Source organism: Thalia democratica, chromosome 5 (genome assembly GCF_965202585.1).
Source record: "Thalia democratica chromosome 5, ktThaDemo2.hap1.1, whole genome shotgun sequence".
Taxonomy (NCBI): Eukaryota; Metazoa; Chordata; class Thaliacea; order Salpida; family Salpidae; genus Thalia; species Thalia democratica.
In genome coordinates this window covers 74,241,441-74,349,713 of record NC_139169.1, presented here as the reverse complement: position 1 = coordinate 74,349,713, position 108,273 = coordinate 74,241,441, and the positions used below count along the sequence as shown (strand labels likewise).

The 108,273-nt window shown below is 27.1% G+C and overlaps 4 protein-coding genes and 1 long non-coding RNA gene across 6 annotated transcripts in view; 4 read left to right on the top strand and 1 right to left on the bottom strand.

The window, feature by feature from the left end:
• Window positions 1–9,219: 9,219 nt before the first annotated feature.
• Window positions 9,220–20,882, top strand: LOC145836886 (helicase ssl-1-like). Its single transcript, XM_082944659.1, has 16 exons — window positions 9,220–9,357; window positions 11,469–11,651; window positions 11,741–11,866; window positions 12,011–12,121; window positions 13,087–13,230; window positions 13,548–13,698; window positions 13,988–14,070; window positions 15,330–15,446; window positions 15,690–15,792; window positions 16,114–16,196; window positions 16,887–16,976; window positions 17,999–18,176; window positions 18,432–18,556; window positions 18,805–18,927; window positions 19,342–19,508; window positions 20,728–20,882. Exons 1-16 carry the CDS (start codon window positions 9,220–9,222, stop codon window positions 20,756–20,758), a joined length of 1,953 nt encoding a protein of 650 aa, XP_082800785.1. The 3' UTR covers window positions 20,759–20,882.
• An 11,161-nt stretch (window positions 20,883–32,043) lies between these two features.
• On the top strand, window positions 32,044–34,007 carry LOC145837246 (uncharacterized). The gene is made up of 3 exons (XR_014369932.1): window positions 32,044–32,174; window positions 32,432–32,518; window positions 33,905–34,007. It is a non-coding gene; the product is annotated as an uncharacterized LOC145837246 (long non-coding RNA).
• Window positions 34,008–36,055: 2,048 nt separating this feature from the next.
• Window positions 36,056–53,803, top strand: LOC145836885 (uncharacterized). The gene is made up of 16 exons (XM_082944657.1): window positions 36,056–36,170; window positions 37,933–38,058; window positions 39,180–39,305; window positions 41,957–42,075; window positions 44,498–44,595; window positions 44,978–45,144; window positions 45,526–45,722; window positions 46,150–46,259; window positions 46,476–46,663; window positions 47,979–48,110; window positions 48,959–49,810; window positions 49,956–50,116; window positions 50,355–50,756; window positions 51,457–51,586; window positions 52,495–52,635; window positions 53,619–53,803. The coding sequence occupies exons 1-16, from the start codon at window positions 36,056–36,058 to the stop codon at window positions 53,672–53,674; spliced, it is 3,120 nt and encodes a 1,039-aa protein (XP_082800783.1). The 3' UTR covers window positions 53,675–53,803.
• A 10,347-nt stretch (window positions 53,804–64,150) lies between these two features.
• Window positions 64,151–88,715, bottom strand: LOC145835469 (myotubularin-related protein 9-like). Its single transcript, XM_082943077.1, has 13 exons — window positions 88,637–88,715; window positions 86,864–87,021; window positions 86,384–86,492; window positions 85,411–85,530; window positions 84,796–84,966; window positions 83,774–83,892; window positions 82,992–83,090; window positions 82,188–82,349; window positions 81,777–81,865; window positions 81,278–81,374; window positions 66,075–66,251; window positions 64,719–64,864; window positions 64,151–64,410 (listed from the first exon to the last, which is right to left on the bottom strand). Exons 1-13 carry the CDS (start codon window positions 88,658–88,660, stop codon window positions 64,253–64,255), a joined length of 1,629 nt encoding a protein of 542 aa, XP_082799203.1. The 5' UTR covers window positions 88,661–88,715; the 3' UTR covers window positions 64,151–64,252.
• Window positions 88,716–98,881: 10,166 nt separating this feature from the next.
• LOC145835595 (spondin-1-like) overlaps window positions 98,882–108,273 on the top strand; it is a 13,882-nt gene continuing 4,490 nt past the window's right edge. Inside the window, exons 1-11 of one of the 2 annotated variants that reach the window (XM_082943262.1) lie at window positions 98,882–98,940; window positions 100,381–100,570; window positions 100,912–101,003; window positions 101,383–101,539; window positions 101,801–101,965; window positions 103,623–103,839; window positions 104,899–105,048; window positions 105,335–105,527; window positions 106,300–106,440; window positions 107,569–107,692; window positions 108,204–108,273. The exon at window positions 108,204–108,273 is cut by the window's right edge and continues 41 nt beyond it. In XM_082943262.1, coding sequence (XP_082799388.1) covers window positions 98,938–98,940; window positions 100,381–100,570; window positions 100,912–101,003; window positions 101,383–101,539; window positions 101,801–101,965; window positions 103,623–103,839; window positions 104,899–105,048; window positions 105,335–105,527; window positions 106,300–106,440; window positions 107,569–107,692; window positions 108,204–108,273 — 1,502 coding nt within the window. In that variant the 5' untranslated portion in view covers window positions 98,882–98,937. Of the gene's footprint in view, window positions 98,941–99,513; window positions 99,545–100,380; window positions 100,571–100,911; window positions 101,004–101,382; window positions 101,540–101,800; window positions 101,966–103,622; window positions 103,840–104,898; window positions 105,049–105,334; window positions 105,528–106,299; window positions 106,441–107,568; window positions 107,693–108,203 lie in introns of those variants that run through there. The other variant, XM_082943263.1, reaches the window with a different exon arrangement.

Sequence of the window (108,273 nt, the reverse complement as noted above, 5' to 3'; positions counted from 1 at the left end):
TTATTGTTTAAATCATGAAATGCTTATATAGTTATTTATTTAGCACGTCAATGTTTTCGCATAAAATATTTTTATTTCTTCTTTAACTACAATTAAGACCATTGATGAGGCAAACTTTTTTACAAAAAATAACATTGGCTCTAATTTCAAAGTTCGAAGTATTTTATACAATATCATTTTTATAAAACAAAACAAAGTATAACTTTGAGATAAAACCAGTCTCGTAAAAAATATCCGACACAGCACTTTAATAAAAAAAAATTCAAAGCCGATTTTCCGAAAGTTTTGAAAGACTCACTCAAAAATTATCTCCTCCTTCACTTTTAAAACAATTTAATTGAAATTTTTCGGAAATAATTCTTTTAATATAACGACAAATCGTAGAAAGCAAACTTTTGATAAAAATAAAAGCAATAAAAAAAAAGTTTTCTTGATGTTTAATAAGAGGTTAGAAAAAGAAATAAAAAATTTCTTTCGTTTTTGTTGTTTAGACTTAAAAAATATTTTTTTTAAATTATTTAAATAATTTATTTAGAATAAAGAAGGAGATAAATATTTAATAGAGTATTTTATTTTCGCCTTTTTAATTTGCTCCTTTCATATAAACAATGTTTTAGTTTCCATTTTCAATCGCTTATATCTAAAAAGGTACTTTGAGTTTTTACAATCTTTAAAAATTGACAGATAGCTTATTTAATTATGTACAAAATAAAAGTACTTTTCGAAAAAAAAAACAGTTATTTACTCCCTTCCTCTTTTGGCCTAAATATATAAAAAATATTGTAAATAATTTTAAAGCTCAGTTATTTTCAATTAAATAATTACTTTAAATAGCATACAATTAAACATTTACTTGTGTTTAAAACGTGTTTTATGATTTAAGTTCGTAATATTTAAACACTTTTAAACAAATACTTTTAAAACTAAAAATTACAGCTAGATTTACAAAAAACTTTCTTTGTAGCTACTGCAAGTCACGCAGCTCTAGATTAAACTGGAAAATAATACACAACTAGACTTAAAAACATTTTTTCCTAGTATTTTTGACTGTATGTAAACTTTTGTTGTTGTATGTTATCTGTTATAGGTTTAAAGCAGATACAAAAGATTTTTTAACCAATGGTTAAGACTTAAGAGGTATGAAAATACATTAAGTTCTGAAAAAAATTTATATATTTCACTAATTTACTAAAAATAAGCTTTTCTGTTCCGATTGAAAAAATGCTTACTTAAATGAGATTTTTATTTATCTAGTCCTTATAAAAACAAATTATTTAATTTTTTGTTTTGTTAAGTATTTCGTATAAAGAAGCTAATTATTAAAAAAATAGTAGAAATGTAGCGGTAATTTTTTTTTGGTCAAGTGTTTTACATTAAAGTACCTTAGTTTTATTGGTTGAACTACAATAAGTAAACTCAAATAAATTTATATAATAAGGATTTATATAAAAAAAGGTAATAATTAATGTTACACTCAATTTCGCAATGATAGTTATAAGAAATGATCAAAATTTTTGAAATAATCTTATTTTATTTAAAAACTATTGCTTTTAAATCAAAATCTAAAGCAAAGTTAACCCAGATCCTAAAACAAAGTCAAATACTTAAATGCTTTTTTCTTTGTTTATTTGTTCAAGAAACTATATAGGGTTTAGAAGTTATAAAAGTTTATAGGGTTGATCATACATTCATAGTATTCATACCATTCCATCATCAGATCACAAGCTTTCGGTCGAGAAAACTTGTGGTCTGAAGTCTGATGATCGAATGGTATGATCAACCTTTTAAACTTGAGCTTGTCTAAAGGTATACAAAAGTCCAGGCTCCAGGCTTTTGCTCTGCAGACTTTCATCGATGCTTTTGTTGATCATATTTTAATACCATTTAAACGTTTGTTATGTAATCAAAGTTTAAAATTGTTTATTTCTGGAAAAGTTTTGCTTAAATTCTAAAATACTTGTGATATAGGGTATTTTCGTTGAAATGCAACATTTAAAAAAACTTAATCAGGTTGTAAATACCACTTGTAACTTAATATCAATATTGTAACTTGTTTTAAATTAAACATCTTATTTATAAATTAAAGTTCTCACTTAAATTACTTATAAGAAGGTATTATCCAATATTTATTTTAACATTTTATTACAACAGTTTATCCTTGAGTAGTGAAACATTGTTTTGTTAGTAATAAACTGTTAAAATAGATGTTGGACTTAATATCAATAGAATATTCATTTTGTTTTATATTTTATTACACTAAGCTTTTCAAAACTATACGAGTTTCATTTTCAAGGGATAAATAAAATAAAATTTATCACTTGTTAAGAAAATTCGTAAATACATTCACCTTCCTATAATAGTAATTAATCAGTATGATTCTACATTAGAACCTCAATGTATTTTGCATAATCCTGGGAAAAGAATGAAAAATGTGAATGCTCACAACTAAGGTAAATGGATTAGTATGGAGATTCGCTTACAATTTATCCTTTAAGCTAAATTTTTTTTTATGGTAGAAAAACCTCATATACTCTTCCCTCTATAACAGGCTTTCCCAAGTTTTTTTTCAAATTGCCTATTACAACAAGACTACTCAAAAACTACCACTACAAACACCTAATCATTATTTTTTCATATTCTTTTCACCTGCATCTCAAGAATATCTAGTGTAAGTTTCAAACTACCAGTAAAAACACTTAAGATTTTTTTTGCTCTTCACAAGTGTATGTTTAAAGTTATTACCTAATGGCCACCTGTGGTTCCTTTACTGCCCGTGATCCCCCTCTGGGCCCTTTTTTTAAGGTAGATAAAAATCAGAAGTACTCACTCTGCAACGATAAGGTTTTCTGAAGGTCAAGGAAGTGAGTTTGAGCTCATTATGTGTTATTCCACCTGCTCTAGCTTTAAATTTACTAAAAAAATACCTTTTAACTAAAAATAAACTAGCAAGAAGTTTTTGTGATATTTGATATAATAATATTTAGATATCCTATAAAACCTAATACAAAACATTCAACTTTAAACAAAAAAAGTCGACACTTATAATTTTCTGACAACATTGAAACTTCATATATAAGTTCTTAAAAATCTTATTTTAATTGTTCATTCCTTAATTTTAGCTATTTGGCCAAATTTTATGAGCAGTGACATTTCCAGGGTTGCCACAAGGTCAGAAAAAGTCAGAAAATCAGGAAAAGCCAGGAAAAACTAAAAAACATGACAAAAGTCAGGAAAATTCAGGAAAAAAATGAGTGTTTTTGAAAAAAAGTCAGGAAAAGTGAGGAAATTTGATTAAACTTTAAAAGAAGTCATATTTTGTCAGTTTAAATTTACAACATTCCTATTTTTCAAAGCCTCCCAAATAGTAAAGACTTTAAATTAAAAATTTTTTAAAGTCAGATGAAAATTGCAAAATTTTCCTAGAAATTTACAAAATTATTTAATTTCCAATGCCTTCATCTGGTATAATTAATAAAATATCCTCTAAAAAACTGCAAAATTTTCTATTAACATATTGAACAATTACCCTATTCAAACAAGCAGTTTTTGTAAGCTTTTAAGTATTGATGATCTGTAGCAAGGACACTTCCATAGTGAAACTCAAACTGTGATATATACACAAAAGTTCATCTGGCATAATTTTGGAATCAAAGTGTTTTTTGTTTAAGTAAATAATTGAGGCAGCAAAATTGGAGGTGAAAATAAATGAGTGCAAAAAGAAAAGGAATGAAGCCCACAAATTGTGACTAGATTTAGAGAAAAGATTCTCTTTGACAAGTGTAGGGACAGCAGATGAAAACAATTTAAATAAAATGAGGCAAATGGTATTAATTGCCAAGAAAATGAAGCGGAATGCAAGCCAGATTAAAAAAACCATATCTTCATTAGATGAAGAGGTTTTAGTGCTAATAAAGAAGCAGAGAAAAAATAAATTTTAGTACATATAATAAAAAAAAAAGGGTTTGATTAAGTTCTTATTTTTTCAAGGTTTTAATTGTAGAAGTTTGTTATTGTTTTAAGGTTGTAGTTGTGAAAGTTTGTTTTTGATTTAAGGTTTTTATCGTATAAGTTCCTTATATATCATTTCGTTTATTTGTATACATTTATGTTAGGAAATGTTAAAAGATTGTGTCTTTTTTCAGACAAGCTGTGTTTATAAGGTAATGATACAAGTATTTTGATGATAGAGCTGTTTATTGCAAATACGTCAATCATACAAAAATGGTTCAAGTGATGTATTGGAAGTTAGATGATTGAATTCAGCAAAAAAAACTGTTGTTTTAACTTGTAACAAAATTAAATTGAAAGCTTTATATAGTTTCAAGTGTTAGATAATGGATTTAAAAAAAGTGTAAGTTAAGAGTTTGGTTTCAGAAAAGTCAGGAAAACTTTAGTAAAAAATTCAAGAAAAAAGTCAGAGAAGTAAAAATATTTTTCTCAGCTTGATCTGTGGCAACCATGTCTGATTAAACTAAGTCTACAACCTAAGCTTGAAAGAAATGTGATTTACTTATATACCACGTATATTACTTTATTTATAACAATAAGTTTAAAAGTCTTAAGCAAAACTGTATGAAATAGTTTAAATGTAATAATCCAACTAAGAAAAAATTTAGCCTGCTGAACCACTGAATATTGACCTATAGTAACTTTAATTGTTGTTAAAAAACTTAGCCCAAAAAGACATTGATGGCTAGATCTAGAAGTTGATCCAAATGATTTTAATTTTTTAGATTAGAATTATGAATGCAAAAATATTTAAAAAGTTAGTTTATAACTTTACCTATAAAAGAAGTGAGCAATTTTTCTAGCCAGCATACCAAAAAAAGTCTTTTCCAGGATGACATATAAAAAATAAATCTTTACAGGCTGCATTATTTTGGATAACTATTTAAAAGACTTTAAAGTTTATTTTAAAGTCAAGTTATTTTAAAGGCAAAGGTTTAAACCTTTCAATTAACTTATGAAATGTTAGTCAGTTTAGTAAAAAGTTTCCCATACAGACAAAGAAAATAGTTTTAATGGTCAATTTTTTTGTAATTTATGAAATAATTACTAAAACTCTATATTTTCATCTGTTTTGTAAGCAACATTAAGCTTTAAATTTTTCAGGAATTATTCCTTGAATTATGAAAAAAAATTGTACAGTAATATCTTAAAGATACTTAAGAATAATAATTTTTTGAGCCAAAATAAAAAAAAAAATTGTAACTTAGACAAATTTTGTTTGCATTGCTGATCATTTTATGTTGAAAAAACTGGATTTCAACCAATTTTTATAAGTATGTCATGAAATTTAGATGACATAAGAAATAATTACTCTCAGGGTTTGTGGCGTCAAGCTAAATCAGTTTTTTGAAAAATGTTGAAAAACGTCAGGCTATATAATTTTTTTAATTTGAAAATTTGAGACTCTTAGTTTTTCTCAGTTCAAATGCTTGAATATTTTTTATAGAAAAAAATTGAGAAATCTTTTTAAGATCAAATTGAAATGTGAATTTATTTCTAAATAAAGATTTAGTTATTAAAGACAAAATTAGTCAATATTTGCAAAAATAAATGCTTAAGACCTTTCGTTGAATCTCTAAAACATTTAAAGAATCTTCTTTATTTTGTTTTGAGTAGATTATAGACGTCATAATTATGAAAAATTATAAAATTAATACATTTTAAACATTACAGTTTAGTTCATCAACTTCGCTATTTGTTAAAATTTGTTTACATCAGCTACATTTTTCAAAGCTTAGTTGGTTGAACTGTATTAATTTACAATTTAATGGCTTTATACCAAATACTTTTTAGATTAAATCTCCTAGCAGTTTATTCATATATTTTACTGATTTTTTAAAGTTAATAGTGATATTCACAACACTAAAAATTAGTTTTAAGATATAAGTATTAAGTTTTGTGGGAGTACAAATTTTAGGTACAATTTATTTTTCTTTACAAGAACAAAACATTAAAGTCTTTTTTTAAACTTAAGTGTAAGTTTTATGAATCTGATACGACGTCAACAATCCCTGTATTTATTTAGAGTTAAGGATTCATTATTATGTATCAATTTCAAGGGTTTGTCAAAATAATATAATAAACATTTTGAATTTTAATAAAACACAACAATCTACGTTGTTTTATTAAAATCTTCTGGTTATAATATTTTTACTTAGTGCTTAATTAAATTGAACAATTGTGTTTAGTAATGTATACTGAATTTTTACACTAGTAATATATTAAATATAACGCTTATTTTAAAACTTATCACTATGTTAGGGGCGTAGAGAGGGGGTCAATCACCTTTTTCACTATTTAGTATTATTTTTTTGAGTTGAGCTATGAGTTGATTTTTGCAGATTTTTTAAGCTAAAATATTTTTGAGATAAAGCTGGTTGAAGTCGGAGACTACAATAGTACTAATCAAGACCCCCCAATACCTAAAATGACTTCCAAAGGGGATTTTCCTTACTTTGAAAAAATTTCAGGCTAAATCGTTTTTAATCAGGGTAAATGAAAAAAAAATCACGCATGAACCCTGTACTATACACAACAAAAAATTATACATTGTATAGATTTTGTTATTAATATCAAAAGTAGTGTTACTGTATTTTTACAGTAAGTTTATGCTATTAAAATGTATAAAAATCTAAATTTTTATCAAATAAAGTCAAAAAAACTTGTACTTTCAGAATAATTAAATAAAAAACAAAATCAAGTGGCCAACCTATTTTACAAAAAATAGAAAATATTCTTGAAATATGATTACTTTTACTATAAAGCTAAGATTTTGCTGAAAAAATTTGAGAAAAAAGACTTTAGATAGAACTGTCCGTTTTTACCTTTTTACCGCATAAATATGTTCCTTTTTTTTAAAATGTGCTGCCTATATCAACTTTGTTTCTTTATTTTAAAGTATTGTTATTAAAAAAGTTAAGTTATAGTCTAGTTATTTTAAGCGTTAAACTGTATTTACAATACTTTAAATAAAAATTATTTAAAAACAGTTCATGAAAACTTAATTTTTAAGGGATTTTTTCAAAGACTAAATATTAGATAATTGAAATTCTGTTAAAAAATAACATAAATTTAATATAGTTTTTGCTTCTCAACAGATTTTTTATAAGGTAACATGGAAACTAAAAAAGAGCATTGGAAACTCTGGAGGTAAACTTATTATTAAGTTGATACATTTAATAGAATAAATAATTTTTTTTAAATGATTTAGTATTTTATTAAAGCTTGATGTTAAACTGATAACTCCACAGATGTTTTTATTTTATATTTTTCCTAATCGTAAATAAAAACATAAAATGACAAGAGCTTGCATCTGTGGAGTTATGAACACCTGGAAAGCTGTTAATTGACAATTAACTATTTGGATTTTTAGTATCAAGGTTTATATTCAACTGATGATCTCATTTGATTTATTTCAAACAATTGAATCATTGTTTTGTTAGTAGTGTTAAAAATGAGTTGATTATTCTTCTTATCATAAAGTTGAGAAATTTTATTGTGATCTACAAAGTAAAGAGCTCACAAAGTTTTATGGGTTTTTAATTTGAAATTAGTAATATCAGTATGCCTTTCAAACTAATGAAAAATTTCATTTTATTTATTTTTACTCATATAATTTACTTAAACAGATTCTTAAGGCAATTTTCTGCTGATAATAAAATTTGACAAAAGTTTTTAATTTTTCTGATGAATTTTCTACATACTAAATACAGGGTTGCCACTTTACTTGGAAACATGGAAAAATCTTGAAAAACCTGGAATTTGACAAATTAGGCAAAAAAACCTGGAATTTGACAAATTTTGAAAAAAACCTGAAATTTTGAACAAAATCTTTAAAAAACCTGGAATTTTAACATATTCAGTAGTAAAATTTCAATTTGACACAAAAAATCCATCATATAAATATAAATTATTTGTCATCATCAAAAATTTTTTTATTAAAAAACTTATTTAAAGTAGCTTTGTAATGAAACTAACATTTCATTTTAGTATTTTAAAGCTTGTGAATAAATATGGAATTTTTTGTAACAATAAAAGCTTTTCCAAAACATTTTTCATTATTTTCAAAACAAGCTTTTCAAAAACAATTTTTATAACTCTTAAAACAATTTTCTAAAACAATAAACAATATTGTTCACTTAAAGGAGTTAATTTTATTTCAATGCGTATAAATTTGCCTTTGTCTTTCAAATAGGCGTTAAAGTTAGTTTCAAAGTTATTACGGGTACGATCAAGTAACGTTTTACTTCAATTATTGAGAATCAAGAAAACGTCTACATTGCGGAGTTGATGTTAGTATTTATGTAACTTTACGATTGTTGATACTTTTTATAGATTTTATTTGTGTCGTAATTTAATAGTTTCTTTCTTCAGAACTAAGAATTTTTATTGAAAATAAAGTAAATTGCGTTTATTCAAAGTGTGTTTTATTCATAACTTAGGAAACAGTTTTGTAACTTATTCTGTTAGCATATTATTTACTACTCGTAAGTATAGCAGTCAGTAAGTTACTGGAGACCATGTAGTTAAGACAAAAACATAAAAACCAATAAAATAACCCATTTGGTTAAAGCTTTACAGTATCTTTTCAATGTTTTTATACTACTTAACACAGTGTCTTACCTTAAACTTAACTTTAAACTAAAATTAGAACCAAAAATGTCTACTTCCAAAAACCCGGAAGAACTTTGGAAAACCTGGAAAAATTATGAAAAAACGAGTGACAACCCTGTAAATAAAAACTTATTTTTTATTATAAATACAATTCAACTGAATTTAAACGTGATGTTTTAGATTTATATTGTAATTTTATCTTATTAAAAGCATTGTTTGATATACATTGCTAAGCAAATTAAATTGATTTTATTGAATGCGCTAGTTTATTATTTCTAAATTGAAAACTTGAGGATCTTTTATTTAAATTTTAATTTGGAAGTTTTCAAACAAAGCATCAAAACACTTTAGTCTATTTTTTCCAATGAAAGTTACAAAACCACGTTCATAACACCACCTTTAACTGCATGATTTATAGGTTTATGTGAAGTAGCATATAAATTACATAAAAACAAACAAAAAGGTTCTAAACTATGACAACTGCCTTCAAAGCCATATTAAATGTAAAGTTTAATATTTGACTGCAGCAATATTATTAAAAAAATAATCTTATCTTAGCAGCCCAGGACGAGTCGCCCACCCACCAAGGCTGTCAAGATGGTGACCAAGGCGCACGGCGGACCGGTGGTCGGTTTCAACGTTGCTGCCCGCTTGGACAGGATGGCGCGCATCTTGGATGCCGCGCTGAACAAGATGTTTCACACGTTGACCGGGCACGACTTGCCCCTCACCTTTGTAAGGTTAAATGTTTATATATATATTTCAAACTTAATTTATATTAGTTCTAGTTTTATATATTTATTTCACTTGTTTGCTCACCGGTCACGATTTGCCACTTACATTTTTCAGGTGTTTAGAAAAAAAAACAGTTTTACTTGATTCAGTCTTAAAACTTAAATAACATCTTGATCACTGTTTATGTTGTAATTAAATTTTTCTCTAAAAAAATACAGAACAAGAATTGTTTATGTTAACTTTATGTGTTCAGTAGCGTGAACTAGATGAAATAAATATTAAAAAATGTTTATATAAATCAGGGTTCGTGCGCGTCAGGCTAAATCAGGCTAAGTCAGGCTAAATCAGTTTTTTTGAAAAAAAGTTGGAAAACGTCAGGCTAAATCAGTTTTTTTATTTTAAAACTTAAGAATCTCAGTTTTTCTCAGTTTAAATGCTTGAAAATTTTTGATTAAAAAAAATTGAGATGTGAATTTATTTCTAAATAAAGAGTTAGTTATTAAATTCAAAATCAGTCAGTATTTGTAAAAATAAATGCTTAAAACCTTTTGTTGAATCTCTGAAAATTTATTAAGAACATTCAATACTTTGTTTTGAGTAGATTATATACGTCATAATTATGAAAATTCATAAAAAAATTACAGTTTAGTTCAACAACTTAGCTGTTTGTTTGAATTTGTTTACATCAGCTATGTTTTTCAGAGCTTAGTTGGTTGAACTGTTTTAATTTCTAATTTAAAGGATTTATACCAAATACTTTCAAGATTAAAACTCTTAGCAGTTTATTCATATATTTTACTATTTGTTTAAAGTTATTGGAGATATTCACAACACTAAAACTTAGCTTTAAGATATAAGTACAAGTTTTGTTGCAGTACAAATTTTAGGTACAATTCATTTTTCTATACAAGAACAAAACATTTAAGGTTTTTTTAAATTAAAGTGTAAGCTTTTTAAATCTGATATGACATCAACAATCACTATATTTATTTAGAGTTTAGGATTTATAATTATGTATCAATTTTAAGTAATAGCCAAAATACTATAACAAATAATTTTTTACTTATTTTAATACTCTTGTAAGCATTTCATTTTAAATTTTAATAAAACACAACAATGCACGTTGTTTTATTATAAGCCTTCTGTTTATAATGTTTTTACTTAGTGCCTAATTAAATTGAAAAATTGTGTTAAGTAATATATATAAATTTTTACACTAGTAATAGATTAGATATAACACGTATGTTAAAACTTATCACTGAATTTGTTATGTTAAGAGCATAAGGGAGGGGGGTCAGTCACCTTTTTCACAATTTAGTCTTATTTTATTGAGTTGTAACTAAGCTATGAATTGCTTTTTGCAGACTTTTAGAGCTCAAAATAGTTTTGAGATAAAGCTGGTTGAAGTCGGAGACTAAAATAGTACTAATCAAGACCCCACAATACCTAAAACGAATTCTAAAAGGGATTTTCCTTACTTTGAAAAAATGTTAGGCTAAGTTGGTCTCAGTCAAGCTAAATGAAAAAAATTTCGCGCACGAACCCTGTATAATATTAAAAAAAATTCTTTTTAATAGAAACGTATGAGTAGAATTGTTTCATGGTTGATTTTCAAAAAAAAAAGCTTAAAGCATATGTTTAAGCCTTTTTTTAATTGGTACCTCAGATTTTTTAGGAAGTGTTCCTGGTATGTGTAAGAAATTTAGAGTTTTCAACTCTATACTTTCTTATAAGTATTTAGAAAACTGACTCTCTATAGATACTTTTATGATGACATAAATTGCTAACAGAGCTGGTAAATTAAAGAAAGTATTTGTTATTTACATTTTTTTAGTGTCATATTTTTGATAGGTCCTTGTAGTTTTTATTTTTGCCCTGTATGTGTTTTGATAAGTTTTGTATAAATTTAACAATGTACTTTATACTTTACTTTGGTTATCAATTTAAATTTATTTTTCAAGCATTAAACTTGCTATCAATAACTTAATTTTAAAAGGGTAAACTTAGAAAAAATCGAATGTAATATGAGTGAAGTTAAAACTAAAGCAAGTGATGATGTCCTAAACATATTAGAAACTGAAATACAAGATGGTGAAACTCAATGAAAAAAGAACACTTATGAACTTCATTTTCTTGAAAAAGATGGAAACTATTCTAAAGTCAAGTCATTTCAAGATCACCCGTCTAATTGTGCTGTGAAAAAAGCTTCAGCTAATCCTGATCAAAATGGTGAGACAATTGAAGGAGATGCAGAAGCTACTACAGATAAAATGGAAACAGATGAAGCTCCAGAGGTTTGTAGTTTAATTTTTGATTTAAAGCAAATCAAAAGATTTGATACGGATATTTTTTTAAAAGAAAGTCTTCTCCAAAAGTACTTTAGCTGACGTCCTTAGAAGCTCAGCTTATGTCTACATCAATGAGTGCTATAGAGAAGACGAACCTTGTGTACCAGCAAGTCAATTCCTTGAAAATGAAAGGCATGTGGTCCGACAAGCGCTTGCCAATGGTTAGTATATTAACTTTCACTTTAATCTTAGTTGTAAATTTACAATAGTATAAAACAAATATTGTTGTGCATAATAGGATTTTTTTCCCAAAAGTCTTTTATTATTTTACAATTTTTTATTAAGCTTAATTCGTTTTTTTTCAGCAAGTTTTTCCCAAGAAAAAAACTCACTGGGATTACATGATGGGTGAAATTAAATGGCTTGCTACGGATTTTCAACAAGAACGAAAATGGAAAATAGCTAATGCTAAAAAGGTTTTTTATTTGTTATTTTGATTATTTATTAGAACTATTAATAGTTTAAAAATTGGTGTTGTGTTTCGTAAAAAGTTGTTTTATGTTTTTTAGAATAATTATTAGATTCTTCGTTTTATTAGCTAGAAAATATACCCTGGATAAACGAGTGAAGTAGTTATAGTTATTTGTTGGTTTTATGTTTTTGAGAATGCTAACAACAGCTTGAAACTGCCAGCATTTGAAAGGTAGTAGTAGAACAAATCAGTATTTTCTTAAGTTCATTCATGATCCTTTTTATGAAAGTTTGAAAATTAGAATAGTAAAATGTGTTATACAAATAAAGATTTATTATAAGTTAATAGTAAGGTTTGATATTGTGTTTGCTTTCGGGGCAATTATTACTATAAATAGTGTTATGATGATTTTTTAAAATAAATTTCAACTTGTATAGCATAATTGAAAAATAAAATTATACATTAAAAAATTGTAATAAGTGTTTTATGAATAACATTAAAGTACTTATAAACAACAAATTATAGAAAGCTTTTAAAAGTTGTTTAACAATATAAAAACATATTTTCAAACTTGATAGAAAAACAATTCAAATTTGTTTCCAATTAGTTTTATCTAAAGTTCTGTGGGGACACAAAATACCAATCATTCAGCTTTTCATAAATCAAAGTAAAATTAATTATAAATGTAGTAAATGAACTAATGACTTTCTCTTTTTTAAGAATTTTTTTTTATTATCAATTAATTCAATTTTATGTTTAAGTAAATGCTTCAAGTTTGGTTATTAATAAAGTATTGTTTTTTTATAATGTTTTTATTTTTAGGAAAAAATAAAGTGATCTCAACTACTAGAGGAGAAATAATGAATTTATTCTTTCAACAATTTATTTTACAAACTAAGTTTCAGTCAAAGACCTCGTCTTTCCTTAATTAAATCTTATTCAAATATAAAAGTAATGATTTTTTTTTAGATTTCAAGAGCAGTTTTAAAATACCATCAAAAGAAGGCCGAAATGAAAAAGAGGGAAGAACGAAACGCTTATGTAGCCAAAAGAAAACTTGCATCTAAAGTTGCTAAAATAGTTAAAGACAATTTTTGGAGTTCAATGAACAATGTAATTTTCAGTTGATTTTTTGTTAAGACATACTGTTTCGTCTTCTATTTTTGTTTGTTTATACTTAAATAGTATAAAATACTTATCACAAACTAATCTGTAAAAGATCTTGTAAACTTATGTGTGACTAAATAAGTAAGTTTATGTACATTGCATATTTGTAAAAGTTGTGTTTAATAAATTAATAAATTTTTCTGAAAGCTTTAGAAATATTTTTAAAGTTGTGAAAAATTTTAACTAGTCCAAGTAAAAACAAATAACATTATTTACCACTTACTTTTATTGTCACCTGATTTAATTAAACATAATTTAAACAGATAGTCCAGTTCAAGCAACAGCAACTTTTGAATGAGAAGAAGCAGAAAATGGTTGATGAGCAATTGAATTTTATATTTGGACACACTGAAATATATTGCAGCAATTTAACAAAGTGGTTTCACGGCCCGAAAGATGACAAAACAAACGATGGTTAGTTTATAAAGGAATTTTTTTTATCTATAAAATTTTTGCACATATTATGTCAAGTGCAAGAAAATCAAAAAATTTATACAGCTCGTTAAAGTGAACCGTTGCATTATCAGTTTAATATCTAGAAATACTTACATTTCTTTTTTAATTCCAACTGGTTCCAAATCTTTGGTGTAGATTACATATAGTCCTTAAAATAAATATTCTTAGTACAATATTCTTATAACTTAAAAATTTAATATCTGAACAAATGATTAAGTCTTGTCATTTATTTTTGTAATTTTATTAGACAAAAAAGAAAATATGGAAGATTTGAATAAAAATGCGGAAGTAAAAAAAGAGGTAGAGGAAGAGAAACCAGTTAAAGAAGAGGTAATTGAATAGAAAATATAACTTACATTTATATACTGATATAATATAGGTTAAAAACAGGATGATTCTAATTACATAAGCTGCTGCACCGTAAGCTTCATTCAGCTGTTCCGCAAAAAACAAAAATGTATATATTTAATTAAGCCCGTAAGATATTTTTTTTTTGACATTAATTTAAAGATAAATTTGACTAGAAGTTTTATAGTTTTTTAATTTACTTTATATGTTTTGTAAGTTTTTATCTAAACTTTGATGTTAAAACTAGCTGGAATTTAGATAAGATATATTTGAAAAAAATGTTAAGACAATTTAGGCTACACGTTTGAAAAAGTGATAAATTCTGAAAAAAAATTAGCAATAAAGTTTTATTTTATAAATAAAATAATAACTTTTAAACTCTAACTCAAACTTATTTCAAAGCTTAAAATCGACCATTAAAATGAAGTTAGTTTTAATTGTAGCATTTATACAATGGTAATCTATGTAAGTTACTAATAAAAATAAAAATTTATAAGTCTAATTTTTAAAGTTTTTTACTTATAAGTTAGATTCAAATAATCCAAAATATATTTTAAATCATAAATAACAAGTACACGTAAAATGATATTTAAGACTAGCAATTTGGTTAAAATAGGAAATTTAATGCTTTTAACATAATTTTCAAGTTTATGTGCTTGCTACTCAAAGTTTCATGAAAACTATGACCACAATTTCTTTTGATGACTTCAAGTTTATAAACAAGTTAGACTTTTATAATCTTAGGAGCAGCCAGCCTCTGCTACTCCCGTTCGCTGATCGTCGCGTAAAAGAAAGGCTTTTGATAACTCTACGCAACCAAACGAAGAACCACCGTTGAAAAAGGTAAGCGGAACAAAGTTGAATTGAGTTTTGCTTTGAACTGCTCTAAAACAATTTAAGACGATTAAGTTTATTTTACGTTTTAAATTAAAAGTGTAAAGTTATCGTGAAGACAAAATAATACAAATCTAGGTATATTTATTGTTTGTTATATTGTTACACACAACTTGCCGTTTAATAAAATTTCAGCTTTGCTTTATATTAGTAATTATTTCAACGTCTTATCTTAATATCAATGTGTTTTTTCGTGAAATTAATTTTGATACCCATAGTGATTTTCTAAGAAAACGTTGTCATCTTCATTGTTTGACATAAAAAAACTTAAAACTTTAAGAGTTGCAGTGTTTGAAGCAGTAACATTTTCCAAAATAGCAACAAACGTTGTGTAATGTGATTTTTAGGAGAAATTGGGCGAAGAATTCATACCTGAAGAAGATGACAACGACGATGAAGAAACACTGAACGAAGAAGAAAAAAATGAAAAAGTCGACCACAAGTCTGACATTGAACAGCTAAATGTAATTAAATAGTTTTATTTTATGAAATATTCAATTCTAGAACTGAATTGTTCACTTTTAGTAATTTATATAATGAAATACTTCTTGTAATAAACATGTTTCAGTTTTGATAATTTTTATTTAAGTTCTTGGTAAAACTGAAATATTATAACTAACTAAATTTTTGTTTATTTATAGTTTTGTTTTACAAAAAAAAACTTTTTGTAATACTTTTCTTCACAAATTAATTAAATTTTATAACAGAAAGAAAATGAAATGTCAATAGAAGAATTAAAAAAGCTTTATGGGTTCGGAAGTTTAGCTAATACTTCAGTAAACGAAGATAAAACAAGCAATGTTGACTCAGGTTAGTCTCTTAAAAAGTTTTGTATATTTTAATAATTAAAATAATAAATTAGAAGAAAGAACATTAGAACATAAAAATTAAAACTAAATTTTAGCTTAAAAAATATCTTAAAATAAAATTTAAAGTCATCAAATATAAAAAGAAGTAGTGTTTATTTGATACAATGTTTTTTAGTTCTTTTTCTGGTTGTAAAAACGCTACACAAAAACGAAGTTGATAAATATTGCGACTAAAGACATTTAGTTTACAATAAGTTAAATATTTTGAATTCTTAAAAATTTTACCCTCACATTTTCAATAAAATTTAGTTTGATTTTATAGATCAGGATGACAACAAAGAAAATGTAGAAGAAGAATTTGGAACAGCTTGTTTGCTACAAGGCTACAATAAAGACAAGAAGAAGGTTTGACGTTATAAAATTAAATGGTTTTGATTAATGATATTTGTTTATTTTGATTTTTTATTGGTATGTCCTCCATTTATTATAGAAAAATCTAAAATTTTACTAAAAAAATGATTGTAAAACTGTAAAGTTTTATAAATATGCTTAAAAAGAGATATTTATTTATTTTAGAGCTTTATGTACAAAATAGAAATTATCGTTTTAAATATACCAAAAAGGTAAATAATTTACAGTATAAATACTTAATTTCGTATATTATGGAGTTATGCTACAATTGGTTAATTTCATGTATTTTGTAGTTTTTAAATTCGAACAGTAAATGTTTTTTTAAAAATTTTAAACAGTTCAACATAGAGTTGTTTTAATAACAATTAATCTATACAGTTTAGCAATTAGCACACTTCATTTTTTACGTTATTGTTTTTTATTTCCTCACATAAAACTAAATTTTAAATGGTAAAGAAGTGAGATAAAATATATTGAAGATTATATATATTGTTTTCTAACTGAAAGTTATAAATTCTAGTTTATTTTTTTGTTTAATGCTTTCAGTAAATCAAATTAAGTTTGTATATTGTATAAAAAAGCAAGAATTTATTAATAACTATTACTTTTATTTTATTTTAGTAACTATTTATCCTATATCTTTATATAAATGTAATAATAAATTTAACGCTATCAATTAAACAGAATGATTCTGGCGACGATAAAATGTTAGACAAAACATCAAAACAAGCCATGGATCTGCATCCAACTGGACAAACCCTTGCTACTACACAGGTTGTTTGTTTCAATATTATAAATTAATTAAAAACTTTTACGTTTATAAATATTTTTGCTTAGTTTTTAAATAACACGATTTTAAGTTTCATTTCAAAAACAACTAATGATTTATGTTTGCTTTAATTTGCTACTTTTTATTTAATCATAGTTATAAAATTTTATAGAATATTTAAGGTTTCTTTTGAAATGCCTCCATTATTAGTTTTTCAAATTTTCTTGTACAAAGTTGGCGTTTTGTTCATAACTTGTATGTATACAATTTATGATTATTATTTTTTAATTTAAACGTTTTGTTATTGTAATTTTTATCAGTATATATTTAAGTTTTTCTTTTGTAAAATGGAATAATTGCTATTACATGTATAGTATATAATACTAAAACACATTTTCTTTACTTTAGTAAGTTTTATAGATAAGTTTATGATTGTTGCAAAGAAAAACTTTTTTCTTAATTATAATACTTTATCACGTCAAAGATAGATAAAGAAAAAAAATGTAATGTTAATTAGTGTGTTTGAAAATTTACAAAATATGAACATATTTAACTAAAAAAGTTAGACCTTATATTTCATCAGAAAATAGCTAAAATATAAATCAATTATATAACCAAATGTTTATTTGCTTTTTTATATTCAATTTAAAACAATTAATATCATTAGAAATATTTTGCAAGTGTTCTTTCGAAAGTTTATCTAAACACAAAGTTATACATTGAAATATGTAATAAGACTTTTTTATTAACAGTATCATTAAAATAGGTATTTTGTTTTCAAATCAGCATCTAAATGTAAATGTTTTTTTTTTGCACTAAATGAAATTTTATATAGTCTCTGTATTTTGTTGTTTTATTTAATGCTGTTAGATAGGTTTGTCCAAAAATATTAAGACGAGTCTAAGCCTAGCTCCACTGAAATTTAACATATTTTGAATTACCATGAATTAGTTTTAGTTTTTTGTTCTTTTTAATTAGAATAAACTAGTTTTGACTTTGAACTAAATTGTATTTAATTAACATTCAGGTCAAAACACCGATTCCTTCTTTGCTGAGAGGAACGTTAAGGGAATATCAGCATGTGGGTCTCAACTGGCTGGTGACTCTGTACAATGAAAAGTTGAACGGAATTCTCGCCGACGAGATGGGCCTCGGCAAAACCATTCAGACCATTTCTCTGCTCGCTCATTTGGCCTGCGAAAAAGGTAGTACCAGTCATATTTTTTTATCATGTTTTCTATCCTCAATCATTGACTGTAAGACAATTTCAACTTAAAAAAAAATTCACACCCTTTGAAACAAAAAAATGTCGTTTCGGTCATTATAAATATAAACTTAATTACAGTTTAAATTTTTTTTGATTTGTTGTGTATTAACTGTTAGCTTATTTTTGTAAAAGTAGTTAAAATAGCTGGTGGTGTTCAATTTGTAGCATATTTTGTAAATAAATAATTTTTCAGGTGTATGGGGTCCTCATTTAGTTGTGGTACCAACTAGTGTTATTCTGAATTGGGAAATGGAGTTTAAAAAATGGTGCCCCGGATTTAAAATTCTCACCTATTATGGTAATCAGAAGGAGCGAAAGGTTTGTTTTTTCTTTTTGAAAAAACATTTATTGAATTGTAAAAGAGTATAAAGGCTTAAGTAATAGTACATTTAGGTCAGTATAAAAATTTATGTTATTGTCTAAACGTCTATTTAATTTATTTATACTTATGGCTCTTTTTTGAATCACGTATGAATCATCCCTTGTTCAAATTTTCCCATAAATGTTTTGGAAAATTATACATAATTTATAATAGTACTAAATTTTTAGTTTTCTCTCAAAAACAGGAGAAAAGAACGGGATGGAGCAAGAGTAACGCGTTTCACGTTTGCATCACGTCATATAAATTGGTAGTGCAGGATCACGCGTGTTTTCGCAGGAGAAAGTGGAAATATCTGATTCTTGATGAAGTTAGAAATTGTTTATTATTTAGATTGGATATATAGTTATGGTTTATTTTTACTACAAACAGTTTTTAATAAAATTGAAGGTATTTTTCAAAATTCCAAAAAACTTTTTTTCAAGTGTCTGAAAAAAGTATTAAATTTAAAGAAGTTGTGTTACCGATTACTCAAAAAAAAAAATCATTTTCGATGAGCTATATTCGCAATATAATTGCTTTATACCAAACTTTTTTGATCAGTTATGTTTTTTTATTAATTTAACAACATCTATTGATTTAAAAATTAATGTATATATGATTTTTGTAATCTTCAAAAATCTAAAAAAACTTGTATTAGAATGCTTTTATGCAATATTTATATGTTATGTTTTTATTAAAATTAATAGAGAACCTTACAAACTTATAATTTTTTCACTCACAGGCACACAACATCAAGAACTTACAATCTCAACGCTGGCAGTCACTGCGCAATTTCAACTCGCAAAGAAGGCTGCTTCTCACCGGAACTCCGCTGCAGAACAACTTGATGGAGCTTTGGGCTCTGCTCAACTTTCTCATGCCCGCCATCTCCCTCGAAGCGATTTTCAGGTATTTTTATCCAACATGCTTGTAAAATAATAATTAAGGGTAGTAAACGACGGTTTGCTGTTAATTGTTTTAGTAGCTTTTAGTTTTTTAATGTTGTTATTTTTGCTTGATGAACAAAAAAAACTTTTACATTTAATAAAACTATACATAAAAAGTATTTGTTTTGAGGTGTAAGTATTAATTATTTTTAAAAGTTTTTGTTTAATAACTGTTCTAATATATAGTTGTTTTTTAGTGATGGTGTTTTAATTATTGTGCTTTTATATATTTCATGTTTAAGAAAATTATTTGACAAACTTTGCTCAATATATGTTTTTTCTGATACTTTTCGTGTTTTTTTTTACAAAAAAAAGCTGTGTTTTAGTATGAAGAAAACAGAGTCATAAATTGAAATACAAATAATAAAAAAAAAGTGTAAAAAATTAACAGTGTGGTTTTGACATTGTTTATACAACCTAACAGTATTTTTTTTCGTTATAGGATAAATTTACAATCTTGTAACTTTTAGGTTTCAATTATTTGTTCTATAGAAAAAAATTCTTAATTATTATTTATAAGAAGTTTAAGCTACCAAGTTATCTTTACATTCAGGGGTACCACAAAACCTGGAATCCTGGAAACCCTGGAATTTGACAGTTTAGGCTAAAAAACCTGGAATTTTAGTCAATGTTAAGTAGTAAAATTTTGATTTGACACAGAAAATATATTGTATAGATAAACTTTTCAGTCGTAATCAAAAGTTTTTTAATGAATAAACACATTTAAAGTACCTTCACTGTATCTTTTAAATGTTGTTTTACTATTTTACACAGCTTTTTATCTTAAACTTAATTTTAACCCAAAAATGTGAACTTTCAAAATCCTGGAAGAAATTCAGAAACCTGGAAGAAATTTCTGTAAAACTAACGGCAACCCTGTATATTAGAATTTAGTCTGTCTAATCATATTCATTCCATTATAGTGATCTTATACTTTGCATTTTATTATTGTGCTTTATATTGTCTTACTTGTGAGATTTTCAAAGTGTTATACTCATTGTTTTGAAAAATCTGGTTTGAGCATAGTTTCAAATAAATTATTTTTTATAAAAAAAACTCTTTTTATGTTTATAAAACTGATCGAGTTTGCAAAGTGTGAGTAAGTATGAGTATGAACTGCAAGTGACTAAAACAATTAAAATTAAAACAACATTGTGGTACGTGAATCTGTTTTATTTCAGGAATGGTTCAGCAAGCCGATGGACAGCATGATCGACGGCGAGTCCTCGTACAACCGGTCCATCATCAGGCGGCTGCACAAGGTTCTCCGGCCCTTCCTGCTGCGGAGGCTGAAGAGGGAGGTGGAGAAGCAGATGCCCAACAAAACGGAGCACATCGTCCCCTGCCACCTTTCCAAGATGCAGCGGTACTTGTACGAGGATTTCATGTCCAGAGCAGCGTAAGTTTTTTGTTGTCAAATCAAAAGTAAATTAACCTGTTAAAAGTTATATTGAAAATTATTAAACTAATATTGATAACTTTAAAAAAAATACCTTTTTTATTTCTATTTTTAGAATATTTTAGTGTTTTATATCAAATACTGGTTATATTATTTAGCGCAGGTAATTTTTCTGAAAATTAAAAAGTAGTCTTTCATTGTTTTGTTTTTAAAGTGCTTACAATTTTTTGAATTAGTTTTAATAGAAACTGCTTTAAAATGTATAGTTAGTAGTATATTAAAAAAAAATGTAAAAAAACATACTTATTTTGTTTATGAGTGTACACGTTTAAAGAAAGTTGTTTTAGTTTAAACACTTTTATTAATTTATTTTTGTACGAATAATATTAAATTGTTGTCTATGATTTCCATTTATTTCTTTTTTTTCTGTTGAAGGTGCATTTTAATTTGCTAATTCAATTTGAATGTTAAGGCATTAATATAAAAAGAAAATGTTATTAGTTGTTTTAAATTACTTTTTTTGTTAACATTTTTTGCTTTTATGTGCTGAATATCATTTTTTTCTATTAGTTTCAGCTTTTGCCCATATTTTTTGTAATAGTTTAAGAGCATAGAGTGGGGTAAAACACTTTTTTTTCAAATTTAGTCTTATTTTTTACATAATTAGATGAGTTATTTGTTTCTTTTACCTTGTTATTAAAATTCAAAGTAGCTTTTGACTATAAGCGCTCAAAGTTAAGAGTGTTCAATAGGTTCTTTTTAGTAGGCGGAAACTAAAAGGGCAAAAATAGACTATTTCACTAAATACCTATCTTTTCTTCCAGTTATTTAGCAATTGTTTTAATTATTTATATTATTCTTTGTTAAATTTAAACAACTTGTGGGAAACAATTTTTTTATTTTTTGTAAGAAAAAAGAATTTGTAAAAAAATGTTTTTCTTTGATTTTGGTCTTTTTTTTTTCAAAAACCCGTTTCCTTAAAATTATTTATAGTACTAAAAACTACATTTCCTGAAAATTTAAATTAAATTTTATTATAAATGAAGAAGATAGATTTTTCGTAAATTTTTTAAAATTTCGAGAAAGTTATCCTTGAAAGTTTTTAGTTTCATACCATTTTTTACAAAACTTGTATATCTCAAAAGTTAATTAAAACTTTTTGTTCTATAAAAATTATCGTATAGTATATACTGTAAGCTTTGAAATAAGAGCCAGTGTAAACTTTTTATATTATAAAAAAATAGTGTTAGACCTCCGTACGCTTTTTAATTGGTTTAAACTAAGTTCATGGTGTCATTTGGCTATTTGTACTTAAAAGTTTGACAGCTTTGTTTATGCCTAAATGAAAATAAAAAACAAAAAGAAAAATTAAAAGAAAAATATGTTAAATGCGGTTATTCAGTATTATGTCAGTGTATCTATCAAAAATATTTTCTACCTTCTATGTTTTACTAAATTGTACTATCTATTTTAAATTAAATGATTACACAGATTAAGGGTTTTGTAACTCTAAACATTTTTAGAACAACCATGTTTGTACTAGTTATCTACACAGGGTTTCCTGGAATCCTATAAAAAACCTGGAATTTGACAATTTATGCTACAAAACATAAAATTTTAAACAATTTTTACATGTTAAGTAGTAAAATTTTGATTTCACACAAACATTTTATCATATAGAAAAAAAATTGCTATCATCAGTTTTTTTTAAATTAAAAAACACATTTGAAGTAGCTTTACAGTATCTTTTCAATGTTGCTATACTACTTAACACAGTTTTTAACCTTGAACTAAAACTAGACCCAAAAACCTGTACTTTCGGGATGCTCTTAACACCTGAATGCTCTTCGGGTGGATCCAATGTATGACATTCTCTCATTTTTCTCAGATGAGACAATTGCTTCGTAGATTACTTTTTCTAATTTACATTTATTCATTACTGGACATTGCACTCTGTTTTTGCAGTTGCATAGCTTCGGTTCTATTGGTGGTTTTTGTAGCAGCTTCTTATTATGTCCACTAATTAATGCTTTTATGTTTGGGGAACAACAGTATGATATCTTGGTGGAACTTCTATTGAAGATTTTGTGTAGTTCTGTTGACTCTGGGAAGTGCTTGTCAAGCAGTTTTAAAAAGAGGTTTCCGAATTTGGTTTTCACTGATTCGCAAAAAGGTGGGTTGTAAAAAATACATTTTCTTTTTCTGTTTTTTGCTTTGTTGTTATCAATTGTTGGATTATATTCGAGCTTATGATGGAAGTTGCTTTTGCTTAAAGCGTTTTGGTAGATTTTTTCGCGTTATCAAATGATACTTTGCTTTTTGTTAGTTTTGAAATTCTATTTCCAATCAATTTTGGGATATTTTTCTTAATTGTTCTAGGATGGTTAGAATCTTTTTCAATATAAATGATCTTTGCGTGTGGCTTTACATATGGGCAATAGTCATCAGTTAGGAGGTTTAAATGTATGTCCAAGAAGTTGGTGGAGGTTTCACCTGCGCTAATTGTAATATCAAATCCTATGTCTGCTAGTTTTCTTGTTATTTTGTATTTTATTTTGCAAATATTACTCTTATTTGTTTGATTGATAACGGCAAGTCCATCATCTCTATGGAGTCCAATTAACTCAGTGTTTATAGTCGTAGACAAGTGGTGTAATAGGTATAAACCTACAAGATCACATACTTCAGCGCCGTGAAATGAGCCCATAGGTACATCGAAGTTGTCATTGGTGTTGGTTTTTTTCCACATATCATTATCGTAAAACATTACTGATTTGCATGTGTGCATAATTGTCTCTATCTCAAATTCTGTGGACCTTGAATAAGAGTTGGAAAAGTTAATTGTATCTATTAGGTGTTTTCTTTTGATGGTTGGGTAAAAGTTCTTTATGTCAAAGTTCACGAAGCATTTGTGGTTTTTGTTGTTGATTTTTCGAACCAATCTATCACTTCGCTAGAGTTTTTCCATTGGCTAAGCATGGATTTTTTTCTTATGGTTGTGATGTGTTTTTGTAGAATGGTTCTTGACAGTTTACCTAAGTGAGTTTTAGATGAATTAATTATTCTACAGCTGATATCGTGTGGAAAGTTCGCTTTATGGTCCTTGATAGAAAGGAATGCTTCATTGATTTCATACTTTGGAACTTTTTTGTTCTTTAAATTCATTTGTTTACTTAGGATCTGTTTACTTAGTTTTTATTGAAAAAAAAGTTTTACCAAATTCAAAAACTTTATCGTAAAACAAACGAAAAGCAGATGAAGTAATTAAAATTTTGTTATGTTACCTTGGTTGTACACATGTTTAAACAAACGAAAAAAAAATCAAACAAAAGAATTTAAGTTAATCATAAAAAAATTTCATAGAAATTAAAACAATAAATACTGAAAAAACATGATGATTTTTTTAAACTAAGCTTAAAACTTCTCACAATTTTCTAATTAAATTGAATAACTACACAAATCGCAGATGAACTTTTGTTTTTTTACAGTATTGAATGTTTTTAAAGAATACCCCAAACAGCATACATGGTACCACTGGCCACAACTTTGTTTATTTGTTTCAAATAAATTTTATTCTAAATTTATTTCTAAATTAATTGAGCTCACTGAATTGAAGTACTTTTTGTTTCTGATTTTGGTTCACTTGTAGCTATATTAAAAAGGAATTTATTTTCTAAAAGAAATAAATACACTGCCAAAATGTTGATCCGTATTTTTAAGGTTTTTAAATCTATGCAGTAAAAAATTCCAAACTTTTTTTAATATATAAAGCGACTTGTCTTGAACAAAACGTTGAAAGGTAATAAACTAGTTATAAAAAAACAACTTTAAATATTTTGTTTAATATTTGTTACTTTTGTGTAATACATGTTTACAACCAAAGTAGCTATAAACTGAACTTTAAATACTTTATCTACTTTTCATTTGTTTTACAATAAAATTTTTGATCTAAGAAAACTATTGTTTTTTATAAAAACTGAACATATGGTGAATAAAAAAGACAAATAGTTCAAATTTCATCAAACAACACGGCTTTTACGACAAGATTAAACAACACGGCTTTAAATTAAAATAAGACCTTTAATAACTTAAATATAAAGTTTCAATCTTATCAGAAAAGTATAAGTATCAACTTTTTAAAATTTAATGTATGGAGCTGTAAATAAACATTTTAATATACAATGAAAAATCACTGTATTAGAAATGTCACTGCTCATAAAAAAACGGCCAAAAAGTAAAAATTAAGGAATGGAAGATTAAAATAAGAACTTTAAAAACTTAAAAGTAAAGTTTAAATGTTGTCAGAAAAGTATAAGTATCGACTTTTTAAATTTAATGTATGAAGTTGTGTATCTTAACAATGCGCTAACACGTTCAAAATATTATGGATAAAGTTACAAATTTTATAAATTGTATATATTTGTATTATAACTTAATGTTTTGGATACTAAAAGGTTAATGAGTGTATTTAATTAATAATTGTTATATAGATAATGATACAGACTTGAGCCAATTAATTACTGGATCTTGTTGTATTTGGAAGATATTATCATATTTGATTTTATTTAAATTTTAACTTTTGTATATATTTTTACAGATTCGGAGACAGCTCTCTGTTGGATCTTGTTGAATTCGGAAAAGCTAACGCTTAGACTATTGCCGAACAAAATAAACCTGGAGAAAGCATTCCTGAACTTAGCAGGGTAAATTAGTTATTTATAATATATGTATATTTATAATAATATATAATAAGCTAAAAGTCTGTAAAACTTTTACGAATTTATACTTGATAACACTTTATAGAAAGCTTCTATTACATTTTAAATCAAAACTTAAATAATTCAACTAATAGCTATACAAATAAAATGAAATGTTTCAAAGTTTAATCTATCTAGTAAATATTAATATATTACTTTATATGTCTTATTTACTTTCTTAAAACCTCTTTAAGGATTTAATTTAAACTTCATTTGTTTTTTAATACATAACTACATATAATGAAAAAACCTAACCGATAAAAATTGAGAGTCTTAGGGAAAAGTACTAATTTAGTTTAAATATGTTTAATTTTCTTTTTTTCTTGTTTCTACCTCACAGACATCACCGTACAAGAGATGAGAATGAATTTACTTGTCCTAACGAAGCAAGTTTGCTGAATTGTTCTATAAAAACAATTCACACAGACTGTACTTTGTCTTTATTAGAGTTGAATGTCTTTTTGATATGAAACTAACACACTTGCATAAGTTTCTCTAAAAATATAAATACTGCATAAAAGTGTGAAAGACCAGAGATATATTGTATATAATATAGATATAAAGACTATATATGGTAGGTGGTCTTTGGTCCCTGGAAACCAGCTTGAATATAATGAATAAGCTTCATCATTTGTTTATCTTTCAAAATTTCTTCTTTAACTCGGTAAAAAGTCACAGCTTGAAAATTGTCACTACTTGATTACTTGCAATGATACACTCATTGTTTGGCAAACGTATCCCAGCTAAAATTTCAGAAGCACTTATCTCAACTTCATCTTTTGTTTTATGAATGGTTTCCACTGGATGACGTGACATTGCATCTGGAGCAAGGTGTAGTTTCCCAGGTTTATGTAGAATCTTAAATCGCTATAAAATACTTTTCTGCTTTAACCGGAAAAGGCGGGGGTTTGCAATCTCATCAAGTGTTCTGTCTCCAAACAATTTAACCAGTGATTTGTGATCAGTCAGAACCAACAAATTATCACATCCTTGTGTAAAATACCGTGGTTGCTTAAGTGCCCATACAATTGCAAGGCTTTCTCCCTCTACCGCAACATAACGTGATTCTGAAGGTCTAAGAAAGCGAGAGCCTGCTAAAACAATACGCCATCCAGTTTGACAACATCCTGGCACAGCAGACTTACAAGAGCAATGTTTCTGCGACAAAAAGTAACCAATACCAGTTGTGGATCAGTCTGGCTGTATACAAGTGTGCTTTCCCAAATCAAAAATTTGTCTTCCCTTTGTTATGGCTGCAACTATGGCTTCTTTTGATTTGTAGAATGTATCATCTAGCTCGTCATTCCAGTAGAATTTAGTTTTTGGAATTGATAACGGCTTAAACACAGTCATCAAAGAAGTCAACTGGTTGTAATGTGAAACTTGGTGCACTAATCCAAACCATGATCGCACATCTGTTATTGACTTGGGTACAGGAAAATATTTTATAGCATTTATGAACTTTTCTTGTGGCTTAATTTCATATTTCTTATAGTAAATCCGGCAAAATCTATTTCTTTTTGTGCAAATTCAAACTTTTCAGGATTAAGTACAACTCCATTTTTTCCCATTAAATCTAAATAGTCAATCATACGCCACCAATGATCAGCCAACTTCTCATCCCATAAAACAGTGTCATCAACACATTTTGTCTTTATAGGTATGTCAATTATAATTTTATCATACCTGCGCGTATATGCATCTCCATTTGCCAAATAACCTTGTGGTGCCACTTTGTAGTAGTACCTTCCCCATGGAGTAAGAAATGTTGCGAGATGATGATCTTCTGGACGAAGTGGTACTACATGAAACCCATTCCATGCATCAGTCACACTTTTCCAAGTGTTTGCAGGAATTTCACACACTTGAATGAATGGAGGCTTTACATGATGTGTTTCTCGTACACAATACTTGTTTAAAGTCAAACAACTTTTCTTCAGCTACCATCAGCTTTAGCAACCACAACCATACGATGTACCCAAGTAGACGGAACACAAACTGGAGTCTTACCAAGTACACCTAATCGAGTATCCCTATCCAAAGTTTCTTTTACCTCATTTTCCCAATGTTTTGGAATTGGGGAAGCAGTTGATATTGCTTTAGGAATGGCATCTGGGTCAATATGAATTTTCAAAGGTGGACCTGTCATTTCTGGAAGCAATTGGTGAGTACCTATCTAAAAGCTACTCTTTCATTTTTTGATTGTTTGCAGGAATGCAAGCAAACGGCAATTGAACGGCTTTGGCCTATCAGGGGAGGAGTTCTAGGTATACAATTACAAGTTTGCAATTCTTCATGGACAGTGCAGGATTCAATGGTCGCACCAATACGAGGAAAATCAAGACTTGTTATGCCAAGTTTTATGCAGGCATTTCTTGAAAGAAAAAACCTGTTAGTACATGGGCTGATATATACCATTTCTTTTGCCATGTGAACTTTACCTTGTACATCTTTAGCCATCAATTCATAGCACCAGTTATTTTGATCTGTTCTCTGTTGGCCGCTAACATTTTCCTTTTGACTGGTATAAGATTTGACTTCTTAAAACCATGTTTGAGGTAACTACTAAAGTCCCATAAGCATGAATGTGCACCCGTATCTGTAACAATGTTAATTTTGCAATAATTTTGCCTAGGGCATTTTATATTCATCTGAGTGTATGCTTGTTTATCAATAGAAGATTTAGTTGAATTGAAGGATGTTTCAGTGACACTGATGCTTTCCATCCACCCAAACAATCAAAAACGTAGTGATCAAGTTTTACTACATTGACACTATCATTAACATCAACTTCCTCATGAAAATTTTGTGTATATGATCCACTAACTATAAGTGCATTCGTCTCATCTGCACATTTGTTGTCACCATGATAATCTTTTTTCCTTGATTTAATCCGTCATTGTTTACAGGTAGAACGCTCAATATACTTGTTTTTTTTTTCTGCTCCGAATAAATTTTGTAGATATTTTACTACATATATTACAAGTTATTTTACCACTTGGTCTTTTTGTAGTTTTCTTTAAGAATTTGTACGAGGAAACTGAGGCCGTAACAGCAGGTTGTGTCATTGCATCGCGTGCCATATCTTTTGCTTCAATAAAACCAATTGTCTCATTGACATCTTTCTCGTCTAAACTTCCCAATCCTACACCTCTTTGCGGATATCTCATCGGCTAAACCGGTTACCATGACATCTTTTAGGATAATGTCTGTAAAATCTATCATTTTATTACAGCCATCCTTTGGGCATTTACATGTATACGAGCATGTACTAGATATATTACTTTATTAATTTTTTTTTAATACTTTTTTAAAATTTGTTTATTTTTTTTTAGTTTTTTATAGTGAATTAAAATTTTTAATTGAAATAAGTTAACCTTTTTTTTTTGTTTATTTTAAAATGCTTTTTTTTTAATCATTAATAATTAAAACATTTGTATTATTTGTATAGCTATAAATTAAATAATTTATATTTGAATGATTTAAAAAACAATATAAGCTTACTAAAAGTTTTAACATTTAATAAACAATTAATAAATGTTTTACAGACTTAAAGCTAACTTAAAAATAATTACAATGAAAAAATCAATTCAATTACAAGTTTCTGAAAGAAAAGTAAGATTTTCTTATAAATATGGTAGTAATTGGTTACTTAAAGTTGTAAAAACTCTTCTTGGTGTAAAAATTAGAGTTCTTTATATATATATATATATAAGGTGCCAAAAACCTGGAATTTGAAAAATTTTAAAAAAACCTGTAATTTGAAAAATTTTGAAAAAACCTGGAGTTTTAAATAAAGTTATTAAAAAACCTGGAACTTTGAATAAAGATAACTTAAAAACCTTAAACTTTGAACAAAGATAACTAAAAAACCTGAAAACCTGGAATTTTCAACAAAAGTTATTAAAAAACCTAGAACTTAAATATTATTCACATGTTAAGTAGTAAAATTTATATTGACACAAAAAATCTATCAAATAGATAAAAACATTTTGTCTTCATCAAAAGTTTATTTTGTTAAAAAACACATCTAAAATATCATTTTAATGTTGTTATACTACTAAGCACAGTTTTTAATCTAAAACTTTTTTCTAACGGAAAATAGAACAAAAAACGTGTATTTTAAAAATTTGTATGAAATACAGAAAACCTTGAAGAATTTTCTCATAAATATACATACATACATAAGTAAAAAACACATATATTATATATTCTTAGTCAAGTTTAAGGCTATAGGGGGTTACCATGTTTTTTACAAGTTGATCTTATTTTATAGAGTTTCTTCTAAGCTTGAATATTCTTTTTATCGTTTTAAAAAATTCAAATTATTTTTGAGATTTGACTAGTCAAAGTCGAGCCGCATAATAGGTTCCCTATGAGAAGGGAAAACTATAACAGCAAAAAAAGACTATTTTATTTAAAGTCTATCCCTACATTTTTCAACCAATCTTCTTCAAAATTTCACAGTTTAATCTTTATACAATAACAAAAAAATGTTACTTTGGAATTGAAAATTTGTAAAAATTAAAAAAAAAAAACACTTTATTTTTTAATTTTTGTGATAAAATTATTACTTTTTTACATTATTAAAATTTAAAAGTAACGTTTTTCCCTAAATATAAGGAACATTTCCTGAAAATTTGAAGAAGATTGCTTGAAAAATGAAGGAGGAGATAGATTTTTAGTGAATTTTAAAATTTCCGAGCAAATTGACCCCGAAAAATTTGCGGTCCATACGTTTGTATCGGAAAGTTTTTACAAAAAAATAAAATACTTCAGAAGTTAAAAGATATTTTTGAATTCTATAAAAATAGGCTTGTAGTTTGTATTTAAAGCTTTCTTATAAAAACCAAAGTTAATTTCTAAAAAAAATGTCGGACTCCCCCCTATGGCCTTAAATTATATTTGCCAAACCCTAAGAATTGTAATACATATGTTAGATAGTTTCATGTAATACTTTTAAATTAAGTAAACTAAAAATAATATAGATCAATATTTTACAGGGTCGTCTTGAAGAAGCAACAACCGAAGTAAAAGAAATGAAGAATAATGTTGCTGCAAATCTTTCAAAAATTCCAGGTTTCATCAAAAAGTGGAAATCAATTGCCAAGTCTTCTGAAAATTTCCGCCATTCACACAAAAGAAAAATGAAGTCCGCGTCTTTCAGTGAATTAATGTCGCTTGAAGACAAACTATTACGCCAAGTGCGTAATGTCCAGAACATTTTTGAAACAATGAAAAAACAAAAAAAAACAACTTAAGAATATTTGATTTATGTAAAATTATAAAATTTTTATAAATAGTTTTGTAATAACCAGATTTAAAAAAAATAAATTTTCCTCTCAAAATAAGAAAAAAAAAAGTTTAATAATTTAAAACTATGTCAAGTTTGCTTTTAAATAGTTTGCAAATTAATAAAGTTTTGGTTTGTATACTATAAAGACTTCAATTTTTTAAATGTAAAAGGTAAAGTTTCAAAATTTTGTAGCACCTTTAAAGCTTTGTACTAAATCTTTAACTAGAGTTAAAATTTGTATTAAAAACAAAAACCTTATTTGTTAAAAGGTTTCTATTGCTAATTTTTTTTATAAAGTTCAATTCGTGCAGTGTTAACTTGTGTACGGTTTATTTTGCAAAACTCAAGTTGAGTTATTTTCTGTTCTATCACGTGTTAAATTATAAAATTAAAATTAACTGTAATAAAACTGTAACTGTATAAAATTAAAATTACCTGTAAAATTATAAAATTTTTATAAATAGTTTTATAATAACCAGATTTAAAAAAAATAAATTTTCCTCTCAAAATAAGAAAAAAAAAGTTTAATAATTTAAAACTATGTCAAGTTTGATTTTAAATAGTTTGTAAATTAATAAAGTTTTGGTTTGTATACTATAAAGACTTCAATTTTTTAAATGTAAAAGGTAAAGTTTCAAAATTTTGTAGCACCTTTAAAGCTTTGTACTAAATCTTTAACTAGAGTTCAAGTTTGTATTAAAAACAAAAACCTTATTTGTTAAAAGGTTTCTATTGCTAATTTTTTTTATAAAGTTCAATTCGTGCAATGTTAACTTGTGTACGGTTTATTTTGCAAAACTCAAGTTGAGTTATTTTCTGTTCTATCACGTGTTGTTTACCTTTCATTTTACTTGTAACTGGATATGTAAAAAAGTTTTAAAAAGTGTATAAAATGTATAAAATTTTCAAGTCTATTTAATTAATTACTTACAACTTAATGCTAAAGTATGCTTTACAAGTCATCAAACTTAAAACTTAAAAAACTTATTATTAACTTAAAGTACTTGTTTGTAGTTTTTGTTTTTATAAGTTATTGTTTTTCTAGATTTAATATAAAAGTAATAAAAATTTGAATATGTTTATAAATATAGTACGGTTATAAAGTTCTTAAAATCATTTTGAAATATTTCTTAAGGATGAAAATTAAAGATATTGTGATGGTAAAGGATGTATACTGTTAGTTGAAAATGTTCTAGATTTACTTAAAAGTATTGTAGTATTTGATAAAATTTGTAAATATATACTTTCATGGTAAGAAGAAGTATGTTATCAGTTATTGAACTTTTTTTATCATAACCATTTTAAGCCAGTTTTTTATCAAGCCAAATCTTTCAACTCAGTATACTTGAGTTTTAATATTTGCACCAAAATGTTTAAAACACTTCAAAAAACCAGTCGCAAATGTCTCCAATTAACATTTATTATTTTTTTAGATATGAGAACGATCTTGATAAAGTTGAATGTAGTAAATGTGGAGAGGGAGGTAGTATGAGAAAAGTAACTTTCAAAAGAAGAAAAGAGTAAGTTTTTAAAATTTTTAAAACTATTCACTAACTGTTAATTACTTTGTTAAGTTTGTGTAGAAATGTGCTTTGAAAAGTTTTTAACTAACTGACATATAAAGTTTTAAAATTTCTTATAATTGTTTTAAAGCTGTTAGATAATTTTAACTTTTATTCAGTAATAAGTTTACTAAAAGCTGTAATTAAAGCATAAAATGTGAGAAACACTAGAAATTACGAATATATTTTTTTTATATATAAAACACAAAGTAGTACACTAGTAATAAATTTAGATTATAGTGTTAATTTTTTTACTAAGGTTTGATACACACAGGTTATTTTTATGTTTTAATTAAGCTTTAAAGTGCTATTTATAGTAGTTTTATAAACAACATTAAGTTTTTTAAACAATAAGTTTTTTTTTGCGAAATTCTCTCTACCAGATTATATATATCTTTCAACCTTTTTCTTGATAATATTACAGAGTGGGCTTTACACAGTAGTTTTTAGGGGTGAAATTATTTTTTTTCAGCTGCAAACTTTTTTTATTTGAATTAAGGAAAGAAAAATTTCAGATTTTTCTTAATGAAGTAAAAACACATCCGAATTATATTGACTTGAATGAATATTACAATTTGACCAAAAAATGTGCTGTACTCCCTACCCCTATTACTAGTGTAATTTTATTTCAACAGATGTTTTAATAAAAAAATTAATATTACAATTAGTGAAAGTAAAATTATTTTAAACAAATATGTACAGTTAATAAAAGAATTAAGTGTTATTTTAATATTTTTATCTAATTCAAATGTTTAATAACTGTTGTTGATAGAAATCTATACAATTTTTATTTAAAGATATTGTTATATACCGTATCTATATATTTAATAGAAAGTATGGGATATTTTTTTGTTACTATTAACTTGTTGTTTGTGGTATTTAATATTTCTATTTTTTAAAAACAATTAATCCCCTTTCTTAAATTAATTTTTATATATTATTTAATATAATATTTTACACAAACTTATAATGTTTGTATGACTGCAATTATGATTTTACTATACAACAGATGCTTTGTTGTGAAACTAAAATTTATTTTACTTTCAAACTATAATATATTTACAGGCTTCTAAAAGAAATTATTATAACAATAGTTGTACAAGTAATAAATTTATAATTTGTATATAAATTTATAATTGTAGTTTAAGTGTATTAGTCCAGTAAAAGATCGTGAAAAGTTAAAGACTACATTTTGGAAAAATTTGTAAGATTGATTGTTATGTAAAAATGGTGTTTTATATATTATAAGTTTTTTTTCAACTCTTTTAGTTTCTTTTCAGTTTGAATACTTCTTTGTACATGTACTTTTTCTCATTTAAACTGAATTCACATAATTTTTTCAAGGACGCATCAAACTCAGTTGCTGAAGACACCAGCATGAAAGGGCAGCAGAGTTCAGTTGAAATTCTCAAAATAAACACAGAGGTCAGCGCAAAGTACAGAGGGGCTTTCTGTGAGGCGAGGATCAAGGAAATAGAAGTTGAAAAGATTCAAGTCCAAGTAAAGGTGAGTTGTTTGTCGCCATATAAATAGTTTGCAACAAACAAAGCATGAATTTACTAGCAAATGTAATTTTGTGATACAGAAAAACTAGACTTTGGTATTACTTAATAAAAAAGTTATAACGGTTAATACTTATAATATCAATTACTTATTTTTAATTTAGTGTCTTCTTAATTTTTTTATGTAATTTATTTTTGTTTCACTAAAATTTACTTGATCTTTTGATTTTCTTAGGTACTATATAAAGTTTGGTATAGTTAACAAAGTATTTCTTTAAAAAGATTGTATATTAAGTATAATATTTTTTTAAACTACTTTAACTTGTAAGACATCAGTAACTTTTGATTATTTATTTTTATTGATTTTTTTAGCTTGCATCCACTAACAAGAGCCATTGGGTTATATATTAAAAAGTAATTGTTTTATAAAAAAGTTATATATTAAACATAAGGTTTTTAAACTAATTAAACTTTAAAAACATCAGTAACTTTTGATCATTTATTTTATTGCTTATAATATTTTTTTAGCTTGCATCCACCAACAAAAGCCATTGGGTTGACAAAGATAACGTCAAAGGAACTTTCAAGGTGATATGAAAACATTTATTGATATATATATTAAAATAACTTGTTTAGTTAAGGCAAATAACTATACAATAATTTTACAACATTTTGTTTAACCCATTGACTATACAGTTTCTTATGGTTAAGTACTTTAAATTTTTTCAAGTAAACTCTTTTATTTTTGTGATCAACCAGTGTGGTGATGTGTTAAAAGTGCAGAGCAACATTAACTAGGTTAAATACAGTTATCTTTCATAATTTCAAGTTTAAGTTCATTTTGTGGTTTGAACATTGCTTCATATTTTGATATGAAATAAAATATCATTCAAGGTGCTTAAATTTGACGTCATTGAAATAGCTTCTATTACCAACTTTTTTTAATGTCTACTTTTTTACAGTTGTTTGTAAAACAGTTTTTAGTTCTTTAAAATTAATTTTAGACATTTTTTTGTTATATTGTATAATACAAAATATTCTTTTCAATCGAGTATTTCTAATTAAAGCTATAGGTGTGAAGTGAATAACTTCTTGTATCATTACAATTATTTTATTATTACTATAATTATATTATTACAACTAATTATAAGCTGTTGTTATTTTTACTCTAATAACTAAGCTATCAGTTGTATTTTAACAACTTTTACCTTTTTGCATTTAAAATTTAGCTTTTATACTTTTTAAACTTTTTTTACTATCAACTATTTAATAACAACTTTTTTAATTACATTTAGTTATTTAAAATCAATAATTTTTTAATTTGTTCTAGATAAACTTTACACACATTTTTCTTTGCATCCTTTTTCAAAAACAGAAAATAAATTTTTTAAACGAGTTTTGTTAGCATATTCTAAAATATTTTGAAAGTTTTTTTTTTGTTTATAAGTTTAGAATGTAGTAGAAACTATTTTTTGTGATAAAAAGTTTAATGTTATATCTAAAAAGAGCTTTTTTAAGCTGTATTGTCAACGTTTTAATATACTGGGCTACTAAAAAACCTGGAATCCTGGAAAAATTTGAAATTAAAGAAATGTAGAAAAACCTTGAATTTCAAACAAAAATCACCAAAAAACCTAGAAAAACCTTGATATTTAACAATTTTTCATGTAAAGTAACTAAACTTTAATTAGATATTAATAATCTATTATTTAGAAAAATATATATCATTAAACTTTTTACCATAAGAAACACATCTGGTGTAGCTTTACAGAATCTTTTAAATGTAATTATACTTTTTAGAACATTTTTTAACTTAAGTTTAATTTATACTAAAATTTTACCTAAAAACATGTTTTTCAAAAACCTGGAAGAAGTTTACAAAAAACCTTTGGCATCCCTTTGATATACTTAGATAATGTTTGTAAACAATGATTTTTACCTTACTAGTATTTATTAGAAAGGTGAGTATGTGGAGGTTCGTCAGAACAAGAACATGCCATACGAGAAGGGACTGATGCTCAACATAAAAGACAAATCTCAGTACACTGTTGTGTTTGATGACGGCGACAAGAGAACGTTGGGCAGAAACTCTATTTGCTTGAAAGGTGGTTTGTTGTTCATTTGTGATTTTTTGTTTAACAGTTATTTTTTCAATCTTTTTAGAGTTATTTTGTTTATATTTTTCCTTAAGTAAATTGCTGTAACCTGTTGGTATTGTATAGAATGGTACATTATAATAAGCAACATAATTACAAACTTTTGTTTCTTAAATCTTAGTCGTATAACTCAGTAGTGGTTATATCAGGGTTGTCACACACTTAGGTTACTTTGATAACTCAGACTAAGTTTTTTTTTTCAAAACTTAGGCTTGTAATATTGGTTACTTCAGGTTGTGTTTTGTCTTAAAGTGTGTAAATGTAAACGCTAGTGTGTAAATGATATGTTACAATATTAATGACAGTAAAATCTTTAGTGATCAGTATAACACAAATTGCCTTTAATGTTTATAAGTTTGTTAGTTTCAATTTATTAGTGTTTAAGCTACAAAAATAGGTTAGTTATTGTAATCCAAAATGTAAATTATTAGAAATTAAGGCGTTTTTGTTCTATACATTCTTTCTCTAGTGAATAAATAAAAAGGTACAATAAAGTAATAGCTACTAAATAGTTGTTATGTGGTCCTAATTTTCAAAATCTTATTACATTAATTGCATAATGTTTAAATATTTAAAAGTCATGAATACATAATATTTTTTTTTTAATTAAAATTTATAACAAACTAGCACTTTTTTCAAAGAAGTCTTTTTGTAAGAACTTCTTTGATTTACAAATAAGTTTTAGTCTAATTAATATTAAAAGTGGATGATCCTTGGTAAAATTGATGTTGTTTACAAATAAATGTATTATTTTAGTAAAAAAAATCATTTAAACTTTGATATTTTTGTTATTAGTGCATTTAAAAATTATAGATGCTAGAATTATAGTATGCAATAAAATCTAGCTAATGAGTTGTTGCTGTATCATTTCGGTAGAAATATTTGAATTTAAGTTAAATTATTTTTTTACTGAATTATATAAAATAATGTTTGTATAAGTTGTTATGTAATTTCGAATAGTTTTACCTTAAAAATAAAAAATAATAAGTGCAGATAAAATTCTTGAACATTCAGATATAATATAAGACTATACATCTGCTCACAAAACTTTTCATTAAAAGAGTTTCAGTAAGTATAACATTATTTAATATTTTAGCTGATGAAAAAACACTCAAAAGACAATATTTCTGTAATCAAAGTTTGTGTAAAATCTAGTTAACTATGTAACAACAATCCAATTTGTTCAATTACTACATTTAGTAGATCTGATCACTTTATACATTTTTTAAAGCTTACTTCCACCATAAATTTAATTCAATTTAATTAAAAAGTTTTCTGAAACTTTTATTACTTTTGTTAAACCTTACAAAAAACTAGAATATAAGTTTTTTCATTTTTTCAATTTAAGTTATTTACACTTATAATAAAGCAATAAAAATAATTTTACTCAATTATTCACACAGGAAGGTTTAAGGTTATTAAGCATTTAAGTAAAATGTAAACTTTCAAAACATATGAAAATTCATCTAAAAAACAATTTTTTACATTCAAAATATAAATTTAGTTATATAATTATCAGTGATGAAATACATAGATCTGGTGTTTTAAAAAAATGTTTTTAAAAGCTAACATGAAATTTACTGCAGTTTAGTATAAAACCTTAATAGGGTAGAAAAAAAAGCCTTTTAAAACTAGAAAAAAATTATATCTTTATATTTTTATTTTAATAAAGTTTGAAGTAATTATATTTTATTCAGCATTACGTTTCATGCAGGTACACGCCACACAGACGAAAGCAGAAGCCTGGACAATTGGCCGCTGACCGACCCGGAAGGATTCGGCTCGCCAGTTGTTGACCTTAAGAACAAAAAATCGAAAAGAAAAAACACTCCGATGTGGGGTGAGTTGTTTGTTTGTTTTAATGTCAAAAAAAAAAAATTATAAGAATAAACAATTTAATGTTTTCCCATAACCTATGAATGTCAAATAAAAAAGTTTTTACGTTGTCTATTATGTAAAGGCGAAGGTTTAAATATTTTCTTATAATTTAAGAATGTCTTTTTATCAAAGTAGTTTAAGTGTTTGATCTGTAGAGGTTTGCCACTATGATTGTTATATAAAGTTTTTCAAAAATTTTTGACTTTAAAAAAAGTACTTGAATTTTTAGTAAATAAAAAAACTTGAACAGAATTTCAGTAATTTTTTTCTCAAAATTTGAAAAAATATCTTATATTAAATTGAAATTCTGCATAATTTGTTTTCTGTTTTTTTATATTCCTATTATTATACAACGGAAACAGTTATTTAAATTAGCTCTTTAGTTGTTGAAAAGCTGTAATTTTTGCATAAAAAATTGCACGCTATTTTAACACTAAATTGCATACAAGTTTAAGGCTTCTCACTATTTTCTCATTTTATGTTTAATATCAATCTATAAATATTTAAATTAATTTCTAAAAGTTCACATACACTCACTTTATTTGATAATATTAAGTTATTTGTTAATAAAATTAGCTGACATACTAAATAGGAAACAAGTACTTGAATAGTTGTTACTGAAGAAAACTAATACTAAATTTTAAATGTTCATGCAACTCTTAAAGACATTTGCATAGAAAGTAAATTAGTTTAAGCTACTTAAACCAAAACAACAGGTAGTGGTACAAGTAATAGCTATTGTTAATAGTGTACAATTTTTTATTCAAAAGTTGTCAATTTAAAATTAGTATAGTTTGTAATTTACTTTTCAATAGACTGTAATATGCAGAGTTGTCAGGAAATCGGGAAAAACCAGGAAAAACCAAAAAAAAAGACATAAGTCAGGAAAAATGGGGGCTTTTGAAAAAAAAGTCAGGAAAAGTCAGGAAATTTGACAAAGTTCAAAAAAAATCAAAACTTGTCAGATTAAATTTACAAAATTCTTTATTTTCCAAAGCCTTAAATGGTAAATTATATCTTTATATTTTTATTTTAAAAAAGTTTGTAATAATTATATTTTATTCAGTATTACATTTCATGCAGGCACACGCCACACAGACGAAAGCAGGAGCCTGGACAATTGGCCGCTGACCGACCCGGAAGGATTCGGCTCGCCAGTGGTTGACCTCAAGAACAAAAAATCGAAAAGAAAAAACACTCCGGTGTGGGGTGAGTTGTTTGTTTGTTTTAATAAAAAAGTTTTTACGTTGCTTATTTTGTAAGGGCGAAGGTTTAAACATTTTCTTATAATTTAAGAATGTCTTTTTATCAAAGTAGTTTAGGTGTTTGATCTGTAGAGATTTATTACTATGTCTGTTAGATTAAGTTTTTCAAAAATTGGTGACTTTAAAAAAAGTACTTGAATTTTTAGTAAATAAAAAACTAAATTTCAGTAATTGTTTTCTCAAACTTTGAAAAATATTTTATATTGATGAAATTCTGCATAAAACATTTAAAGTTTTATTTTGCGATTGTTGAAAAGCTGTAAATTTTGCTGATAATAGCATGCTATTTTAACACTACATTGCATACAAATTTTATGCTTCTCACCATTTTCTCATTTTATGTTTAATATCAGTTTAAATATCTTTTAAACAAGTTTTAAAAGTTCACATACAGTTTATTTGGAATATCACAGATGTTTTTGTTTCCGACTAACGGCGTTTAACTGCTCTCAAATAAATTTAAGAACAGATCTACGGAGTCTATAAAATATTAACACACATTAGAAAAAGGCATGTATAATTATGTATAATGTTTATGTGAGTAGTAACTATAAACGAACTTTGTAGTTTAACAACAAAGTTTGGAATAAAAACATAAAAGTATAAAATTGTCTATAAAAATTACAAATTTAATAAAAGCATATACTAACCTCAAAAAAGCTCTAAGCTGAAGTACTAAAAAGGAAACACTACCTAACAATTTGCTACTGAAGAAAACTAATACTAAATTTTAAATGTTCATGCAACTCTTAAAGACATTTGCATAGAAAGTAAATTAGTTTAAGCTACTTAAACCAAAACAACAGGTAGTGGTACAAGTAATAGCTATTGTTAATAGTGTACAATTTTTTATTCAAAAGTTGTCAATTTAAAATTAGTATAGTTTGTAGTTTACTTTTCAATAGACTGTAATATGCAGAGTTGTCAGGAAATCGGGAAAAACCAGGAAAAACCAAAAAAAAAAGACAAAAGTCAGGAAAAAATGGGGGTTTTTGAAAAAAAAGTCAGGAAATTTGACGAAGTTCAAAAAAAATCAAAACTTGTCAAATTAAATTTACTAAATTCCTTATTTTCCAAAGCCTTAAATGGTAAAAAATTAATTTAAAATCCTTTTTAAGTCAAACTAAAATTGCAAAATTTTACTTGAAATTTACAAAATTATTCAATTTCCAATGTCTTCCTCTGGTATAAATTAATAAAATATCTTTTATAAAACTGCGAAAAATTTCTATTAACATATTAATCAACTACCCTACTTGAACAAGCAGTTTTTCATGCTCTTTAGTATTGATGAATTGTGGCAAGGACACTTCCATAGTGAAACTGAATGAAAAAAGTTTTTTTGCATTTCTTTAGTTATGTGATGTCTCTTATGTAGCCTATTTTGACATTGTACTAGAGTGCCCAGCTTGTTGTTGCCTTAATGCATGAGGACATTTCGTGCTTAATAATTAAATTGCTGTGCATCATTAAGAAAGACGTGATGGTTACAAACTTCAGCCTTAACCAGTTATTCAAGGATGAATTTAAATGATCAAGCTTCCCTAAAACCTACCCTTGATCTTGGTTGTGCTGCAACCAATTTGCTTGCAAGTTTAAGGAAAAAAAAGACCTAGTTGAGGGACGAAAGGTCTTAAATATTAACAAAGAATGTAGAGTATTTGTCATAATAGCGGTTGAAAATCTCCGGAGTAGAATGGCTATTGGAAGTAGATTCGTAAAAAATATGTCATGCCTAAATCAGCATAGCCTTTTTAATTAGGGGTCACAATTGTTGTTAAGCATTTTGCCAACATTGTGCACTCCTTAAAAAAGTAAAAAATGTGCCCGAACTCTGAATGTGATACTAGCATTGAACAATTTAGAACTTTGGTAAATTGTTCAATGAATGCATTAAAGTTCAAGAGCTTTAAGCAAAGGAATATTATTTGGACCAATTTTATTTTGTAACATTAAAATTTCCCGCCAAATCTTCTCTCGGAAAGTTGTTGCAACCATTATTTGTGTTGCACAATCACCAGGCTGAGGTCAGTCTAGGGTTTAACAAAGCCCTGCTTGAAGACAGTATAAAAGGAAGAGTTGAAGTTATATGTATGCATACAAACTAGAACTGTATCAAATTAGAAAATACAAGTATTTTGCTGATAGAACTGTTTATTGCAAGTACATCAGTCATACACAGATCGTATAAGTGATGTAATGGAAGTTAGATGATTGAATTCATCAAAAAAAACTGTTGTTTTAACCTGTACAAAAATAAGATTGAAAGATTTATATAGTTTCAAGTGTTTGTTAATGTATTTTAGAATAAGTTTAACTTAATAGTTTGGATAAGAAAAGTCAGGAATTTTTTCTCAGCTTGATCTGTGGCAACTTTGAATATGTTAAGATAAAAAGTACGGAACTTAGGTTTTTGCTTTCAGTTAAAGTAATTTATAGTTTTAGTAAAAGTAACAGAGTAAGAACGAGTGGAAATTTAAAACTCAGCATTAGCTTGTTGCTAACCAAAATAATGATAGTTAGAGATGTAGTTAAATTAATTCAATCAAAACTTTATAAAATGAAGTGTGATGTATTAATATAGAAAACAAACAGACAGCGACACGAGCAGCAACTATCCGACCCCCTCCCCCTCAAAACCGAGAAAAACAAATATTACTCCGAGTCCTTCGGTCATCACCAGTCTGGAAGCCAGAATCAACAATGCGGCCAAGGTTTATTATTTTTTTTTTTTGATTCAATTCTTCACTTTATAGTTTTTTATTTATAAGTAGTGTGTTTAATATATTTTATTTACTAAACTTTTCAATTCCAAGTTGCAAATTTATCATAAAATGATGTTAAGTTTATTTTTTATTTGTCTTTACTATATTGTATCTTATTATATTTATTTGAAACTTGTTTGAATTTGTTGAAGCTAAAGTTTGGTCTGTCATTAGTTTCTATGTTGATGATTAAAATTTTAGTTATTTTTTTTTTTAAATAAACAATAATGCATTGAAGGTGACATTGTGTCTTTTGTTAATTAATTTCTTAACTAATTTTTTTTGATTTATACCTAGTAGTTTTAACAAATAACCCCTACACAACTTTTCTAAAAATTGTTTGAATTTATTATATGTTTGTACTTTTTATCCTTACTTTATTTTTTTGCTCATTTATGTTTCTAATTTAAAACTGTTTAATCTAAAATATAGTTCTTGCTAAACTTTTTAATTCCCAAAGAATTTAAAACCTCACTTAATATTTTATATTAAGTATATGATTTTATGTCCTTACAATATTATAATTTGCTTTTTTCATTAAAAAGTGGTTTATTTAAATTTAAATGGCAACTTATGAAAAGTTCCAGTTCAAAAAGTGTATCATTATATATAATCAATAATCTCAAAACTTTTTTACTAACTTAAGGTTTATAATGATTGGCAATTTAATAGTTAACAAAATATTCAAATTTTTTTTTACAGGGTTGCCAAAAAACCTGTAATTCTGGAAACTTGGAATTGACAATTTTAGCGAAAAAGCTCTAGAAAAACCTGGAGTTTTGAACAAAAATTATTAAAACATCTGGTGTTTTGAACAATTTTCACATGTCAAGTGATGAAATATCACAAAGAAAAATAATTGTATGATAAGAATTATTTATATCAAAAAATAGTTTTAAAGTAGTTTTCCAGTATCTTTTCAATGTTGGTATACTAGTAAGACAGTTTTTTAACCTAAGATCAGTTTTATACTACAAATGAACAACAAAACTTTTTTTTTTTAACCTGAAAAAAATTACAAAAAATCTTTGGCAACCCTGTGTTTAAAATTTACCAATAAGTTAAAATAAACTGATATTTACAACTTTGAAACAAAACTTGTTGTTGTAACCTTCTATTTCAATGAATACTTAGTAGTAAAGAATTTTAAACTAAACCTCAATAGTTTCTTTGTAGGGTTTTTGTTTGAATATACAACAAGTTTACAATACTTACACCTAGTCTTTTTTTGTCTTTTAAAAAAGGTTTTGTCTTTTACGATGTAAGTGGGTAAAACAGTTTATTTACAACTTGGTTTAATTTGCAGAACTAAAAGAAGCTAGCGGTTGCTAATCACAGCCTTTTTAAAATTTAAAGTTAAATTCATGTAAAATCATTTAATTTTATGGAGTTAAATGAGCTCTGATTTAACTTTAAGTTACTATTTTTAATTTTAACAGTTAATTGACTCCTAAAATATTATGGTTGGAATCAGTTAATTGTAAAAACTAGTAGTATTTAAAATTTAAATTCACCAAAAAAAAATCCTTGTCTGGTACATTTTCTGAAATAGTTATATTGTTTTATTAATGATAGCAACAAGTAATTTTGTTGTTGCAGAAATTTCAAATCTAAAAGTATCTTACTTTTTATCAATTTGTTTTGTATTCAATTTAGAATTGTTTTTTTTTGTATTTTACAATACGGTAATTATTGGAATGAACAAAATGTAAATGTTGTTGAAGTAATAAATAAATTAAAATTAGAATATAATGGTTATGCTAGCTTTTAGCACAGTTTTCATATGACATTAAAAATCCAATGTAACAGATTTCGAATATTTTTATTGTATCTTTTTGCTTATAAACTTACTGAACTGTTGTACAAACTTAATTATTATTTAATAGAATGAAAACTATAATATAGCTTTTATTAATTGAAAAAAACTAATGAAATCTAGATTAAAGTTTTTAAAACTATAAGTTTTACCTACAAATTAAAAAACATCTTATTCTAAAAATAAACTTTTAATAAGTACATCGTTTGCATGGTCAGAAAAAAGTGTAAAATAAAAGCAAATTTTGTATGTTGTACAACTGTCACTGTTGTAAGTGAACTTGTGGAACATGGAATCTATTGAGGAATAAAATCCATGCTAGCTCTTCTTGGTATTCTTAATACTTATTAGGACTGATATAGTATATTAATTCCTTAAGAAATAAACTAATTTTAATAATAAATAATAAAGTACTAATAATAATAAAGTTATATAGTAAAAGTGTATAAAAGCTTGAGTTAACAAAGCTTGTTTAAACTAAGTAATAGTTTTTATCATATATGAGCAATAATTATTTTTTAATAACAATTAGTAATGTAATAATAATTATTACAGCATGAAGAAAACCAGAAAAACAAAGTGGAATTCAGAGAAAAATGGCTGAATAACAAGTTGCTTGGAAAAATGGTGCTTGTTGTTGAGGGAAAGAAAAAGTTGGTTTTTGTTTATTACTTTTTTTTTTTAATGATTGAGTTTGTACAGTAAACCTTTTAAATAAAGTTTGGTTCCAAATAAAAACTTTCCGGAAAAACATTTTAAGTATAATTCAGTAATTAAAATTAAAAAAAAACTTAAAGATTTCCCGGTTCAAAAAAAAAATTTTTGTCAATTACTAAATCAATAAAAAAAAATCCGCAGATATCCTGTTATCAACGAGAGTATTTATAACGAAAATTATCAATCAAGAGTCCATAACTTTAATAAAAACAACATTAAAATTAATCACACTGTAAAAGTTTAAATCAAGATTTAGATTAATATATTTATATTGATAACATAAAAATAATTCAAATCGAGGTTATTTTCTGCAAACAGGTTTCCGGCGGTCGTGGTCAACCCGGTTATCAACGAGAGCTGGCACAAAATCGAGGATGAGGAGATGCTGGTTAGGAGTTTCATCAACGGGGAATTCCACGTGGTGAACAAAAATTCCCCGCTGCTGAGCAAGACTGCATGCAGCAAGGCCGACCCCGCTGTTAAAGGTTTGTGCACTGGTTGTGTTTAAAGAAATGTTTTTTAAATAATAACGTTAAGTATAAAGTTTAAAATAGTTCGTAAACAAACAGTAATTTAGTGATGAATTTTTTTATAGAAGTTTCGCATGTTCCACATCCTAAATAAAATTATAACAACTACTAAAGATGATTTCATAGTTTCAATTAAAAATAAATGTCCACAGTTTCGCTGTTGTTCAAATTATTTTTTTCACAGGTAGAACTATCTATACTTTACCCATGCAAAATATTTATCAAACATAACATTTAATATTAAAAATTTCAAACTCGCAAATCGTCAATTTTTTATCAGACAAGTTTTGTTTCAAATAATTTACAAACTAAATTAAAATTAAATAAATTAAACAGACGCACTGAACTGGCAATCTCAGATGATAATTCCCAACTCGTGGCGTTGTGACGTCAAAGACATAATCCCGCCCAACGGTTACGTCACGTCTGACGAAGAGGAAGACGAGGACGATGACGTCAGTGAGGAGAAGGAGGCTCATGATGACGTCATAGACGAGGAGAAGTTGAAGGAGAAAAACGCGAGGAAGGCACAGGTTAGAATTGAAAATATAAAAAATCATCAAAGTAACATATTACGTCTAAGTTTGTCTTTATTAATTAAGCTGAAGCTTTAATAAAGAGAAATCTTGACTAGAAAATAAGGAAATTGAAATTTTTAGATTAAAATATGTTCAACATTTTTTCTATTTTTCACAAGACAAGGTTGGTTTATAAATCAAGCTGTAACTTAAACTTGAAGATATAAAATTAAAATTGTAACTTGTAACTATAAAGGTGTTGCAAACTATTAACAAGAAAACTGGTACTGTTTCAGTAAAATATATATTTGATTTTTAGAGAAACCAAGTTAAAATAATAATCTAAAGTGTTTGCTTCACCTAATTTTCTCAGCTGTTTAACAAAATTAATAACAAATAACAAAATTAATTTTTTGAAATGATGTTTACATATATTTTACAGGCCAAGTTGTTCAATGAGCAATTGTACAAACTGATGAACGACTGCGGCTCACCAATAGTGAAACCCCCCAGCCTGGCTAATAAAGACCTTGATTTGTTCAAGCTCTACAAGTTAGTTTTAAAAATATATAAAAATATGATATTAATTATTTTACAGTAGTAAAACCCCCAAGTCTCGCTAATATAGACCTTAATTTGTTCAAAATTTAAAGTTGATATAAAAAATGTTATAATAAGTTTTTATAATTAATAACACTAAAACCTAAAGCTTGTAAGTTTCCGCAATACTTTGTATATTAAAACGAAGTGTCACATAACACAACACAGTTTGGTTGAATCGCGCGGGGGATCGTCACGCATCAGCGATTCCGAGTGGCGGGAAATCTACCACAAGCTGAACCCGCTGAAGAAATCGACCAACAGGGTGAAGGTGTCATACTACAAGTACTTGCACAAGTACGAGGAATACCAATTGAGCTTCAAAAACAACAACCCCAACAACCTGCTGCCTTCAGGTTTGGTTTTAATATTTTTTAGTAGCAGCTGTAGTTATAAATGTTATACAAACTAAATTCAAGTATATTCTTGTAGTATGACTTTTTAAGACTTTGTTTTCAAAACAATGTTTCACTCAAAAATAGAGATCATCAGTTAATAATAACATCTTATTTAAATAGAATGTTATTCGAATCTTATTTTAACATTCTAATAGTAATAAATAAGGGAAAAATTAAAATTTAATCTACCCAGAAATCTACTCCTTGTGTTGATAAAGTAGTTATTTTTGATCTTATAGTAATTTAGAAAACATTTCAAATATTTTAATTAATAAAGTTTTTAATTCAATCATTTTATATTATAGTCGTGAGGATGACTTATTGATATTTTGATGGTGTAAATTTTTACTCTTTTTATAGTTATAACATTCCGAAAACTTTTAAAAGAGCTATATTAAAAAATGTCTATAGCCATTAATAGTCAAGAAGTCTCTTTTTTTTTTATTAGAAGATTATTTAAAACAGTACATGTTTAAACAATTTTATTATTCACAAACACCCCTGTGAAATATTTTCGCTCTAGTATGTTTTTATTTTCCATGACTTTCCTTCATGTGGTAAGATGAATAATCCAACGGTTTTAATATGAAAAATAGTCCATAAATTTTATGCACATTAAAAGTTTAAACCTTTTTTTTTTAAGTTTACTCTCATTATCAATATGCTTGTCAAACAAAACTTTTGAAACTAAAACCTGGACAGATTCAGAATTTTACTTTATATTCAAAGCTTGTCTTTCTTTCATACCTGTAATTTCAGCATATTTGAATACCTGTAATTTCAGCATCAGAATTTCCGTTTATCATGGACATCTCGTAGTTTGTTGGAGTGTGAAGTAATTACATATACCACTATTGATTAAAACCTGTTCATATTTATATATTTTTGTTAAATAAAACAAATTGTACAGTAATCTTCCTTTATTGTACCAACATATGTTTCTGTGTGTTAACGAATCAACACACTTCAACTGGGTTCTGTAAAAAAAACTGTAATATAAGAAGAGAAGCATATAATAAAGTAGGTGTATACATGTTTTCGTTAAAATTAAAAGAAAAATATTTCTAAGACTTTTACAGGTTATTAGTCAATAATAAGTAAAATACTTGATATTAAATCCGACTGTTATAGTAATAAATAAATAGTAATAGATAAATATATATTTTTGTTATTTATGAATACTTACCAAGTTTTATATCTTTTTAAAACTTTTTAAATATTTAAAATTATTTTTCCTAAAACTTTTTTCTACCAACATGTAATGAATATTCAGCATCGGAGTTTCCCTTCATCAAGGACGAGACTTCCAGGAGTTCGGTGGAAAGCGAATCCACGGAAACGTCCTCCGCGTCGGGAGGAAGGAGAAACACGAGAAGGAGGAAGCACTCCGACGCCAACCAACCAGGTATGGAGAAATTGTATAAGTATTTAGTAGGTATTAGTATGTATACCAAGCAGGTATGAGGAGAAATTGTATAATTATTTGGTAGTATGGTTTACTCTGAGGAGAAATTGTATAAGTATTTATATCGGTATACTACGTTTGCGAATCGAAAATGTATGAGTATTTGGTTTATTATTTGTTTTATATGTAGTTACTGTCTATATCTATTATTAAAAGCAGTTAAGGAGAAAGCACTCCGACGCCAACCAAGCAGTTATGAGGTGAATTTGCATAAGTATTTAGTAGGTATAGTTTACTCTGAGGAGAATTTGCATAAGTATTTAGTAGGTATAGTTTACTCTGAGGAGAATTTGCATAAGTATTTAGTAGGTATAGTTTACTCTGAGGAGAGTTTTATTAAGTATTTAGTAGGTCTAGTTTACTCCACGTTAGCGAATCATAACCAAACTAGATCATTCTAAGGTGGGAGATTTTTGCCATCAGGGATAATAATTAGACTAATAAGTAAATGAGTAGTTAAGTTTTAGTGGGGCAATATCTCAAATAAGGGGCTTTTGTTTATTTTAAGTTTGGAAAATTTGTACCAAGATAAATTTTGTTACTGAAAACTCGTTGTATATGGTTGAAACCACATCTGTGTAATCCAGATTTAAACTAGATCAGCTTGTGTTTGTAATTGCCACCTTAATTTAATTTTAAAAGTCTTTTTACTACTTAACTACCCAGTTACTTTTCGCCCCCTTACCAGTTATCGCTCTCTATGGAAATCTGTGAACTAGACCATTTCAAATTCTTTTCATTTATAACTAATAGTTAAAAAATCTTCATCATTCAAACATTCATCACAGGCAACGACTTGTCGGACTCCGGAGGTCCGCAAAAAACCAAGAAGGCCAAGAAGCAGTCCGTTGGCGGCACGCCTAGCAAAAGCGGCGGGAAAAAAGCGCGGGAAAGCGAGGAACTCCCCTTGTACAAGGCGGACGACGACGTGTGGGTGTGGTACCTCGACAACCGGTTTCCCGCCAAAATCATCAAGGTGATCGACGAAGCGGAACAGGTGGCCGAGAGGAGGACGTACCTGATCCACTACAAGAACTGGAACAAGAGACACGACAACGTGGTGCCGTTCAGCAAGATCATCGGCTACCAGTCGGACGTGGACCTGAGCGAGAGCATCAGGGGTCCGCCCAAGAAAAGCGTGACCACCGGGTGGCAGCAGGGAGCGAAGAAGCGGGAGTCGTTCGGGGCGCAGGGGAGCTTGAAGCGGCCGCGGAACAGGACGTCGAGCTGCTCGAGCTCGAACGCGGGCGAAGCGACGAGCAAGCAGGCGCCACCCAGCGACAAGAAAAAGGAGAAGGACGACAAGAAGGAGGAGAAGAAGCAGCAGCAGCCGAGGAAGAAGAAAGAGAAGGTGGAGGAAGGGAAGGAAGAGGTGAAAGTGGAGCAGAGGGAGAAGAAGGGCAAGGAGTCGCCGGTGAAGCAGAACCCTAACAACAAGCAGCCGAGGCAGAGGAGGACGAAGAAGCAGATGCAGGAGGCGCAGCAGGAGAAGGAGAAGATGATGAAGGAGCAGCAGGTGAAGGAGGAAGTGAAGGTGGAGGTTCAGGGGGAACAGGAGAAAGTGGGAGGTGCAGAACCGTTGGTGAAGAAGGAAATCGTGAAGGTGAAAGTGGAAAATCACAATTCGACCACTTTTCAAAGTTTGTTTTTGTTATACAGAATATTTGATGGTAATTTATCTCGCCTGATATAACAAAATAATGATTTGTTTTGATAAAAACAATTTATTTTTTAAACCTATTAAATAAAGTTGAACAGTTTATTAATTTGATATTATATTTTCAGAAGTTCAAGTTGAAATCAAGGTGGAAGAAGGTGCAAGCAAAAAACAAGCACCATCTGCAAGTCAGTCGAACAAGGCAACGAGCGAAATTAAAAAACCCTCGAAAGACCAAACAGCTTCGAATGTCGATCAGCCGAAAGAACAGGCCACTTCTTCAGCAAAGGTTGGTTATTTTTTATACAATGCTTGGACATTTTTATAATTTTGTGTTTTTGTTGGTCCAAAGATACAGAAAATTCCTGTTTATTATTTCGCTGTTTGAGAGTATAAGTAAATAATTGTTTTACTTTGTTTTAAAGAAAACATGTATGTTTTTTGTATTGAAGAAAGATTAGTATTTTTTACCATTTTTTGCAATTTTCCAGCTAATAACTTTTTATTAACGAACCTGCAACTTTCAGCCTGAAGAAGCCAGCAAGCCTTCTTCCAACAAAACTTCCGATAAACCGCCGCAGAAGCCGCCTACTCAACTAAAAATCCCCCAAACCAAAACCACAAGCGTGACGCCGCCGCAAACCAAAACATCGGTTGTTACGTCATCAAGTGCAAGTAATGACGTTGAAATGAAAACAACTCCGTCGTCAAGCGAAGGCTCGTTGCTTGGCAACAAGACGTCATCTGAAGCAGTTGCTACCACGTCAGCTGCCACGTCATCGCAGGCCTCCACTCCCACCGACGATGACGCAACAAGTAAAAGTGAGGAGAAACGCCAGGAGACACCTGGTGGTGGTGGTAAAAAGGAGAAATTGCCTCCATCAAGTCCGAAGAAGCACCACAAGAAAGTTGCGAGGAAAAATGAAAAGGTTAAATAGTTATTAGTTTTTTTATTAGTAGGTTCTATAATAAAAGCTACAAAGTTAATTTCTAACTCACTATAATGTATAAACCAAAGAAAAAGTGAGAAAATTACATTTGCACGTTTCTGCACCACTTTTCGTTTTTGTTCAGGTTAAAATTAAATTAGGTTCAAAGTTTTAGGTGTTAAAAATTGAAGGCGGGTTGTTACATATCAGAAATTAATAGTTCATGATAAAAGTTTAATATATGTATATAGTAATGGTTAATGAGTTGTATCTTTAAGTTTATACTTCAGACTTACTAGTTCAAGTTAAAGAGTGAGGCATTTTAATACAGATATTACAAGTTATGGTTTTAAAAGATTAAACTATTAGGTCGAAGATAACTGTCAGAAATTAAGAATAAAGCGATGATGTTCTCGTCGAAACTTCTAATCTAGGCGTATTAAATTGATTTATGTTGCAGTTTGTAAAACCAGAAGACTTTTAAAGGGCAGTTTAGTAACCCGCGCAAAAGCGACTTTCCAAAAAATATCTCTTTTAATAAGTGTTGTGTTTTGTAAAATGTGATTGTTAAGTTTAACGGAATGTGCTCTTTTAAAATAAGTTTCTAAAATAATTTACTATGTAAGAATTTAATATGTAATGATTTAATTTTTTTAAATAACAAAATAGTTTTTTTGTTTGTTTATCGAGTTGTGTTCAGGAAAACTCGAAGGACAGCGACTCTTGCGTGGACGACCAGAAAGATGTGAGGAGGAAGAAGAAGGTTCAGAAGAAGCAGAAGAAAATTTACCCGAAATCCGTGAACGATCTTAAACTGAAGAGCGATGAAGGTTATTTGCTGTAAAAAATAAATAACAACCGCCAAGTGTCACTGTTAATTTTATAAAATAAGAATAGGCAATAATATAAATTTGATTGGTTGGCTCTAAGAAGTAAATAACAACTGTAAAGTATTGCAGCTAAAATAAGTAGATTAGAAAAGGCAATAAGAAAAATAGAGTTTTAATACAATAGTTAGAATAAGCAGTTAAAATTTATATAGCTACTTGTAAAAATTAAAAGAATTAAACTAAATCGTTTGCTAATTGTGATCCCAGCGAATCAAGTTCAGTGGAACATATATTAACAAACTTTCACAGAGCTCTTTCACATGTATCTTTTGAATATCTCAGTCAATTAGTTCTGTTTCATATGTTAGTTTAATAGAAAAAGAGTAATGTGAAAATTTGATGTTGTAGATGCTTCATGATTTATTACATAGTTTTATTTTATTCAAATTTATAAAACTAGTTACGTTGACTAGTATCAGATTTTTGTATTTCACCCTCATAATGTTAAACTATTTTTAATTTGTTTAATTACGTAATAATGAAACAAAACTGGCTAATATGACGCGTAAAGAGTGTATAGATTATTACACAACAATAAGAATCATATGTATATATATAAATGATTAATAAACATATATATACGTATACAATTAAATAATAATATGTTTAATTACGTAATACAGAAGTAGCATTGATGACGAGTGAAGCACGTATTGATTATTACAAAACGATAAAATATATATATATATATATATGAAAAATAGTAATTATATTTATTTACGTAATAATGGTACAGAAGTAGCATTGATGACGAGTGAAGAGCGTATTGATTATTACACAACAATAAACAAGTAATATATATGTAACTAATAATAATAATTATATTTAATTACGTAATAATGGTACAGAAGTAGCATTGATGACGAGTGAAGAGCGTATTGATTATTACACAACGATAAGGAACGAAAGTGCTAAGATTTGGAATGAGTGGAACAAACACAAGTTACATCTGGAAAGAAAAAAGAAAAAACACAAGAAAAACATGGAAGGTTTGTGGGAAATATTACAATAAGGAGTTTTATTAAGAAAAATGTAATAAAATTATAGATAGAATCAAAATGATTTGAGATAAAATAATTAAAGTTTTGTATTATGAAATAATATTTAAAAAAATATTGATAAAATACTTATTAAATTATATAATATGTTATTATAGAATATCTTGTGTAATATAGTGTTTAAACTAAATCATAAGTTTCGTTTAATACAAGAAAATTAATACAAATTGGTTTGTATTTAATAAAGTAACTAAAAGTACATTTATGGTAAAATACGACAGTTTTTTTGACCTTTTTTCTAAATAAATTGCTTTTTAATTTGGCTTTCATAAATAAGCAGGCAAAAGTGTTTTATTGTTATTGACCAGGGGTCGGCAAACTGCGGCCCGCGGGCCAAATGTGGCCCTCAAAGTCAATATCTGCGGCCCGCGAGCTCCTTTTCAGCGAAAAACTTACAGTTTTAAAACAATTAATTTTAAATATTTCGTTATAAAAACTTCCAATTATGCTTTTAATTCAATAAATACTTTTTACTAGTGCTCTACTATTGCTTGATTTATCATATTTTTCATCTTTTCTACTGAACACTAGAACTTTATCTGAATAAGTGCGGCCCTCAAAGATATTTTTCTGAATAGTGTGGCCCGCGAGCAACTATTTCTGAAAATTGGCCCGTGAGCTACAAAAGGCTGCCGACCCCTGTTATAGACTAAACTGATTTACAATAATACGGGATTTACGTTAAAAGACAGATTTTTCTGTTCATTAATATAATTTGTTGCCACTTTGTTACAAAAAAGATCCAAAATGTTTTTTTTGCATTAAGAGCTTTATTGACATAAAAATTATTGTTAGTAATGTAATACGTTTGCTTCATACTTCATAACAAACTTAATACTTCTGTTTGACAATTTTCTGTTTCAAACAACAAAAATGGTTTGTACTTTCAAAACTTTAATTATTTTATTTTGCAGAAAAAGAAAACAAAAAACAAAGCCAACTAAATTCAACTAAGAAGAATTCCAGTTGATGTTTTTAAGTAAATCGTAGTTGCTTTTAGTAATATCGTGATAGATTTATAATCCATGAGTTTGTAGAATTAACATTTTTAATTCGTAATAGAATGTTTTTATTGGTTTTGTTAGAATATAGTGATGATTTAAAGATATTTTTTAGTTCCATAACACTACTACGTTCAAAAAGATAAATTTATAAATTTTCAATACTTCATTTATTATAATAGATTTATAAAATAGTTTATAACATAGTTTGATGATTTGTGCATAACCTTTATTTTTTAACTAAAAAAATTATAAAAATGAAGAAATATTTTGATGTTGATAATTGTTTAATAAATACTTGATTGTAAAATGAAGACATTTTTTTATAAATTTGCAACTAAAAAAGTTATTATAGTTTGAAATTAAAACTAATAATTTTAAGAATAAAGTTCTTAAAGTGATTCAGAAAAAGCTACAATTTCAGGTATATATAAAAGCAGCTGTTATTTGTCGAGAGAATTTGTTAAAGTAACGCGATATTTTGTTAAACACAACATATATTTTATTCTACATGAATGATTAATTGTTATTGTAGAAAAGGGATCGGTAAAATGTGGCCCGCGAAGGAATATTTATAAAGTATATATTCTGAGGTTTGAAATGAAGAGAAAAAAAAGTTTTAGGCAAAATTTACGGGATTTTTCTTCCAAAAATTAGGCCCGCAACTAATGACATGCCAGTAAATAATAATAATACTATACGAATAATTGAAATTATATGTTTCTAAAATAATTTATCATACTAATAGTACACTTAAAAAAATTACGATTTGTGCAAGGGTATATGAGTAAGAAAGATGTCAAAAAAAAAAACGTCATGATTGTTAATTTTTATAAGCTAGTTAAATTTTTTATTAATAGTTCTTTTTTTAAAGTTTTTCATCAAAAATTAACAGTACAACCGAAAAATATACATTGTTATAGCTAATTTACTGTAGGTATTCCTTTTACATAAAATTAAAAAAAACTGTACTAAGCTATGTGCTTTGTAAAGACAAAGATAAGTACAAAAATAATCTTAAGTAAAAACTGAAATAAACCAATTTGTAAACTTACTTTAGAAGACAGTTATTTATAAAAGTTAAGTTTGTAAAATGTTTTAATACGATCAGTTGAACTTTAATTTTTGTTACAGTATCTTTATTGAACGACAAAAAAAGCAGTCAAAATATTTGGTTTAAAGACCTTGAGTACAAAGGAACTTTTCTTTAATCTTTTTTGAAAATCCTACTTAAACAAATTATCCTATTTGAAAACTTAGTTCAAAAAACAGTTAATTTTAAAACTTGCATCTGTTTTCGAGAACACTTGTGAAAATAATTCTAATGCAATCTTTACCGATGAAAATATTTAAAGAACGTTAGTTTTCATTTACTATTTTAATTTAGTTTTTACATGGTTTTTGCTAACCAGTCTTTTTTTTTGTTCAAAAAATGTACTTAATAAAATTTTTACTAATAAGCTAACTATTGGTTGAATATTATTTTTATACTTAATTAATTTTTGTTAAAATACTTGATGTAAGCAACTTGGTTTTCTCAATCTTATTTTTTGTCGTAATTTAAAAAGTTGAGTAGTATTTTATAAAATAAGTCAAATTAATTCTCTTACTTTGTAAATTAAAAAAAAATAATTGAAACTTAGGAAATTTTTTTTATGAAGTCTATTTACGATGATAAAACATTTTTTTACTAATTACAAAAGTTTCTTCATGTTTTGGTGAGTTATCTTAATACATTTTTTGTAATGAGTTTTTTGGATAATACAAAAAAATATGAGACTATTATAATACTTTCGTAAATTATTATAAAATGAAATAATAAGTCTAATATAAAAACTAAATTACCTATTATTTTTGGCTACTTGAATTTATTTCAAGAGTTATTACCACAAAATAAGTTTTACATTTAATGATAAAAAGTAACATTGTTGGAAAACAATCTATTTTGTTTATAGAATGACAAAAAAAAAGCTCAAAAAATTGGTCCTCAGACTTGGTGCACAAAAAACCTTTGGTTATCGAGTTGTGCACCACTTAGACACCCTTTAACGGGACAATACATGCATTGGTATTGGTGCTTCTATCCTAAAGATATGTTTTACACTTGTCTTTTTTCTTTAATTTTAGCCGTTTGTATTCTAAATATAAAATTTCCCTGCTATTACAATTAAGATATCGACAGTTAGCCACTGCCAAAAAATAACTGTCACTCTTGCATCGAAAGTCAATTTAAGACTCAGAGTAACTTTTGCACGGCGTTTCTTTTGATTTACCTTGCAAAAATGTCCTTTCGTGCAGTTTTGACACCTAACTCCTGAATTATAATTCATGATATATAAGTAATGTCTTTTGAAATTTGGAGGAAAAATATACTTGTTTTTACTGAAAACTTGATGAAATATTAAATTGAAAAAATTAAGTGCATGTAGTGCGTATATTTTAAACTGACGTAAACATTAAATAAAATAAAAAACAAAAAAAAAAAGGTTTTCTGCCGGACTATGTATGTTTTACACAGCTGAAAAAATAATTTTGTGATTTAAAAAAAGTTGTGAGTAGTAAGCAACTTATCTTTTAAAGAAAATTGCAAACATGTTTCAAAAAAAAAACTTATAACTCTGTGTTATCTGTATGCAACTGACAAAAACGTACTGTGTAAAACTTATATTAAATATTAAATACTTTTTTTAAAAACGTTGATTTCTTTATCGAATTCAACAAACTTATACGTTTATTTTTTCAAAGTGTAATATTCATAACACTACATAACAAGTTATACGATAAATTATTTATAAAAGCAGTAATTTTATGTTTAAAACAAGTTGTCCGTGATTGAACACAGAAAAACAAAATCAGGTTAAAGAGAATTTTTATGTTTTTTTTTTCAGAATAATACAGCAATAACTTTTTAACTGTTTTTCTTAGATTCTGAAGTAGTACTGTTATAAAAACTAATCAATTTTGAGCATACATACAGATTTAGTGTTTGATATGAACAGTTTGACTACATATATTTTTTCTGTCCACAGAAAAAATATTTTTCCAAATTTTTCGAAAATAGAAATACATTACATTGAATACTTAAAACTAGGAGTCGACAATCTTTTATGAAAAGTAGGCTATACTAACTGAAGAAAAAATCTTTTTATTGTACATACTAGAAAACAAAACTACTATAACAGTAAGTTTATTGAACAAAAACAAAAAATTGCTCAAAATATTTTTTTAAGGATCTGGATATACAAAAAGACCTCTCGGTCATCGAGTTGTATACCCAACTTAATCAAAATTATGATGAGCTAAAGATGAAGAAAAAATTTTAAGTTAACATTGTATAAGCAAATTAAAACAACTTAGTAATAAAATTCTAAGCTTTGGGAAGGATATAAACAAATGAACTTGTATAAAAAAATATGTATTTTCAATTCTAAGTCTGGTAAACCTTAAAACTTGTAAAAATATAGCTGTTAGAAACAATAAATGTAAACTGTAAGTCAGTAAATACATTTTTTTCCAGCTCATTACACCAATTCTACCACAAAACGATCGTACAACGTCGAGTTTTAATTACAGACGTCGAAAACTCTAACTTTATAACAAAATTTATTAAATACTTTATAAAACTTGTATTTATGTTTTTCAATAAAGTAAAAAAAATTAAAATCATGTTTTACACTTAATATTTTGTAAATACAAAGGTTCTAAAAGCTGTAGAAAAAAATAACTAAAATATCTGATAGATCTATTACTTTTTTTTATTTTGAAAATTGTTTTTTATTATTAAACAAGCAAGTAGTAAAAAAACTTTTTAAAATGCTTCTTCGAGCCTGGTGGTGAATAAGTTTTACAATGTTTTTGTGTCTAATTAGAAATATATTATTTTTCCGAATGAATTAAAAAACTAAAACTCTTTCAGTTTTAAATGTTTTAAGTTACTTAAAACAGATCGTTTAATTTGAGTTAACCTTCGTTATCTGCTTTTGTTAAATTTTATTTTACCATAATAATTTTTTATTATTAAACCATAATTAGAAGTTTTTATACGAATTTAAGTTTAATACTAAATAACTTTGTTTTGAACTTATATGTTTTAATTTGGTTCTTAATGGACTAAATTTGAGATTTTTGTATGTCTACAATCAACATCCCTCCAAACACTTCTAAATCTCAAATTGTTGCTTCAAACATGGTCGACCTAATCAGACACCTTAATCAAAAAATAATATTTTTAAAATTTTTAGTGACTAAAATTTGCCAAATACAGACTGGAATATCCCAAGCACATTTTACAATGACTGTCAGAAAGTTTTATTAAGTTTCTTGATATAATATTTTTACACGACTTATTGAGTCAACTGCACATGAATACAGTATCATTCTTGATTCACTGCTTTGTAACTGTATGGGTTTAGGTATGGTTAAATTTAATTTGGTGGATTCACCTTTGACAATAACCACAACGTTATTTCGTTTGGCATTAACGTTGACCAAAGTACAAAACCAACTTCTGAATCTTTATACCAAATTTTCGCAGACCAACCTTCAACAAACCTTAATCAATTTTTATCAAGAATAAGTTGAAAAGTTCTTCACAATAGTTTAAAAAATTTACAAGAGTTTTGTGATGAATTTATAAACCTTTCAATCGAATATTTTGTGCCTTTAATTAAACACCACAAAAAGACAAAAACATATCCTTATAAAATAAAAAGTTTTTAAAAAACTCTAAAAACAATGTAAACTACATAAGCAGGTGACAGAAAATACAATTATACATTAAATGAGTATCAAAAAGCACCGAAATAGTTCAAAATAGAACAGGTGAACATCTAGTAACCAAAACACTTTTTATGATAGTTTTAACTATACTCAAGCTTAAATATAAAATCAAAACCTAAACTTATAATTTTGCTTTTAAAACTATATACAAAAATTAGTTTGGAAAGGTTATAGGAACTAAAAAAATGCAAAATCAATACTGTTTTATAGTCAAAACTTAAAAGTACAACATTGCTCTGAATAATTACTTTTTAATAGTTGTAATGTGTAGAAATAGTTCATTTTGTATGCTCTAATTATATCTATTTTTTTTTCAATAGACCATACTTCAATTACTTTAGTCTTAGTTTTTTTCTAAGTAACACCCTAAATAAACTGTGAAAACTATGTTTCGTTCTAACTTTGTTTAATTTACAAACTAAAAAATTAAATAAAATTTTAGTTGTGAATTTGCTGAAGGCAGAGGCAGTTTTATACAGATTAATATTTTTCCTTGTAGATCAAGTAAAAAATAAAGTTTTTTACACAAGTTGTATAAGTTAAATATTATGATTTCTAATATTGCTAACAAGCAAACTAAACATTGCCAACAAGACTTTATTTTGCACTATATAACCCGCTTAGAAAATATGTTGCATATTTTAGCTTTGAAATTAGTTGGACAAAAGAAATAAGAATAACCTATTTTTGAATAGTTATTTCGAAATGGGAACTTTTAAAAATAAAGTTATATAAAGTTTTAGCTAAAATTTACAAGCGCTCAAATAGTTCGATCAAAGGACCTAGTGTACGAAAAAAACTTTTATCTATCGAGTCATACTTTATTGATACAGTTTAATGTCATGCCCAGGATACTTGTCTGACAACATTTATGAACTTCATTTTTTTACGACTTACAACTGAAAAGTTTTAACTTTACATCCTAAGCTATTACTCTCAGTGTCTTTAGCTGCAGATGGTTGATGCAACAGTATACTTCGTGAATTATCTTTGATTATAAACACTTTTTAGTTCCAAACAGTTAAAAATTTAAAGAATTTATTTACACTTAGTGATTTTACAGTGTTTTACTTAGAAAAGTATAAAATAAGCTCCATACAGTTTGTAAACTAGTTGAGAGCTTAAGAAACACGTTAGCTTCTTGAGTGAGAAGGCGACCTAGATAATATAACAACATCTATATCACTATTAGCCATATAACTACCAAGTTAGTAAATAACATATTATTGTAACTTGTTAAAGATTAACAGCAAGAAGAGAAGGCGGCTGTGTTAAGTAGATGAATATCTATTATTATACATGACAATATTAAACTTTTAACTTGTAGTGTTTGTTTAGATATACTTTTATTTATTTTCTTAAACCCAAACCAGCATATTTTATACTATGTAGAACAACTGTTTAGTTATTTTGGACCTATTAGATTTCTAGCTGTAAGTTTTATTGTGTTTAAATTATAGTACCAAAATTTAAAACAATGCAAATTTTTCCACACAATTTATTGTCTAATAAACGACTACTTATAATAAAACTGTACTAGAGCGTTATTTAATTCTCGTAAAATGTAGGAAAAATTAAATTAAGTTCAAAACTGAACTAATTTTTTTTTCAAATTAGTGTAATGAATGTTGTATGATTAACTTATGAATTTATTGAAATGTTATTGTTTTTTAAATCAAAATTAAGTTAGTTTTATAGTATATATGTTTCACTATTTGTTTTACCTTTAGTCTATAAAGTTTTTTTTGTACATTTCCAAAATATTCTTAAACGGAAATGAAAAATAGTTATAGTATATACGTAAATGTATACACATACACATAAACTACATGTGTATATAAAAAAAAATAAGTGAATGATAAAAACTTTTTATACCATTAGTGTTTAGACCATTTACAAAAGTTAAAGTTATTTCGGATACGAATCATAAATGTTTCATTAATATAAAAATTTGAGCAGCTTTAAAGTTACAATATTTTATATACCGAAAAATAATCAACAAAGTAATTAAACGAAATTAGAAATATGTTTTAAAATGTCGTAATTAATAAAACAACGATATTATAAAAGTACTAAATAGTTTTATTTGCATCTTGATATATGACGTTTATATTAACCGTAAAAAAATTAGTAGCTGGTTTGTAAAAGTTAACATAAAAAGCAATAAAGTATGTAAGGTATGAACAACAACGAAAAAGATCTACGGTATCATCATCTTGAATAAGGAGAACAAAATTAAAAATCTAACTTTTGACGTTGGATTGAATTTGTTACAAAAAAAAACGGAGCTAGTATATTTACATCATGGTTTACCAAACTTTGTTTCATAATAATCCCATTGAAAAAATTTTAAAAAAGTAGTGGCTCCTACAACAAGATTTCTCAAATAAGTAACTTAAGACTTTTTTTTGCTTTTCATAATTAACCTCAGAAGATTAAGTGTTTAGAATTGTGTCTTTATGCCCCTCCCCTTTGCAGCTTATGCTCTTAGCTTTCTGAAGCGGCCCACTTTGGGAAGCCCTGGTCTAGTATAAGTTTCAAGTTTTCCCGTAAAATTAACACTACCTGTAGACACACATGTTTTTGTGCTTTACATCATGAACTTCAGAACATCTAGTGTAAGTTTCATAAGTATCCGTAACTACGCCTAAAGCCTTTTGTTTTACTTTTTATTACTAACTCAAGAAAGTTTAGTGTAAGTTTAAAGTTATAGCCCCATGACCCCTTTATTAGTTACGCCCACACCCCCCCCCTTTGACCCTTTGCAGCTTATGGCCTTCTAAATTTCTGAAATGAATTACTTTCGGTAGCCTTGATTTACATTAAGTTGTGACGGCGGTAGTGCTAGTATGTAGAGATTTGAATGGAAAACGGAAGTTATTCGATGTTTAAAAAGGAGAAAAAAATAAAATAACAACAACTTTCTTGCTTAAATTTCTTTTAGAAATTTAAAATATATGTACAACCTTTTTTTTATCATTAAAATAACTGTTGGTTTTGCAAAAATGTAGTAATTTCATTTTGAACGCTCAATGTTTTGAGTTTCAGATAAAAAGTTAATGATTATATAATAAAATTAATTTTAATTGACAAATAAAACCACCAATTGTTTATGGTATGTTAAATTTTGTGTAGTACTTTTAATTTTTTCAAACTCATTATTTTGCTCAACAACCCTTGGTAACTAAGTTTAAGATAAAATGAAATAGTTATGGTTTAAAATACAAAAAAGTACTAAGAATTGCTCCATAAACTAGGTATCATGAATCTAGATAATTTAATGTAGTTGTGCTTTAACAAGTGTAGATTAAACAAACCAGCTATCATTTTTAATTTATTAACTTAAAACAATTTAGCAAACAGACTAAAAAACTATCGTAACCATTTTGTCAATAGTTGTTGTTTTACATATAGGATACAAAAAAAAATAAAAAAAACTTTACTAAAAATCGAAGTTGTTATGTTACCTTAAAAAAATTGTTATGTTATTTTCTTTTTTATAAAGATTATCGACTACTGCAATTACTATTGAAAAACAACATTAAGTTTACATGGGTAAATATTTAGTAATATATATTAAGACTATACTAATTATTTAAAGCAAAGACTTTTTCAATGGTACTATTTTATTTAGTGCATATTCAAATTAAAAGCTTAAATTGTGGCTTTTCAGCATAAGAAAAAATCACAAAGATAAAGATTTTTTGCATCCTTCGATGGTTGTACAGAAAAAGCAATGGTTGTTCTGAGTATTTCATTTGTGGAGGATCCGTTATAAATTTTTATTGTATTTAAACTGCTGCTCAATGTGTATACTCCATAAAGTTGTGTTATTTGTTTTATAAGTTTCTGTCTAGTGTTTTTAAATTTAAATTTTTCATATATAAGAATTAAAGTTTTTAAGCTTCTTTAAATTTTCTTATATCAAGAATTTATTAATCGAACTTTTTTTTGTATACCTTTAAAGCTAAAAGTCTCCATGTAAATAAGTTAATTTAAATGTTTACCATACTTACTATAAAGAAATGTTTAATTAAGTTTGTGATTTATACGAAAAGTTTTGTTGATGAAAACTTTTATTTAACTTAAAAATTTACTAAATTAAAAGTTATTGACTACCGGATATAGAGCATGAACTGGATAAAAAACTTAGCATCAGGCCGAACTTTTAATCAACTTTAAAAACGGATCGTAGTTTTGGAATTTACAAAATAATTTATACAAATTGCATTGAAAAAAAAAAATGTTTATTGCTTAATGTGAAATTCTACTTACCATTTTAATGAAACTCTCTAAACATTTCCTATTTTATTATCTTCTTCATATAAAAACGTCGTAACAGAGCAATGTACAAAGTATCTAAAATCTAGTTGACTAAGATTGAAATTTATAACGGTTTAAAAAAAATACGGTATTGTTGTGAAATTTAAGAATGAACCGAAATGGATATAAACTAATAAGAATACTTTTATCAAACCAACTATAGAAATACAATTCAATAAAGCGAAACTTTTATATTTATCCTCGTACCTTTCCTTAAACTTGCTTGTAATTTGTACAGTAACATCAACATATTTATATTATTAACTGTTAACGTCAGTTGCTATTTCAAAAGTTTCCAAAACTGTGATGATTTGCTCAAGAGCCTATTTCTCATTACAAAACTTTTTATCAAAAATTTATTGTTATTGCTCTTTAGGTTATAGAAGTGACTAATTAAAAAATAAACTTTGCTTGGAAAACCCTAGTCTAACGCCTGACTAACCCTCGTTTTTCATATGGGTGCTTTAAGAGTTCCTTTTCATATATGGTCATTGTTGTCTCGCTCTACACATTCAGAGTTCAAAATTATTAAAACAACAGGTAAAATGCATTAGATTCATCACAAGTTAACAACATAATCTGCTTTTACTTGTTTATCAAATTTAAACAGCTTTGAAAAATTATAAAGAACTTAATTATTTACTTTAACAAAAAACACTTTGATTCTAGAATTCTGAAAGATAAACTTTTGTGTATATATCACAGTTTTACTATGTAAGTGTCCTTCCACAGATCATCAATACTAAAAAGCTTACAAAAACTGCTTGTTCAAGTAGGGTAGTTGTTCAACATGTTAAAAGAAAAATTTTGCAGTCTTTTAATATTTTATTAATATTTACCAGATGTAGGCACTGGAAATAAAGTAATTTTGTAAATTTCTTGGAAAGCTTTGTAAATTTAGTCCGACTCTAAAGGACTTTTAATCAACTTTTCACCATTTGAAGGTTTTGGAATATAAGGATTTTTGTAAATTTTAAGTAACAAAATCTGACGTTTTTTCAAGTTTTGTCAAACTCTGTGACTATTTTCAAAAACACCCTTTTATAATGACTATACCTGATTTTCCTGACCTTGTGGCAGGCCTATTATACGTACATTTACTTTTTTTCTCTGAGACTAAAAATACTAAAAATATTATCTAATGTATATTTTTCGGTATATTTTATACATTTATCAAATTAAAACAATCAAACAATACTTTAATAGACTAAAGCTAAGTTTTTAAAAGTAATTTTGAAACGAAACAGTTTCAATCACTCTTATTATGAATAAAATAAAACGTAAAACAACTTAATAGTATATCTGTAATTCAAAATTACTTTAAAAAAATATATATTGCACTCTAGTAAAATACTAAAAAAATCTAAATTTATAATTTTTTTAATGCTTCGCAACGTTTAGTGAAAAATTAAAAAATTAAAAGCATGATAGTAAAACAAACTCAATTAAAAATCAATTAAATTTTCAACGCTGTCATCTCGCAGCTTTTGAATTTCTGCTTCGAGACTTTCGATTTCTTCGTTGAGGTTTTTCAAATGATTTTTGCTGGCGCGCAAGCTTTCATGCAATTTTGTCGAACTGTCCGCGAATGGGCTAAACAGGCCTGTTTGGTTTTATTTAAAAAAGTTTTATTTTTATTGGGAAAATGGTTCCAGTTATAGTGAGAAAACGGGTTTTAGTTTTAGAGAGTACTTTTAGGCTCTCTGGCAACGAATGTTAATATATTGCTATATTTATATTAAAATGATGCTTATTAGTTGGTTATCAATAATCTCTATGTTTATTTTCTAAAATTTTTCTTTGAATAAATCACTTAAAATTACGAAAGCATCCAAAATTTTTAGCACCTTGTCAAAAACCACGAAAATTTTAATTTTGCTTTAAACAATTTGCTAAAAATTACTCAAACACCTTTCCAAATTATGAGGCTCTGCGGAGCAACTGATGGCCATATGGGATCGGGATCTTGCTTGTAGACGCAGTTCTTGTACTTCGTATCTTCTGATAACAAGTGAGACCACAGTGATACCGCCTTTGATCTTTCATCGTTTGTTACTCTGCGAATGGAGTTTGTGAAAAAATAGCATTTAAACAAAAACATTTAATAATCTAACAACTGCAAATTTTTATCTGAATATAAATTTTAGTTTGTTTTTTCTAAAGTTAATAAGTTATCGCTCACAACAAAGCTTATCTTTTCACAATAAAAAAAACTAGATGTATACAATAAGCTTTGACATAAGCATGCACTCCACTTTATATTTTATATAAAGTTGAAACCTGGAACTTGATTGTTTATAGCATTACGCATGTAGTAAACTTGGAATTAATTAGAAACTGAAACTAAAATTTTATCTTAAAATTTATAGTTTTATCTAAGCTTTAATTTTTAATAGATTATAGATTTCGAAATAGTATTTTAAAAAGCAAAAAGCAACCAGATTTTACAGGCTAATTGAGACAAGGTACTTTAATTAATTTTAGTGTAAATCTTTATCTACTTCACACAAACTAAACTATAAAGTTGCTAGAAATACACTAAATTAGAACTCATCAGTAACAATGAACTAATTTAGTAAAGTAGAAGAAAGACTACAACAGCAAAAAATACAAAAACTCATTTAGGTTCAGTACTTTACTAATACTTATTTACAAGTATTGTTAGCATCACCACTAACCGTACAAGCTCATTACTACTGATGCATTAAATTAAAACAAACAAACAATTATTCACTTGTTATATTTCTTATATAAACCGAGTATTACCCACACAATGAGACTTTTCGATTAAATGTTATTTTTTACTTTTTATAAACCAGGGTTGCCAAATTTTTTTGGCAAATATTCTCCGGGTTTTAAAAATTTCATCCAGTTTAAAAAATCATTTTAAAATTACACATTTTTGAGTCTATTTTTTGTTTAAAGTTAAGTTTAAGGTAAGAAACTATATTAAATAGTACAAAAACATTGAAAAGATACTCTATAGCTATATGAGTTTTTTAATTAAAAAATTGATGATGAAAAAAAAATTATCTATATGATAGATTTATTGAGTCAAATCGAAATTTTACAACTTAACATGTTAAAATTTCTAGGTTTTCCAGTTTTTCTTTTCAAAAATTCTCAAATTTAAGGTTTTTTTAGCCTAAATTGTCAAATTCCAGGTCTTTTGGCAACCCTTATAAACGTTTATGCACTTCTTATACATGTAATAAATCTAAATTATGGCAAGCAAGCTTAAAACTTTTTTACAACTACAAAACCAACCTTTCAAGTTCATTGTTGCAACTGAATGTTCCGTACTGACTCGCGTAACAATGCCTTGCCAGTTGAACCAACATAGTGTTTTCGAATTCGAACGAGAGTGGGTACTGGTGTATCAGCTGGTGCACGCAATCCAGGAATAACAAGAAAGTTGCCCCAACCTCTCTCTGTTTGTTTGCGCTGTTCGGAGGAATATTTATTTAAAAGAATAATTAATTTTACTACAATCTAATACTATTGTTTTCGAATTTTTTTAAACCATCATAAACTAAGCATAATTATTATTTAAGTAAAAATTAATGAAACTTCAACAAATTTAGCAGTAATTTTTACATAAAATTTTTAACAAAGGTTTAAGTAAACAAATGAGCCTTTTTATTATTTTTAAACAATTCATTATTGATTTTTTTCTTGAAAACTTTTATTTAATCTATTGTCTTTTTATTTTTTTTACTTAAAATATTTGACAAAGTAAGCCTGTACAAATTAAAACTTATTAATCTATGTTTTTTTCTAAAAATAACATAAACTCTTATATAAAGGCTTTAAGTACAATCTTCAAGCCAGTTTTATATAACTAAAAAATCTATTCAACTTCTGAGCTATTGAAATTTTTGTAAAAAGTTTCAATACAAACATATGAACAGCAAATTTTTTGGGGTCAATTTTATAGAAAAGTTTAGAAAATCACTAAAAATATATCTTCTTCTCATTTTTTGAGCCAAAGACCTCAAACTTTTATGAAATGTTCCTTTTATAGTTTAATACTTTCAATTTAAAAATTTTTGCAATTTAAAAACTATTAAAAAATAAAAACATTATATAAAAAAAAATAGAAAAAAGTGTTTTTTTTAATAAAAATTTTGCTTTCAAAATTAAACAAATTCCTGCTTTCAATCTTTTTTAAATTCATTAATAGACTTTCTGTGAAAATTTGAAGAAGATTGGTTAAAAATAAAGAAGAAGATAGCTTTTTAATGAAATAGTCTTTCATTAGAAACCTATCAAGGTCACCGACTTTGACAGCTTATATCTCAAAAATTACTTGGAACTTTTTCTTAAAAAATGTGTCTGATAGCTCAGATAAAACTCTATAAAACGAAATCAACTTATAAAAACTGGATGAAATTTTTAAAACCCGAAGAATATTTGCCAAAAAAATTAGGCAACCCTGGTTTATAAAAAGGAAAAAATAATTAACATTTAATCAAAAATTCTCATTTTGTGGAGAATACCCGGTTTATATAAGAAATATAACAAGTGAATAATTGTTTGTTTGTTTTAATTTAATAGCATGCATCAGTAGTAATGAGCTTGTACGGTTAGTTGTGAAGCTAACAATACTTGTAAATAGGTATTAGTGAAGTACTCAGGGTTGCCACTTGTTTTTTCAAATTTTTTTCCAGGTTTTTAAAATTCCTTCCAGGTTTTTACAAGTACACATTTTTGGGTCTATTTTTAGTTTTAAGTTAATTTCTATTTAAGAAACTGTCTTAAATAGTATAAAAATATTGAAAAGATACTGTAAAGTTACTTTAAATGTGTTTTTTAATAAAAAAAATTTCGGTGATGACAAAAAATCTTAATTATATGATAGATTTTTTGTGTCAAATCAAAATTTTACAACTGAAAATGTTAAAACTATTAAAAATTCCAGGTTTTTCCAGAGTTTTTTCAAAATTTCTCAGATTCAAGGTTTTTCAAGGTTATTTTAGCCTAAATTGTCAAATTCCAGGTTTTTAAAGGTTTTTCCAGGTTTCCAGGTAAAGTGGCAACCCTGAGTACTGAACCTAAATGAGATTTTGCATTTTTTGCTGTTGTAGTTTTCCTTCTACTGTACTAAATTAGTTCAGTGTTACTGATGAGTTCTAATTAGGTGTATTTCTAGCAACTTTATAATTTGGTTTGTGTGAAGTAGATAAAGGTTTACACTAAAACTAATTAAGGTACCTTGTCTCAGATAGCTTGCACAAATCTGGTTACTTTTTGCTTTTTAAAATACTATTTCGAAATCTATAATCTATTCAAAATTGAAGCTTAGATAAAACTATTAATTTTTAGCTTAAATTTTTGTTTCAGTTTAAAACTGATTTTAGATTATACAACATGCGTAATGCTATAAACAATCAAGTTGCAGGTTTTAACTTTATATTAAATATAAAGTAGGGTGCATGCTTATGTCAAAGCTTGTTTTATAAATATAGATTTTTGTTTGTTGTGAAAAGATAAGCTTTGTTTTAAGCGATAACTTACTAACTTTAGAAAAAACAAACTAAAATTTATAGTCAGATAAAAATTTGTAGTTGTTAGACTATTAAATGTTTTTATTTAAATGCTATTTTTTCACAAACTCCATTCGCAGAGTAACAAACGACTAAAGATCAAAGACGGTATCACTGTGGTCTCACTTTTTGTCAGAAGATACGAAGTACAAGAACTGTGTCTACAAGCAGGATCCCGATCCCATATGGCCATCAGTTGCACCAAATAAGGTAAGAAAATAAACATAGAGATAGTTGATTATTAACTAATAATAATCTTTTTAATATAAATCTAGCAATATATTTACATTCGTTGACAGAGAGCCTGAAAGTGTTCTCTAAAACTGAAACCCGTTTTCTCACTATAACTAGAACCATTTTCCCACTAAAAATGAAACTTTTTTGAATAAAACCAAACAGGCCTGTTTAGCCCATTCGCGGACAGTTCGACAAAACTGCATGAAAGTTTGCGCGCCAGCAAAAATCACTTGAAAAACCTCAACGAAGAAATCGGAAATATCAAAGCAGAAATTCAAAAGCTGCGAGATGACAGCGTTGAAAATTTAATTGATTTTTAATTGAGTTTGTTTTACTATCTTGCTTTTAATTTTTTTAATCTTATACTAAACATTGCGATGTATTAAAAAAGTTATAACCTTTAAGTATAAATACTTAAGTCAAGAAACAGAAATCATTAAAACAAAAAATGTAGATTTTACAGTTGGCTGTTATAAATTGGACAATTTTTTTGTAAGTTTCAAAGGTTTATTATTATAACAATAATTAAATTTTGTATCGCAAAAATATATGTATAATGTTTAAATTTGCACAGATCTGGTGAAACCAATGTATGTTATATTAGTTTAAAACATCCATTATATGATTCAGATAAACAGATTGTTATAAATCAATACATTATAATATCAATAAAGCAATAATAAAAAAACATAATCATTTATATAACTGTTAGTAAAAACTTTCAAAATGCCATTTGAATAAAACTATCATTTAATATCTTCTACGGCTCCTGCTGTTATCCCTGCTTTCGTAAGGACCTGGCAAATAGCTCTTTCTTCTGTTGGAACGCACCTCAACGTTTCTTGAGTCCCAACCAGCGTAACTCCTACCAGAACCGTTCCCGTCATAATCTCTGGAACCGCGGTAGTTGTTGCTCTCATTGGAGTTGTACGGGGCGTACCTGCGGTCATTCCTGTGGCTCTTGCGGGCCCGGCTGCTATCTCTTCTGCTGTCGCGGTAGTTTGCAGGGCTGTTTTGATGCGGGTAGTAAGTTATGCTGCTCTGTTGGTGGTAGCTCTGATTATAACTGTTGTTGTACTTATGTCTGGATGCAGCGCACACTAGAGTCTTGCTAGGGTAGGAGCTTCTTGAATCTTGCATGGGATGCGAGCTCGGGGGGCTCATTTTCAGCGTAGGCGGCAGTGGTGGTTGGCTCTTGTCATTGTTGCTCTGGCCGGTGTTAACCTGGCTTGTATTGTTACCTGCCTTATCATCAACGCCAGCATTGCTGGTAGCCTCACTTTCTTTTGGCTTGTTTTTGTGCTTTATGATCAGCTGTTGCCCGTACAGGCTCACACCTGTTAAAACGGCAATCGCGTAGTTTAGAGACGCCTGATGCTTGAACTCAACAAAAGCAAATCCCTTGTGAGCCGTCTCTCCCTTTTCTTTCTTGGGCAGCACGACTTTCAACAGTGGGCCGACTTGTAGGAAAAGCTCAAACAAGATTTCCTCTGTTACTTTTGGGTGGACTCTGCCCACGTATAGTGTGTGTCTTTCATCAACCATTTTTATGTTTTTTATGCAAAACTTATGGATTGTAAGTGTGAAATTTGTTAATACTAAAAATTTTACTTAATGAACTAAAGCTGATGTTAGTTTTTTTCCTGTAATAATACAAAGTTATTCATTATTATTGTTAAAATTTTGTTGAAATAGTTAATTAGGATATACATTAATGTAGATCAGCAGTTCTTAACCTGGGGTAAATTCCCTTTTTTAAGAAGGTAAATTTTCTAAATTACAAGTTGTGGAAATTAATGTTTACTAAAAGCTAATAAATCTATAAGTGAGTATTTAATTTTAATTTTTCTTAAGTTAAATGAACTCTTTAAGTTTTACGATTTTTTATTTAATAAGCTAAAAGTTCAAAAAATTAACCTTTTTTTCTATAAGTTTTACACTTCTTTGTAATTTGAGGGTAAATTTGGTGATTACCTTCGAAAAAGAGGTAAAACATGAAAAAAGGTTAAGAACTGCTTGTGTAAAGATAATCTAATACTGTAATAGACAGTTTTATATTTTTTATAAATGTAGAAGAGAATACATCCCATGTATAATGAGTGTCTTTTGTTTCTCATGTTTATGATTTTGTTTGCAGTTGGAGAACTTATTGATTATATGTTAAAAATTTGTTAATCAAAAATGGTTACTCTATGAACTAAAGCTGATGCTAGTTCTGATTTCTGTTGTTGTTTTAATTCATATTTATAGTTGATTTATGTTTGAAACTAGATTAAAGTAAGATATACAAATACATAATAGAAAATATATTATAATTTATAAGTAAAGTAAAGAATTCTAAAATTCAATTGTTGAATAAACATAAGTTATAAGAGTTAAAAATATGTTTTCTTAATATCTGTGATTTAGGAGAAAACTTATATCCCACATATAAATTGTAAACAAAAACACTTGATACATTTCTAAACTAATTTGGAAAAAAAATGATTGTTTAGAAAGAACAGTTTTAAACTTTTATTTTCAATCAGGTGGGAAAGGGCATAAAAAATATTATGAAAGTAGCAAATCAATGTTGTAGAACTAAATATATAAACAAGATTGTCACTTTTTAAGACAAAAAAGACAGTCTTAGTGACTGAAAAGAATTGGCCTAAACTTATTGGAAAATAGAAATTAATGACAGTTATTCAAAAAAAAAATTGTTAATCAAACTAAAATACTTAAACATATCATTATAATAGCAACAAAATTTAAGATAAAAAAACTTTAAGAAAAAAGTTAGCAAGATTTTCAAAATAAAACTTAACTAGTTTGCTTTTTTGGCCTGTATTTTTCAAAAAAATTAAAACCATTATAGGCTATCCTAAGGAGCCTGAGTGTATGGAATTAACACAACTACCTACTAATAAACTGTCATTAAAATTCACCAAACAACTTGTATACAAACTACAGCCATACTTAATCTAATTCAGCTTCACTGTATAAGCTGTTGCTCCTAGCTCGTATAGCTACAACTGAATTTGAAAATCCCAGATAAACTAAATAAATTGAAAGATTTTTATTATTTATGTGACCATTTTGGCTTTTGCATATTTATGAAGGAGGAAATATTATAAATAGCAAAAACTTATCAGAGACAAAAAAATTGCTTTGTTGGCCTGAATTTTTCCAAAATTTTAAACCATCATAGGTTATCTAAGGAGCCTGAGTGTATGGGATTAACACAACTACCTACTAATATAATGTCATTAAATTTCTTCAAACAACTTGCATACAAACTACAGCCATACTTGAACTAAATCAGCTTCACTGTATAAGCCATTTCTCCTAGCTAGTTTGGCTACAACTGAATTTGTTTTATGCATATCTGCTAAGATACAGTTTCATTTGCAGATATTGTTGTGATTAAACTAAAAATTAGTTCCAGTTATAAAACAATTAAACACACTTAATAATGCTCGGGAGTTTTATAAATTTTTATTGCAACACTGTAAAATTAATGACCAGCCAGAGTTGCTTTTTTTAACTTATATAGTGCCAAAAATGAATAAAATGTTGTTAATCAAGCTCAATTAATTAAAACAATCAAACACAAAAAGATTTGTAGAGGAAAATATAACTTTAAATAATTATAAACTAGCATAAGATTACAAAAATATCCATTACAGCCTGAATTTAGTAAAAAAACTAAAAAACTTGGCTTAAATAAATTTCTAAAGGGCATCAGTTGGCCTGCAATTTCTTTATCCTTTTTCTAAAGTTTGTTTTGCGAGTATTTTCACTTTATTAGAACTAAGCATAATAAATAATTTTATCAGGGACCAAAATGGTTTGAATGGTGGTTCTTTTTTTTGAATTACTCAAAAGATATTTTTGGCATAAACGTAACAGAAGGCATCATAAAACTTTGCACTTCATAAATAACTTTATGAAAGGAAACTTAACTTCAAAATTTAAATTTTCAATACTCAAAAATTTACAAAGGAATACTATAACTTTCCAATATAAAAATATCTTTTATGCACAATCATTAGTATATGGAAACTATCTACATTAACTACTTTATAGCCAAAGCCGAAAAGTATCTAGTCATAATTAAAATACCCATAACAAAGACTTATTTTCATAAAATGAAATAGAGTAAAACATATAAAATCGTTTTTAAAATAAATCCACTATTTTTTAACTCTTGTACTTTTCCTACCAACTATTTATTCTTACAGACGGACTACTCTTGTCTGAATACTCAAAAAAAATCTTTATTTTTATAATTCTTTGTGATTAGTTATTAGAAAATAACACTTTATCTCATTACTGATAATTAATAACTAGCATTATACTGTTTTTAATATTTTGAATTAGTTTTATAAATGCAATTAAGGAGAAAAAGTTTTAGTTAGGCATGCTGGTATTTAATTCTATCATTTTAGTTAGTAAAAACTATGGTCATTTGACATTGATCTCATCAGCACTTTTGATAGCAGAGTTTAAATTTAAAAACAAATTAATTATAAAATTAAAACTACAAGTAAAGCAAAAAAACTCAATATTAAATAAATAATGAAAATTAATTATACCTTGGTATTTTATTCAACAGCTTCTTTCTGATTTATTTTTTGATAAATCCTATGTCATAGTTTAAAATAAACCTCTTACAAATATTGTGTTGAAAAATAAAAGTAATTATACATATCATTAGGTTTTTAAAATAAGTATCTACGCACAAGAAATAGCTGCTGTTTAGATGAATAATTTACTTTCTATTAATCTGTCTACTTGTGGCTAAACTAGTGTTTCACAAGGTGGACAGAGTAATTAAAAATATTACTTTTTACATTTCAATTATATACTCACAATAAATATACTGCCTGCGACAAAGCAAAAATTAAACTTATTTATTTCCTGTTTTTTTATGAACTCTGCAATTATATCCAGCAATCTTTTTTTTATTAATTGAAATAAAAACTTTTTTTAAGTTTGGGGGCTTCTTTTCAAAAATGCACAAAAGAACTAAATGTTTTTACTTTAAAAAAACCTGAGTGATAAAAACTTATCAGAGTTGTATATAACTAGCATAAACTAAAAATATATCTTCTCCCTCATATTTTGGTCAAATAACTTCAAATTTTCAGGAAATGTTCTTTGCATTATTAGAAAAAACTCTAAAGTAAGTAGAATCCTAATAAAGAAATGGTTTAATCAGAATAGAAATATTTATTATTTAGTTAAGACTAAGGCCATAGGGGGGGTAAAACACATTTTTTTACAAAAATTCACTTTGGCTTTTATAAGAAAGCTTTATATACAAACTACAAGCCAGCCAGTTTTTATATATCATTTAACTTTTGAGATATTTTATTTTTTGTAAAAGTTTCTGATACAAACGTATGGACCACAAGTTTTTCGAGATCAAATTTCTGGAAAATTTAAAAAATCACTAAAAATCAATCTCCTCCTACATTTTTGAAGCAAACTTCTTCAAATTTTCAGGAAATGTTCCTTATATTAAAAGAAAAAAACATTACTTATGAAACTTCAAAAATAAATGTTTACAAATTTTTTTTAAGTTCAAAGTAACTATTTTTTGTTATTGTATAAAGATTAGACTTTAAAAGTTTAAAGAAGATTGCTTGAAAAATGTAGGAGGAGATAGATTTTAAATCAAATAATATTTTTCGCTGTATTAGTTTTCCCTTCCTATAGGGAACCTGTTATGCGGCCCGACTTTGACTGGTCATATCTCAAAAAATTATCGAATTTTTTAAAACGATAGAAAGCTTTATGAAGTCTAGAAACAACTCTATAAATCAAGATTAACACTTAAAAACATGCCAAACCCCCCTATGGACTTAAACTGAATAATTTTCAGAAAGATTGCTTAAAATCTGTGGGAGAAGTTTGATTTTTCGCGAAATATTTTTTTTGTTATTCCATAAGGAACCTATTGAGATATCTGACTTTTTACCCTCTCATCTTAAAAACTATTTTGAATTTTACAGAACAATAAAAAAGGTACTGCTAGTTTAGTTAAAAATTTTTCAAATAAGATAAACATGTAACAAAAAGCTTCTGCCCTATGCCCTTATATAAAAGCATATTTTTGATGAAAACTAGTGTTTAGTTATATGAGTATATAAGTTTCAACTATAAAAGTATGTTTAGGATTTAGCTTCACATTAATTACAAGCAAGTTTTTAAACATTTACTACTAATAACTTTAAAGTTATATAAACTGTATACTTTTTATGCAACATTAATTTTTATAACGTACATATAAATAATAACTTCAATCATACAACAATAAGTTTGTAATTACAAAGAGTAGAAATGTAGATTATTTATAGTTAAATTATTCTCTGATTGTATATCTTTAATCAGTTTAAAGTAACAAGCAAATAACTTAACTTGCATCCAAAAAGAAATTAAAAAAAGAGGATTTTTAATAAAATTATTTTGACAGTGGTAACTAAGCACATATTAAAATTTTTGTCCTTGATAAGTTTTTGCTATTTATAATGTTTCTACCTTTCAAAATATGCAAAAACTAAAATGGTAATATAAATATTAAAAACTTTCCATTTTTTTTTAGTTTATCTGGGATATTCTATTGAAGATCATGTGCCATTGAAACAAGTCTAGGTATAATAATCAACTTTTTTAGTTTTCTTTAGTATACAACTTTTTTAATTACCTTCAAAATATTAATTTTAAGTATAAATTTGAGAAATTTGTATTTAGCAATAAAATTATAGTTTTTTAGTTAGTTTATGACTTTATTTATGTATATATAATGGTTTTGAAATATAACATAAATTGTATAATAATTTTTCAATTATAGCAGAAGTTAGATTTAAAGAAAGGTATTATTAAAATCTATTTTGTAATGACCATAATATTGTTTTTTTTTTATTAATGTTTGATTACTAAGTTAATGTAACTAATGCGCTTAAACTTCCATTAAGGTTTTTTGTAAAACTCGCTTGTTTGAGTATTTTTTACTAAGCTTTTACTACTTGATTAAATGTTCCTAAATATCATGTTTTTTTTTGTCAAAAAACGTTTTTTTTGCAATCATGAGTCTTCTTTATTATTATTGTGGTATTTTATGGTATTTAAGCTATATTAACTATTGGTTTTTTGTTAATTTTTAGCTCTTACTATTTAAATTATGCTAGTTATATACAACTCTGATAAGTTTTTGTCACTCAGGCTTTTTTAAAGTAAAATCACTTCATACATTTAGTTCTTATGCGCATTTTGGAAAAGGAGCCCCTAAACTTAGAAAAAAAAATAATTCAATTTTACAAAAAATAAAGGTTTCTTGATATAATTGCTGAGTTCATTAAAACACAGGAAATAAATGAGTTTAATTTTTGCTTTGTCGTAGGCAGTATATTTATTGTGAGTCATATAGTTGAAATGTAAAAAGTAATATTTTTAACTACTCTGCCCACCTTGTGAAACACCAGTATAAGCCACAAGTAGACAGAAAAATAGAAAGTAAACTATCATCTGGACAGCAGCTACTTCTTGTGCGTAGATACTTATTTTAAAAACCTAATGATATGTATAATTACTTTTATTTTTCAACAGAAGATTTGTGAGAGGTTAATTTTAAACTATGACATAGGATTTATCAAAAAATAAAACAGAAAAAAGCTGTTGAACAAAATACCAAGGTATAATTAATTTTCATTAGTTATTTAATATTGTTTTATTTTTGCTTTAATTGAAATTTTAGTTTTCATTATTATTTTGTGTTTGAATTTAAACTCTGCTATCAAAAGTACTGATGAGATCAATGTCAAATGACCATAATTTTTACTAACCAGTATGATAAAATTAAATACAAGCATGCCTAATTAAAACTTTTCGTCCATGATTGCATTTCGAAAACTTATTCAAAATATTAAAAACAGTTTAATGCTAGTTATTAATTATCAGTAAGGAGATAAAGTGTTATATTTTTTGTAATCAATCACGAGGAATTATATAAATAAATTTTTCTCGAGTATTCAGACAAGAGTAGTCCGTCTGTAAGAATAAATAGTTGGTAGGAAAAGTACAAGAGTTAAAAAATAGTGGGTTTATTTTATACAATGTTTTTGTATGTTTTACTCTATTTCATTTTATGAATATAAGTCTTTGTTATGGGTATTTTAATTATGCCTAGACTTTTTTAGATTTTGGTTATTTAGTAGTTAATGTAGATAGTTTCTGTATATTATTGATTGTGCATAAAAGATATATTTTATATTGGAAAGTTATAGTATTCCTCTGTAAATTTTTGAGTATTGAAAATTTAAATTTTGAAGTTAAGTTTCCAATCATAAAATTGTTTATGAAGATCAAAGTTTTATGATACCTTCTGTTACGTTTATGCCAAAAATATCTATTGAGTAATTCAAAAAAAAAAGAACCACCATTCAAACCATTTTGGTCCCTGATAAAATTATTTATTATGCTTAGTTCTAATGAAGCGAAAATACTCGTAAAACAAACTTTAGAAAAAGGATAAAGAAATTGCAGGCCAACTCATGCCAGTTGGAAATTTATTTAAGCCAAGTTTTTAAGTTTTTTCTACAACATTTTGGCTGTAATTGATATTTTTGTAATCTTATGCTAGTTTATAAACATTTAAAGTTATATATTCCTTCATAAATTTTTTTGTGTTAGATTTTTTTAATTAGTTGAGCTTGATTAACAACATTTAATTAATTTTTAGCACTTAATACATAACTTTAAAAACAGCAACTCAGGCTAGCCCTTAATTTTTTAAGTGTAGCAATAATAAATTTATAAAACTCCCGAGCATTATTAAGTGCCTTTAATCGTTTTATAACTGGAACTAATTAGTAGTTTAATCAGAAAAATATCTGCAAATGAAACTGTATCTTAGCAGATATGCATGAAACAAATTCAGTTGTAGCTAAACGAGCTAGGAGCAACGGCTTATACAGTGAAGCTGAATTAGATCAAGTATGGCTGTAGTTTGTATACAAGTTGTTTGAAGAATTTTAATGACAGTTTATTAGTAGGTAGTTGTGTTAATTCCATACACAAAGGCTCCTTAGAACCTTCAATGGTTTTAAATTATGGTATAATTCAGGCCAACAAAGCAATTTTTTTGTCCCTGATAAGTTTTTGCTATTTATAATATTTCCTCCTTCTAAAATATGCAAAAGCCAAAATGGTCACATAAAAATTGTTATCTTTCAATTTATTTAGTTTATCTGGGATTTTCAAATTCAGTTGTAGCTAAACGAGCTAGGAGCAACAGCTTATACAATAAAGCTGAATTAGATCAAGTATGGCTGTAGTTTGTATACTAGTTGTTTGGTGAATTCTAATGACAGTTTATTAGTAGGTAGTTGTGTTAATCCCATACACTCAGGCTCCTTAGGATAACCTGTAATGGTTTTAAATTTTTTGAAAAATGCAGGCCAAAAAAGCAAACTAGTTAAGTTTTATTTTTGAAGCTCATGCTAGTTTTTTTATCTTAATTTTCGTTGTTATAGTTATAATATGTATAGGTAATTTAGCTTTATTAACAGTTTTTTTTTTTCATTTTTTGACTTAACGGTCACTAATTTCTAAATCCAATAAATTTAGGCTAATTCTTTTTAGTCACTAAGACTGTCTTTTCTGTCTTTAAAAGTGGCAATCTTGTTAGTATATTTAGTACTAAAATGTTGATTTGCTACTTTCATAATATTTTTTAAGCCCTTTCCCACCTGATTGAAAATTAAAGTTTAAAACTGTACTTTCTAAACAATCATTTTTTTATTTCCAAATTAGTTTAGAAATGTTGCAAGTATTTTTGTTTACAGCTTATATGTGGGATATAAGTTTTCTCCTAAATCACAGATATAAAGTAAACATATTTTTAGCTCTTATAACTTATGTTTATTCAACAATTTTACTTTATAATTCCTTACTTTGCTTATAAATTATATTATAGTTTCTATTATGTATTTGTATATCTTATTTTAACTTAGTTTCAAACAATAAATCAAGTATCAAAACAAATAATTAAAAAAGATCAGAAATCAGAACTAGCATCAGCTTTAGGTTGATAATAGCTGATCTACACTAATGTATATCCTAATTAATTATTTCAAAAAAATTTTAACAGTAATAATGAATAACTTTGTATTACAACAGGAAAAATAAAAACTAACATCAGCTTTAGTTCATAAAGCAAAATTTTTAATATTAACAAACTTCTCACATATAATCCATAAGTTTAAAGCATTAAAAAACATAAAAATGATTGATGAAAGACACACACTATACGTGGGCAGAGTCCACCCAAAAGTAACAGAGGAAATCTTGTTTGAGCTTTTTCTGCAAGTCGGCCCACTGTTGAAAGTCGTGCTGCCCAAGAAAGAAAGGGGAGAGACTGCTCACAAGGGATTTGCTTTTGTTGAGTTCAAGCATCAGGCGTCTCTAGACTACGCCATTGCCGTTTTAACAGGTGTGAGCCTGTACGGGCAACAGCTGATCATAAAGCACAAAAACAAGCCAAAAGAAAGTGAGGATACTAGCAATGCTGGCGTTAATGATAAGGCAGGTAACAATACAAGCCAGGTTAACACCGGTCAGAGCAACAATGACAAGAGCCAACCACCACTGCCGCCAACTTCCCAGCTCAATGATAGACCACCACTGCCGCCAACATCCAATGCCTGCTTGCATCCCATGCAAGATTCAAGAAGCTCTTACCCAAGTGATACTCCAGTGTGCGCTGCATCCAGACATGAGTACAACAACAGTTATAATCAGAGCTACCGCCAACAGAGCAGCATAACTTACTACCCGCATCAAAACAGCCCTGCAAACTACCACAACAGCAGAAGAGACAGCAGCCGGGCCCGCAAGAGCCACAGGAATGACCGCAGGTACGCCCCGTACAACTCCAATGAGAGCAACAACTACCGCGGTTCCAGAGACTATGACAGGAACGGTTCTGGTAGGAGTTACGCTGGTGGGGACGCGAGAAACGTTGAGGTAAGTTCCAACAGGAGAAGAAGCTATTTGCCAGGTCCTTACGAAAGCAGGGGTAACAGCAGGAGCCGTAGAAGATATTAAATGATAGTTTTAATTGAACGGCATTTTGAAAGTTTTTACGAACAGTTTTTAAATGTTTTTTTTAGATAGCTGTATCAATATTATAATGTACTGATTTATAACAGTCTGTTTATTTTAATCATATACTGTAGGTTCTCAACTGATTTAACATACATTGGTTTCACCAGATCTGTGTAAATTTAAACATTATACATATATTTTTACAATAAAAAAAAATAATTATTGTTATAGTAATAAACCTTTGAAACTTACAAAAAAAATTGTCCAATTTATAAGAGCCAACTTTTATTATCTAGATTTTATGTTTTAAAGATATCTGTTTCTTGACTAAAGTATATGTAAAGTATTTTGGTGAAATAACTTTATCTAATTTACATTGTTTTACAATGTATATTGAAACTTGTTGATTTTTAATCAATCTTGTGGTAGATTTTTGTTGTTTATTTCATAAGCAACAACTTTGTTTAAAATTACTTCTTGAATACTATCATATTGTACATTTTTTTCATGCAATAATCATAATTTCTATGACGGAAAGTGATTTAAAATATATTAAATATATATCAACATGCAATTAAAATGACATTACATCAGTAATATCCTTCTGCCTAGCTGACTTTACACATTTTATATTCAAAATCAAAAAACTTTAAGTAAAACGAAAAATAATATATATTAAAAAAAAATACGATTTTACAGACAAAATTTGCGTAATAATGACGTCATATTACAACAAAAGCTATTGAAATGTCTTTAATTTATGCCTATAATTATAAGCGATTTCATTTAAGATATAAATTATAAGTCTCGGAAATATATAAGTAATTTTATTACCGTTTAAGTCAAAAATCTAAAAATATGTGATTTTTGGGGTTGAAAGCAGTTTTTGGGCAACAACTTTTTTTTTGCAAAATTAATTTATTCTTTTTAGATTCTTTTTAACTAAGTAAAAACACATCTGAATTATATGTACTTATTTGAATTTTACAATATGACCAAAAAACGTGCTGTACTCCCTACCCCTACATTATACAGACAAATTTTACACATTTAGGGTGGTTATGACGTCATTAAACATCAAAAGCAGTTAATATGTCTTTAAATGTATGTCAATAAGTATAAGCTTTCATTTAAAGACATAGATTATAAGTCTAGGAATGGTATAAGTGATTTTATTACTGTTCAAGTCAAAAAATCCAAAAGTATGTGATTTTTAAGGTTTAAATTATTTTTTTGGGCGGCATACTTTTTTTTTTTTTAAATGTTTTGATTTTTTTTCAGATTCTTCTAAATGAAGCAAAAAACACATCCGAATCATATGGACTCATAAGTCCAGCAAGCATCAACCAAGTTCTCCCTACCCCTTTTATAACGGTTTATAATTCAATTATGCATATTATATTTTTATTTGAGTATCTATATTCCTGTTTTGGTGGAATTCACCTTTATTTCACAAACATTTACTTGATCTTTTGATTTACTTAGGTACTATACAAAGCTTGTTATAGCTTACAAAGTATTTGAAACAATATAAGGTTTTTTTTCAACTACAACCCAAGGACTCCCTACCCCTAATATACATGCAAACATAATTACTTGTAAGCGGAAGAGGAGCATCTTTCTCTAAACGGGTGCCCACTCAATATCCATTCCTTTTCCACCAAGTTCAGAAATCCACGCATTGTTCTGCATTCTGAATTTATGTACGATATCTTACTAAAAAATTCGATACTTATAAAACTTTACATATTGAAAATGATACTGAATATGTTACTAATGTAATTTTTTGCTAAAAAACACTAACTAAAAGGTATGAGGTAAATATATAAAGCAAAAATTTTTATTGATAGCTTTAATAAAATCAGTATAGTACTTTTATCTTAATTGTTTTTTTTTATCATAACTTATAGGATAATTCTTGAGTTCAAAGAAGTTATACAAGTAGTATTCAATTTCGCCTTGAATAAAAATTACTAAAAATCTAAAGCAAGTGTTGAGTTCAACTACAAAAGTACTAATTCAAAAACAAGTTGTAAAAACTGCATAAATTCTTTTAACTTCTTAGGAAATATATTAAAACAATAAAAAAACAAACCGGAATTCAATAAAATGTTTGTGATCGAAGTGACTTGCAAACTCGCGTCTAACCCATCGCCACAATGCACCATAACTGACGCACCTTCCCTGTTATATGGTTGAAAAACAATGATATAAGTGTAAGTCAACAAATCAGAGTTGCCATTCTTTGAGGCAAAAAAGCCAGAGTGACCTTAAACTAGCATGAGTTGGCCAGGGTTTATATATATAAAATGAACAATAAAAAAATATCTATAAAGTTAAATTACCTAAAGATAGTTAATTATTAATAAAAGGGCTCTAATAAAGGCGTAGTTATTAAGTAAATAAATTTAAAATCATAAAAAATACCTTAACTTTAGAAAAAAGCCTGAGTTATCCTGATCAGTCTGAGTGTGTGGTAACTCTCAAATCAACAAATAATGCAAACTTATCAATGCACTGAGCGACGAGGCATGACAAGTTCAGAATGTTTTTCACGTGATTCATCCACCCACTGCTTTCGACACGGCTGAGGTATTTTTCAACCGAAGACTCCTTGTCTTTGCACGCTTCAACGATTTTGCACAAACTGTCGTGCGACGTACTTGCCCTGTTGAGTAAAGATTGGTTTTAGTTTTAGTGAGAGTTTTCAGGCCTTCTACCAATGGGTGCAAATATTTTGTCAAACTTCAAAAATGTAAAAAAAAAATACTTGCATCAATTTGAACAGGTTTTGTCTATGATTTACGACCAATAACGAAGGTGTTAAATTATAATTTAAAAATGATAAAAAATGATCTACTCAGAATAAAACTTGATGAGTGTTTGGATTGTAAGCGTGAATTTAAGTGCTTTGTATTTACTATGATTTTAGTTTAAGATTGTTTTATAATGAAATACTGTAAAAAAATTATGCAAATCTAGATATAATTTTTAAAAGTAAGTTTTGTTTAGCTGGCTAACAGGATGGTATAACCTTCATCAGAAAAAATAAAATTCTCATAATATATAATCTCTTTGATAAGCACCATAAAGTTTTAAATTATTGTTAACAGTTATTGAAGCTCACAAAAAATTCAAGTAGAAATTTCTAATTAACCCACGAATTATAACACAAAAAAAAAAGTTCAATAACAAACTAATGTTTTAAAACAAATCTCATCAAAAAATTTAAACATGAAACAGTTATCTAAAATAAAGCTAAAAATTTATGAAAGAAATGATTTTGTAAAAATAGTAATAGCAGACTAACTTTTGCAGATTGTGGAATATTTTCTTCCACTGAGGATAGTGAAAATCAGGTTCGGTACCTCCTCCTTTTGATTTCGCATTTGTTGCTGTTTGTTGTGATCTGTCAAACAGAAATAATTGTATTCAGTATAACAATTCATTTTAGAATTCGTTGTTGTTTGCTGAGATTATTGACATAAAATTATTACATTCAGGTTAAACAAACTACTGTTTGCTGAGATCTGACAAAATAAATATAAAATCATTATGTTCAGATTAACAATTCGTTTTAAACAAGCAGTAGTTGTTGTTTGTTGAGATTTATTTATATGGTTATAATTATAGTAATAAGGTTAATAATTAATTTTGTACACAAGTTGCTGTTAGTTGCGATTTATTAAGTTTAAATATATATTCTATCAAAAATAATATCTATTGAGCGAGCATTAAGTGCTGTTTAAAAATAAATCAGTTTAAATACAAGTATATTTAGAAAAGAATTTTTTAGTGCAGCAATAATAAATATTGTGCTAAGAAAATCAGAAAAGATAAAAAAATATTAGGTTAAATATTACTAAATAAAAAGTTCATGGTATTAACTGATTGTGGTATTAATTAGGAACAATATATAACAAATAATGAACAAATAATTGATTGCAGTGCCTTGCAACGTATAACAATTGTGATGGGAAATTATATTTTTTAAGTTCTAGTACGAAATACACATTCAAACTCATTTAGGTAGCTATAAAATTTCAATGAGGCAACATCAACAGACTACAAACTTGTAACAAATATTCAAACCTGGTATCTATGATGTACCCTCTATGGTTGGCTTGCAAAACTGTATTCAATACTTGTTCGTCTTCCTTACACCTTCTGTTTGATGCTCCTACTAACGGCTCGCTACTTCTCATCAAAACCTTAATTAATAATAACATTTTAAAAATATTTCTATACAATTAAGATGACCTCATAAATATATTATCAAATCAAAGTAGTCTACTTTCGATAAAAGTTATTAAAAGACTCCCTACTTATCAAAGAACCTTAAATTAATAGTATTAAGATAAAGAAATGTGTAAAGCAATACAATACATACTGCCTAAAAAATAAATTAAACGCTTGCTTATATAAAATATAGCTAACAGTTTACATTTTTACATCATTTATTAATAAACAATAGGAGTTTTTTACCACATAGTTGTTATATTATATAGTTATATAGTTGAGTTATATTATATAGTTGAGTTGACTATAATGTTTATTCACATAATGAAAAAAAAAGTATAGATTTTACATAAGTGAAAACTGAAAAAGAAAACATTAAATACTAACGAAAAGCTTTAGCTATTTTAAGTAGTCTGAAAAAATCAGCAACAATCTAATGCATTCAGAAATAACGAGCTCAATACAATAACCTATAAATATTATACGTATCTTAATATTATCTATAAGATACTTTTATATTTAGTGAAAAAAATATGTTTAGTTATAAGTGAGAATTTTCAAGCCTTCTGCTAATGGATGCTAATATCTTGCCGAATTTTTAAAAAGCTGGAGAGATATTAACATCTAAAATTTTTTCAAAAACATTCATCTTCTTAACTAAACCAGCACTGAAGCTGTTATATTATATAAAAAATAATTTTCACTGTTAAAAATAACATTAGTAATAAATTAAAAGCCTTATTTAAACCCCATGCCAATGAGTGCAAGTATATGGTTTTAAAAACCTCGGAAAATATTTTCATTCATTTTAGAAGGCTCTAAAATTTACACAGGGTTTAAATTTTATAATTATTTTAAATTACACAAATACCAACCCTGCCATTGGTGTGGAAGTAACTGAGCACTGGGAACCTGCCACCGCTTCTGAACTCTGAACTTTTCAGGATCATCTGATCGGTGACAGAGGTGGGAACGAGGAACTTTTGGGGGTAGGAACAGCACACCTGGAAGTTCTTGTTCAAATCGCATATCCTCCATTTGTCTGACTGTAATTGAAACTGGTTTGAAAAAAATTCAAGTGTAATACTTGCTTTGAAACTTTTGTATTTTACAAGTACATTTTACATCATTAGTTTATACATTTTGTCATGCTGTTGAAAATATTATTTGGACACATTGAAACTTAAGTAAGATCTGTTCTTAAATTTATTTGAGAGCAGTGAAACGCCGTTAGTTGAAATAAAGTTTTAGCACAAGAACATCTGTGGTAAGTTGATGAATTAACTTTTATTGTTTTTCAATGTTAAATTTTTTTTCAATTAATACTAAGTCAGTACAATTTTTTCTATAAAAGCTAATATAAGGTTCTGTGAAATTGTAGGTTAAAATCATAGTATAATAAGGTAATTTATAATCAGTTTATAAAACTAATAAACCCTTTAAAGTTTCAAACTTTACTTTTAGTTTAAATAAACAAAATACAAACTCACCAAACTCGACAATATTAGAAAGTCTTCCTCAATACTACCCAGGTTTGGGTGAGGTAAATTTTCAGAAGTTTTGTAAAAAAATGGGTATTGAAGGTTGATGTTCTGTACTGATGACAGCATCTGAAAACGATTTATTTGTAAGTTGACATTTACCATAACAATTTAATTCAAAATAGTATAAAAACTAAAACATGTCGAAAATGGCAAAAAGTAAGAGATAAGACCATAAATTTTTGAAAACAAATGTATGTACTTTAACATTACTTTTGTGTATTTTTTATCCACAATAATAAACTCTATCATAAATAGTTTACACTGGTGAAATAGTCTGACAATAAACAAGAATTTCAAATTTTTGATTTTTCTGTGTTTTAAAAATTTAATACAGTTTTCTTAAAGGTTTTTTGGTAAGATTGATGTATTATAATTCTAATTTTGATGTATAATTTCAATTTAAACTTTTTATCTACAGTAAGAAAAAGGTTAGCAAAGTATTATGCTGATAAAACCTGAGATAACTCGTTTACTAATCCATACATTATACTAAAAATATTTTAAAATAGATTTCAAATGTTTTTGCATTGATTTCATAGCCAATTAGGCTTGTAGAAGAAGTAACTAGTTGAAATGCTTAAACTGCATTGCACACTTTTAAGTTTTAGATTATGACAAAACAAAAGCAAGAATCACTTTTCAAAAGTTTGTTTTCACTTTAAGAAAGAAAATTTCTTTAAAAACAAGCAGTTATTCATTAACGACTTTACTTTTTATTTATTAAGTTATTTAGTGCTACTTACATATTTTTTATTAGTTGTATTAAAAATACAAATCAACTATAAAATATGTAAGTTGTACTAAATAACATAACAAAAAAGATACTGTTTACGAAAAACTATCTATTTGATACAAATAAAGAGTAACTAACAAGTAAAAGTTTTTTAAATCAACAAACATATAAATTTGATCAACCAACCTCAATAGAATAAGCCACACTTGAGCCTTCCTCCTGGTCACTTATTGAAATAGTATAAATTTTGAAGTCTTTGCACTTCAGCGTCAATAAGCACCTTTCTTTGTCTATTCTGTAGAACAGTAGAAATTTAACCTTTTAAATTAAATATATTACCAACTGAACCTACAAACATTGTTAATATTAAAACAATACTGTAACTTTATAATAATAGTTTACAAATGAGGTACCACTATTTAAAGCAATAAAGTCAGGCTGTGTCACATCAAACTAGCTAGATCAATTCAAAAACTTCAAACTAGTTAGAGTATTTTTTTTATCATACATGAGTTGTTTAAACTCATCAATAGTTCTATGAGTTTCATTTAAAAGCAATGTATTTTTTAATCTAACGCGTAAGAGCTTTTTTTAAATTATCAATCAAATTTAGTTTATTGTCAATAACTGCAGAAAAAACTACTTTAAATAACTTGAATATTAAACCTTTTTTCAACTAGATCAACATTTTTATGCAAAATCCAGTGTTCATTTTTGTTCTTGTTGTTCAAATACAATATGACATGATGTCCTGTAAGGCAAACTGAACCAATACATGGAGGTATTTCATTCCCTTCAATATACGCTTCTTTTATTTTTGGTATCTGATAATAAAATTTTCATTTACGTATTAAAAGTATAAATAACAATTAAATAGTTTACTTTAAGAGAACTAAAACTTTTTCAAAAACTATTAACTTAAACTAATAAAAACTAATGAAAAAAGTTAAATTTAAAAATATAGCATTCATTATCATTGATCTACAAAATAGGATATCAGATCTGACTTAATCTTGAAATAAAAAAGATCTGAATCCAGATCCTACTAAATAAAAAGAGCATTAGTCAGTTTTTATTAAAGAAAATGTCTATATTAAAAAGCAAAGTCTCTAAATTTTTGTCAAAAATATTCCTGAAAATAAACATATTCAAATTTTATTAGCACTTTTACAAAATGTAATAGATGTCTATAGTAGGTTTACAAAAACTGTTTTATATTCTTTTTTGTACCTAGAGAAGAAATAATAAATTTTAACGATAAACACAATGGTAAATTTTTAAATTGCAGTTTATCGGTGGTTACATGACAAAATTTGGAAAAGAGTACATAATTTTTATTAAAAACTAGTTTTTTTTCTTGATAAACTTAATCATTTAGTTTTAAAGTTCTTGATAAAAAAATTTCAAAGACTAAATTTAAGAAGAAATCAATAATTTAAAATCTGCAGGTCAAATTGATAAGATTATATTATGATGTTTAAAATACTTATTAAAAGAGGTAATTAAAAACTAATAAAAAAACAAACAAGCACAGTTTAGTAAGTTAAATGAGTTAAAAAAATATTTAAGCCATATCTCACTTAATAACTTATATTTAAAAGTGTTAAAATATTTTTTTAAATGTCAAGTAAGTAAGATTTAGGTGGTATAAAAAATTAAAAAGTATTTTATTAGGGATAACTTATAATAAATCAGAACCTAGGGTTGCCACTCTTAGAGGTTTAAAATCAGCCAGAGTGATCAAAAACTAGCTTGTGTTACATTAAGCTAGCCTAGGTTGGTTCCAGTTTAAGAAAAACTAGATAGCATAAATATGAAAATAGATACAACTAACCAAGCTGAGCAGTAAGAAAAGGACTTATTTAGAAACTTTTAAAAATATTTTATTCACAAAACCTTACCTGATATTTTGGAAAAACATCTTGACTAGCCTGAGTTTTACAAAAAAAACCTGAGTCAGTCAGCCTGGGTTTAAAAAAGTTTAAACTAGCCTGAGTGTGTGGCAACCTTGTTTAAACTGACTAAAAAAACTAAGACTTAATTGATTTTAATTTAACTTAAAAACAATACTCAAAAACTCAAAAAGTTTTGTCTCAGGACCTGATGTACAAAAAACTGTATAGTTAATGCTTAAAAACTATTAAGTCAATCATGCTCTTGGAAATTTTTCAAAGTAAATATCTTAATATTATTTTTTAACCCAAATTGTTGTGTCTACATTTCAAATTTACATAAATTTTCTTTATAATTAGTATTTTGTAAAAATAGCTCAAAGAAGTTGGTGTGTAACTCGATGACCAACAGGTTTTTCTCCACATCAAATCAATTTTTCATGATTGTTTTACATTTTTATAATATAAATTTACAGTCATAAATTATTAACAAAGCTTAGTTCATTTCCAAAAAACTATTCAAAACTAAAATTTTAAAAAAACTTACTTTTATAAAATCAGAAAACTCCATGGCTTCATAAAAATTAAAAATTTTGATTCTTACAGAAATTCACTGGACCATTAAATGCAGCAAATGAAACAATCAGAGAAAACTTTAAGCATTCTGTTTCGTTTCGGTTGGGTAGTTATAAAGTAGTATATAAGTTTTCAACATTCAACTACAAACAATAGATCTAGTTGGAACGAGTACATGACATGTGATTAGGGCAGATCTGTTGCCCAACCCTGAACCCTCAAAGTTCCAGATAAAAATATTTTTTAGCGTGGCAAATCACATTAGAAATACAACATAAATATACAGCCTTCTGACTTTTACCACCATTCTGCGCTTTAAAACTTTTCTGAAAAACACTTATGTAAATTGTTTTGGACCCTAAAAACTCGACTTTCAAGTATTGGGTTGAATTTTTTTTAAATTTAGCAATTATGAAAAAAACACATGTTAAGTGTTTTTGGACGATTTAAACAAAGTTCTATGGAGACTTTTTTTAATTTTCTGTATTTTTTTTATTTTTCCTTAGTTTTCAGTTAATTAAAGAAAATAGAGATGCGCATCCATAAAACTTTCTTACAATCGTCTTAAAACGCATAGATAGTGATGTTGTTATAATTGTTCTTACCAAAAACTTTTTTCCAGGTCGAATTTTTAAGGTCCTATACAATTTACATAGGGGTTGTTTCCAAAACTGTCAAAACCTTTAATGAATATAAAAGCTAGGAAGATTTTAATATTGTGTTGTTTTTTTATGTGATTTGCAACGCTAAGATTTTTCCAGTGCGCTAATCGAAGTTTTAATTTTTCAGGGGCACAAATGCACCCTAATATGCATCCTTTTATTAAAAACAAATTAAACTGAAACGACCGTAATTTTTTTCACAAACTTTTGTATTTTACTATATTTTAGATAAAAAAAGTAATTTAAACAATCGTTGTTTTAAAGTTTTACAACTATGCAACTACTACCACAACTTGCGCAAAACTAAAATACAATTATATTCGTAAAGTTTATTAATTATTCGATCTTATTATTAAATGAAAAAAAGGAGCTCCTAGGACTTGGTGCACAAAAAAGTCTTTCGGTTAAAAAGTTGTACACCACATGGATACCTTTTAACGTCTTATCCAGGACAGGACTGTTTGTTTCAACTTGTTTTACACAAGTTTTTTAACGAAATTTTAATCGTAGACTAAATTCAGTTCGCAAGTGTAAGCTTGCCAATTTCCATTTAGTGTATATCGGATGTCCTCCTTCAGCGTATGCAACAAATCAATTCGGTTAGTATCTTAAGATTACAGGTTTAGCAGAGTTTCACCCTCTTTTAGTTTTACTATTTACGAATCTACGAATTTTGGATGATTAAGCAAAATTTTTAAAGTACTTAACTTGGAATTAACGGAAAATTTACATAATCTAAATTTGAGATATTCATTTCGATACTTAAATTAAACATAAAAACAATCAATTTAGAGCAAACAAGAAGAACTTCTTTAAAATTATCGTTAATCGAAACTTTTTTATGTTAATAAAAATAAAGAAAAAAAGTGATAGACAAGGAAAAAGAAGAAAAAACACAGAACTAATAGAAAAGCTGATAGTTGCTAAACTATAAAGTTAAAATGTTAATAAGCCAAGCTACTTTTAAGTTAAATATTGTAGAATGATGATTCGACTATAAAGTTTTATTAGGCAGTTTTTAAAACTTTAGTTTAAATTGTTAGAAAAAAAAAACCGCTAAATATGAAAGATTTTTTTTTACATTGTACAAAGCTATCTCAACCGCTTTTGATAAACAAAAACAAGTTCAAAAGTTTTTTTTTTGCATGGAGCTGAAGCATCAAAACGTAAAAATTGCTTTAAAATCAGACTTCAAGCAAAAAACAGTGATAAGCCCTAGAGTTTACTGCACTGCATACAAATACAGAGAGTGTTTTGCGTAAGAATAAGGTTACAGAGTTTAGGTATTTCTTAACACATTAAAATAAATTTGAGTATCGACACTACTCCAAGAGCTTTATAACACCGTTAAAAAAACATATCATCAAAAAATTTGTTCATAAAGGTTTTTACAATGGTGATTACTCAGTAAATTTTGAAAATTACACCAAACGCATTTGACAGTCAAAGCAAGAAAAGTTTAATAAAGAATATTTTACAGATGTTTTTGCAATCATAAACTTATAGTGGCTTATCATTACTAAATGGAAATATAAAAAATGTACATTCTAACTATAATTTACTTAAATGAACAAAATAAAAACATAAATAACCAAGCGGAGTATGATTTATTTAAGTCAGAATTTGAATTGAAAAAAAAAATCCTATTAGATTAAGCACCATTTTTGAAATAAAACATGATAGAAATGAAAAACTAAACAATTTTTTTTGTGAAGAAAATTACGACTAAAAATTAGTTTTGCTGTTATTGTCAGTTAAATAAAATAAAAATTTAAAAACAGTCTTAAATTATTTTTTTAATTACCCGGTGAACGAAACTTCATAAACAATTAAAAGGATTTCCTTCCTTTTTGAAAGGAATTGAAACGGATAAAAATTAATATATTTTTGCTTAAGATTATTCTTCTTACATCAATAAAATATTAAGTAGGGAATGGTCGACTAATTCAACTTCTGACTAAGATTTAGGTACTTTAAATAGATATGTTTAACTTGACTTTTATGTTTGATAATTTAAGTTATGATTACATAGAAAAATGAGGTTAAAAAAATTCCAATGTATTAGTATTTGTATCGTAAGTTCCAAACTTAATTACTAGAGCAAAGTTATTTTCAAATATATTCTTTTTAAAGATAGTACAAAAAGTCTTATCTAAACTAATTTTCTTGAAAGTGGAAAATTTTTAAACTTGAAATAAAGTTGGATTGTAGCAAACTTGGTTGATCTAGATTAGGGGTGGACAAATTTTTTCAATCAACGGGCCGGATCCGGAAAAAATAAGTCATTTGCGGGCTGGAGCACCTTGAACTAGTTATTTACCAGATCCGGTATCCGGATCTAGCCTAATAATGACTTTTTAGATCCGAATCCGACTAGATACTAATTTTAAATCGAGATCCGGATTCGGTCGGATTCTAGTTTAAAAAAAAGTTTTGGATCCGGTCGGAATCTAATTTTATAGATACAGTTGATCACTTTTTTGAATACTTTAAATTCACAAAACTTTTTCAAGTCTGTCAGCTTAAGATGTAGATTGAGACATGTCACATTTTCAAATAATAACTAGAAATATAATTGACATTGTAATTGACAAAGGTACGTATATATAACATCGTACTTGAAAAAATACTTTGCTTGAGGTAATGTGACAAAACTATATACCAACTAAGTTAGAAAAATACAAAATATTAGGACAAAATGGTGAATTTATTAGTACACATTAAATTGTAAAGTTTTTTTTTAGCATGTTTTTAAAGTCAAATTCTTACAGTTTTGTTTTGTAAAAATATGACACAAAGTTTAATAAAAATTTTATAATATGACCATTTGCGGGCCTGTCAATTTGCTCGCGGGCCGGTCGTTTTCATTTGCGGGCCGGCTTTTAATAAAATGTAAAAAACGGTCGGGGGCCGGTCATTTTCACTCTGCGGGCCGGATCCGGCCCGCGGGCCGTACGTTGCCCACCCCTAATCTAGATCTTGGACTAAGGTTTATTAAATTTAACTTTAAATAAGATTATTTATTACAATGGTTCAATAAAAAGCATAGTAGTTTTGGACTTCGTTAAAAAATTGAAACTTTACTAGTTTAACGTGCACAAACTTTTCATGATGAAGTGAATATCTTTTATTGAGTAGACAGTCTCAGCCAGGTTTAGGCAGCCTTGTATGATGAACAGGCCATAATTGCTTATAAAAGTTCTTCGCGATTAACAGTATTCTTAAAACTTTTAAAATTAATGTATAAAATGTTTATAAAACAATGCTAGAGCGTATTTGTAAAACTTAGTTGTAAAATGCATTAGTTTTGTTTAAAACTGGTACTTTTTTTCTATTTTACTTTTTATTACTTATAGTATAGAATAGAAGTAAAGATGCTTTTTTACCAGTTTTTTATTTAAAGTCTATTTTATAGTTTTCATTTCAATTAATGTTAAAGCTGTAATAATTTCCGCGTGTCATGCATAAACTTTAAGTGTACAGATTTAATACTAGCACTATTTATTTTTCAATTCAATGAAAAAATTTGTGATTTTATAAACGGTTACTACTGATGTTTTCTTATTAAAAAACTAAAGAAGATTTTTTTTTTTTAATATACAAATAAACTACATACGAACTATAGTAAACTTAAGTATATCAGTTCTAATTTTATAGAAAACTGTGCACTTACACTGACTTTGATGATTATAGCTTGTATTAAATACTAGCTATGCTTTTTTTTTGATTAAGAGTTTAAAAACGTAAATAGATTTAGAAATGTGTATAGAAGTCATTGATAATATACGAGTTTTATGTTTGTTTTTTTAAATTGGTTTTCATAGCTGTTATGCGTTCTACGAAGTTTGTAGAAATTATAAAAAAATACTTTCAGTTGTTACTTAAACACCCCACAATGTTCGTTTCAATTAAATTATCCTTCGAATAAACAGCAATTTTATATATTTTTTTTAATTTAAGCATATAATAGTTTACTTCTTGAAGCTTATTAATGACTTTGTTGCTTTTAATTTAGCGTTGTATAGTATAAAATTAGCAGAGAGAGGTAAATTGCCATAAAAAATATAGTTAAATTATAATTAGTATTTAACTTCTATAGTTAATAAAAGTTGTCTTTTTTTAACTTTCATAAATACACCCGCTAAAATATAAAAATTGGAATCAGTAGCTTTTTTAATTTGTTTTAAATTACACTTCATTTATAAATTTTAGAAAATGTTAAATTTGATATATCTAAATTGCTTTTATAAAAAGTTCATACGAAATAAACTATCTCCTAATAAACTTATGCATCTAAAAGTTTAGATTGATTTTAGCTTATTTATTCTAAGAGAAAAATTAAGCTAGCAGCTGTAGTTAGGTTTAATTTTTTGAAATACATTTATTGTGCGTTTAAAAAACTGACTCAATTTTTAATCCAGTAAATTCTAATAATAAGAATGAGTAAAATGGTATTTGTTTTAGTAACTCAAGTGTCGTATATATATATATATATATATATATATAGGCAATTTAGTTTATAAAGTTATACTATTGTTTATTTAGCGTAAAAAAAAAGCGCGCAAAAAGTTTGGCCTAAGGATTTGTTGTACAAAGAAACCTTTCAGTTATCGAGTTTACAATTATACTACAATTTTTTAAACTAAAAACTGTTTTTTTTAAACTACATTTTTTTTCTTTTCTAGTATAAACTAAATTAAAATCAATAAAAAGTACTATTAGTAAAGTTTTAGAATTAACTTATTATGAATCAACTTAACATAAAAAATTATAGATAAACTTCATAAACCAGTTTGAAAAATACGAAACTTAAATGACTAAAAAAAAAATTTACTCATATGTATTATTAGAATTGACCGATTTACTAATATTTGACTCAAACCGCGTAATAATCAAAAACTATATAGAAAGTTTTCAGTTGGTTATATGTTGTGTTTGTTTAAATTTGGCTTAAAGTGCTAGGCAGTTTGTAAGCAAAACAGAAAAACATATAATTTAAATAGAATAAACACTAATTTAGATATTTTTCAAATTGCTTTACATATGGCTGATTCTTATATTTCAAACCTTCTTCAAAAAGTAAGTATTTCTCAGAAAATCAAGTTGAGTAAGAATGTAAGTTTATATAGTTAGGTTAGTATACAGCTATGTGCTTTATAATTAATAATAAGTTAAATTACGTAAGTATGTGCAGAATTACATGGTACCAAAAGTATTAAGTGACCTTTTTTAAACTTTAGTTGTAGTTTTCTTTAGTATAAATTACCAAGAATAATATAAAATATCAAGAAGCATTCTAAACCTATGTTTGTTTGTATTTAAACAATAGAAGAATAGTTTATTAATTACAAAAAAACTGCTCTCGAGTACAATAACTCTTTAACTTTTAATGTTTTTTAAACTTTAAGTTTACAAAATTCGGACAAATTTTGTTATTTTATAAAAACTCATATAAATTTTATTCTGAGACTAAATAGAGAAATTGAACAATTTCAAAGAAAATATAAAACGATAGAAAACGAATCAGAAGAAACAATAAACGCTCTAAATAAAAAAGTGAAACTGAAATGTTATTTTATTCGGACAGATTTTGTTATTTTTTAAAAACTCATATAAATTTTACTTCTATAAATATTGTTGAAAAAGCTATAATAATAAGGTTGATAAAATCAGTCGATTTAGCTCAATAAAAATTTCTTTAAAAAGAAGCATTAAAATAAATATATGTGAAGTGTTTATTCTTATTTTTCTAAGGTAAAATGTATGTACATGTCTAAGTTACACAATCAAAACACAATTGAAATGTTTAAAAAATTAATGGTCTATTTTTTAAATTCTAACTGTTTCTTAATTTATTTGAAAAAAATATCTAAAACTCAAAATTACTTACTATTTTTTAATAAAAAATGTTTAGTATATGGAAATCCAGAAGTGTAGCTTAGTACAATAGGTATTGAAAATTTATACTTCAGTTTGTATTTGAAAATTTAACTTTTGTGCTTAAATTAATATGTGCAGCCTTTTTCATACAAAAAATCTTTAAACTAGTACAATAAATATAATTAATAATTAAACTAATACAATGATAGTTGAAAGGTATCAAAATGTTAGCTTTTAATTTACCATAATATATTACATATTTGCAATTATTAAACAAACTTTTTGGTCAAATAATTTGAACACGTGAAAATGTTTATTTTAAAATAGCCATATGCGCAGTATAAAGTTTCTAAAGAAAGCTTATTCGAAGTATAGTACTTTTGCTGTAGTATAAAAAGTAGTAAAATATCGTCACGAAATTAAAATCAAAAACTAAAGAGTAAACGACGAAGGTTAGAGTTTTAATAGCATACAAAACTACTTGAACAGCTTAAAATATTTAAACCTTACAATATGGAACAAGTTCACAAAATTTCAGAGCTAGAAGCTGAGAACACAGAGTTGAAGAATAAAGTTAAAGATCTTTCTTTAAAAAACAACACAATAGAAGGTGAGATTAAGTATGCAAGATCGAAAAATGAAACGTCAGAAAATGAAATTCAGCAACTGATCACAAAAAACAGTAAAATTGAAGCTGAAACAGTAGAATATAAATTGAAGTGTTTTTATTTGGAAACTGATAATAGCAACCTAAATTGTAAGCTCGAAGAAGTAATATCAAAGTGTTCCGATTTTGAAACTGAAAATAGCAATCTAAGTTGTAAGCTCGAAGAAGTAATATCAAAGTGTTCTGATTTTGAAACTGAGAATAGTAAGCTAGAAAGCAAAGTTGAAGAATTAGTTTCAAAACTCTTTGCTTTAGAAGCTGAAAACTATAGTTCAAAAGATAAAATAAGTGAGTTAGTATCAAAATGTTCTGATTTAGAAACTGAAAATGGCAACTCTCAAGGTGAAACTAATAAGTTAGTATCAAAATGTACTGATTTAGAAGCTAAAAGCAGTAATTTAGAGGGTAAAATTGAAGGTTTAGTTTTAAAATGTTCTGATTTAGAAACAGAAACTACTGAGCTAATAAAAGCAAATACTAAACTAAACGCTCAAACGGAAAGCTTAACAGTTTCAAATGAAACTGCACAAAAAGAAACTGAAAGACTAGCTATGGAAGTTGAACAATTTGAAAGAAAAAATAAAACGATAGGAAACGATTCAGAAGAAAAAATAAACGCTCTAAATGAAAAAGTGAAACTGTTTGAAACTGACATTGAAAAACTCACCGATAACAACAAATCACTTCAGTCTAGAGTAGAAGGTTTAAGTGATGAAAACAATAAACGCATGGGACGTTTGGAATATTTGAATTCAGAACTGAACGCATACGAGAGTCAGATAGCTTTTTTAACAGAAGAAAACAACGCATCTGACGACAAAATTGCAAAATTAAACGAAACTGCTTTGAAAAACGATATTTTAATAGGAAACTACAAAGACGAGATTGGTGAAAAAGATGATCGTATCAGCAAACTCGAAAATCAAATTCAAGTTTATATGGTGAAAGTAGACGAGTTAATGACGGAAAAAGAAACTTTACATTTCGATATACGCTCACTTACCGCGAAAATAACCGACTTCAAGAAGGAGCACAACGAAAAAATGGGAAGGATCGCTGCAGAAAACGAGGAAGTAAATTCGAGGCACAAGGCGAAAGAAGCAGAGTACGCGCAACTCGAAGCAAGACTTGAAGAGAGTTTGAAACAAGTAGAAATCTACGGAGACAAATTGAAAAAGAAAGATGTGATAAACAAGAGTCTGACTCTGAAGATTCAGGAAATGGAGCACAAGGTCAAGAAGATGTCAGAGGACAACCCTTCATGCTTCAGTTAGTTTTAGAACTGTTTTGTATTTAAACTTTTTATAAAGAAAAAAAAATGTTTTATACTTTAGTGTAATTTGCATCCAAACAGTTATTTAAAACTCAAGAAAAGCTTAATAATAAAGTTTAAAGCTTTTCTCGCATATTTAATCAATTGAATGATTTAAAACTCAATAGGTATACTACATGGCCTTTTTAATTTTAAAGCTTTTTAGAAAGAACAATAAAGAAAGCTCTATAACATGTTTTAAAAAGAATACAAGTAGATAATCTAAACATCAGTAACTAAAGGTAACAAATATAAATTTGTTGACAAAATTTTTATTAACCTTAGTTTTTCAGAAAAGATTACCAGAAGATTTTCAAGCAGTTCAGCACAAGACTCGGATTAAATCTATTAAAAATGTCAACACACAAGCAGCTTGAAATATATTTATTGTATTTTGAATTTTGTTTTACACAAAAGAAATTTGAATTGTTTGTTACATTTTGTTTTTCATTTGTGTAACTGTAAATAACTTTACGAATCTCCAAATAGTTTTAGTAACATCTTTCAGCAAGCACTTACACTAAATACTTTTCAAGATCTAAACTTTAAAATAAACCTAATTTTTCGTTCTTATATGAGCTTTACTTTTAGTATAGTTTTTCAAAGTTAACAAGTTTAGATTACTATAGTCTATGTACATAATTTAAACTTAAAAATATTTTTATCAAAATCAAAACTGCAACCTTGATATTTATTTTAAAAAGTTTTGCAATGTAATTAATTTTTGTTGGCTTATGAATTTTACTTTTATACTTACTTTAAAATAAATTAAGCTTATTTGTTAAAATAAACTTTTTAAGCAACTAAGTTATCATTTAACCAAAAAAATAATTGAAACCACGACTAACAACAAGTTACTGAACTTTTATATTCAAAAGGTTTCTTTTTAGTATTTTTATTATTAAAACTTGTAAAAAATACATGTTCTCTTAATATACAATTTCATACGATTGACATTAGTTTGTTTAAAGCGTAAAAAGTTTAGCTTAACTTTTTTGGACCTATCTAGTTTCATTCATTGCGATTAAAATTGTTAAGCAATATTTTAAAGATTTCAAGTACTAAGAATGAACAATATACATATAAATCTCTAAACCTTATTTCAAAATCGATCTTTTTTTTTTGATAATGCCTAAAATACAAGAAAGAAAAAATTTTGACAACTAAACACAAATTAATGAAAGATTAGAAATATTTAAATAACTTTAGGAAACGTATTATTTTCATACTATTTTTATAATTATAAAAATGGCAAACTTATCCTTTCTGTTTGGTTTTTTGTGCTTAAAAAAGCATTGCAGGTAATAAAAAAACCAAAATGTTTTTCGAAACTGATCTAGTAGGTTTGAATAATGCTTTTCGTACCTTATTGAACTATCTTCAAAAACTTGATAGGCCTATTAAGAAAAAAGAAAAAGTGAACATGTTTAGAAAAAAAAACGAAAATTGATTATTTTTTAAACATAAATTATTTTCACCAAATAACTGATTTAACATTTTACTATGCTGTTTTACCACCAGGTTTAAACAGTAATTTTTGAAATGTAGAACACTGAAAAACCGCGAAATGTTGTTACGCATGACATAATATCCAATTACTTCCGAAAAATACTTTTTTTCGGTGCTTAATGTACCATGACCGTTTCAAAAAGTTCAAATGGCATTCACTTTGTTTATTTAGATAGGCAATTAACAAGATAGCTGAATAACTATTTGCAAGAAATTATTTTGCATTTAATTGAGTTAAAAAAATGGTATATGTTTTTTATAGTTTAATTTTTACTAGTTTAGTTTTCAGTGCAGTTTATATGAACTTAACTTTTTAAGATAAAAATATTTTTACAATTTATTTTAGTATACTTTTGATTACAGTATAACGACAAATTTTATAAGTAGCTTTTTAAAACATTCTTATAATTACTTTATAGTTGGAATGTACTGTTTACAAATAAAGTGTTTTAAAATTTAAAAACAATCGTTGAAACAAAATATTTAGGAAAAGTTTTTAATACATTACGAGTAAGAGCACTTTATTGGTAAAAAAGAATTCAAATGCCTTTAACACATGGAAATATAATATTATTTTTTTATTTAACTTTAAATAAGAATAAATGTTGTTAATTTATTTTTAGATTTTTTACTATTGATATATGTACTCTAAATCTGTGTAAAAATAAAAGTTAGCAAAGATAGATTTTAAAGATCAAGTAGACGTACTCAATAAATACTTATACAAAATCTTAAAAATTTAATTCTAATTTTTTAAAACTTTAATTTCTAAATTTAAGCAACAGGTTAGCATTTTCTTAGCATATGGTTAACATCAAAATTATGTAACAAGTTTAGTTTCGAAAAAAGGTTGTACGAATATTTTTATACAGCAAGTATTTATAAGCCAATCAAGTTTAAAAGCAACTGTATAACTTAGATTCAAAATAATTTGTTCGGTTTATTTTAAGAAGCAACTTAAACTGCTTGTACACCATTGTTTAGTAGCAATAAAAGTAAAAAGGAAGTAATAGATTATTACATTGTAGACATTAGATACAAGTAGTTCAAGTTCGAATAAAACTAATCATTGAAAAATCAAATAAGAGAAAAAATTAAAAAACTTTAGCAGATATAAAAAGTATTTTTTTTTTCGATTCACTTAGGTATACAAAACAACTTGTTCAAAAAACTTTTTTTCTATGATTGTTTAAGAATAGATTTTTTCTGTAAGAAAGATTTTATTTTAGCAAACTAGATGTCACTATTCGAATAGAATTCAAAGAGACAATTAAGCCCTCAGAAACCTAAGTTCTGACTCATTCTTTAACTTTCGTTTTAAAAGTCTCACACAAAGTTTTATTTATAAATGGGTGTAATAAACGCTTGCTTGCTCATTCTGAATGATTTTATATAGTTTTTTTTTTCAAATGAATATTTGTTCTATTTCATTTAGCATAAAGTTTAGTCAAACGTGTTAGTTGTCGATTAAAACGTCTTAAAAATTTTATTTTAAATCTCATTTCCATTTACAGATGAGTGTTACAAAAATACTCACAGTTTCACTGCTTGTTCAAACTGTTCAACCCATTTTTCCACAAGTTTTATAACATTTTTTTCGACACTAAATAATTAAAAAAAACTTTGTAAAAGCTTTTTATCGAAAAAATAAAACTGTCAGTTATAGGTTATTGTATTTTTTAAAGGTAATGGTTCTCTATAACCTTCTCATAGTGGCCTCGCTGCTCGCGTCGACCGCTCGGTCGATTTCTCCACACCAGGTGGACTTCAGCTGCGACGGTCAGCTTCGCCCGCGTCCGAAACCGGGAAACGGAGGGTTCAGGTTGCACATCGAGGGAAAACCCGAATATTACCAACCGGACAGGGAGTATACCGGTTTGTTTCGAAAATGAATATTTCGTGATTAAGTAACTAATCTTAAAAAAAACTTTAGTTGTACAAACTATCTTTTATGTTTCTAACTATTTGTAACAATTCAAGTTGATTGTTTTTTTTTTGATGAAATGTAAATTAGTAAAATATTTTATCTCGGATATGTCTCACATACATCTTAAAAAAGTTTTAAGATTAGCTGAACCAAAGGTTAATGAATTTTAGACAATTTTATTTTGTGTACCTTTTGGAAATATTCAATTGAAAAAGGCATGCATGTGTTCGGGTTTTTGTTTGACTTGGTTTTTCTGATTCTTATTATAACAAGCTTCTAACAATAACAGTTACACTTTCAAGCACTAGAGGTCAGTCTTTCAGAGCTTTTCACATCTCTGTTAAATCTGAAGATGATGATAAACACCCTGGAAAACTAAAGGTTTAAACTGTTTACTTGTTTAAAGATATTTTATTTTGCTTCAAAATTAAAATGTTTTATCTTTCGAAGAAATTCTATATCTTAAATTTAATTTTTGAGCATTTTGTTTAAGTCAAACTGTTATGTTTTGATCGGTTACTGCATTAACTTGATCGCTGTTGTCAACTTTTAATTTGTATTAAAATAATTCTTTACAGTATAAAGCATGTTTCAAACCAATATAACTTATGTAAGTAAAAGCCTTTATATTGTATTTAACTGTTAAAGATAATTACGTTAATTTGACTTAAAAAAACCCTGAATGAAATTTATTTTAAGCAACATGAAAGATTAATATGTACATCTAAATATTTTTTCATATTTCCACTCTGCAAACCAGGCACACAGCAAGTACACGTCAACTGAGCAACGCAACTGCTCCGTGACCAGCATGATCAACTCCCACCTGGGCAAGAAGTCCTACGTCAGAGTGAAGTGGGTCTCTCCGGGGACATCTAACGGATGCATTACATTGTCCGCTGCCGTTCACGAAAAAGGTGAAATATTAAGTAAACCATTATTAAATGATGTATTTTTTACCGTTTAATCAATGTTTAGTGTTTTTTGCTTACGAGCTCTTCAGAGGTTTAAATTGAGAAATAATTTATTATACATGTATATTAAATTCATAGCTTTTTATTAATTCAAAATTTTATTAATAAATTTTTGTTATAAACACTTCATTCATTTAATCGAGTGTTTCATGTATTTTACAATAATCAAGTTTACTTTAGACGTTTATTTCTCTATCCTCCTAGGTTCGCGTTGGTATAAGAATGCGGACAATCTGGCCACCAAGATATGCGAGCGCCAACAGGGAAGCGATGAGGGCGATTCAAACTGTTGCTCGTGCGGTAGCGCCACCTACCGGATGAAATTTTACGGAATATGGTCTCCGCAATCCCACCCCAGATTTTATCCAGGTACGCGTAAATGAACTGTATTCATGAAAAGTAAACTGTTTTATTTGTGCTAAAGTAGTAACAAATCAATAACTGAATTGATATCTTAAGCAATGTTATTTTTATGTATTTTGTTTTTCAATGAACAGCTTAAAACAAGACAATCTATGACTATGTTTCAGTTATAAAATATAATTAGGTTTGCTTTAAATACTAATATTTAACTACTGTTTTACCCTAATACTTCATTGGGTTGAAGTTTTTTTTCCATGAGTCATAATTATTGTTTCAAGCTTATGTATAAACTCGGTTTAAAACTCTGATTACTTTTGTATTGTATAGAATAATAAACTAAAAGTTTCAATAATAACGTATAGTTTTTTTTAATAAAAAAAGAATCAGAAAAGTTTTAAGAATGAACTAGATAAAAAAAAGTATGATTTATTTTTCAAAATCTAAAAGCAAATAAAATGCCATTAAGCTTATTCGTTTTATGAGTCAAGTAATTGATACTTTTAATGAGTTATTAAGTATGGTTGTATAAGCTAATAAAATTTTTGATGGTAATTATGTCAATTTAAAGTTAGTTTTAAGTTGCTTATTTTGAAACTTTATTCGACTTTTATATCTTTATATTAATTAAAAGTCTAATAAATGTAATTTTTCAAAATCTCAACTTTATTTCTTATGGATTTAACTGTATTTCATATTATTATTGTTTTATTTATTTAAATATTGACTACTTTGTTAAATAAACTTCTTTTGATTTTTGTTAAAGTTGAAGTATGAAAAATGTTATTTTATTATACAAAAAAGTTTAAAAAGCACTTTGACACTATATAGCATATCTTTAAAAATAAAAATTAATAGGTTTTTGCTGATGAGTAAACCGGTATACTTACAATTCCCACAATATTTTTTTTTGGTATTCTTAAGTTTATTTTTTCTTTAACTGTTACCCCTGACCCTTATACCTTAGTTTAGTAACTCTTTTTTCTAAACATTCTTACTTATTTTCTGTTAGTTTTTTTTTTTCCTTTTGTTTGTTTTTTATTACTATCACTGTTTTCCCTAACCTTTACTCTTAGTCGGTAACTTTCCGCGGTTGCGATTTATGCGCGGGTTGGAGCTGAACGTGCCCCAAGCAAACTGCTGCAATTTTTTTTTTGTTTTCTTAACACATTTGCTACTATTTATGAATTTTTTTCTGTTAAAACTTTCAAAAAACACTAACGCCCACAGTAGTCTTTTGAGTATTGCTGCGGCCGGACTTTGAAAAATTTTCGTCAAAAATTGTTGCCGACTTTTGTCAAAAAACTTAAACATAATATGAAACAAACGTTGTACCAAATAAGTCAGAAAGTAAATTATAAAATTTTGAGTAAACATAACTTTCAAAATATTTTGTGATTAAAAAAGCAAAAATAAAAAATAAAAAAACATAATAAAAAAGTTTCCTAAACTTTGAACACATATAAATTAAAATCCTTAAAACTGAAAAAAAAAATTTTTTTTAAGTAATTAATTTTTTTACTCAATAATACTCAACCCAATGTGCACATCTTTCACGTTTTTAATAAAACAAAAAAAATCTTTAATAAACAAATAATTTAATATATTTCCTCAAGAATACACAAAATAGCTTAGTATTTTTTTTTATTAAAACTGTTTACAACAGATTACTCCACCCACTGGTCCAACGTGGTGGGCGCCTCCCATTCGCCGTCCTACTCCATATGGGAGTACGGTGAATTAGCCAGCGAGGGAGTGCAGCAGATAGCTGAGTGGGGATTCCCCCAAAAGACCATTCTGGAGCTTTCCAGTTTGGAAGGGCGGGAAGTCTTGTCGGTGGTGAAGACCAGGGCCCAGTGGCCTGCATTCCCCAGAAACGGAAGGTTTTTTAAATAAAGTTTAGAAATTGCTGACAAAATATTTTATATAAACTTTGTTTGCAAACGTTAGAGAGTTTATTTTTTTTATATATTGTCTGAAACAGCACGTATTTGATACTACTTAACCTAAGTTGATTAATGTGTAAAAAAATGAAACTTTTGGTTAGTAAATTAAGCAACTACAGTTTTCAATTTGAACAAACTTATAGAGATAACGCTTAAAGTGAATAATGAAATATAGAAAAACGCTGTAAAAACTATTTTTATTAACAAAAAAAAAGTTTTTGGCCTTTTTTCTACATATTCACAGCTTAACTTTGATTATTGAATAACTCACCGGTAGGCTAAAATCATAAACTAAAAGTCATTTATCGTCAGTTTTAATGAATTATTTTGCATTAATTTTTTACTATTTTATGATTGTTTTTGTTTTCAAGTCTACGAAAAATAGCAAGTTTAAAAACAATAATGTGACAAGTTTGTTTATTACTTAGAAAAGATTATTTGTTTTAATTGCAACCACAATAGTTTTTTCTCGTGAGAACAAAAGTTCAAAGCAGTCAATTACGTCTATTAAAGTTGTTTTGTAATTTTTTTAAAATATCTCAGTTTTTCCTTTTTACTTCAGTCAGCAAAAACTGCGGTATTTCGACTACACAGTATAAGGCGTCGATTATAGAAAGATTAGAACTTAAAATACTTCCTTTAGCATTATTAAATTATAAAAAAGTTATTAAAGTGACGTGCCAAAATCTTATCATTGCAAGTTTTATTATAAATGCTTATTGCTATTAGTTTATTAGTCATTTTTACCGGTTACGATATATGTCGAAATAAATTAGTTATAAGTGCAATAAAAGGCAAATAAAGAAAAAGAAAAGTTTTAAGAAATGAGTATACTTGCTTAATTTGAGACTTTTTTGTTAGTTAAAGCTCATAAAACTTGAATTTTTGAAGATTGTTTACATTTTGTGAGTGTAAAAGTGATACAAAAGTAGAATAAAGTTTTTGTGTAAGTGAAAAAACATGCAATCTTCTTAAAAATTAATTATCTTTACGAAGGTTCGACCCCCTAGTGGCGACTTACACAGCTGACAAGTTTCACCCGCTCCTCTCAATAGTCAGCATGGTCGGTCCGAGTCCAGATTGGAACGTGGGTCTTTCCCGGGAGTCTATGTGCCTGCCCGGATGCGGCTGGGTTGGGAGAAGAGAGTTGGTTGTGTTTTGTTATTTTATTATTACTTGTTTTTGTAAACATACTTGAAACACTTTTGTATGGTTTTGTTAGATTTTGATACTATTAATTTACAAGTTGTTATCAAGTGAGTTCTGAATAGTACACCACACATACATTTTAATCACAAAAAGCTTTGTCTTTGTTTTTTAAATTACTTTCGTAAGTTTTTAAAATTTATATGAAAACTACAAATGCTTATTTAGAATAAACTTGATAATAAAAAATATATAATTAGTTGATTACAAAATAATCAACTTCCAGGTTCATGCTCTCCCCGTGGGACGCGGGTACCGACGACGGAATTTCTTACGAGTCGCCCAACAAGCCATCGAGACCTCATCAACCAATCAGGCCGCTGAACGTCACAGACGATGAAAAATCCCCGTTTTACAGCCAATCAGGTGAAAGTATTAAGCCGTTCGCCAGGGTCGTCATCGAAAGACTGTCTCTTAAGGTGAGAATTATTAATATTCAACCTTTGTCAGAAAAAGACTTGATAAAAAACAATAGATTTTTTTTATTTACTAATTAGTTAAGTTTTTTTAATTGTTGTTAGCTTTTAAAATGAAACAATACAAAAAGTATGCGTTAACATAACATTAAAATGTACACTGTTGTTATATGTAATTGTATAACTTATGCTTCTTCAAAATACTAATTTAATTATTAACTTGAGTTATTAACTTTTCAAAACTAACGTAGCTTTTAAGCTTTTTAATCGACTTGAAGCATTTTATCTAAATATTTACTAAAAGTATAGGAAGAGCAATGTGAGAGAAAGTAAAAAGAATTTATCTATTTTAATATGCAACTGTATAAAGTTATGTTTATTCAAAATATTATTTTTGAATTGTATGTTGAGCTTTACCTTTTTTAAGCTTTTATACTTAAAATCTTAGACATCTATTATCAAACTTGAAATACCTGTGCTTTTTTAGCTTTGTAAGATACCAATTTCTGAAGAACACGAAAACACCGCGTGTTAATTGGTTAAAATTTGCAAAAATTAAGGCTCAAGGATGTAGCAAGGCTTTAATTTTGTTTCCATGTCTAATTTTATTTTAGTTCATCGCTTTGCATTTTTGTTTTACAGCTTTTTTTTGTGACTGACGAACTGCTCTGCAGAGAAACGGCGTAAAGCTATAATAGTTAAACAACAAATTAGTGTAACTGGTTAAAACTTAAGGCTTAACAACGTAGTGTTTGGACAACACTCTAATAAACAGGGAGCGCAATGCGGGAAGAGCGAGCACGTAGAGGTGGATGATCACGTGTCAAATGATGAAGATTCCGTGGAGAGCAGCTGCGAGTACTCTGATTGGTTCGATTGGAACGAATGCAGCGTGTCGTGCGGGTGGGGATTGAAGGTTTGTAGAATTATTTTGGTATATGTTTAAACTTTAAAACCGTTTATTGTTGACACAAATAGTCATTACACTATGCAGATACGATAGGTGGAAGTTGTATTACTCAGAACATAGCCGAAATATTGCCTTTAGTTAACTTTTTAAGTAAATTAGCTATAATAGCTAAAATAGTTGTAACCGTTTTCCGATTTTTTATCAAAATAAATCAGATAAAAATTATTTTGGTGTATTTTTAAAGTTATTTTGGTGTATGTTTAAAGCGTAAAAACAATTTACATGATAAATTACTTTTGAATATGTTCAAATTTTAATTCAATAAACTTCGTCGAAACTTATCGGGGTTTACTATAAGTACAATAAATATTTAAAGTACTTATTTAAAGATCTATGCTCTATTTATAAAATTTAAAATTAGCTTTTGTTGTTGACAATTATACACAAGAAATACTTGTGAAATTTCTCAAGCATTAGTCAGTTGTTCTGAAGTGAGAAATAGAAAGTTTATACTTGGTTAATAACTTACAACGAAATTTATCATCGTTAAGACTTCAAAAAATAAATGATTTTTAAATAAAGTAGAAATTTTTTTGATGCGGTTTGTGTTTAAAAATATCTAAACTACTTCAAAATTCATTGTTAGAAAACTATTACTTTACATCAAAAACGAAGTTAAAATAAAGTAAACCATGTTTATTAGTTTTATTTATTTTTTTTAAATTGTACTTTAAAAGTTTCAATTTTTGCATAACTTAGTAATTTTTTTTTTGTATTTATGTCCGAAAACTTTCTTTACATTTTATTGACTTACTTTTTTATACTGAACTTTACTAATATTTTTGAATAAGTTTATAAAAAAAGAGTTTTTATAAGTTAGTTAGAAATAGTCATCTTTTAAAAAAACATTTAAAATTTAGTTATACAATCGATTATATCAAATATACAATTGAAAACACACTTTTTCAAAATGTTGTTACTAACAAAAAGTCGAGCACAGATAGAGACTAAAATGTTTTCAGATTAAGTAAAGTCTTGTTTTTGTTTTGTTGATTTTAATACAGTGGTATTGTATTTTGTTCAAAAAGTTAATTATAGTACACACTACTTACTTTTGTCTATTGCTGTTATTAGAACCGGAAAAGAATGTTGAAGCGCGGTGACGTAGAAGACTGCGATGACGTAATGCAGACAGAAATTTGTCTTGGCGCGAGCGAATGCGTGAACAGCAACAACTCTACAACTTGCATTTATTCAGGTTGGTAAATGTGTAAAGCAATTCTACAACTTGCATTTGTTCAGGTTGGTAAACGTGTAAAGCAATTCTACAAGTTGCATTTATTCAGGTTCGTACTTGAAGTTGTTGAATGCGCTAGGTAAAAGTTTCTAGCCGATAGTTATTAATTACTGATAAAAATAAGAGAAAATTAAAATCTAAAAATAAAATTTACTACTACATCTGCAGCATAAATTTAATCCTAGACATATTTGTACATAAAAGTCAAACTTAGCTCTTAATTAAATTATATTACTTGAAAAGTTTAATGAAAGTATTTATTTTTAAAATAAATTAAAAGTGAAACCTATCTTTTTGTTTGATCTTTACTATTCAAAACATTCCGCTGAAGTAAATAATTTAAGCACTACCGTTGACTGTTGACCACTTTAATCGTTTATTCAAACTGTTTAAACTTTTCTGACTAACAGTCAACTAGTTTTAGTATTTAGTGTTTAGATATATACATTAAAATTTAAAAAATCATTAACAGAATGGACAAGTTGGTCATCTTGCAGTGCAACTTGTGGTGATTCCGTCAGATCTCGCCAGAGAGTAATGAA

What these genes read in the sequence shown, in the direction of transcription:
- LOC145836885 (XM_082944657.1), top strand. Translation starts at nt 36,056, where the DNA reads ATGCCATACGAGAAGGGACTGATGCTCAACATAAAAGACAAATCTCAG. An exon ending in AAAAAACACTCCGATGTGGG is followed by an intron (nt 38,059 to 39,179) that starts GTGAGTTGTTTG and finishes CATTTCATGCAG; the next exon opens with GCACACGCCACACAGACGAA. An exon ending in GGCCGACCCCGCTGTTAAAG is followed by an intron (nt 45,145 to 45,525) that starts GTTTGTGCACTG and finishes TAAATTAAACAG; the next exon opens with ACGCACTGAACTGGCAATCT.
- LOC145836886 (XM_082944659.1), top strand. Translation starts at nt 9,220, where the DNA reads ATGGTGACCAAGGCGCACGGCGGACCGGTGGTCGGTTTCAACGTTGCT. An exon ending in TTTGGAGTTCAATGAACAAT is followed by an intron (nt 13,231 to 13,547) that starts GTAATTTTCAGT and finishes TAATTTAAACAG; the next exon opens with ATAGTCCAGTTCAAGCAACA. An exon ending in GTAATCAGAAGGAGCGAAAG is followed by an intron (nt 18,557 to 18,804) that starts GTTTGTTTTTTC and finishes TCTCAAAAACAG; the next exon opens with GAGAAAAGAACGGGATGGAG.
- LOC145835469 (XM_082943077.1), bottom strand. Translation starts at nt 88,660, where the DNA reads ATGGAGTTTTCTGATTTTATAAAA. An exon ending in TGCTCCTCTTCCGCTTACAA is followed by an intron (nt 66,252 to 81,277) that starts GTAATTATGTTT and finishes TCCTCCGAACAG; the next exon opens with CGCAAACAAACAGAGAGAGG. An exon ending in TGCAACAATGAACTTGAAAG is followed by an intron (nt 64,865 to 66,074) that starts GTTGGTTTTGTA and finishes CTCCATTCGCAG; the next exon opens with AGTAACAAACGATGAAAGAT.